The 144179-nt window shown below is 43.4% G+C and overlaps 1 protein-coding gene across 7 annotated transcripts; it reads right to left on the reverse strand.

Moving 5' to 3' along the window:
* Window positions 1-18259: 18259 nt before the first annotated feature.
* Window positions 18260-93643, reverse strand: LOC122555270 (NXPE family member 3-like). Of its 7 annotated transcripts, none has more exons than XM_087992692.1 (7): window positions 93511-93639; window positions 80173-80315; window positions 75949-76100; window positions 69421-70208; window positions 66823-66896; window positions 48269-48478; window positions 18260-20176 (listed from the first exon to the last, which is right to left on the reverse strand). In XM_087992692.1, exons 3-7 carry the CDS (start codon window positions 76063-76065, stop codon window positions 19623-19625), a joined length of 1743 nt encoding a protein of 580 aa, XP_087848818.1. In that variant the 5' UTR covers window positions 76066-76100; window positions 80173-80315; window positions 93511-93639; the 3' UTR covers window positions 18260-19622. The 7 variants fall into 7 exon arrangements, with proteins under 7 accessions (XP_087848818.1, XP_087848819.1, XP_087848820.1 ...); XM_087992693.1 differs by lacking the exon at window positions 80173-80315 and adding an exon at window positions 80362-80483 and having other exon boundaries at window positions 93511-93621; XM_087992694.1 differs by lacking the exon at window positions 80173-80315 and having other exon boundaries at window positions 93511-93638.
* Between the last annotated feature and the right edge of the window lie 50536 nt (window positions 93644-144179).

Here is a 144179-nt window from a genome sequence, read left to right on the forward strand (position 1 = left end):
GGAGGGGGCACGAAAAAGGCTTGGCAAGAAGGATTAGGAAAAACGCAAAGGCATTTTACTCATATGTGAGGAATAAGAGAATGATCAGGGAGAAGGTAGGGTTGATCAAGGACAGCGTAGGGAACTTGTGCTTGGAGTCTGAGTAGATAGGGGAAGCCTTAAATGAGATTTTTGCTTCGGTTTTCATTAAGGAAAGGGACCTTGTTGTGAATGAGAATTTTGAGGAGCTGGGAAACTGGCTTGAACAGATCAAGATTGATTAAGTTGATGTGCTGGAAATTTTGGCAAACATTAAGATTGCTAAGTCCCCAGGGCTAGACCAGATTTAACTGAGGTTGCTCTGAGATACAAGAAAGGAGGTTGCTAAGCCACTGATGAAGATCTTTGCTTCCTTACTCTCCACAGGAGTCGTACCAGGGGATTGGAGGGAGGTGAATGTTGTTCCTCTTTTCAAGAAAGTTAATAGGGAAATCCCTGCCAATTACTGACCAGTCTGTCTTACGTCTGTGGTCAGCAAGGTTTTGGAAAGAATTCTGAGGGATGTGGTTTATGACTATTTGGCAAAGCATAAAGTGATTAAAGGCAGTCAGCAAGGCTTTTTGAGGGGCAGGTCATGCCTCACAAATCTTATTGAGTTCTTTGAGGAGGTGATAAGACAGGTTGACTAAGGTCAAATAGTGGATGTGGTGTATATGGACCTCAACAATGCATTTGATAAGGTAGGCTCATTCATAAAGTCAAGAAGTATGGGATACAGGGAGATTTGGCTATCTGGATTCAGAATTGGTTGGCTGACAGTGGTTGTAAATAGAAAGTATTCTGCCCGGAGGTCAGTGGTGAATGGTGTCCCGCACGGCTCTGATTTTGTGCATCTGCTCTTTGTAGTTTTAATAAATGACTTGGATGAGGAGGTTGAGGGGTGGTTTAGTAAATTTGCCGATGACACAAAGGTTGGAGGCACCGTTGATAGCATCAAGGGCAATTGCAGGCTGCAGTGTGACATAGACAGAATGCAGAGCTAGGCTGAGAAATGGCGGGTGGAGTTCAACCTGGATAAATGCGAAGTGATGCATTTTGGAAGGTCGAACTCAATACTGAATATAGGATTAGACAGGATTCTTGGCAGAGTAGAGGAACAAAGGATCTTGGTGTTCAAATACATAGATCCCTCAAAGTTGCCACCCAAGTGGATAGGGTTTTTAAGAAAGCATATGGTGTTTTGGTTTTCATTAACAGGGGGATCGAGTTTAAGAGCCACGAGGTTTTGCTGCAGCTCTACACTTGGAATATTGTGTCCAGCTCTGGTCGCCCTATTATAGGAAAGATACAGAAGCTTTGGAGAGGGTGCAAAGAAGGTTTACCAGGATGCTGCCTGAACTGGATGGCTTGTCTTCCAAAGAGAGGTTGACTAAGATTAGATTAGATTAGATTCTCTACAGTGTGGAAACAGGCCCTTCGGCTCAACAAGTCCACACTGACCCTCCGAAGAGTAACCCACCCAGAGCCATTTCCTTGTGACTGATGCATCTAACACTCTGGACACTTTCGCATGGCCAATCCACCTGGCCTGCACATCTTTGGACTGTGGGAGGAAACCGGAACACCCAGAGGAAACCCACGCAGACACGGGGAGAATGTGCAAACTCCACACAGATAGTCACCTGAGGCTGGAATTGAACCTAGGACCCTGGCGCTGTGAGGCAGCAGTGCTAACCACTGAGCCACCGTGCCGCCCATAGCTTGGGCATTCCTCTCTGGAGAGAAGGAAGAAGAGAGGTGACCTGATCGAGGTATCCAAGGTAATGAGAGGCTTGGATAGAGTTAATAGTCAGAGACCTTTCCCCAGAGCAGGATTGACTGGCACGAGGGGTCATCATTTTAAGATATTAGGAGGAAGGTATAAAGGAGACCTCAGAGGTAGGTTCTTTACGCAAAGAGGTGTGAATGCATGGAATGCATTGCCAGCGGTGGTGGTGGAAGCAGAGTCATTGGGGACATTTAAGCGATTGCTGGACATGCACATGGACAGCAATGAATTGAGGGGTGCGCAGGTTAGGTTATTTTATTTTAGATTAGGAATTATCCCCAGCACAACATTGTGGGCCAAAGGGTCTGTTCTGTGCTGTATTATTTTATGTTCTATTATTTCCACCACCATCGCCTTCTCTGGCAGTGCATTCCAGGCACTTACCATCCTCTGTGTAAAACATGTGCCTCTCACATCTCCTTCAAACTTACCCCCTTTTCCCTTAAACTGATATCCCTCAGTAATTGACATTTCTACCGGGGATGAAGACACTGACTATCCATTCTATCCATGCCTCTCTAAATTTTGTAAGCTTCCATCAGGATGCCGCTTTGATGTTCAAGAGAAAACAAATCAAGTTGTTCCAATCTCTCCCCACAGCTATTCCCTCCAAACCAGGCAACACCCTGGTAAACTGTTTCTGTACCATCACTAAAGCCTCCACATCCTTGTGGTAATGTGGGAACAGAGTTGTACACAATACAGTCAGATCTTTTTCAACACAATTGTTGCGTTCTTGTCTAACCCTACATTATAGAAAAATCATGCTTTAGAAACAGTGATTAAAGTGTTGACAATATAGTTGTATTACAGCCAATGCATTTTAAAAGTTTGCACTGTAGAAACAGGGTTCCCAATTCGTCAATCGCATTACGGTGAATTTGTGTTGACAAAAAGCATGTTATAACAGAATGGTCTGTGTTCCAAATGAGGTCTTGCTAGAGTTTTCTACAGCTCCAACAAGACTTGCCAATTTCTATACTCTATGCCTTGACTGATGAAGGCTAGCGTGCTGTATGCCTTCTTGACCAACTTATCCACTTGTATTGCCACTTTCAGGAAACTGTGGACCTGTATGCCCAAACCTGTATGTTTGTTGATGCTACTAAGCATTCTACCATTTAATGTATACTTCTCTCCTGCATTCAATCTTCCAAAATGCATCACTTCACATTTGTCCTGATTAACTCCATCTGCTATTTCTCTGTCCAAGTCTCCAGCCTACCAATATCCTGCTGTATCCTCTGCCAATCCTCCTCATTATCCGCAGCCCTCTTTCACCTTCATTGTCATCTGCAAACGTACTAATCAGATCACCTACATTCTCCTCTATATCATTTATAAATGTACATTACAAACAACAATAGTCCCAGCACTATTCCCAAATGAAAGCCAGTAGTCACAGATCTCCAGTCAGACCTTTATTCTCTGTCATCTATGACTAAACCAGTTCTGTATCCATTTTAACAGCTCACCACAGATCCCATGAGACTACACCTTTCAGATCGACCTGCCATGAGGGACTTTATTAAACTAAAGGACTTGCTGAAGTCCATACAGACAGCAGCTACCGCCCATCCCTCATCAATCATCTTTGTCACTTCCTCAAAAAATTAATTCAAGTTGTTGAAACACAACCCCACACAAAGCCATGCCGACTTTTCCTAATCAGTCTATATTTTTCCAAGTGTGAATAAATCCTATCCCGAAGGATCTTCTCCAATAATTTTCTTACCACTGATGTAATGTTAAACAGCCTGTGATTTCCTGCATTATCCCTATTGACCTCCTTAAACAAAGGAACATCATTGGCTACTCTCCAGTCCTCCGGTTGGTTGGTACCTGGGACTTCGATGTTGTGGCTATTACGGAGACATGGCTAGAACAGGGACAGGATTGGCTGTTGCAGGTTCCGGGATTTAAATGTTTTAGTAGGTTTAGAGGTGGGGGTAAAAGAGGGGGAGGTGTGGCATTGCTTGTCAAAGATAGTATTACAGCGGTGGAAAGGACGATGGATGAGGACTTGCCATCTGAGGTAGTTTGGGCTGAGGTTAGGAATAGGAAAGGTGAGGTCACCCTGTTAGGAGTCTTTTACAGGCCTCCTAATAGTCCTAGAATCATTGAAGAAAGGATTGGGAAGGTGATTCAGGAGATGAGTGACAGTAATAGGGTGGTTGTTATGGGGGACTTTAACTTTCCTGATATTGATTGGGAAAGCTATAGCTCAAGTTCGTTAGATGGGTCAGTGTTTGTTCAATGTGTGCAGGAGAGTTTCCTGACACAATATGTAGACAGGCCAACAAGAGGTGAGGCCATACTGGATTTGGTTCTGGGTAACGAACCAGGCCAGGTGTTAGAATTAGAGGTAGGTGAGCACTTTGGGGATAGTGACCATAATTCGGTGATTTTTACACTTGTGATGGAGAGGGATAAGTGTGTACTACAGGGCAAGAATTATAGCTGGGGTAAGGGAAATTATGATGCGGTGAGGCATGACTTAGGATGTGTGGCTTGGAAAAGTAGACTCCAAGGCAAGAGTGTAAATGATATGTGGAACTTGTTCAAGGGGCAACTATTGAGTGTCCTTGATAATTATGTACCTGTCAGGCAGGTAGGAAAGGGTCGTGCGAGGGAGCCGTGGTTTAATAAGGAATTGGAATCCCTTGTTAAATGGAAGAGGGCGGCCTATCTCAAGATGAGACGTGAAGGTTCAATTGGGGCGATTGAGAGTTATAGGGTAGCCAGGAAGGACCTGAAGAGAGAGCTAAAAGCAGCAAGGAGGGGACATGAAAGGTCCTTAGTAGATAGGATTAGGGAAAACCCTAAGGCTTTCTATAGGTATGTTAGGAATAAAAGAATGACTAGGGTAGGAATAGGTCCAGTCAAGGATAGTAGGGGGAAGTTGCGTGTGGAGGCGGAAGAGATTGGGGAGACACTGAATGAATACTTTTCTTCAGTATTCACTCAGGAACAGGGCATTGTTGTCGATGAGAATACTGAGGCACAAATAAGTAGAATGGATGGCTTTGAGGTATGTAGAGAAGAGGTGTTGGAAATCCTGGAAAAGGTGAAAATAGATAAGTCCCCTGGGCCTGATGGCATTTATCCTAGGATTCTCTGGGAAGCAAGGGAGGAGATTGCAGAGCCATTGGCCTTGATTTTTATGTCCTCTTTGTCTACAGGAGTAGTCCCAGAAGACTGGAGGATAGCAAATGTGGTTCCCTTGTTCAAAAAGGGGAGTAGGGATAGCCCTAGTAACTATAGGCCGGTGAGTCTCACTTCTGTTGTGGGCAAAGTCTTAGAGAGAATTGTAAGGGATAGGATTTATGCACATCTAGATAGGAATAATGTGATCAAGGATAGTCAGCATGGTTTTGTGAAGGGCAAGTCGTGCCTCACAAACCTTATTGAATTCTTTGAAAAGGTGACGAAGGAGGTTGATGAGGGGAAAGCGGTAGATGTGGTATATATGGATTTTAGTAAGGCGTTTGATAAGGTTCCCCATGGTAGGCTACTGCAGAAAATACGGAGATATGGCATTGAGGGTGAGTTGGAGGTTTGGATTAGGAATTGGCTGGATGGAAGAAGACAGAGGGTAGTAGTTGATGGCAAAGTTTCTTCATGGAGTGCCGTCACTAGCGGTGTTCCGCAAGGATCTGTTTTGGGACCATTGCTGTTTGTCATTTTTATAAATGACCTGGAAGAGGGGTTAGAAGGTTGGGTGAGCAAGTTTGCGGATGACACGAAAGTCGGAGGAGTTGTTGACAGTGAGGAAGCATGTGGCAGGTTACAGCAGGATATAGAGAAGCTGCAGAGCTGGGCAGAAAGGTGGCAGATGGAATTCAATGTAGCTAAGTGCGAGGTGATTCACTTTGGGAAGAATAACAAAAAGATGGGGTACTGGGCTAATGGTCGGATACTTGGTAGTGTGGATGAGCAGAGGGATCTTGGTGTCCATGTACACAGATCTCTGAAAGTTGCCACCCAGGTAAATAGTGCGGTGAGGAAGGCATATGGCGTACTGGCTTTTATTGGTAGAGGAATTGAGTTCCGGAGTCCTGAGGTCATGATGCAGTTGTATAAGACTCTGGTACGGCCGCATCTGGAATATTGTGTGCAGTTTTGGTCGCCATACTATAGGAAGGATGTGGAGGCATTGGAACGGGTGCAGAGGAGGTTTACCAGGATGTTGCCTGGTATGGAAGGAAAATCGTATGAGGAAAGACTGAGGCACTTGGGGCTGTTTTTCACTAGAGAAAAGAAGGTTTAGGGGTGACTTGATTGAGGTGTACAAGATGATTAGGGGGTTAGATAGGGTCGACAGTATGAACCTTTTCCCGCGTATTGAGTCGGGTATTACAAGGGGGCATAGCTTTAAATTAAGGGGGGGTAGATATAGGACTGATGTTAGGGGTAGGTTCTTCACTCAGTGAGTCGTTAGTTCATGGAATGCCCTGCCAGTAACAGTGGTGGACTCTCCCTCTTTATGGGCATTTAAGAGGGCATTGGATAGGTATATGGAGGATAGTGGGTTAGTGTAGTTTAGGTGGGCTTGGATCGGCGCAACATCGAGGGCCCAAGGGCCTGTACTGCGCTGTATTCTTCTATGTTCTATGTTCTATGACTGCTCCTGTGACTGGGAGAATGCAAAGATTTTGTACAAGGTCCCAACAATTCCTCACCAACCTCCCTCACTATTCTGTGATAGATCCCATCAGATCATTGAGACTTGTCTACATGAATGCTTTGTTAAACACCCAACACATCCTGCTTTTTTCTATTCGCATACCTCATAAAATCAACATACACCTCCTGAACCTCAACTTCCACCATGTCCTTCTCCTTTCTGAATACTAATGCAAAATATTTCATAGAATCCCTACATTGTGGAAGCAGGCCATTCAACCCATCAAGTCCACACAGACTTTCCAAACAGCATCCCACCCAGATGCACCCTATCCCTGTAACTTTGCATTTACCAAGGCTAATCCACTTATATTGCATATCTGAAGCACACACAGTTGACCAAGGCTGGAATTGAACCCAGGTCCCTGATGATGTGAGGTGGCAGTGATAATGATTGAGCCAACGTGCTGCCCATATATAAATCTGGACTCGTCCAGGATTGGAACCCAAGGACCTCTCACATATCTACAACGTACACTCCCCAAAGTGAGAATCATACCCCTAGACCATTGAGCCATTGCTAGATCTCACTCACTTACTCAGTGAGTGAGATCTAGCACTTACTGTGGGCGGCACGGTGGCACAGTGGTTAGCACTGCTGCCTCACAGCGCCAGAGACCCGGGTTCAATTCCCGCCTCAGGCGACTGACTGTGTGGAGTTTGCACGTTCTCCCCGTGTCTGCTCCGGTTTCCTCCCACAGTCCAAAGATGTGCAGGTCAGGTAAATTGGCCATGCTAAATTGCCCCGTAATGTTAGGTAAGGGGTAAATGTACGGGTATGGGTGGGTTGCGCTTTGGCGGGGCGGTGTGGATTTGTTGGGCCGAAGGGCCTGTTTCCACTCTGTAATTAATCTAATCTAATCTAACTTACTCCAACTCCATGGATTAAGTCTCTCTTTACTCCTTGAGGGGATCTACCCTTTCACTAGCTATCCTTTTGTTCCTTATGTATGTAGAAAATGCTTTGGAATTTTCCTTATTCCTGTTTGTCATGGACATTTCATGATCCCTTTTCACCCTCACGTTCTTTCCTGCTATCTTTTATTGTTCAAGAGCTCTGTCCATCTTCAGTGTCCTAAACATTTCAGGTGATTTTTGACTGAGCTCTCAATTTCCCCTGTCATTCATGATTCCCAAATCTTACCATCCTTATCTTTCATTTTCACAGGAACATTCTGGACCTGTACTCTAACCACATGGCCTTTAAAAGATTCCCAAAAGACAGATGTGGATTTACCCTCCAACAGCTGTCCCCAATCTACACTCCCCAGTTCCGGCCTCATATTGTGGTCGCTAGCCTTCTCCCTGGTGAGTACTTTCACCTGAGACTATTCATATTCTTATCCATAAGTAACTTAAAACTTAACAGAATTAAAGTCCCTGTTCTTGAAATTTGGCAGCAATATCAATGACATACAATATCACCTTTCTAATAATTGGGAGTAGGCCGGTGGGATAATAAATGGCCACTTTAGATTTGTCCTGCTTTTTGTTTACAACAAGTACCTGGCAATCTTCCACATTGCTGTGCAAATGTCAATACTGTCACTAAGCAATAGTGTAATTTTAATTTCATTCCCACTGTCAGTGAAGATTTAAAATGATGGTTATGCTTTTGTTGGTAAAATGTTTGTGCAGGATAGAATCCACCCAAATGTCACAGAAATTAGGACAAGTTTAGCTAAGTCATGAAAACAGTGTCAGGTAGTTATGTATGATCCAATTCACTGACTGCTGGAATTATGCACCACTTACATTCTGGGTTCAGAGGAAATTTCTAGGAAATTCCAAACCAGGGCTGAAGTGGTTACCAAAGCTATATTCCCTCAATGGATTGTCTTTCCCTGATTAATGAATATATTCTCAGAGGAATTAAAAAGATGATTCATCTCAAAGTAGGAGACAGTTATTAGTGACAGCTAATATGCTGACACAATAGCTATAGCTCAAATGCAAAAGATAGGAAAAACATTAATTTGTCCACTCAAAGGTAAAGTGGCAGATAGAAATTTAGATTCAAGTGGAAGATAACATCAACAAGGGAATGACAAAAGAAAAACAAATTCTATCCGCAATATCAAAATAAACACATGTAAGTTTTAACACCCAGTTATGTTCATGGATATTAGCACCGCCTTCTTGACCTGCAATCTTCTTCCCGACCTCTCCGCCCTCTCCGGCCTATCACGCTCACCTTAACTTCCTTCCACCTATCGTATTCCCAACACCCCTCCCCAAGTTCCTCCTCCCTATTTTTTATCTTAGCCTGCTTGGCACACCCTCCTCATTCCTGAAGAAGGGCTTATGCCCGAAATGTCGATTCACCTGTTCCTTTGATGCTGCCTGACCTGCTGCGCTTTTCCAGCAACACATTTTTAAGCTCTGATCTCCAGCATTTGCAGCCCTCACTTTCTCCTAGTTGATTTTAACCTACTGTGAATCCTCTTGCAAGGATGCCTTCCTTGAAGAAGTTCTCCTCCTCCCTCTACAAGGATCTCAGTGAGTCCCTCTCTCACTGCACACCTCAGGTCATCTCATCTGCCCTGAAGCTCTTCAGCCACGTCCTCAAACAGACTCGCTACCACAGCCACATCTCCTTCCTCTGTCTACGGAACCGACTGACCCCGCATGGACTCCGGAGTACGTTCAGACCAACAAAATTTGGACCCAACCAGGACAACCAGGACCTACAACAAATCCGAAGCCTCCAGCAACAGACCTCCCTCCGGATCCTCCGCTCCACGCTTGCAGCCATGCGCCGCTACCTACATTCCCTGCAATTAGCCCTACCCCAACTCAGGACAACACTCTCACAGACCTGTAAAGGACCTCTACTGTTCTTCATCCACAGAAGAATCCATACACTAAACAAACAGTTCTTCCTAGCCATATCGGAAATTAAAGACAGTAAGTACCAAAAACTTTCATGTACTTACCCCCACACTCTGGATTCCTCAACCATTTCAGAATCTTCCATCGGCCTCCGGAAGTGCTCGGGCGCCATTAACCATGCGGCCGCTGCAGCAACCGCCGCCGCGAACCATGATGTCACTTCTGCCCCCACCGACCATGCAGCCTCCGCGATCGCTGCCCAGACAACCGCCTCCACAATCGCCAGGAAGACCATCGCCGACAGATTCTCGGCCTCCGCAGGGTCCACAACCACCGGGAAAAACACCGTTTCTGCATTTGCCGCAGCCACTTCCGCCCCCGGAGTTGACGTCGCCACATCTACTTCTGCCCCCAGTCACTCGCCTACACACCGACCACGCCGAATGTGTCTCCGCCCCCATGCCTAACCCCGCCCCCTCGCCGATCTCCACCCCACGCATAATCCTGCCCCCATGCCGATCTCCGCCCCCACACCTAACTCCGACCCCACGCCTAACCCCACCCCCACGCATAACCCTGCCCCCCACTCCCAGCTCCAGTCCCACACCAGGTCCTAGCTCCCAGCCCTGCCGTATTTTCACCATCTCTCCAGACCTCCCCCTCTCTGAGGATGAAAGATCAGCCCTCAGCAGCGGCTTCACCTTCATCCCCCTATGCTCCCGGATTAACAAATTCAACACACGGTGAGACATCGAGCATTTCTTCTGCCGCCTTCGCCTCTGGCCTACTTCTTCAACCAGGACTCCCGCCCACCCTCTGACAACCCCTTCTCCTGCCTCCAACACACCCCATCCACCTGGACATCCCGTGCTGGCCTCTTACCCACCCTCGATCTCTTCATAGCCAACTGCCGCCGCGACATTGACCACCTCAAACTGTCCACCCCTCTCACCCACTCCAACCTCTCACCCTCGGAACGTGCAGCCCTCCACTCCCTATGCTCAAACCCCAACCTCACCATCAAACCGGCAGACAAGGGAGGCGCAGTGGTAGTTTGGCACACTGATCTTTAGATTGATGAAGCTAAACGCCAGCTCGCGGACACCTCCTCCTACTGCCCCCTTTACCATGACACCACCTCCCATCACCAAACCATCATCTCCCAGACCATCCATAACCTCATCACCTCAGGGGATCTCCTATCCACCACCTCCAACCTCATAGTCCCACAACTCCGCACCTCCCGTTTCTACCTCCTGCCCAAAATCCACAAACCTGACTGTCCCGGCCGACCCATTGTCTCAGCCTGCTCCTGCTCCACCGAACTCATCTCTGCATATCTTGACACGGTCCTGTCCCCCTTAGTCCAAGAACTCCCCACCTACGTTCGGGATACCACCGATGCCCTCCACCTCCTCCATGATTTTCGCTTCCCCGGCCCCCAACGCCTTATCTTCACCATGGACATCCAGTCCCTATACACATCCATCCCCATCACGAAGGCCTCAAAGCCCTCCGCTTCTTCCTTTCCCCCCGAACCAACCAGTACCCTTCCCCTGACACCCTCCTTCGACTGACTGAACTGGTCCTCATTCTGAACAACTTCTCTTTCCAATCCTCCCACTTCCTCCAAGCCAAAGGAGTAGCCATGGGCACCCGCATGGGCCCCAGCTATGCCTTCCTCTTTGTTGGATATGTGGAACAGTCCATCTTCCGCAGCTACACTGGCCCCATCCCCCATCTTTTCCTCCGCTTCATCGATGACTGTATCGGGCGCTACCTCGTGCTCCCACGAGGAGGTTGAACAGTTCATCCACTTTACTAACACCTTCCACCCCGACCTCAAATTTACCTGGACCGTCTCAGACTCCTCCCTCCCCTTCCTAGACCTTTCCATTTCTATCTCGGACGACCGACTCAACACGGACGTTTACTATAAACCGACTGACTCCCACAGCTACCTAGACTACACCTCCTCCCACCCTGCCCCCTGTAAAAACGCCATCCCATATTCCCAATTCCTTCGCTTTCGCCGCATCTGCTCCCAGGAGGACCAATTCCAATACCGAACAACCCAGATGGCCTCCTTCTTCAAAGACCGCAATTTCCACCCAGACATGATCGACGATGCTCTCCACCGCATCTCTTCCACTTCCCGCTCCTCCGCCCTTGAGCCCTGCCCCTCCAATCGCCACCCCAGAACAGAACCTCACTTGTCCTCACCTATCACACCACCAACCTCCAGATACATCGTATCATCCTTCGTCATTTCCGCCACCTCCAAACAGACCCCACCACCAAGGATATATTTCCCTCTCCACCCCTATCAGCGTTCCAGAAAGACCACTCCCTTCGCGACTTCCTCGTCAGATCCACACACCCCCACCTCCCAACCTCCACTCCCGGCACCTTCCCCTGCAACCGCAAGAAATGCAAAACTTGCGCCCACGCCTCCCCCCCTCACTTCCCTCCAAGGCCCCAAGGGATCCTTCCATATCCGTTAGAAATTCACCTGCACCTCCACACACATCATTTAGTGCATCTGCTGCACCCGATGTGGCCTCCTCTACATTGGGGAGACAGGCCGCCTACTTGCGGAACGTTTCAGCGAACACCTCTGGGACACCCGCACCAACCAACCCAACTGCCCCGTGGCTGAACACTTTAACTCCCCCTCCCACTCCACCAAGGACATGCAGGTCCTTGGCCTCCTCCATCGCCAGACCATAGCAACACGACGGCTGGAGAAAGAGCGCCTCATCTTCCGCCAAGGAACCCTTCAACCACAAGGGATGAATGCAGATTTTTCCAGCTTTCTCATTTCCCCTCCCCCTACCTTTTCTCAGTCCCAACCCTCAGACTCAGCACCGCCTTCTTGACCTGCAATCTTCTTCCCGACCTCTCCGCCCCTACCCCCTCTCCGGCCTATCACCCTCACCTTAACCTCCTTCCACCTATCGTATTCCCAGTACCCCTCCCCCAAGTCCCTACTCCCCACCTTTTATCTTAGCCTGCTTGATACACCCGCCTCATTCCTGAAGAAGGGCTTATGCCCGAAACGTCGATTCTCCTGTTCCATTGATGCTGCCTGACCTGCTGCGCTTTTCCAGCAACACATTTTTAAGCTCTCTCCTTTGTGAGGTTTCTTTTCATTTATTCACTCATGGGATGTAATCACTGCTGGCGGTACCAGCATTTATTGCCTGTCCCTAGTTGCTCTTGAGAAGGTGACGATGTCCTGCCTTCTTGAACTGTTGCAGTCCCTGTCCTGCAGGTAAACCCACAATGCCACATGATTTACATGGCGAGTCCAGGTGAAATCGTCATTACTTGGCATTTGTCTGATGTGAATGTGACTTGCCACGTGACAGGCCAAGCCTGAATATTGTCCCGGTCTTGTTGCATTTCAACATGGAAGGCTTCAGAATCTCAGAAGTTGTGAATGATGCTGAATATTGGGCAGATATTGCTGAAGATTCTGATTTTATGATGGAGGGAAGGTGACTGGTGAAGCAGCTGAATATAGTTGGGTCCAGGACACTATACTGAGTAATTCCTGCAGAGATAGCCTGGAGCTGAGATGACTTACCTCGAACAACACAACACTTCCCTGTGTGCCAGGCATGACTGCAACAAGCAGAGAGTCTGCACTCTGATTCCCATTAATGGCAGTTTTGCTCCTTAATGCAACATCTGGTCGAATGTGACCTTTATGTCAATGGCTGTGTAATGGACCAGGCCAGAACACCTCAAAACATTTTAAAAAGGTAACTCAGAACTTCACGTTTCATCTTTTAAAGACAGATGTGAGGTGGATATTCGAGAAGTGATGCAACTGGTCAAATCAATTGGTTTGAAGCACAACAGAATGAACTTAAACACCACATTTGAAACACAAACAAATGAAAACAGAATTTGGAATAACATAACTACTTGAAAACCCAACCAATATGATACCACAACTCAATGAAGGAGCTGTTCCAATCCCTGAAACATCCCTTTGGCAAAAGGTAAATTCAGACACATGTTCTTACAGGCAAGAGAGATAGGGTGTAGGTTTGCTCGCTGAGCTGTAGGTTTGATATCCAGACATTTCATTACCTGGCTAGGTAACATCATCAGTGGAGACCTCCAAGTGAAGCGAAGCTGTTGTCTCCTGCTTTCTATTTATATGTTTGTCCTGGATGGGGTTCCTGGGGTTTGTGGTGATGTCATTCCCTGTTCATTTTCTGAGGGGTTGATAGATGGTATCTAGATCTATGTGTTTGTTTATGGCGTTGTGGTTGGAGTGCAAGGCCTCTAGGAATTCTCTGGCATGTCTTTGCTTAGCCTGTCCCAGGATAAATGTGTTGTCCCAGTCGAATTGGTGGTTTTTTTCATCCGTGTGTCGGGCTATGAGGGAGAGAGGGTCGTGTCTTTTTGTGGCTAGGTGGTGTTCGTGTATCCTGGCGGCTAATTTTCTTCCTGTTTGTCCTACGTAGTGTTTGTGGCAGTCCTTGCATGGAATTTTGTAGATGACGTTGGTTTTCTCCATGGGTTGTACTGGGTCTTTTAAGTTTGTTAGTTTTTGTTTGAGAGTGTTGGTGGGTTTGTGTGCTACTAGGATTCCGAGGGGTCTTAGTAGTCTGGCTGTCATTTCTGGAACTTCTTTGATGTATGGTAAGGTGGTTAGGGTTTCTGGCTGTGTTTGGTCTGCTTGTCATGGTTTGTTCTTGACCAGACTGTATTTTTTTGAGTATCCGTTCTTCTTGAATATGTTGTATGGGTGGTTCACCTCTGTTTTCCGAAGTTCATCTGTGCTGCAGTGTGTGGTGGCTCATTGGAATAGTGTTCTGGTACAGCTTCGTTTGTGTGTGTTGGGATGGTTGCTTGTGTAGTTAAGTATTTAGTCAGTGTTTATCGGTTTTCTGTATACGCTGGTTTGTAGTTCTCCATTGTCCTTTCTTTCAACTGTGACGTCCAGGAATGCGAGTTTGTTCTTGGTTTCTTCCTCCTTGGTGAACATTATGCCTGTGAGGGTGTTGTTGATGATGTTAAATGCCTCTTGTATCTTGTTTCATTTTGTGGTCACAAAGGTGTCATCTATGTAGCAGACCCAGATTTTTGGTTTGATGGTTGGTAGGGCTGTTTGTTCTAGTCTTTGCATTACCACTTCTGCTATGAATCTTGATAGCAGAGATCCCATGGGTGTGCTGTTGGTTTGTTTGTAGATTATGTTGTTGAAGGTGAAGTGAGTGGTGAGGCACAGGTCCACTAGCTTCATGATGTTTTCATTGGTAATGTGATTGATGGTGGTTGGGGTGTGTGTGATGGTCTCTTCTAAAAGCGTGGTGAGTGTTTCCTTTGCCAGGTCGATGTTGATGGAGGTGAACAGTGCTGTTACATCGAATGAGATCGTTGTTTCGTCTTCCTCTATTTTGGTGTTTTTGATGATTTTTAGGAATTTCTGGGTGGAATGGATCGAGTACTGTGACTTTTCTACTAGGTATTTCCGTCTTGCATGTAGTTCTTTGGCCAGCCTGTAAATTGTTATTCTGGGTAGTGAGACTATGGGTCTGAGGGGGGCTCCTAGTTTATGGATTTTTGCTCGTCTGTAGAATCATGGGGTGTTGGTCCCATCTGGTTGCATTTTCTGGACAACGGAGAACTAAAAACCTGCGTATACAGAAAACCGGCAAACACTGGCCAAATACTTAACTACACCAGCAACCATCCCAACACACACAAACGAAACTGTACCAGAACACTATTCCAACAAGCCATCACACACTGCAGCTCAGACGAACTTCGGAAAACAGAGGTGAACCACCCATACAACATATTCAAGAAGAACGGATACTCAAACAATACAGTCCGCAGATTCCTCAAGAACAAACCACAACAAGCAGACAAACATATAAATAGAAAGCAGGAGACAACAGCTTCGTTTCACTTGGAGGTCTCCACTGATGATGTTACCTAGCCAGATAATGAAATGTCTGGATATCAAACCTACAGCTCAGCGAGCAAACCTACACCCTAAACCTCAACTTGAGCTACAAACCTTCACAACCTTGCAAGAGAGATTTCAGAGAGAAAAATCAGCAAAAAAACATTTGTTGAAGCATGGAACTTCTTTCACAGTAGCAGCTTCTGACTGCCTGCTAAAACAAACCAAGCTAGAAAAAAAATCATAACTGGGAGAATTGGCTAATTCCCTGCCATTGTGAAAGTAACTATTTCCAGACATAATGGCACCTCTGTCTTTATGACCCCTCTTGAAGAAAAGCTAAGGACCAAATAACTTTGTTAAATGAGCAGCATTGTCACTGGTACTCTCACCTCACCTCTGACGTGCAATTCTTTTGTCGATGTTTGAACCAAGACTGTAACATGATCAGGATCTGAATGGCCCTGGCAGAACCCAAACTGGAAATCACTGAGCAGGATGTTGCTGAGCAGATGTTGCTTGATAGTATTCTTGTTGACACCTTCCATCACTTTATATCTGATGAAGAGTAGACAGAGGGGGCAGACATTGGCTGGGTTGTATCCGTCCTGCTTTTTGTGTCCAGGACACACGTGGGCAATTTTCTACATGTTCAGGTCGATGCCAGTGTTGTAAATATGCTGGAAGAGCTTAGCGAGGGAGGTGACATCTTCTGGAGCACAAGTCTTCAGTACAATTGCTATAATATTGTCAGGAGCCCTAGCCTTTGCAGTATCCAGTGTGCCTCCAACCATTTCTTTATATCACATGGAGTAAATCAAATTGGTTGAAGACTGGTTACTGTGATGCTGAGGACCACTGATAGCTCATTCACTTGGCACTTCAAGCTGAAGATTGTGACAAATGTTTCAGTCTTATCTTTTGCATTGATGTTTTGTCAGAACCTGATTTGTCCACTTTTCATTTTCCATTTACAGAACAATCTCAATTATCCAAATGAGACAGACTGGGAGTATTTTGTTTGGATAACTGATTGTTCAGATAACTGATCTGATCATAAACAAAGGAAGCCATCCTGAACATAATTCTGTAAAAAAGAATGTTTACAGTTTCTATTTCATTCAATTGATAAAATGTGTACAAACACTGGATATTGCTTAAAAATTCATGATATTTTACCAATAAAATCACTTTTTAGCTAGGGTTTGATTGAAGTCTGTGAAATTTCTGCTGACATTTTCCTCGATTTTATCCTGGTCCACGACAGTAGCTGGCATCTTTCTGTTCAGTGTCTTCACGCCGTCCAGACTAACCAAGTGTTGTTCTTCCCTCCACAGCGACTTCGAAAGAGAGAGAGAGGTGCAAAATAGAGGGAGAACATGAGAGAGAGGGAAGATTTTTTCACTGACTTCAGTTTCCATCCTATCATCAACTTCTTTAGGGGGTAATATTTTCCTCGTGTTTCCTCCTGTCAGGTTTTCTGCCTATTTATTTTCACGTGTGCTAACTCTCTACGATTTTCTTTCCCCCATCAAAAAAAAGTTACCTTAAATTTTCTTATCAGTTGAAAGATATCGAACTACTTTTCGTCTAGAAAAAAGAGTCATCATGGGATAGCATGTACCCACTCAGAGACATCTCTGATCCTGGCACAGAGCGGCAACATACCATCCTGGAATCTCTCACGTGACCACAGAAGTGCCTAGCCGTACCCTTGATTTTTGAATCTTCAATTCCTATTATTTGCTACACTTTGTCACTCCCTGCTGTACAGCAGGGCCAGCTGTGGTGCCATTAGGCCATCACCTTTATCAGTATCCAAAACAGAATGCTTGTTTGACAGGGAGACAGCTACATGGGACTTCTGCACTGACTGCCTGCTCTGTCTAACGGTCACCCCTCTATCTTTCTCCATCTTGGATTTCTATAACCTCTGTGTATGATGCTCTCCACTATTTGTCTGCTCCTTAGTGTCATCAAGTAATGCTCAAGCTGATCTATTTGTTCAGTGTGCAGCTGAAGCTGGGTACATTTCCTGCAGATGTAACTATCAGGGATGCTCTCAACATCTGTCACTGACCACATCTCACAGGTGCAACACAAAACCCTCATTCAAGGTACTGTCACTGAGCAAGCTAGTCAGACTCCATGTACAGTACACATGCAAATAAAGAGCGACTTGGAGTGAGATCACCCCACCAATTGATATGACTAACACACTATTGGCTGTTAGTTTGCAATTTAAATTTTAATTAGCTACCTAAAAATTACAATTCTTTCTTTCTAGCAAATAGCACCAAGAACTTACTCACTATCTGAATTCCCTGTACTACCCAAAAGATGAGCTGACTGTACTAATACTTTACAAACACTGAGGTACATTTGCCTTGTACTGCTGTGAGATTCCTTTCCTGATGAAGGGCTTTTGCCCGAAACGTCGATTTCACTGCTCCTTGGATGCTGCCTGAACTGCTGTGCTTTTCCAGCACCACTAATCCAGAATCTGGCTTCCAGCATCTGCAGTCATTGTTTTTACCTTCAATGTAACAACAAGGGAATGAACCAGTTAATACAACTTAGCGCCTGACTGACACTGACCAATCAAAAACTTGTCCCCTGTGACATCAACAGGATGCTTCCCCAGAATGGGTGACTGTTGGCTCCTCCTGAAAGGAATGTGCTCAAACTGAAACTAGGCCTGAGAAATCCCATCTCAATTTTAAATCTTCCCCAGTACAGGCTCCTCCTGAAAGGAACGTACGCAAGCCAAGCAGAAATGTGAGAAGAAAAATATTGCCATGTTGAAGCATTATGATGAATCCAGAAGATTCATCCTGACCTGGCCAGCTGAAGAAAGAATGTTTGGAGTTGGTCTTACTCCTTGCATTCAGTTTGGGGTTTCTTGAAAAACATGATAGTGATGGATTTCAAAATCAAATTTAACTTTCATTACAAGACTCAGGATCTGAATGAGTATGTGACCATTCCATGTACAAGTATATTGAGACAAAGTTCACCAATTTATTAATCTATCAAACCAAGTATAACAGAAATGACAACTAACTAGGCAGTGGACACAGCTACTCCATATTTGTATACTGATCTGCAGTTGGCTGGATTGCTGTCTCTTCTTCATCCTTCTTCCTGAACACACAGCACTTGAAAAGAAAGCCTTAATAAATCTTTCCAAGTCATTGCACGTAGTGTGAACAGAAATGTCTCTGAACCCTGATATTTCCAGGCATGGCACAATCAAATGTTTACATGATGAGGTGATGCATACACTGTAGATGAGGAGATCATGGTCAATTGTGATTGGCCTGGTATTGCAAGAACAGACCATTATCAAACATGATTGATAAGTAGTGCATGAATAGATCATACTCAAATTTGATTGGCTTGGTAGTGCATGAAATCACAGACAATCATGATTGGCTATGTTGTGCATCAACAGATCTTAACCAATGAAGGGTTATTGATGAAGGGCTTTTGCCCGAAACGTCGATTTCACTGCTCCTTGGATGCTGCCTGAACTGCTGTGCTCTTCCAGCACCACTAATCCAGACATCATAACCAATCGTGACTGGCAGTTAGTGTATGCACAATTTCTGATCAGTTTTGTTAAAATTAATGATTTGTAGGGATGTGTTTTTTTCAGTGCAGGGAAGCAGTGGGCTGCCCCCACATTTGATAAATAGCTGGCTGCACAGACACAACTTGGAGCTTAACAGCAAGTATTGAAAATAACATCCATTCTCATCCAGAAATGCCACAGTCACTGGCAGTGCCATCTTCTCACTGATCCCAGGGTCCAGGTGGCACTGTTCTGTAATTCGCTCCTTGTTGACCTGAAGCCACTTCAGATATTGCTTCTGGTTGAAATGAAGGCAGGAGAAATGCTGATGAAATGACCTTTGTAGAACACTGTTGCCTCTCTGTCTTCTCCCATTGTTGCTGAATGCCTGTGAAACTGTGGAGTAGGTTTTTGAAACAAGAATCCAGTCTGCATCCAATCTGATTGAATATCATTGCCATGGCAACTCCCAAGGCTTCCAGTGCAGATCAAGCACACTTGGACTTGTGGCCTTCCCAACATGCTTCACAGCACACAAAGTGGTCATGCCACTGTATGTCATTCAGGCTCCGTGCTGTCAGCAGGATCAGCAACTCTGTGGACACCAATAGTGTGGTCAAAGACATCTAATGGTGTTTTAAGTTTTGCATCTTATGATATTCCAAACCTGGTTGGAAGATATCTAATACAGGATTTCAACAGCCTTCCCATTTTAAAAGTCCATACACAGATCTTTGCCATGGGCAAGTGTCCTCCTCATTTCAAGGGACTGCAGAAGTGGAAGAAGACAGTGTTTATCTTTGTGTAGAAGGGCACACATATGAAAGAAACACATCTATTTCATTCTTTATAATAATTGTCCCAGGATGTATATTGTGAGGAAGGTAATGTGCTATGGTCATCTCCCAGGCATCTACAAATACCACATTGACACCTGTGAACATCTTCCTCATCACTGAATCAATCTGATAAGTGTACCAGTCACTGTAATAGGTAACGAGCTGTGGAGTCTTTTCCCGAACATTGGCTGTCTTTATTACAACCAGTGTATCCGGACTCCTGTCGAGTAACTGGAGAAGTGATCTCCTGATATTCTGTATTCTTCGAATATAGACTTCAACAGGAAAAGGGGTGAAATGGGCCGTTAGGGTAATGGCTATAACTGTGTTTCTCCCTCCTGTAATCTCATCCAGTTTATTTGAAATGAGTTGTAGGTGCTGACTTGCAATGGTACTGAATTGGATCGGAGGGCCATGAGGGTGATATTCTAACATGATGTTGTTCTCCAAGTTCACAGCAAGATGAGGACCCACCTTGATAGGATTGCCAAGGTCCAATCTTTTGATGTCTATAATAGAAGACAAAAGATACAAGCTGCTCAACTATAATATTTCTAATGTTAAGAGATAAGAAACTGGGAGAAAACATCATTTTCATCAGCAAAATTCAAAACAAATGCACAGATTTTTGTGATTGTTGAGTAGGATTTAAATCCTACTCCTTGCAGTAAACACAGATAAAAGGACTAATCCTATATCGCATTAATATATGTTCACTTATTCTGTCTACAATTTATTTTCTTTGACCTATCTTCACCTTAGGTTTATGGACCATTCTCCAATAAAGAGGCAGCCAGACTGTTGACCTGTTCCCGGTGCTCTGCCAATGCTGGTCTGTCTGATCTCAAAGTAACAGGTGAGACTGGGGAGAATGAACTGTGACAGATTTTGCAGTTCTCCCTGTGAGGAATACTTCAGTCTGACTGAGTGAACATAGACTGAAAATCACTCTGCGGCAATGCAGAGGAAGTACGTCCCGGTGAACATCAATGTTCATTGTCTGATATTCAAAATAATTTATTCAGAGTCAACAAAATTAATTAATTAATTATTGATCTCAAGGCAGAATTTTTTGTTTACCAATTCTACCCAATTGCTTTGGACAGAAAAAAAAAATCCTCTGCAAATATCACTCTGTTTCTCTTCCATGACATCATCCCTTTGTTGTCTCGCTCTGTTGATTTATTTGCCTTGCTGTCTCTTTTGATGGAGAAAAGAAATGGAGAAAAACTGCATTAAGAATCCCTATGGTGTGGAAGCAGGCCATACAGCCCATTAAGTCCACTCTAACCCTCTGAAGAGCACCCTAACATGAATGCATTTCCCATGGCTAATCCACCTAGCCTGAACATCCCTGGACACTAAGGGCAATTTAACTCGGCCAATCCACTTAATCTGCACATCTTTGGACTCTTGGAGGAAACCAGAGCACCTGGAGTAAAGCTGCACAGAGATGCATAGAATGTGCAAACTCCACACAGTCAGTTGCCTGTGGGTGCAATTGAATCCAGGTCCCTGGGACTGGGAGGCAGCAGTGCTAACCACTGAGCCAGCAAAAGGTTTACTAGGATGATCACTGGTTTGGAGATGTTGTCTTCTGAACAAAAGCCAAGCAAGCTGGGGCTGTACTCACGGGAGTTTAGAAAAATGAGAAGTGATTCCATTTCGCTCAAGGTAGATTCTAGGACCTGAGGACATCATCCCAGAATTAACAGGAGCCAGTTTAAGAGATGAGGAGGAATTTCCTCTCTGAGAGTCTTTGGATCTCCTTGTCTCAAAGAGTTGTGTGGGAATAGTCCTTGTGTATATGTATGGATATGATAGATAGATTCTTGATTCTATGGAGAGGAATCGAGGGATACAGAAAAAACAATAAAGTGTATCTGAGGAATGCCGGATCAACCATGATACTATTGGACAGCAGAGCAGGCTTGAGGGGCTGAATGGCCTGCTACTGTTCTTATTGGATCTGGCCTTACAATCTAACAATACAGGAGAGCAAACCATTCAGCAACTTGTGGAAATTCACAAGCTCAGAAGATGCTGAGCAGTTTGTACGCTGATGCCAGCATGAATAGCTCTTAATTAACCTTTTATGCAACACAATATATAATCACACCTGTCATTTGACAGAAATTTGGAAAGTCAAACTCTATCTTTATTATGTGGCATTCTGGACTCTTGCTAATAGTCTTGGAATGATCTCCACAATTCTCTTTGTCATTCAGTGAAAACTGTAACTTCTGAAAAAATCATTCTGTGTCGAGGTCTGGCACATATTTACCGTCCTGTGGCATTAACATGATCCCCAGACAATCCCATATCTCAGGCTTGCAGCTGCACCTCATGTCCCTGGCTTTCTCACTATCAAATCCCCATAACATCATGGGGTATTCAAACCTGAAGAAAATTAACTTAGCTGAGTGTATTTGACCTCTAACCTGTTGACAACAGCTCACTTTCCAGTTGTCAGGGTCAGGGAACAGAATTGAAGGAAAGTCTGGAATTTTCTTACCCATTTCGTTGGTAGATGCACTGGAGGTGTGAATTACTTCAGTGACAGGGCTATACCACTCAGCTGGGAAGCTCAGAAATCCCAAAGCAATTAAAATGCCCAATTGGATCAAAACAAATACTGACCCATTTTCCTGTCCGCTGAGCCAAATATTGCCACCACCTAGGTGTCTCCTCCTCCTTGAGTTCTCTGCCTGAAGTTACACTTGATCCACAGTGCCTCACCGCTATGGCCAGGACAGGGAAGCAAATCCTGAATCCACTTCAACCTGAATGGGGACTGAAATCTTGGGCTTTTGGCATCAATTTGACCCACATGGGCCATCCAGCTAATTTAGCAAATGATGCCCCAAATGGTTCCAGGAGTTGCTGTGGTGATGTTCTTTTTGACATGAATGTTACAACCTAGAGTGACAGATAACAATGTGAGAGGTTCCAATTCCGTTACATCTTGTGGCTGACCATCCATACTACTTGCCATTTGTCTACATTTGAGAGGTTTGCATTTGGCAGAATCCAATGGGACCTGAACAACACAGGCTATGGTGAGAAATGTGGCAGCATTGGGTGAGAATTCAAATGAGGCCAATCTCAACATCAGGATCAACTTGCTACATCTTCCATTGAATCCCTACAATGTGGAAGCAGACCATTCAACCCATACAGGCTTTCCAAATGGAATCACACCCAGAGCCACCCCATCCTTGTGACACTGCATTTCCCATGGGTCATTCACCTAGCCTGCACATTCCTGAACACTATGGGCAATTAACCTGCACATCTTTGGATTGTGCAAAGAAACAAGAGCACCTGGAGGAAACCCACTCAGATACGGAGAGAATGTGCAAACTCTCCACAGACAGTTGCTCAAGGCTGGAAGTGAGCCCAGTTCCCTGGCCCTGTGAGGCAGCAGTGCTAACCACTGAGCCACCGTGCTAAGGCAATATTCTCCCCAGGCAGTAGTGAGATGCCTGTTAAGGGGGATTATTGCTTGTTAAAACCTGATTAACTGCACAGCTCACCATTTGCAGCTTTGTATCCCAGTATGTCCATGAGCAAACCAGACACCAAGAATTCTCAACTTAGAAGTCAGAGCAACTTAAGTTTGTTGTTTGCACCAAAAGAACTCTATATTGGACACCAGTCACCAACATCTCAGAGCATACAGTACTCTGACCACTGATCACTAGAGTATGGTGACAAGGGCACTGGCTACATATACCCCACTTTCGTGAGCATTGACTTCTGAAAGTGTCAGCCTTTAGGAACCCTCATGACATATTTCCAATCCATTTACAGTATATCTCGATATTCAATACTGCACACCTTAATGCACTGGCATTGACTTATCATTATAATCCTGCAGCAAGGACTCTGTGCACTCAGGTACACACACCCAGCTCCTGGACATGACCAGGCCACATCTCTGGGCTGTTTGCTTGCTGGCTCATACTCATTCAGTCTTCCTGGATGTTCACAATATCCCTGAATTGTATTCCTTGCCTTGCCTTTCTATGCTATGAGCTCCCACCCCCCACTCCTTCCCCCCCACCGCCACCAACCTGAACTAAATGGTTGAGTACTTCTGTATTGCCTGGTCAATTTATTCAGTCACAAAGTCAGGAAGCTTGGTCATGGCTGTCAGCAGTCCTCAGTCAAATCAATCAAAGGTAGCCTTTGGTCATGGGGTCCTGGCACAGTAAGTCATGGGCAAACTCCAATAACAATTCAGGGACTTGGAGACAGTCGGTCTGCTCTCAGAATAGACAAGAGTCAGGGTGCTGTCAGCATGATGGGTGAGGAGCTGAATGTCTGGCAGCACATGTCTAGTCTTAACTTTTTAAATCGAATTGTCTACTGTTCAATTCCTGGAATAAGAGAGGCAGGTTACTGAGGAGGTGAAAATGGGTGGTACAGCTTTTTGCTTATTCATTCACAGGATGAGGACATCGCTGTTAAGCAAGCATTTATTGCCCATCCCTGTTTGAATTAGTTTTACTGTCACATGTACTCAGATGAATATAGGTCATTCTGCTATAGCACATGGTTCAATAATGCAAATTCGCATCAACGCGATTCACGAATTGGGGAGATTTTTCTAAAGGGTGAACTTTTAACATTGGTTATGATGTGATTCTTTCCCCATTAGTTTATTTGGTGCTGCTATTACACGATTTTCTTGTAACATGAGATTGCATGAGAACGGAACTACCGCGTTATAGTCGAACCGACTGTACAATGAAAAGTTTACAAGTTGCCACTTATAGTGCCATCTTAGGTGCTAAGGTACCTGGGTACAGATTCTTGAGTACAAATTCTTAGGAAAAAAAGTAGAAAAATAAAGAAATTAGAAGTTCAGATTAACAGTCTTTCTATTTTTTTTGAAAAAGGCATTTTTTGAAAAAAGAGAAATTAATCCATTTCACAGCTCTGGGCTCGATGACCTGGGACGTAAAGTTCACACCTGCAAAGCCTGGTTCCAAACTTTCCTCTATGTCCAGACAAATATCAGGAACTGTGCAGGTCACATCCAGACTAACAGTGCTTGTCTGGGTGCAGAGCCACCTTTTAAAGATGGCACTGGTGTCATAGAAGCCAGTCTGTTCCAAAATATCTTAGCAACAGTAAGTTGTCCCAGAATAATGGGAGTTGAAATGGGGGTGGAATCAGGTGGAAGGGGTGTCACAGAGGTGGGATAGATAGATAATAGGTGTTGGAATGAGGATGGAATCAGGTGAAAGGGGTGTCAAAGAGCTGGATAGGTGGGTAATGGGTGTTGGAATGGGTATGGAATAAGGTGAAAAGGGTATCACAGAGCTGGGATAGGTCGGTAATGGGTGTTGGAATGGGGATGGAATCAGGTGAAAGGGCTGTCACAGAGGTGGGATAGGTAGGTAATGGGTGTTGGAATGAGGATGGAATCGGGGAAAGGGGTGTCACAGAGATGGGATAGGTAGGTAATGGGTGTTGGAATGGGTATGGAATCAGGTGAAAGGAGTGTCACAGAAGTGGGATAGGTAGGTAATGGGTGTTGGAATGGGGATGGAATCAGGTGAAAGGGATGTCAAAGAGGTGGGATAGGTAGGTAATGGGTGTTGGGATGGGAATGGAATCAGGTGAAAGGGGTGTCATAGAGGTGGGATAGGTAGGTAATGGGTGTTGGAATGAGGATGGAATAAGGTGAAAGGGGTGTCATAGAAGTGGGATAGGTAGGTAATGGGTGTTGGAATGGGGATGGAATAAGGTGAAAGGGGTGTCACAGAGGTGGGATAGGTAGGTAATGAGGGAATTTTAAAAATATTTGGTGAGAGACCTTACCAGGCCTCATATATAGAAACCCTCCATGAAACCTGACAAAACTGACAGACAAAAATAAAATTAGCTTGATCCTATTGACTCTAGTATGGATACAGCTTTCCTGAAATCCTGGAGTGTCACTTAAACTCATAGCTTCTGGCTCAGAGGCAGGGATCTTGCCCTTATACTCCAGTATATCCATTTTCCAGGGTTGAATAGCATAAAATAATCCATTATGTTAAATTGAATTCGAGACATGAACTTCAAACCAAAGTTACAATAAATGATTTATATTCTTATAGAACTTTAAAGTAGTAAAACATCCCAAATAGTTGTTTAAGTAAAATTTGCTACTGTGCTCATAAAACAGTTTCAGTACATCAGGTCAAGAGCTTGGAAAAGATGAAGATCTTAAGTACATCTTAAAGGCAGAAAGTGACACATACTGGCAGAAAGTGGCATACAGTGACAGAAAGTGACATATCGTGACTAAGAGTGTAGTCCTGGGCTTTGTGCCAAGGCAGCTAAAGGCACAGCCATTCATCGTGGGGAAATTAAAATCAGGATTCACAATACACCACTGTTTGATGAGGTCGTGTATCACAAAGGTTTATGAAACCAGAGAAAGTTACAGAAATAAAGAAGCTAAGGCCATAAAGGAACTTGAAAACAGAGATGAGCATTCTTAAAGATCAATGCATTGCAAAAACAACAGCCAATGTAGGTCAGTGAATATATAGGGTGACAGGAGAACAGACTTGGCGTGAGTAAGGACATGAACAGCAGCTTACATCCTCAAGTTTAGGAAGGGTATAATAAGAGAGACCACCTCGGAGCATGTTGAAATAGTCAAGCCTTGAGGTAACAATATCATGACTGAGGGTTTCTGCAGCAGATGAACTGAGGCAGGGACAAAGTCAGGAGCTGCTGTGAAGGTGGAAATAGACAGTGCGAATGACAACATGGAAATGTAGTAGGAAGGTCATCTCAGGGTTTAGTAGGGCACCAAGGCTATGAATAGATAGGTTTGAATGCAGGGACAAGAAGGGAATTTGGAACCTCGACAAAATGTCTTCAATCCTCCCAATAATTAATTGAAGGAAATTATTGTTTCTTGAGCATTAAGTAAGAAGTGTGTCAATTTAGGAACTGAGAATTATTTAAGAATGTTGGCGGTGAGGTGGACATGGGCGTATTCAGTATATATCTGGACACAAATGATGTGCATTTTAAATGTAGTCACAGAGGGACATCAGGTCAATGACAAATATGAGGGAGCCAAGGATAGATCCCAAAGTATCACAAAAGATAACTGTTTGGGAGCAGAAAAGGAAGCCATTGCAAATGATTCTCTGCCTACAATTAGAGGGATAAGGATGGAACCAAGTGAGAGCAAGCACCCACTAAATAACAGTGGAGAGGCATTGGAGAAGGATGGTATGGTCAACTATGTCAATGTCAGGAAGGAAGAGGAGGCATATTTCAGGGAAGGACATCTGCCTTTATTCCTACTCTGGTCTATTTGTGACACCAGACCCACAGTAATATGCCCTTTAAAATGGCTTAACAAACGTTCACATATAACAAATTGCTATAGAAATGCTGAAAGAGATAAGAAACGTCAAATGATGCTGACAGTGGTTAACAGATGAAAAATACCACAGGTGATTTGGTGATGGGGAAAAAATACATTCAATTGTGTGTAAGAGCTCTTCTGGATATAAAACAAGACAAAAGACAAAAAAGACAAAAAAAAGGGAAAACACAGAAGAAAGAAAATTAAATGATCCACGTGACATCAACTTTGACCCCAGAAACAACAAAGGCACACACTGAGCACTTCACAAAGTCCTCTTCAGGACCAATTTATGCTAAAGTTGTAAGAGCTGTCCCACATTACTGAAAAGATCAAGATTTATTCCTTCATTTTCTCAGCAGCAGTTGCAGTGAGAGGACTGACAGTGAGGACCAGAGGCTCAACGGGAAGGAAGGTGTAAAGTTTGAAAACTTACCTCATGTATAGGCAGAGCGCTCACTGAGCAGGAGTGGACATGGGACTGCTGGGTAAATGAGGCTTTATGTTTGAGTGGTTGCTTTACCCGAAACACTACTCAGGTAGTGTCTCCCACCCATCCTTCTTCTCTAACCAGGAAAAAGTTTCTGTACACCAGATTGATAAGGTGACTAGTCTTTTTTTTCTGCTCTTGTAGTTTTCAGTTGGCTCGTTGGGAATTTAGAATAGTGGGAATAGAGTTTAGGGCAGTTGAATATTCCTCCTGCAGAATGTAGGCGGTAAGGGTCACCACCAGTGTCCTTGCTAACTGCATCTGCGGGAAGTGCACCCAACTCCAGCTGTTCGAAAACCACATTAGAGAACTGGAGCTGGATGTACTTTGGATCATTTGGGAGGCAGAGGAGGGGGTTATTGACAGGGAGGTAGTCACACCTCAGGTACAAGAGGAAGGTAGATGGGTTATTGTCAGGGGACGGAATGGGAACCGGCAGGCAGTGCAGGGATCCCCTGCGGCCATTCCCCTGAGCAACAAGTATACCGTTTTGGATATTATTGAGAGGGATGACATACCAGAGGTAAGCAATGGGGCATAGGTCTCTGGCACAGAGTCTGTTCCTGTTGCTCAGAAGGGAAGGGGGAAGAGGAGCAGAGCATTAGTCATTCATGACTCCATAGTTAGGGGGACAGACAGGAGGTTCTGTATGAAAGAGAGAGACTCAAAGTTTATGTGTTGCCTCCCAGGTGCCAGGGTTTGTGATGTCTCTGATTGTGTTTTTGGGATCCTTGCAGGGAAGGGGGAGCAGCCCCAAGTTGTGGTCCACCTTGGCACTAATGACATAGGTAGGAAGAGAGATGGGGATCTAAAGCAGAAATTCAGGGAGCTAGGGTGGAAGCTTAGACGGAGGACAAACAGAGTCATTATCTCTGGTTGTTGCCCATGCTACATGCTAGCGAGGTGAGGAATAGGGAGAAAGAGGAGTTGAACACGTGGCTGCAGGGATGGTGCAGGAGGGAGGGTTTTGGATTCCTGGATAATTGGGGCTCTTTCTGGGGAATGTGAGACCTCTACAAACAGGATGGTCTTCACCTGAACCAGAGGGTTACCAATATCTTGGGGGTGAATTTGCTAATGCTCTTCGGGTGGGTTTAAACTAATTCAGCAGGGGATGGGAACCTAAATTGTAGTTTGAGTACAGAGGAGTTTGAGAGTAGGGAGATCTGAAATAAGGTTTCAGGGTCACAAAAGGGCACTGGCAAGCAATAAGTTAATTTGAAGTGTGTTTATTTCAATGCTAGGAGCACCCGGAACTTGGGATGGACTTGCAGCATGAGTTGGTACCTGGGATTTCAAGTTGTGGCAATTTCAGAGACATGGATAAAGCAGGGACAGGAATGGCTGTTGTAGGTTCCAGTAATTATATGATTCAGTAAGAACAGAGAAGATGGTAAAAGAGATGGGGGTGTGGCACTATTAGTCAAGGACTGTATTATGGCTGCAGAAAGGAGGTTTAAGGACACATCAAGTGAGATAGTATGGGCTGAGATTAGAAATAGGAAAGGTGAGGTCACCCTGTTGGGAGTTTTCTATAGGCCTCTGAATAGTTACAGAGATTTAGAGGAAAGGATATCAAAGATGATTCTCGATAGGAGAGAGAGTGACAGGGTAGTTATGGGGACTTCATCACATCAAATATTGACTGGGAATACTATAGTTCAAGTAATTTGGATGGGTCAGTGATTGTCCAATGTATGCAGGAGGATTTTCTGACACAGTATGCAGACAGGCCAACAAGGGGCAAGGCCACATTGGATTTGGCACTGGGTAATGAACCCAGCCAGGTGTTAGATTTCGAGGTAGGTGAGCACTTTGGTGATAGTGACCACAATTGGGTTATGTTTACTTTAGCGATGGAAAGAGATGGGTTTTCACAGGAAGGCAAGAGCTACAGCTGGGGGAAAGGCAATTATGATGTGATTAGACAAGATTTAGGATCCTAGGATGGGGAAGGAAACTGCAGGGGATGGGCACAATAGAAATGTGGAGCTTTTTCAAGGGACAGCAACTGTGTGTCCTTGATAATATATACCTGTCAGACAGGCAGGAAGCTGTTGAGCTCAGGAGCTGTGGTTTACGAAGGAATTTGAATCTCTTGCAAGAGGAAGAAGAAGGTTTATGTTTGGATGAGATGTGAGGCTCAGTTAGGACAATTGAGAGTTACAAGGTGGCCAGGAAAGACTGAAAGAGAGAGCTATGACGAGTGAGGAGGGGACATGAGAAGTTGTTGGTGGATAAGATCAGGGAAAACCCTATAGCTTTCTACAGATTTATAAGAGATAAAAGAATGAATGAGAGCAAGATTAGGGCCAATCAAAGACAATAGTGGGAAGTTGTGCGTGGAGTCAGAGAAGATAGGGGAAGCGCTAAATGAATATTTTTCATCAGGATTCACACTGGAAAAAGACATTGTTGTCGAGGAGAATACTAAAAAGCAGGCGACCTGACTACGTAGGATTGAAGTTCACAAGGAGGAGGTGTTAGAATTCTGGAAAGTGTGAAAATAGATAAACTTCCTGGGCTGGATGGGATTTATCCTGGGATTCTCTGGCAAGCCAGGGACGAGATTGCTAAGCCTTTGGTTTTGTTCTTTATGTCATCATTGCCGATAGGAATAGTGCCAGAAGACTGGAGGATAGCAAACGTTGCTACCTTGTTCAAGATGGAGAGTAGAGACAACCCCGGTAATTATAGACCAGTGAGCCTTACTTTAGTTGTGGGTAAAGTGTTGGAAAAGGTTATAACAGATAGGATTTATAATCATCTCGATAGGAATAAGTTGATTAGGGATAGTCAACATGGTTTTTTGAAGGATAGGTTGTGCCTCACAAATCTTATTGAGTTCTTTCAGAAAGTGACCAAACAGGTGAATGAGGGTAAAGCCATTGATATGGTGTATATGGATTTCAGTAAAGTGTTTGATAAGGTTCCCCATGGTGGCTACTGCACAAAATATGATTTGAGGTCAATGTGGCAGTTTGCATCAGAAATTGGCTAGCTGAAAGAAGACAGAGAGTGGTGGTTGATAGGAAATATTAATCCTGGAGTTCAGTTACTAGTGATGTACCAAAAGGACCTGTCTTAGGTCCACTGTTGTTTGTCACTTTTATGAATGACTTGGATGAGGGCGTAGAAAGATGAGTTAGTAAATTTGCGGATGACACTAAGGTTGTGCAGTTGTGGATAGTGCAAAAGGATGTAATAGTTCACAGAGGGACATAGATTAGCTGCAGAGCTGAGCTGAGATGTGGCAAATGGAGTTTGATGCAGAAAAGTGTGAGGTGATTCACTTTCAAAGGAGTAACAAGAATGCAGAGTACTGGGTGAGTATGATTCTTGGTAGTGTAGATGAGCAGAGAGATCTTGGTGTCCATGTTTATAGATCCCTCAAAGTTTCCATCCAGGTTGATAGGGCTGTTAAGAAGGCATACGGTGTGTTAGTTTTTATTAGTAGAGGAATTGAATCATGTTGCAGCTGTACAAAACTATGGAGCGGCTGCATTTGGAGTATTGTGTGCAGTTCTGGTCACTGCATTATAGGAAGGATGTGGAAGCTTTGGAAAGGGTTCAGAGGAGATTTACTAGGGCATTGCCTGGTATGGAGGGAAGGTCTTATGAGGAAAGTTTGTGGGACTTGAGGCTGTTTTCATGAGATGAAGGTTGAAAGGTGGCTTAATTTAGACATACGAGATAATCAGAGGGTTAGATTGGGTTGAGAGTGAGAGCCTTTTTCCTCAGTTGGTGATGGCTAGCATGAGAGGGCATTGCTTCAAGTTGAGGGGTGATAGATATAGGAAGATGTCAGAAGTAGTTTCTTTACTCAGAGAGTAGTAGGGGCATGGAACACACTGCCTGAAACAGTTGTGGACTCACCAATTTTATGGGCATTTAAATGGTCATTGGATAGGCATATGGACGAGAATGGGATAGTATACGTTAAATGGACCAGATTGGTTCCACCGGGTGGCGCAACATCAAGGGCTGAAGAGCCTGTACTGCACTGTAATCTTCAATGCTCTATATGCTCTATCCCTAATACTTCCTTTGAACTTCTTGGTGCTAAAGGTCAAGGTTACGGAAGATGATATTCAAGTAATTTTGTTAGGTTGCTGCAGTTCATCCCATATATGAACACAGTGGCTACCATGGTGTGTCAGAGACAGAGGAGGGAATCATTAGGGTGGTGATGGGATGCCAATCAAACAAGCTGCTTTGTCTTTGATTGTTTAAAATGTTTTCAGTTATTGTTGGATCCACACTCATTCATGGAAGTGGAGCATATTCCACCTCATTCCAGACATGTGTGGAATTTGCACATTCTGCCCGTGTTTGCGTGGGTTTCCTCCGGGTGCTCTGTTTCTTCCCACAGTCAAAGATGTACAAGTCAGATGAATTGGCCATACTAAATTGCTAAGTCAGGGGTAAATGCAGATTGCCCACACAGGGGTCAACATTGAGAATTGTGGAAGACGCAGTTCCAATGATATCGGACTGCATCAGATTTGCATATCAAAGAGTAGAGCTATGAGGTCAGTATGTTCCTGTAAACAATCAGGCCAGTAGCTGGCAGTGAAATGTGGTAAAATAAAGAGTCCAACAGATTTAAAGCCTGTCCTTAATGTATATTTTTGAGTTCAAAATAGAACTTTACAATTGAACGAGTGCAGTTTGGTCAAATGTCCCTGAGGCAAATTGAATAATTTCTTCCTGAGCTTTAACAGCTAGCAAGTTGCTGTGGATATAAAGCAATAAAAGAGAGAATTTGTGTTGCAGACGTTTCATCCCTTGTCTAGGTGACATCCTCAGTGCTTGGGAGCCTCCTGTGAAGCGCTTCTGTGATCTTTCCTCCGACATTTGTAGTGGTTTGAATCTGCCGCTTCAGGTTGTCAGTTCCAGCTGTCCACTGCAGTGGCCGGTATATTGGGTCCAGGTCGATGTGCTTATTGATTGAATCTGTGGATGAGTGCCATGCCACTAGGAATTCCCTGGCTATTCTCTGTTTGGCTTGTCCTATAATAGTAGTGCTATCCCAGTCGAATTCATGTTGCTTGTCACCTGCATGTGTGACTACTAAGGATAGCTGGTCGTGTCGTTTCGTGGCTAGTTGGTGTTCATGGATGAGGATTGTTAGCTGTCTTCCTGTTTGTCCTATGTAATGTTTTGTGCAGTCCTTGACCTACTGGACTGGAGCTGTGCCTCACAACACACTTCACATTCAACAACCAAATATATGAACAAATCAACGGCACACCCATCGGCTCACCCATCTCTGGACTCATAGCAGAAGCGGTAATGCAAAGGTTAGAACAAACAGTCTTACTGCAAATTCAACCCAAACTCTGGGTCAGATATGTGGATGACACCTTTGTAATCATTAAAAAACACAGAAATAGAGAACACACACCGGATCATCAACTCCACACTCACAGGAATCCGATTCACTAGAGAGGAAGAAAAGGACAACCAACTCCCATTCCTAGACGTGATGGTACAGAGAACACCGAACGGAGAATTCACCACTAAGGTATACAGAAAAGCCACTCACACAGACCAAGTCCTGAACTACGAAAGCAACCACCCGAACACACACAAAAGAAGTTGCATCAAGACACTATTCAAAAGGGCCACAACACACTGCAGTACACTAGAACTGCAAAAAGAGGAAGAAGAACACCTATACAATGTATTCGTCAAAAACGGATACCCCCGCAATTTCATCAACAGATGTCTAAGGGAAAGAAAACGGAATGAGGACATGCCACAACCCAAAGGACTAGCCACGTTACCATATATCAAGAACATTTCCAAACTGACAGCCAGACTACTGCGACCACTAGGACTCATAACAGCACACAAACCAACAGCCACTCTCAGACAACAACTCACCAGAATGAAGGACCCGATACCCAGCATGAGCAAAACCAATGTAGTGTACAAAATCCCATGCAAGGACTGCACAAAACACTACATAGGACAAACAGGAAGACAGTTAACGATCCGCATCCATGAACACCAACTAGCCACGAAACGACACGACCAGCTATCCTTAGTAGCCACACACGCAGATGACAAGCAACATGAATTCGACTGGGACAGCACTACCATTATAGGACAAGCCAAACAGAGAACAGCCAGGGAATTCCTAGAGGCATGGCACTCATCCACAGATTCAATCAATAAGCACATCGACCTTGACCCAATATACCGGCCACTGCAGCGGACAGCTGGAACTGACAACCTGAAGCGGCAGATTCAAACCACTACAAATGCCAGAGGAAAGATAACAGAAGCGCTTCACAGGAGGCTCCCAAGCACTGAGGATGTCACCTAGACAGGGGTCGAAACGTCTGCAACACAAATTCCCAGCTCGGCGAACAGAACCACATCAACGAGCACCCAAGCTACAAATCTTCTCACAAACTTTGAATGAAAGAGAGATTCTGAGCCATCAAACTGGAAGTAAAAGGCTTCAAGATCAAGTTTAAATGAGACATCAGTGCAGCAGTTTGCTGTTTAACCAAATGGTTGTCATGGTGAACCTTCCCTTGAAGGTGCCTGGCTGCATGGATATTCTGCACAAGGTGATCCAAGTTGGCACACTGATCATTAAAATCATTGCCATGTAGTAGCCACAGAGACCAGTACAGCTGGCAAGAAAATGAAAGGGAGGGCTGGTCATAGCTGAAACCAGTGAAGGTCGATTTCGTGAGCATCAAACTAAAAGGTCTGCATACAGAGATCTTCAGATGCAAGGACCAGTTTACTCTCACACTTAGATTCCTGAAGAAGGGCTTATGCCCGAAACGTTGATTCTCCTGTTCCCTGGATGCTGCCTGACCTGCTGCGCTTTTCCAGCAACACATTTTCTGCTCTGATCTCCAGCATATGCAGACCTCACTTACTCTCACACTTAGCCAAATGAACAGCTGGGATAAGACTGCTTGCCAGACAACTGGAATAGCAGAATGCTGAAGATGAAGAAGACCTCCCCACTGGGACAAGACTAGGGCAATGTTCATTTAAATTGGACGTTTTGAAGGATTCTGATGACATCAAGGAACTAGTTACACAAGGGAAATTGCTGATCATTAAGTATGTAGTGATTGTGACAATGTCAGTCAGGTTGACCTCAGCATATGAGTTTCCTGACTGGGGCTGTTAATCTGGTCCAATCAGGGAGTCCTGGCTGACAGATATAAACAGCAGTGTCTGGCCCCAAGGTCCCGTACTTCCCGTGGGAGCCTGTGCCCCACAACCTGAGCCGCCTCTGGAGTTTTAATTTTGTTTCATTTAGGGATGTGAAAAGGAGGGCCCTGTATAGACTGCTGCTGCACACCGTCCACCTCTTCTCCCTCATCCACCGTCCGGACACGCCTTGGCGTGCCCATTTGCCACCGGGCGGTGGGGATCCCCAGTGGAGGGCTCTCTACGTGGGAGTCCTCCCCCTTTCTCTCGGGGATCTGGGGTGGAGGGTGTTGCACGCAGCAGTCCCCTGCAACCGCAGGTTGCGGTGGTTCACGGACTCCCAGCCCAACTGCTTGTTCTGTGGCGCTGTGGAGTCCGTGGACCACGTGTATATTGGGTATGGGCGTTTGCATTCCCTTTTTGATTTTCTTAAAAACCTTCTCCTCTGTTTTTGGCTGCACTTCAGTCCCACGCTCCTGATCTTTTGGCACCCGGTACGGAGGAGGGAGGGCAGGTCTGAAGACCTCCTCGTGGGTCTGCTCCTGGGCCTGGCCAAACGGGCCATTAACAGGTCCAGGCAGCGGGCCGTGGAGGGGGTCGTTAGGGCCGACTGCCTGCCCCTCTTCCGCGGTTACGTTAGAGCCCGGGTGTCCTTGGAGAAGGAGCACGCGGTGTCGACCAACACCCTGGAGTTGTTCAGGGAGAGGTGGGTGCCGCAGGGAGTGGAGTGCATCATTTCTCCCTCCAATTCTATTTTGATTTAGTCCCTACCCTCCCCTTCACTGTTTTGATCACACAGCACTGCCCTTTGATGTGAAGGGCAGTGTTTGTCACTGGCCACCCGGGTGTTTTCCTATCTTCCCGGTGGTGGAATTTGAATAAAGATTCGTGCACTTTGTGTCTTTCACTGTGTCTCACACCTGCACACACACACCATGGGTGCTGGGGAAAAAATAAGCACTACCGCACTTAGGTGGCAGTGTGGGGGTTAATATATAAAAAAAAGCAAAAAAAAAACAAGAAATTCACACACACCATGGGTGCGGGGGAAAAAAAATAATAAGCACTACCGCACTTAGGTGGTAGTGTGGGGAAAAAAAAGAAAAAAAAAAACAAGGAGATTAAAAATAAGCACTACCACACTTAGGTTATAGTGTGGGGGTTAAAGGGAAAAAGGAAAAAAAAAATTAAAAAAAAACAATAAACAGGGGGTCTAAAAAAAATAAAAAAATAAATAAACAGCAGTGTAGGGTCCGGGTGTCCTTGGAGAAGGAGCACGCGGTGTCTACCAACACCCTGGAGTTGTTCAGGGAGAGGTGGGCGCCACAGGGAGTGGAGTGCATCATTTCCCCCTCCAATTCTATTTTGATTTAGTCCCTACCCTCCCCTTCACTGTTTTGATCACACAGCACTGCCCTTTGATGTGAAGCAGTGCTTGTCACTGACCACCCGAGTGTTTTCCTATCTTCCTGGTGGTGGAATTTGAATAAAGATTCGTAACTTTGTGTCTCTCACTGTGTCTCACACCTGCACACACACACACCATGGGTGCTGGGGAAAAAAAATAATAAGCAAAAAAAAGGATAAATAAAAAATTAACAGGGAATAAAGGCAGTGCTTGTCACTGGCCAGTTGGGTGTTTTCCTATCTTCCTGGTGGTGGAAAGTGAATAAAGATTCGTGCACTTTGTGTCTTAAAAAAAAGAAAATAAAAAGAAAATAAAAACAGGAGTAGCACTCCCCTTTGATGTGAAGGGCAGTGTTTGTCACTGGCCACCCGGGTGTTTTCCTATCTTCCTGGTGGTGGAAAGTGAATAAAGATTCGTGCACTTTGTGTCTTAAAAAAAAGAAAAAAAAAAGAAAAGAAAAACAGGAGTAGCACTCCCCTTTGATGTGAAGGGCAGTGTTTGTCACTGGCCACCCGGGTGTTTTCCTATCTTCCTGGTAAAAAAAAATAAAAGAAGAGAAAAAGAAAAAAAATAAATAAACAGCAGTGTAGGGTCCGGTTGTCCTTGGAGAAGGAGCACGCGGTGTCTACCAACACCCTGGAGTTGTTCAGGGAGAGGTGGGCGCCGCAGGGAGTGGAGTGCATTATTTCCCCCTCCAACTCTATTTTGATTTAGTTCCTAACCTCCCCTTCACTGTTTTGATCATACAGCACTGCCCTTTGATGTGAAGCAGTGCTTGTCTCTGGCCACTTGGGTGTTTTCCTATCTTCCTGGTGGTGGAAATTGAATAAAGATTCGTGCACCTTGCGTCTCTCACTGTGTCTCACACCTACACACACACACCATGGGTGCTGGGGAAAAATAAGCACTACCGCCGTGGGGGTTAATATAAAAACAAAAGAAAAAAAGAAAAAAAAAGAAAAAAGATAAACAGCAGTGTCAGAGGTTCTGTTCACTCTGACAGCTGGCTCTCAGGAAGGCAGACCAGTGTCAAGGACACTGCACATGTACCAGCCTCTGTGGAGTTATTCCATTGGAAATGAGAAATAAAAATGATGCGTTTGAAGAAATGTGATTGCAACAGTCGTCTTGAGTTGAGGTAAGCATTTCTGGCATCACACCATTATTTTGGGAAGCTTGACTTGTTCATTGAGCCCCGTATGTGGAAAGAATGCAATATTTCTTCCAGGCAAATGTCATTGGGCCAAATGGAAAGCAATGACTAATTCTCTAGTCAGCTTGTGGACCTGTAGTTTTATCAGTTATTGGGAGCATGGCATTTCCTGTGGCACCAGATACTAAACTCTTTCAAGAGTTGATGGATTTAGTTAATAAACATTACAAGTCCAAGTCTCCTCTGATTCTGAGATGCTATTGGTTTAATTTGGCAGTTTGAGAACCTGGGGAATTTGTGTCAGGATTTTTGATGAGGTTAAGACAACTGGCAGAGACATGCGACTTTGGTTTAACCCTTAATGAGCTGCTGAGAGATCATTTGGTATGTGGGATTAATGATTTACCATGCAAAAATTCATACTAGCTGAAGCGCAATTGGACTTTAAACAGGCATTACAGCTGGCTTTGCCATTTGATAGTGCAGCAAGTGGAATATGTGACTTACAAGATAAGCTGATGGAAGTGGACACCCTCACCAGGCTGACTGAGCTTGGAGGACACCACTTGACAGAAGGCAATTGCATAGTTTCACTCAGAACATATCCCCTGAATACAGGGACGCTAGGTCAGACCACAACAAAACCCCAAAACAAAGCTAAACTGTAGACATTTTTTTTAGAATCTGGACAGGCAACCTTTATTATAGTTGCAGTTGTATGTGGACACGAGACTGCAAAAGGGTCCCACTAAGCCTTAAGTGCATAAGAGAACTCATGGGCTAGTGTCCAGGAGAGTGCGCACCCTAGAAAGCCCACCTACACCTGACTTAGAGCAGTTAAATTGCTTAGCAACATCCCAATCAGAACCAATCAAAATAAATGTCTGGTGAAATAGTCACATGGTTCTAAAGTAAGTTGATAGTAGCAAAGCTGTTTCAGTGATTGCAGAATCATTCTTTAACAGAATTTGCTCTGGACTCCGACCTTTCAGTTTGCGTAAGACCTCAGCTAGAATGAGAACTTAGAATGACAAATATTTAAAAATTTAGGATATAACTTTGTTTGCGTGTTTTGAGAAGATTTGTAGCTCAGGTTGAGGTTCTGGATGTAAGTTTGCTCGCTGAGCTGGAAGATTCACTGTCAGACATTTCATCATCATGAGCCTCCAGTGAAGCGCTGGTGTTAGTGACTTATTTTCTACTTATGTGTTTAGGTTTCCAAGGATTAGTGATGTCATTTCCCATGATGATGCAATTTCCTGTTCCTTTCCTCAAAGGGTTGTAAATGGGGTCCAAATCAATGTGTTTGTTGATAGAGTTCCAGTAGGAATGCCATGTTTCTAGGAATTCTCAAGCATATCTCTGTTTGGCTTGCCCTCGGCTCGATGTGTTGTCCCACTTGAAGTGGTGTCCTTCCTCATCTGTATGTAAGGATATTAGTGATAGTGGGTCATGTCTTTCTGCAGCAAGTTGATGTTCATGTATTCTGGTGGTTAGTTTTCAACCTGTTGGTCCAATGTAGTGTTTGTTACAGTTCTTGTGATCTAGTTTGAAAATGTCATTAGTTTTGCTTGTTGTCTGTACAAGATCTTTCAAGTTCATTAGTGTGTTTTAGTGTGTTGGTGGGTTTGTGGGCTACCATGATGCCAAGAGATCTGAGTGGTCTGGCAGTCATTTCCAAGATGTATTTGATGTAGGGGAGAGTGGCTAGGGTTTCTGGACGCATTTTGTCTGCTTGTTTGGGCTTGTTGCTGACAAACTGGTAGACTGTGTTCATTGGGTACCCATTCTTTTTGAATATGCTGTATACGTGATTTTCCACTGCTCTTTGTAGATCTTTTGTGCTGCAGTGTATGGTGGCTCATTGAAATAATGTTCTAACGCATCTTCGTTTGTGAGTGTTGGGATGATTGCTTTTGTGGTTCAGAATTAGATTCACATGTGTTGATGTAGTTGCTGGTTTCAAGTTCCCCAGTGGCTGTTCACTCTAGTCTGAGCTTCACCGGATGCTCGCTGATTATGTGACCTAGTATAGTGATGAAACATCTCAAAATGAACCTTTCAGCTCAGCGAGCAAACCTATATCCAATTCCTCAACATGAGCTACAAACCTTCTCAAAACTCATTAACAACTACGGACGCAATACACTAAAACTGGCCCGAAAATGGGAAACCAACCAATGGGAAACTTTACTAAGCCAAGATTCACCTCGATTGATTAGAAATTGGCAACCTGAGGGGATCTAAGATGGCGACAATCTGAAAAGATGGCACTGCAGAGTTTTGTATCGTAGCAGGAGCAGGATGGTCCAGAAAGATCATGGAGTCCCAAGAAACATCTAAAAATTAACTTACCTGTATTTTCAGCCACCCTGAGATGTCGAGAAAGGGAGGAAGAGTAGCCGAGGCTGGGTCTGCAGCTCATCCTGCAGCAGCCTCAGAGTTGATTACTCTCCAGGCCCTGGTGAACCAGCTCTCGAAATCTCGTGAGATGCTGGGGAAGCAAATTGAAGAGAAGCTGGCTCCAATCTCTCTCATGCTGCAGAAGCATGAGCAACAGCTGGGAGACCTGGAAAAGACGACGGATGAGGTGGGGCACAGGGTCACAGTGGTGGAAGCTGATGCCAGTTCATTCAAGGAAGAGATCCAAGCCCTGGAGATGCAGATCCATAATTTGCATGTCCAAGTGGATGATCTTGAAAACAGGGGCAGGAGAAAAACCATTCAGATCATCGCTCTACCTGAAGGTAAGGAAGGTGAGCGGCCTGTGGAATTTGTCGAGGATTGGCTGCCGACATTCCTTGACTTGGAGGCTGGCATGAGAGGATTGAAGATAGAGAGGGCTCACCGGGTCGCAGCACGGAGATTGGTTCTGGGTCAGCGTCCTCATCCTCTCCTGGTGCAGTTCTATTGTTACCAGGATAAGGAGGGAGTCATGGAGACTTCCAGAGTCCAGGTAAAGGATCCAGAGGCCCTAATTTATGAGGGCTCTGAGATCATGTTTTTTTCAGGATTTCTCAGCAGCGGTGATCCAGAAATGAAAATCTTACAACGGTGCAAAGAGAAGACTGAGGGAGCTTGGGATTCAGTACTCCCTGAGATATCCGGCAGTACTTTGGATCAGCTTAGTTGGATCCATACATCTCTTTGACACATTGAAGAAGGCAAGAGACTTTGTGGACAAACTAACCTAATTTGAACAATTGTTGTATGTATAAATAGTGTTGTTTGGGTATGTGTTTATCATTCTGTGAAAGAAACGGAGGAAGTCCGGTTGGAGCTTTATTTTTCTTTTATTTCCTCCATTGATAATAATTTGGTTTAAACTATGTCTGGTGGTGATTAAGATGTACATTTTCAATTTCTAAGTTAGGATATGCCAAAGGATGAGTGGGGTATTTATTTTCCCCTTTTTATTTTATAAGAGAATTTTTTTTATTCCTATCGATATTCTATGGGGTGTTTATTCTTTTCAGCTTGTGTTTGTGGTGTGGCTCTAGCTGGGAGAAGTGAAGGTGGTTGGGATGGTTAGATGCCTATTTATGGGCAGTTTGGGATGAGTAGTTGCCCCTCCGGGCAGGGAGTGAGTTCCCCTACTCAGTGCTGTTGGCGCTTTATACGTTGGTTTGTTTTCTGGTTTTCGTCATTTTTTAAATTTTTAATAACTTTGTAGGTTTGTTAAATGTAGTGGTTTTAGTTAATGAAGTTTTTATATTTGGTGGATCATGTGACACTAAGGCTCAGCAGTTTGTGGTTCAGGTTCCTCCTCTCTGGAATTTAAATGTAATTGCAGAAGTTTATGGCTAATGATTTGATTAAGGGAAGTCACTCACCAATTAAGAGGAAGGACGTACTCTTGAGTCATAGAAAGGAGAAAGTGGATATTGCTTTGTTACAGGAGACACATTTGGATGATAAGGAGCATCTGAAATTACAGCAGAATGGCTTTGACCGAGTTTGTTTTTCATCATTTAATACCAGAAGTAGGGGAGTGGCTATACTGGCTAGGAAAGATCTCCCATTTAAATTGTTGAAATGTGTTAAAGACACATACGGGAGGTTTGTAATTCTTAAAGCCTTTATAAATGGGGAAGAATATGATGTTTTAAATGTTTATTGTCCCCCAGCTCATCCCCTTAAATTTTTGGTAGACGCTTTTTCGAAATTGATAAGTCTCGAGTCCTGGCACATCATTATAGGGGGAGATTTTAACTGCCTTATGGATCCCACAGTAGACAGGTTGCCCAAAGGTCCCTCGACACTCTCTGTACAAACTAAATAGTTTGTGGGCCTGTGTGGGGAGTTAGGGTCGGTGGACATCTGGAGGTGTCTCCACCCTACAGGTAGGAATTTTACATTTTTCTCCAATCCACACAGATGTCACATGAGGATTGATTTTTTTTCTGACCCCTGTGGTAACCCTGGATCTGGTGGCATCTTGTACCATTGGTTATATTACCATCTCTGATCATGCTCCAGTGTACCTGTTGGTTAAGATTAAGGATGTTACAGTGGGTTCGAGGTACTGGCGAATGGATCCCTTTATCCCCAAAGATAATAAGTTTGTGGAGTATTTCTCTAGGGAACTTTGGCCTTCCTGGACATCAACATAGGCTCGGTTGATAGGCATCTGTTCTCTGGGAAACTCCAAAGCCGATGCTAGGGGGTTATTTATTTCATATTCCAACAGTAGGAAGCGGCAGAAGGGTGAGCAGCAACGTCTCCTTGAAGCACGGGTGAAGGCAGCTGAGAAGGCTTATTTTGACAGACCCTCGGTCAAACTACAGAGGATTATGGCACTGCGGACTGCACTAAATTCCATGCTCATGCAGATGGCAAAGAAGGAGCTGACTTTTGCAAAGCAAAGGTTATACAAGCATGGTGACAAGTCAGACAAATACATTGCATAACGTGCCAGAAGGAGGAGTGCCCCACAAACCATTACGGCAATTAAGGAGGGGTCTGGGAACCTAACATGTGTTTCTAAAAAATTAATTTGGCATTCCAGAGATTTTACTCTAAGTTATACCAATCTGAGGATTGTGAAGAGGGGCAGACCAAAATGGAATCCTTTTTTAAAGATCTGAAGCTCCCGGGTGTGACTCTCGAACAAGAGACCTTTCTCAATGCCCTGTTATCAGAGCAAGAAGTGCAGGAAGCTGTGAGGCAGCTTCAGAGTGGAAAGGCGCCTGGTCTGGACGGACTTCCCCGTGAATTCTATAAGGAATTTATAAGTATACTGTCAGGCCGATGCTGAATATGTTTAACGATTCATACAGTTATGATTGTCTCCCACCATCTCTGAGAGGGGACAATATTTCACTTATCCTTAAAAAATGGAAGGACCTGGAAGACTGTGCCTCATACAGGCCCATCTTGCTCTTAAATGTGGACCTTAAAGTCCTCTCTAAGGCTCTTGCGTTAAGGCTGGAGACTGTGTTACCTTCTATTATTAAAGAGGATCAGACGGGTTTTATAAAGGGTCACAGATCCTCCAATAATGCTAGGAGGCTGCTTAACGTAATTCAAGCATGCCAACACCAGTCAATACAGGGACTGATGATTTCTTTAGATGCAGGGAAGGCATTTGACTGAGTTGGGTGGCTGTAACTTTTCTATGCTCTAGACCGGTTTGGTCTGCGTGAAGTTTTCATAAGATGGGTAAAGGTTCTCTACAGTGTCCCACTCGCAGCGGTCATTACCAACAGGGTATGATCAAGCAATTTTAATATTTTTAGGGGCAGCCGGCAGGGCTGTCCCCTTTCACCATTAATTTTTACGTTGGTGATTGAACCGTTGGCAGAGGCCATTCGTGGGGATCTCAATATATCAGCTCCAGACGTGGGATCAAAATTATACAAGATTTCGTTGTATGCAGACGATGTCCTAATTTTTTTGTCAAATCCAGCAGTCTCAGTGCCTTGCCTGATACAATGCATTTACACGTTTGGCGCTTTTTCAGGGTATAAGATTAATTTTGCTAAATCAGAGCCTATGCCTATGGGTGGTCTTATGAAGGAGCTAGCTCTTGAGGGTGAATATAAATTCCCATTTAGGTGGTCATAGGGGGGTTCTGTGTATTTGGGCATATTCATTACTCCAGTTCTGGATTGGCTGTTTAAAGCCAATTTTACTCAATTATTTGGAAAAATTAAACAAGATCTTCAAAGATGGGAGGCACTTCCAGTCTCGTGGTTAGGTTGGATAGCGCTTATTAAGATGAATATTCTCCCCTGTTTGCTATACGGATGCTTGTCCTGATTTTCAATAAGCAAACACAGGAGACTGAACGGCTGGTTCAGCTCCTTTATTTGGCATCATAAGCGGTCCCTCATTAAATTAGCCAAACTGCAACTGCCTCACAGACTGGGGGGAGTGGATCTTCCGGACATTAAACATTACCAACTAAGCTCGCTTTTGTCCTATATCAGTGATTGAGTTTGTGGGGATTCTCTTTCAATATGGCTAGATATCAAAGCCTCCCAGGCAAGGTGCCCCTCACCAGTTTGATGTTTTTGGACAAGATGAGGACAGTTAGGGAATATTGCTATAACCCAATAGTCATCAATACTGTTAAAGCATGGAGGTCAATTCGGCAGAGGGAAGGCAATATTGGCAAAACATCTTTGTTTACACCCATAATAGGTATGCTGGGTTTTCAACCGGGATGGTAGATTCAGGATTTAAACGTTGGGCAGCTAGGGGTGTGTCTTTCATGAGCAATTTATTTGAGGGAGATGTAATGATGTCCTATGATCAGTTAGTACGGAAGTACGAGTTATCTAATGGAGACCTCTTTAGTTTTTTTCAAGTTAGGGATTTTATTCAAAAGAAGACCACACTTTTGACTGATCCCTGCAAATCAGACATAGATAGGGGGGCTGCTAAGGGCTAAGAGTACACTCTCTATCAGTACTTTATACCATCAATTGGGGGTGCCACCTCAGATGAGTCTAATCGACTTTGCAAGATGTGGGAAAGAGAACTGGGTGTTGAAGTTTCCTCAGAGACGGTGGGAGGATATTTGGGAAAATGCAAGGAAGATATCAATTTGCAATGGGACCCATGTTTTTCAGTTGAAGATTCTCCACAGGGTCCACTTGGCTCCAAACCGTTTTTCAAAATTTAAACCAGGGGTATCTTCAGCATGTCCCAAGTGCAAGGTCTGCATGGGCACTCTTACCCATTGTCTTTGGTCTTGCGATAGGCTTCAAGCCTTCAAACATATTGGAGTGCTGTGGCAGGTGCAATGGAGAGGATTTTGGGTGTAGGGGTGGAGAAAGACCCTGTCTCTCTCCTTTTGGGCCTGCCCTCTGTATTTTCTGCAAACGTGCATAAGAAAAATCTTTTCAATATTCTCACATTCTGTGCAAGGAAGAATATCTTGCTAGGTTGGATATCTGAAAACCCCCCAAGGCCTGTCGGGTTGGCGGAAGATTGTTATGGAGCATATTCCCCTGGATTTTCTCACAAACATGGTACACCACAAACTGAGAATTTTTACAAGACATGGCAGCCCTTTTTGGAATACCTGGACATAAGTTTATCTGCCACACTAACAAGGGCTTTTATCTAGCCGTAACGATTGTGTTTCACGAGTCCAATATCCAGGGAGCAGGAACTGTGAATGTATGAGCGCTTTGTTTGGCTGGGCAGAGCTATTACTATTTATTTGTTTGTTGTTGGGTATTTATTTATTTAGTTAAATAGCTAGTTTAGGGTTTTTTTTTTAATTATATTTTTCTATATATGTTTATACATTTGTACATGAGGGTGAGTTGTGAATTTATTTTATTATTTGGGGGTTTTTTGTATTGTTTTGAATTGCATTGTTTTGTACTTATTGTAATATTAAAAAATCTATCTTTTCTCAATAAAAATATATTATATATAAAAAAAGAAATTGGCCACCTGAGTGAAGCCCTAACTAAATACCTGGAAGTTTTTCAGGAATGTCTAGGAACTATCAAAGGAGCGAAAGCCACCTTGCATGTTGACCAGGAAGCAATTCCACAATTCTGCAAGGCCTGCCTCAAGCCATTTGCTTTATCAAAAGTAGAGGCAGAAATCACGAGGGTGGAAAGTGAAGGAATGGTTAGATTAGTTCACTTTGTAAAATGGGAAGTACCGGTTATACCAATTGTGAAGCCAGAATGGTCGGATTGCCTTTGTGGGCAATTCAAACAAATAATAAACAGCTGGATAAATACCCAATCCCTCATATAGAGGATTTATAAACAAAATTGGTGGGGTGCTGTCCTTGGCCCATGCTTACCTACAGTTGCAGTTAGATGAGGATTCCCAGAAGAATTCTACAATTAATACCCATGAGGGTTTGTATCAATGTGTATGAGACTGCCATCTGGATATCATCAGCAATTTTTCAGCAGACAATGGAGAACCCTGCACTCCTTCAACTCCGCACCCGGTTCTTGGGATCTGATTTCCCCTTCTCTCTTCACTGTGGACCCAAACTCTCTCGGTCTCTTCCAGAACCCTTTCCCTTTCAAGTCTCTGGGAAGTTCAGGAGGCAGCAGTGCAATTCACTCAGAGCAGGGGGCGGGGTCTGTCTGGATGGCTGGTTAAAATACAGTCGAACAAACCAGCTCTTACACCAATATCAAGAACAGAGGAAGCATTTGGTCATAGTAAATGGTCTTCTTATTTTCAATCACATGCAGGTAATACAAGAGCGCATGAGGGAGGGATTTCTTTGTACATTTCTCAAAGGGCACTTGGGAATATGGAAATGTCGGGCTTATGTACAACAGCCTGCAAGGTGTTCAGACCTTTTACAAAAATTTGAGAATTTTATATCATCCTACTATACATGTGTAATCAATAGTTAGGGATCAATGGAGGCCTATTATCTTTGAGTCTCCCGGGCAGGTTTTGGCAAAGATTGGGACTAGACATGCTTGACTCTCAAGAAATACATATTTGATCAGGTTAGTCTACTATGTTGTGGTTCTGTTCGTCGAGCTGGAAATTTTTGTTGCAAACGTTTCGTCCCCTATCTAGGTGACATCCTCAGTGCTTGGGAGCCTCCTGTGAAACACTTCTGTGGTGTTTCCTCCAGCATTTATAGTGGCCTGTCCCTGCCGCTTCCAGTTGTCAGTTTCAGCTGTCCGGTATATTGGGTCCAGGTCGATGTGTTTGTTGATGGAGTTTGTGAATGAGTGCCATGCTTCTAGGAATTCCCTGGCTGTTCTTTGTTTGGCTTCCCCTATAATGGTAGTGTTGTCCCAGTCGAATTCATGTTGCTTGTCGTCTGCGTGTGTGGCTACTAAGGATAGCTGGTCATGGCGTTTCGTGGCTAGTTGATGTTCATGGATGCATTACTGCTTCTGGACATTCAGAACAGACAACAGGACGTTGAACCCATCAACAAAGACGGCATACTTAAACTACTGGACTTGTGCCTCACAACACACTTCACATTCAAGCCAAACAAAGAACAGCCAGGGAATTCCTAGAAGCATGGCACTCACCCACAAACTCCATCAACAAACACATCGACCTGGACCCAATATACCGGCCACTACAGCGGACAGCTGAAACTGACAGCCGGAAGCGGCAGGGACAGGCCACTATAAATGCTGGAGAAAACACCACAGAAGCGCTTCACAGGAGGCTCCCAAGCACTGAGGATGTCACCTAGACAGGGGACGAAACGTTTGTAACAAAAATTTCCAGCTCGGCGAACAGAACCACAACAACGAGCACCCGAGCTACAAATCTTCACCCAAACTTAGTCTACTATTTCTTGGCCCAATGAAACCAGAGCTCCGGAAGGATGGTAATTGTTATGGGGAGCAAAAGTGATTGTCCCGAGCAAAGGTCACTGGCAGATACTGACAGAACATCAACAGGGTCATCCAAGAGGGTCCAAAATGAAGATGGTCGTAAGAAGTCATGGATACCAAGATAGCTGCATTGGTGAGGCCAATGTAGAATTAGAGAGAGCAGTGAATGTTGTTTCTGATCAAAGACAGTGATTAGAATTTAGTTTTATTGAAGCATGCGTCAACAGTTTGAACAAATGGATATTCATCAGCAGGGTTCCTTTATGAGCAGAAGGTTGAAAGCAGAAATCCCAATACTACAGCAAGACCTCAGACCAAACATCACAGCTCAAGACCATGAGACAAGTAGAATCAAAGGAGTTGATACAATTCCATGCGTAGAGCATAGAACTTATCAACTTTGGTTCCAAGTCTGAAGCTTGGATTAGAGATAGGAAATCAGAAGGTACAGTCCTCAGAAAATCAAAATCACATCATTCAGACTCCAGTGGACACATTCAAAAGGAACAGAAATGCATTAATTCTGCACAAAGCCTTGAGAATCAACTAGTCTGACAGCCAAACAATTGGGGTAATGAGAAGAGATAACATCAAATACCTCGCAAATGGTCACATGATTAGATTACATTCCCTACAGTGTGGAAACAGGCCCTTTGGCTCGACCAGTCCACACCAACCCTCTGAAGAGTAACCCACCCAGACCCATTTCCCTCTGAATGATGCACCGAACACTATGGGCAATTTAGCAAGCCAATTCACCTGACCTGAAAATCTTTGGACTGTTGGAGGAAACCAGAGCACGCAGAGGAAACCCACACAGACACGGGGAGAATGTGCAAACTCCACACAGACAGTCACCTGAGGCTGAAATTGAACCTGGGATTCTGGTGCTATGAGCCAGCAGTGCTAACCACTGAGCCACCATGACACACGGGTTATTAAACATGGCTGTCAACTCTGTGATTTAACTTTCTCCGGAAAAAGTGAAGAAAAAAGGAATAAAACATGATAGTAATAGCAGACTCCTAACTTCTAATTACTGGCCTGATTTTACTGATTACCTGATCAAAATCTGGGAGAATGTGAACAGCAGCACCGTTTCAATCCCAATAATGCTAGATTTTGGATACTATCTGTACACTGCAAACAGACAAGAGAGATGGCCTAACCTGGCACAAACTGAGTCAAATATTCAAACCACTGTCGCATGGTGGAATCTCCAAGCAGGTAGACAATTTTTCTACTGAGGCATTCTTTAATTTTTGCAGGAGTGTCAAAGCGGCGAATATTGCAGGTTGTTGACATCCACTTATCCTGATAGTAAAAGCCAGATGGTGACACCATCGGCTGTCCCCGGACACATTCTCGAAGTGCAGGAGCTGAAAGTAAAGAGAAAGGTGCAGAAATATTTCTCACTTGTTTTCAAGGCAGTGACAATCCCCCCAGGAACATTAGCTGTTGCCACAGATAGTAAACAAATCCAAAAAGGAAAAATATCTATATAATATTCTGAACAAGTCTGTGTCATAGGTAAATGCACCATTTGGGGTGTATCATTGGTCTATCATGATCAGGAGACCCCACTTTTAAAATTGAATCTGTAATCATTATAGTGGAAACCACTAAATGGGATATATTTAAAGAATATAACCATGTTCCATTAAATATTGCATCCGGCACACATGGCTGTCAACTGGATAATTTTAGTACCTCTGGAAAAGTTGACAGAAAGAACAAATTACATGTGAAACTGAGAACTCACTGCCATCACCTAATTATTGGCTCTTTTGAATTAGTTTCTGGATTAGTGGTGCTGGAAGAGCACAGCAATTCAGGCAGCATCCGAGGACAGGCAAAATCGACGTTTCGGGCAAAAGCCCTTCATCAGGAATAAAGGCAGAGAGCTTGAAGCTTGGAGAGATAAGCTAGAGGAGGGTGGGGGTGGCGAGAGAGTAGCATAGAGTACAATAGGTAGGTGGGGAAGGAGATGAAGGTGATAGGTCAGGGAAGAGAGGGTGGAGTGGATAGGTGGAAAAGGAGCTGGGCAGGTCGGACAAGTCCGGACAGGTCGAGTTACTGGAGGTTAGAAACTAGGATGAGGTGGGGGAAGGGGAAATGAGGAAACTGTTGAAATCCACATTGATGCCCTGGGGTTGAAGTGTTCCGAGGCGGAAGATGAGGCGTTCTTCCTCCAGGCGTCTGGTGGTGAGGGAGCGGCGGTGGAGGAGGCCCAGCACCTCCATATCCTCGGCAGAGTGGGAGGGGGAGTTGAAATGTTGAGCCACTGGGCGATTTGGTTGATTGATGCGGGTGTCTCTGAGATGTTCCCTAAAGCGCTCTGCTAGGAGGCGTCCAGTCTCCCCAATGTAGAGGAGACCGCATCGGGAGCAACGGATACAATAGATGATATTAGTGGATGTGCAGGTAAAACTTTGATGGATGTGGAAGGCTCCTTTAGGGCCTTGGATGGAGGTGAGGGAGGAGGTGTGGGCACAGGTTTTACAGTTCCTGCGGTGGCAGGGGAAAGTGCCAGGATGGGAGGGTGGGTCGTAGGGGGGCGTGGACCTGACCAGGTAGTCACGGAGGGAACGGTCTTTGCGGAAGGCGGAGAGGGGTGGGGAGGGAAATATATCCCTGGTGGTGGGGTCTGTTTGGAGGTGGCGGAAATGTCGGCGAATGATTTGGTTTATGCGAAGGTTGGTAGGGTGGAAGGTGAGCACCAGGGGCGTTCTGTCCTTGTTGCGGTTGGAGGGGTTGGGTCTGAGGGCGGAGGTGCGGGATGTGGATGAGATGCGTTGGAGGGCATCTTTAACCACGTGGGAAGGGAAATTGCGGTCTCTAAAGAAGGAGGCCATCTGGTGTGTTCTATGGTGGAACCGCTCCTCCTGGGAGCAGATACGGCGGAGGCGGAGGAATTGGGAATACGGGATGGCATTTTTGCAAGAGGTAGGGTGGGAAGAGGTGTAATCCAGGTAGCTGTGGGAATCGGTGGGTTTGTAGAAAATGTCAGTGTCAAGTCGGTCGTCACTGATGGAGATGGAGAGGTCCAGGAAGGGGAGGGAGGTGTCAGAGATGGTCCAGGTAAATTTAAGGTCAGGGTGGAATGTGTTGGTGAAGTTGATGAATTGCTCAACCTCCTCGCGGGAGCACGAGGTGGCGCCAATGCAGTCATCAATGTAGCGGAGGAAGAGGTGGGGAGTGGTGCCGGTGTAATTACGGAAGATCAACTGCTCTACGTAGCCGCAAAGACCGTTCCCTCCGTGACTACCTGGTCAGGTCCACGCCCCCCTACGACCCACCCTCCCATCCTGGCACTTTCCCCTGCCACCGCAGGAACTGTAAAACCTGTGCCCACACCTCCTCCCTCACCTCCATCCAAGGCCCTAAAGGAGCCTTCCACATCCATCAAAGTTTTACCTGCACATCCACTAATATCATCTATTGTATCCGTTGCTCCCGATGCGGTCTCCTCTACATTGGGGAGACTGGACGCCTCCTAGCAGAGCGCTTTAGGGAACATCTCAGAGACACCCGCATCAATCAACCAAATCGCCCAGTGGCTCAACATTTCAACTCCCCCTCCCACTCTGCCGAGGATATGGAGGTGCTGGGCCTCCTCCACCGCCGCTCCCTCACCACCAGACGCCTGGAGGAAGAACGCCTCATCTTCCGCCTCGGAACACTTCAACCCCAGGGCATCAATGTGGATTTCAACAGTTTTCTCATTTCCCCTTCCCCCACCTCATCCTAGTTTCTAACCTCCAGTAACTCGACCTGTCCGGACTTGTCCGACCTGCCCAGCTCCTTTTCCACCTATCCACTCCACCCTCTCTTCCCTGACCTATCACCTTCATCTCCTTCCCCACCTACCTATTGTACTCTATGCTACTCTCTCCCCACCCCCACCCTCCTCTAGCTTATCTCTCCATGCTTCAAGGTCTCTGCCTTTATTCCTGATGAAGGGCTTTTGCCCGAAACGTCGATTTTGCCTGTCCTCGGATGCTGCCTGAATTGCTGTGCTCTTCCAGCACCACTAATCCAGAATCTGGTTTCCAGCATCTGCAGTCATTGTTTTTACCTCTTTTGAATTAGTTCCCAGTTCAACCATCTTGGACTGCCCAAGCAATAAAGACTAAACAAAACACTACATATTCTCACAGACACTGTTGGTGAAACATACCATGTACATTTCAAGTCCAGTGAGTCTTCATCAGAACTGGTTCCAAGTTCTAATGAAGTGTCACCAGACACAAAATGTTAACTCTGCCTTCTTCTCACAGGGATTCCGATCTGAAATGTCTGCTCCTCTTCTCCTCCTTGACCTATGGTGCTTTTGCCTGCTTCACTTTTTATCCACTCTTTCTTCCCATAGATGCTACCAAACTTGCTGATTTTCATCAGCAGTTTCTGTTTTTGTTTCAGTTTAAAGCATCTGTAGTTCTTTGTTTCATTACACCACATTTTATATCTGTTATCCTTAATGAAAAAGGTAGGAACTATTTGTTGCATTTCTGAGTTGATTGTGTTTTTGAACCAAAGCTTCAGAATGGGCACTTTATAACCATTTTGAGTAGCCTCAGTGTCTTTGACAGCCAAAGCTGCATTCAGCATTTTGAACAAGCACAGAAACCGATTCCAAATGTTCAGTAAACACCCTGCCTGAAATTACAGTCTGCTTTGCAGTGTAGCCCCCTCCTTTCCATCAAGCACAGATTTCTTTTGAATATTTTCATTTACAGCAATAGCAGGAACAGATGCTACTGGATAACCTGTCCATTATAGACCTTTTGTTCATTCACTGGTTGTTTTACAGCAGGGGCATGACAGGATTACTGACCAAAGTTTAAGACATAGAATGGAAGTAAGGCCATTTAATCATGGCTGATGGGCATTTCAATTCCTCTTACCTGCACTCTCCCCGTAGCTCTTAATTCCTTGTGAGGTCAAGAATTTATCAATCTCTGCCTTGAAGACGTTTAACGTCCTGGATTCCACTGCGCTCTGTGGCAATGAATTCCACAGGCCCACCACTCTCTGGCTGAAGAAATGTCTCCACATTTCCGTTTTAAATTGACCCCCTCTAATTCTAAGGCTGTGACCATGGGTCCTAGTCTCCCCAACTAACGGAAACAACTTTCTAGCGTCCACCCTTTCTAAGCCATGCATTATCTTGTAAGTTTCTATTAGATCTCCCCTCAACCTTCAAAACCCTAATGAATACATCCCAGGATCCTCACCGTTCATCATATGTTAGGCCTATCATTCCAGGGATCATCTGTGTGAATCTCCATTGGACATGGTCCAGTGACAATATGTCCTTCCTGAGGTGTGGGGCCCAAAATTGGGCACAGTATTCCAAATAGAACCTAATTAGAGCTTTATAAAGTCTCAGAAGCACATAGCTGCTTTTATATTCCAACCCTCTTGAGATAAATGACAACATTACATCGCTTTCTTAATCACGATCTTAACCTGGAAGTCAACCTTTAGAGAATACTGGACTAGCACTCCCAGATCCCTTTGTACTTCAGCTTTCTGACTTTTCTCACTGTTTAGAAAATAGTCCATGCCTGTATTCTTTTTTCCAAAGTGCAAGACCTTGCACTTGCTCACGTTGAATTTCATCAGCCATTTCCTGGACCACTCTCCTAAACTGTCTAAATCTTACTGCAGCCTCCCCACCTCCTCAGTACTACCTGCCTGTCCACCTAACTTCGTATCATCGGCAAACTTCACCAGAATGCCCCCAATCCTTTCATCCAGATCGTTAATATATAAAGTGAACAGTTGTGGTCCCAACACTGAACCCTGTGGGACACCACTTGTCACCGTTCCGAAAAAGAACCTTTTATCCCAACTCTCTGCCTACTGTCAGAGAGCCAATCTTCAATCCATGCCAGTAGCTCACCTTGAACACCATGGGCCCTCACCTTACTCACCTCCCGTGAGGCACCTTATGAAAGGCCTTTTGGAAGTCTAGATAGATAGCATCCACTGGGTTTCCCTGGCCTAACCTACTTGTTACCTCTTCAAAGAATTCTAACAGGTTTGTCAGGCATGACCTTTCCTTACTCGATCCATGCTGACTTGTTCTAATCTGACCCTGCACTTCCAAGAATTTAGAAATCTCATCCCTAAGATGAGATGGATTCTAGAATTTTAACAACAACCGAGGTTAGGCTAATTGGCCTATAATTTTCCATCTTTTGCCTTGATCCTTTCTTGAACAAAGGGGTTACAACAGTGATTTTCCAATCATCTGGGACTTTCTCTGACTCCAGTGATTTTTGAAAGATCATAACCAAAGAATCTCCGCTATTCCCTCAGCCACCTCCCTCAGAACTCTTGGATGTATCCCATCAGGGCCAAGAGATTTATTAATTTTTAGACATTTTAGCTTTTCTAGCACTTTCTCTTTTGTAATGGCTACCATAGTCAACCCTGCCCCCTGACTCTGTTTAATATTTGGGATATTACTCATGTCTTCCACTGTGAAGACTGACGCAAAGTATTTATTAAGTTCTTCAACTATTTCCTTATCTCCCATCACTGGCCTTCCAGCATCAATTTGGAGTGGCCCAATGTCTACTTTTCCCTTTCATTTGTTTCTTATGCACTGAAAGAAACTTTTACTAACACTTCTAATGTTGCTGGCTAGCCTACCTTCATATTTGATCCTCTCCTTCCGTATTTCTCTCTTTGTTATCCTCTGTTTGTTTTTGTAGCTTTCCCAGTCTTCTGATTTCCCAGTGTTCTTGGCCACTTTATTGGCTCTCTCTTTTGCTTGGATACATATCCTGACTTTCTTTGTAAGCCATGGCTGTGTAATCACCACCAACCTCTCCCCCCAAACCCCCATAAATCTTTCTTTTCTTTGGAATAACCTCTGAACTGTGTCTTCATTTATACCCAGAAACTTCTGCCGTCGTTGCTGTCCTGTCTTCCCCGCTCGGCTCTGCTTCCAGTCAATTTTTGTCAGTTCCTCTCTCATGCCCCTATAATTAGCTTTATTTAACTGTAACACCATTATATCTGATTTTGCCTTCTCTCTTTCAAACTGCAGACTGAACTCTACCATATGATCGTCGCTGCCTCCTAAGTGTTCCAAGTGTGTTTGAGCACAACAGTGTTGCTGCTTCTTGATCTCTATCAATAGAGCTGTCACATTGGACTTAAAAAAAAACTGTTTGCCTCTCTACACAGATGCTGCCAAGAACATGCTGAGTTTCTCCAGCATTTTCTCTTTTTGGTATCAAAGAACACACACTTGAAGCAGATGTACAGACAAACCCTGAATTGAAACAAATACTGAATTTTGAAGTGCTTTTTATGCAAAGATTGATTCTATGTTTATCAGTCAACAAATACCCACCCTCTGTTCCCAGCATTTCCCAGTGTCAAATGCTATAGAAAAATCTCCATAAACCAGTGTTATATGTTTGAAATCTGTCAGCACAACAAAAAGAGAGTATTGATGTTCATGCTATCAGATTGCCTCATCCATGCTGGAATGTCACCTGAATGTTCATCTTCAGTGAGCATGCTATATCTGAGGTAACGGATAGACAGCCAGTTATACGCTCCATTTCATTTCACTTCCTGTTGAAGACAGCAGTTGAATATAAACGCTGTTGTTTCTACAAAAGCATTTCATTGGTTGTAAAGCACTTTGAGGTATTCAGTGGTTATGAAAAGGGCTACATTAGTATATGGAGCGTATGTTCCCAATGCAATAATGGCCGCAGTGATCTGTTTGTGCACATGCAATCTCATCCAGGCCATCATGACAGTATAACATTAAATTTTAAACTAGTTGTAAGACACTGATTCAGAAAACAAACAATAATTATAACTAGTTTGTAATTTTCTTAGTGGAGCAGTAATTATCAGACAATAAGGTTCCACATGGTAGGCTACTGCAGAACACACAGAGGCATGAGAATGAGGGTTAATTATAAATGACCTCGATGAGAGTGGTGAAGGATGGGTTAGTAAATTTACAGATGACACTAAAGTCGGTGGGATTGTGGACAGTGCGAAAGGTTATTGCAGGTTACAGAGGGTCATAGATAAGCTGCAGCTTGGGGCTGAGAGGGGGTAAATGGAGTTTAATGCAGAAAAGCGGAAAACAGAGAGAACCATCTATACAACATATTCAAGAAGAACGGATACTCAAAAAATACAGTCCGCAGATTCCTCAAGAACAAACCACGACAAGCAGACCAAACACAGCCAGAAACTCTAACCACCTTACTCTACATCTATCTGGAGGCCAGACTTTTAACTGACCCCAGAGTATTGATTTGTAAAGAAGCTTACATCCTAATTATAATTGTTCCTGTGTTTTACTGGATCTTACAAATAGAGTAAAATGCAGAACTTAGAAAAATACAGCGCAGTACAGGCCCTTCAGCCCTTGATTTTGCGCCGAACTGTGAAACCAACCTGAAGCCCATCTAACCTACACTATTCCATTATCATCCATATATTTGTCCAATGACCATTCAAATGCCCTTAATGTTGATGAACCTAGTACATTGCAGGCAGGGTATTCCACACCCTTATTACTCTTTGAATAAAGAAACTACCTCTGACATCTCTCGTATATATTTCACCTGTCAATTTAAAGCTGTATTCCCTCGTGCTAGCCATTACCATCCAAGGAAAAAGGCTCTCACTATCCACCCTATCTAATCCTCTGATTATCTTGTATATCTCTATTAAGTCACCTCTTAACCTTATTCTCTGCAACAAAAACAGCCTCAAGTCCCTCAGCCTTTCCTCATAAGACCTTCTCTCCATACCAGGCAACTTCCTGGTAAATCTCCTCTGCACCCTTTCCAATGCTTCCATGTCCTTCCGATAATGTAGCGACCAGAACTGTAAACAGTACTCCAAATGCGGCCACACCAGAGTTTTATACAGCTTTAACATGAGCTCATGGCTCCAAAACTCCAAAGCTAACACACTGTAAGCCTTCTTAACAACCCTATCAATCTGAGTGGCAACTTGCAGAGATCTATGCAAATGGACATCGAGATCCCTCTGCTCATCCACACTACCAAGAATCTTACTATTAGTCCAGTACGCTGTGCAAGGTTTGTGAAGGTTTGTAGCTCAGGTTGAGGTTTAGGGTGTAGGTTTGCTCGCTGAGATGTAGGTTTGATATCCAGACGTTTCATTACCTGGCTAAGTAACATCATCAGTGGCGACTTCCAAGTGAAACAAAGCTGTTGTCTCCTGCTTTCTACTTATAGGTTTGTCCTGGATGGGGTTCCTGGGGTTTGTGGTGATATCATTTCCTGTTTGTTTTCTGAGGGGTTGATTGATGGTATCTAGATCTAAGTGTTTGTTTATGGAGTTGTGGTTGGAAAGGACAACGGAGAAATACAAACCTGTGTATACAGAAAACCGGCAAATACTGACCAAATACTTACCTATACCAGCAACCATCCCAACACACACAAACAAAGCTGTATCAGAACACTATTCCAACGAACCACCACACACTGCAGCACAGACAATCTTCGGAAAACAGAGGAGAACCACCTATACAACGTATTCAAGAAGAACGGATACTCAAACAATACAGTCTGCAGATTCCTCAAGAACAAACCATGACAAGCAGACCAAACACAGCCAGAAACCCTAACCACCTTACCATACATCAAAGAAGTTCCAGAAATGACAGCCAGACTACTAAGACCCCTCGGAATCCTAGTAGCACACAAACCCACCAACACTCTCAAACAAAAACTAACAAACTTAAAAGACCCAGTACAACCCATGGAGAAAACCAACGTCATCTACAAAATTCCATGCAAGGACTGCCACAAACACTACGTAGGACAAACAGGAAGAAAGTTAGCCACCAGGATACACGAACACCACCTAGCCACAAAAAGACACGACCCTCTCTCTCCCTCGTAGCCCTACACACGGATGAAACAAACCACCATTTCGACTGGGACAACACATCTATCCTGGGACAGGCTAAGCAAAGACATGCCAGAGAATTCCTAGAGGCCTTGCACTCCAACCACAACGCCATAAACAAACACATAGATCTAGATACCATCTATCAACCCCTCAGGAAATGACATCACCACAAACTCCAGGAACCCCATCCAGGACAAACATATAAATTGAAAGCAGGAGACAACAGCTTCGCTTCACTTGGAGGTCGCCACTGATGATGTTACCTAGCCAGGTAATGAAATGTCTGGATATCAAACCTACAGCTCAGCGAGCAAACCTACACCCCAGTACTCTGTATTCCTGTTACTCCTTCCAAAGTGAATCACTCACACCTTTCTGCATTAAACTCTACTGCCCCCTCTCAGCCCCAAGTGCAGCTTATCTATGACCCTCTGTAACCTGCAATATCCTTTCGCACTGTCCACAATGCCACCGACTTTAGTATCATCTGTAAATTTACTAACCCATCCTTCACTGCTTTCATCGAGGTCATTTATAAAAATGACAAACAGCTGTGGACCCAGAACAAATCCTAGTGGTACACCACTAGTAATTGAGGATGAATATTTCCCATCAACCACAACTCTCTGTTTTCTTTCGACTGGCCAATTTCTGATCCAAACTGCTAATTAACCCTCATTCTCATGCCTCTGTGTGTTCTGCAGTAGCCTACCATGTGGAACCTTATCAAATGCCTTACTGAAATCCAGATATACCACACCAACAGCTTTACCCTCATCCACCTGTTTGGTCACCTTCTCAAAGAACTTAATAAGGTTTGTGAGGCACAACTTACCTTTCACAAAACGCTGCTGACAATCCCTAATCAAGTTATTCAAAGAAAGAAAATTTACAGCCCAGGAACAGGCCCTTTGGCCTTCCAAGCCTGAGCTGATCCAAATCGACTATCTAAGCCTGTCGCCCAATTCCAAAAGAGCTGTATCCCTTTGCTCCCCACCTACTCATGCATCTGTCCAGATGCATCTTAAATGAATCTACCATGCCTGCCTCTACTACCTCTGTTGGCAACACGTTCCAGACACCTACCACCCTCTGTGTAAAGTACTTGCCATGTATATCCCCCTTAAACTTTTTACATCTCACCTTGAACGCGTGACCTCTCAGTATTGAATCCTTCACCCTGGGCAAAAGCTTGTCTCTATCCACCCTGTCTATACCCTTCATGATTTTATAAAACTCAATTAGGTCCCCCCTTAATCTCCTTTTTTCTAATGAGAACAAACCTAACCTACTCAACCTCTCTTCATAGCTAGCACCTTCCATACCAGGCAACATCCTCGTAAACCTTCTTTGCACCCTCTCCAAAGCATCCACATCCTTTTGGTAATGCGGTGACCAGAACTGTACACAGTATTCTAAATGCGGCTGAACCAATGTCTTGTACAATGTTAACATGACCTGCCAGCTCTTACACTCAACACCCCGTCCGATGAAGACAAGCATACCATATGCCTACTTGACCACTCTATCTACCAGTGCAGCAACTTCAGGGTACAAAGGATCTGCACTCCCAGATCTCTCTGCTCATCAACTTTTCCCAAGACTCTTCCATTTACTGCATAATTCACTCTAGAATTAGACTTCCCAATATGCATCACATTTGCCTGGATTGAACTCCATCCATGACTTCTCCGCCCCATTCTCCAGTCTATCTATATTCTCCTGTATTCTTTGACAGTCCCTTATGCTTAATGCTACTCCACCAATCTTCGTGTCATCTGCAAACTTGCTGATCATTCCAACAATGGCCTCTTCCAGATCATTAATGTATATCACAAACAACAGTGGCCCCAGCACTGATCCCTGTGGAACACCACTGGTCACCTTTCTCCATTTCAAGAAACTCCCTTCAACTACTACTCTCTGTCTCCTGTTGCTCAACCAGTTTTTTATCCACCGAGCTAGAACACCTTGCACACCATGTGACTTCACTTTCTTCATTCATTTACCATGGGGGACCTTATCAAACACCTTACTAAAGTCCATGTATATGACATCTACAGCTCTTCCTTTATCTATCAACTTGGTCACTTCCTCAAAGAACTGTATAAAGTTGGTAAGGCACAATCTCCCCTGCACAAAACCATGTTGCCTATCACTGATAAGCCCATTCCTTTCCAAATATAAATAGATCATATCCCTCAGTACCTTCTCCAGCAACTTTCCCACCACTGACGTCAGGCTCACTGTCTGTAGTTACCCTGAATATCCTTACTACCCTTCCTGTACAGGGGGACAACATGAGCAACCTTCCAGTCCTCTGTCACCTCACCTGAGTTTAAGGATGCCACAAAGATATCTGTCAGGGCCAGAGCTATTTCCTCTCTCACCTCCCTCAGCAACCTGGGATAGATCCCATCCGGCCCTGGGGATTTGTCCACCTTAATAACCTCTAGCCTATCCAACACATCTTCCCTACTTATGTCAACGTGATCCAGACTATATAAACTTCTATCTCTAATCTCAACATTCATCATGTCCCTCTCCTCAGTGAACACTGATGCAAAGTAATCATTCAGAATCTCACCCATTCTCTCAGATTCGACACACAGCCTTCCTTCATTATCCTTTAGTGAAGCAATCCTTTCTCTAGCTACCCGCTTACTTCTTATATAAGAATAAAAGGCTTTGGGATTCTCCTTAATTTTGCTCGCTAAAGCTATTTCATGACCCCTTTTAGCCCACTTGGTTCCTTGTTTAAGACTTGTCCTACTCTTCCGATATTCCTCCAGAGCCCATTCTGTTCTTAGCTGCCTCGACCTTATGTACACTTCCCTTTTCCTCTTGGCTAGTCGTACGATTTCTCCTGTCATCCATGGTTCACGAATCTTGCCCTTCCTATCCTTTGCTTTCAACGGGACATACCTATCCTGCGCTATCTTTAACCTATCTTTGAAAGCCTTCCACATATCAAATGTGGACTTCCCTTCAAATAGCTGTGTCCAATCCACATTTCCCAGCTCCTGCCTAATTTTGATATAATTGGCCTTGGCCCCAGTTTAGTACTCTTCCTTGAGGACCACTCGCATCTTTGCCTACGAGTATTCTAAAACTTGCAGAATTGTGGTCACTATACCCAAAGGAATCCCCCACCGCAACCTCTACCACTTGGCCTGGCACATTCCCAATTACCAGGTCCAATATGGCTCCCTTCCCACGTCAGACTATTGACATACTGCTCTAGAAAATTCTCATGGATGCTTCTTACAAATTCAGCCCTCTCCAGACTTCTGATGTTAAGTATATCCCAGTCAATGTTGGGAAAATTAAAATCTCCAATCACCACTACCCTGTTGTGTCTACATCTTTCCATAATCTGTTTACCTATTCATTCTTCTATCTTATGCTCACTTTTGGGAGGCCTGTAATACAGCCCCAACAATGTAACTGCACTCTTCTTATTTCTCAGCTCCACATATAATGCCTCACTATTCAAGCCGTCCATAATGTCCTCCTTTAGCACAGCTGTAATATCATCCCTGACCAGCAATGCAACTCCACACACCACCCCCCCACCCCCTTTTACTTTCCTCCGTGTCCTGTCTGAAGTCTCTATATCTTGGAACATTCAGTTGCCAATCATGCCCTTCCTCCAACCAGGTCTCTGTGATTGCAATAACGTCATACTCCCAGGCACCAATCCAAACCCTAGGTTCATCTGCCTTACACACTATACTCCTTGCAGTACAGTGGATGCACTTCAGGCCACCAGTTCTTTTGCATTCATTACTCTCTCTGCCTACTTTTCCCCTTATTAATGCCATCTTCATGATTCTTATAGTCTCCAGTCTCCACCTCACTATCCACTTGTCTTCTCTTCTAGTTCCCAGCCCCCTGCCACATTAATTTAAAACCTCCCCAACAGCAATAGCAAAAACTCCCCCAAGGACACTGGTTCCGGTCTGGTTCAGATATGTAATTGTTCCACCTTCCCCAGAACCGGTCCCAATGTCCAACAAATCTGAACCCTCCCTCCTACACCATCCCTCAAGCCACGTGTTCATCCTGCCTGTTTTTCTCATTTCTACGCTAGCTAGCACGTGGCACTGGTAATAATCCCAAGATCACTACCTTTGAGATCCTCCTTTTTAACTTCTCTCCTAACTTCCTGAATCCTGCTTCCAGAACCCCATTTCATTTTTTACTTATATCGTTGGTGCCTATATACAGCAAGATAACTGGCTGTTTACCCTCCCCTTTTAAAATGCTCTGCAACTGATTGGTGACATGCCTGACCTGAGCACCTGGGAGGCAACATACTATTTGCGGGTCCCGTTTTCGGCCACAGAACCACCTATCTACTCCCCTTACAATAGAATCCCCTATGACTACGGCCCCATGAGTCTTTTTCCTGCCCTTCTGAACAGCTATGCCCGCTACGGTGCCATGATCTTGGCAACTGCTATCCTCCCCTGATGAACCATCTTCCCCAACAGTATCCAGAACGGTATACCTGTTTTGGAGGGAGATGACCGCAGGGGACACCTGCACTGTTTTCCTACTCTTTTTCGGTCTTTTGGTCACCCATTCACTCTCCCTCAGCATTTCTAACCTGCGGTGTGACCAGTTCACTAAACATGCTATCCACAACTTCCTCAGCATCGCGGATGCTCCACAGTGAGTCCATCTGCAGCTCCAGAGCCGTCACGTAATCAAACAAGAGCTGCAGCTGGACACACCTCTTGCAAGTGCAAGAGTCAGGAACGTCAACCACTTTCCTGAGCTCCCACATCAAGCAAGGGGCACATGCCACGGGTCTGAGCTCCCCTGCCATAGTAAGCCTTAGCTTTATATCAACTAACTAAAACCAAACAATGCACTTAAATATATGAAAGAAAATAAAGTGAAAAAAAAAGCCTTACCTTACAGAGTCTTTTTCTTCTGGTTAGAGGAGTGCGGAGGCGGTAGGGAGATACTACACGCATAATATCTTGGCTTTAGCCGCTGCCCAAATATACACTAATTCCTTACCTTCTGGCATCCTCCTGATCTCCATGTCACGTCTGCTCTATCTCCCGCTGCTCCTGGACAGGAAAAAATTCTTTCTAGACAGTCATAAATCCTATCTCTTATAATCCTTTCCAACACTTTACCCACAACTGAAGTTAGGCTTACTGGTCTATAATTACCAGCGTTGTCTCTACTCCCCTTCTTGAACAAGGGGACAACATTTGTTATCCTCCAGTCTTGTGGCAGTATTCCTGTTGACAATGGTGACATAAAGATCAAAGCCAAAAGCTCTGCAATCTCCTCCCTACCTTCCCAGAGAATCCTGGGGTAAATCCCATCCACGAGAAAGTGAGGACTGCAGATGCTGGAGATCAGAGCTGAAAATGTGTTGCTGGAAAAGCGCAGCAGGTCAGGCAGCATCCAAGGAGCAGGAAAATCAACGTTTCGGGCATGAGCCCTTCTTTAGGAAGAAGAAGAAGCCCTGAAGAAGGGCTCATGCCCGAAACATCGATTCTCCTGCTCCTTGGATGCTGCCTAACCTGCTGCGCTTTTCCAGCAACACATTTTCAGCTCTAAATCCCATCCAGCCCAGGGGACTTATCTAGTTTCCAGAATTGCTAACACCGCTTCCTTATGAACCTTAATCCTGTCTAGTCTATTATCCTGTATCTCAGCGCTCTCCTTGACAATAATTTCTTTTTCCTTTGGGAACACTGATGAAAAATATCTATCTCTTCGGACTTGACACATACTTTCCTCTACTGTCCTTGTCAGGCCCTAATCTTACTCTAGTCATTCTTTTATTGCTGACATACTGATGGAAATTTTAGGGTTTTTCCTGATTCTACCTGCCAAAGACTTCTCATGTCCCCTCCTCGCTCATGTTAGCTCTCTCTTTATGTCCTTCCTGGCTAACTTGTAATACTCATGCACCCTAACTGTGCCTTCATGTCTCATCTTTACAGAGTCCTCCTTCCTCCTCTTGACAAGAGATTCAACTTCTTTAGTAAACCACAGATCCCTTGCTTGACCACTTCCTCCCTGGCTGACAGGTACATAATTATCAAGGACATGCAGTAGCTATTCCTTGAACAAGTTCCACATTTCAATTGTGCCCATTCCCTGCAGTTTCCTTCCCCATTCTATGCATTTTAAATCTTGCCTAATTGCATCATAATTGCCTTTCCCCAGCTATAATTCTTGCCCTGTGCTATGTACCTATCCCTATCCATCACTAAAGTAATCACCAAAGTGCTCAGCTCCCTCCAAACCTAACACCTGGCCTGGTTTATTAGCCAGTATCAAATCCAATGTGGCCTCGCCTCTTATTAGCCTCTCTATATACTGTGTCAGGAAACATTGGATAAAAACTGACCCATCTAAGGTACTCGAACTATAGCACTTATAGTCAATATTTGGGAAGCTGACATCCCCATAACAACTACTCTGTTACTTTTGCTTCTATTCAGAATCATCTTTGGAATCCTTTCCTCTACTTGTCTGGAACTTTTCAGGAGGCCTATAGAAAACTCCCAACAGGGTGACCTCTCCTTTCCTGGTTCTAACCTCCCCCCCTTACTACCTCAGTAGATGAGTTCCTCATCAAACATCTTTTCTGCCACTGTAATACTATCCTTGACTAACAATGCCACACCACGCCTTCCTTTAGCACCTTCCCTGTTCTTATTGAAACATCTAAACCCCGTAATCTGCAATAACCACTCCTGTCACTGCTCTAACCATGTCTTTGAAATGGCCACAACATCGAAGTCCTAGGTACCAACCCATGCTGTAAGTTCACCCACCTTTTTCTGAATGCTTCTGACATTGAAACTGACACACTTCACGCCATCTTCTTGCCTGCCGGTACACTCCTATGACCTTGAAACCTTATTCATGACCTCACTGCTCTTAACCTCCTGTATACTGAAGCTACAATTCAGGTTCCCATCGCCCTGCTGAATTAGTTTAAACCTACTCAAAGAGCATTCGCAAACCTCACCCCCCTCCCACCCAGGATATTGGTACCCCCTCTGGTTCAGGTGTAGATCATCCTATTTGTAGGCATCCCACCTACCCCAGAATGAGACCCAATTATTCAGGTATCTGAATCCCTCATTGTGTACCAGCCCTGTAGCCACAAGTTCAACTGCTCTCTCTCCCTATTCCTCACCTCGCTAGCACGTGGCGCGAATAACAAACCAAAGATAATAACAATGTCTGTTCTCGCTCTAAGCTTCCACCCCCGTTCCTTGAATTTCTGCCTTACATCCCCATCCCATTTCCTCCCTATGTCGTTAGTACCTATGTGGACCACGACTTGGGGCTGCTTCCCCTCCCCCTTAAGGATCCTGAAAACATAATTCGAAACATTATGGACCCTAGCACCTGGGCAGTAATACACCAAACTTAAATCTCTCTCTTTCCTACAGAATCTCCTTTCTGTCCCCCTTAACTATGGAGTCCCCAATGACTAATGCACTACTTCTCTCCCCTCTTCACTTCTGAGCAACAGGAACAGACTCTGTGCCAGAGACATGTCCCTCATGGCTTACCCTAGTAAGTGGTGTCCCCCCCTCCAGCAGTATCCAACACAGTATACTAGTTATTGAGGGGAACGGCCACAGGGGATCCCTGTGTGGTCTGCCCATTAACTTTTCATCCCCTGACTGTACCCCAACTACCTTTTTCCTGTACCTGAGGTGTGACTACCTTCCTGTAACTCCTCTCAATTACCCCCTCAGCCTCCCGAATGATCCAAAGTTCATCCAGTTCCAGTTCCCTAACACGGTTTCCGAAGAGCTGGACTTGGGTGCAAGTCCCACTGACTTTTTGAAGTCAACAGGGACACTAGTGGTGACTATTACCTCCCACATTCTACATAATGAGAGTGCAGCTGCCTAATATCCATACCCACTGTTCTGAATTCCCAAGGAATCTATCGAAAAAAATAGTAACCTTACCAAATCGGTGCACAGAGCCTTTTGCTTTGGTTGGAGGAGGAGGATTGGCGAGTGACACTGCCTAAGTAGTGTTCTGGGTAAAGCAACCGCCTAAACATATTTCCTCACTTATCAGCCATCCCATGCCCGCTCCTGCTCAGCATGCACTCTGCCTATTCACAAGATTAATTTACCTTCCCAGCAGCCCCTGGGTCCTCACTCTCACCATTCTTGCTGCAAAAATGGAGGCCGCTGACTCAAGGTAAGTTTTTTATATGATTCATTTACCTTCTCAGTTCACTGGGAATTGCTAATAGAACACAGTAGAGAAAAATAAGCTTTGGTTAGGAGAAAAGAGTGAGGATGGGTACACAGGTCGTTGCCAGGTAAACAGAGTTGGGAACCGCTGTTAATGATTTAGTGCATGTAATGAAAACTATTGCTATTTGGTTACTTGTTTCCTGATTGAAATGCATTTCAGCACACCAGACATTTTACTTTGTGCTCCATTCAGTCTGGTACAACTGTCCTTTCACAAACGCAGACTGTATGCTCCATCTTACAATTATGAGGAGTTGGACTGGGATGGACAAAGTCAAAAATCACATGACACTGGGCTATAGTCCAACAGGTTCATTTGAAACTGCAAGATTTCTAACTGATTAAAGATTTAATAGCCATCTAGGTTTGTTCAATACATTTGCAGAAGTTGTATAATCCTTTGATCATTTACTATAAATTTTGTGTCCAATGTATTCTCTCTTACTAGCTGCCTACATAAGGAGCGGGGGCTCCAAAAGCTTATTGTTTCAAATGAACCTATTAGACTATAACCCAGTGTGGTGTGATTTTTGGCTTTGTCCATCTTACTCACGTAAATACAGCCATAAACGCAAGACACTTTTCTCTCAGTATACAAATCTGATTCAGCAAAGTCAATGCAAGGTAAGCTCAAGCTGGAATTATAATGGTCAGCTGATCAGCTCCAGCCCATATCATGCACTCCGTCTGAAGTTGAAATGAAAGTTCAGCAGGTCCAAATCTAATAACATGGAATGAATTATTGTAGCTTCCATATTCATTTTGATTTAGGCATCTCCCCCTCTCCCTCACCCTTGATGTTTTCCATTGCCCTTCATGGGCTTTGCATGTATGTCATTCAATTTGAAAATATGGGCGATTTACTAATGGCAGTCAGTAGTTGGGGAAAAACATAATACTGGGGTGATTTGAGGATAGGAAAAGAAATATTCAGATGTGTGTGAGAGCACTTCTGGATTCAGAAAAGACATAAATTGGTGCAGTTTAGAAGGCTCTTGTGGTGTAGTGGTAGTGTCCCTATCACTAACCCAGGACACTGAGGTTCAAGTCCCACCAGTCTGGCAAAATATCTCTGAAGGAGTTGATCAGGAACTATATGAAATGCTGTAGTTCAGAACTTTATGAGTGAAAATGGGATTCTCTTTCAGTTCGCATTTTCAAACCACAAATTGAAATATATGAAAACCACCAAAATAATCAAGACTTCAGTTTTCTGATATGCAAAATAGTATGTGTAGTAATGTGTTTAATGTGTACTGAATTGGAACAGAATTGGTCAGACCTGAATCCATCACGTTCACACATTTATGCTGGATTAGTCCTACTTGCTGTATATAAGCAAAAAGACCAAAATGCTACTTTACACGGAAATTAAATTATATTTTATTCAAAAAAATGCTACAAACCCCTGCCTATTTGTATTAAGGGATTATTCCATCATCTCCTTATTTATCTTTCCTCTAATATACCAAATCTTCAGTGTAATTGTCAATGAATTTTAAGTATCTTACTTGTATGGGGAGAAGGCTCGACCATTACGTACATTGGTGATCTGGGCAATATGCTCTTTTTGATGTTGACACCACTGTAGATATAAATATATCAAAAGTTAAGTCATTATAATAATGTCATGATTAATAATACAATTTTAGTGCAAAGGTATTATCCATTTTAGTTTAGTTTTAAACACACACAGTAGACCTTTTCAAGCAAGTGAAGCAATGTACTTCATTTGTGGTACATTTCGATAACACTGCAATATTACTATGTTTTCCAAGGAAGAGAAAACTTACAACATCTCAGTTGAAGTAAAGGCAGTAAAGCTAATAGATAGAGTGAAAATTGAAAGGAAGAATAGATTGGAAATATTGACATACTGAGAGTAGATAAATTATTAGGTCCAGAAGCCTAGAGTTCCAGGTTGTTAAAGGACATTGGGGTTGATAAATAGAAAAGGCTTCCCATAAACTTCCTAGATATAGGGAAGGTACCAGCCAATTAGAAAGTGGCAATGTGACACCTCTATTCAAAAACAGTCTCAGGACATTCCCAATAACTACAGATCAGTCAGTAGAAAATACGTTTTTAGACAATTTCAAAGGGAAATCAGAGATTAATTGGATCTCCAATCCAGATTAGCTTGTTGTTAATGGTAACACCCAGGCTACTGAAAGTGCAAGATTCAGTAATAGTAAAGCAATTGAACATCTTGAGATAATAGGTTTTCATTAGCTGGAAATGGTCATTGTCCAGTACTTGTATTACCTGCCACTTATCAACACAAATCTGGATGTTATCTAGGTTTTTGCTAAGTATGGACACAAACTGCTTCATTATATGACAAGTCATGAACACTGTGCAAACATAGTGAACATCTCCATTTCAAACCTTATGTTGGATGGAGGGTTATTGATAATATAATTGAGGATGGTTTGGCCTTGAATAGTGCCTTGAAGAATCCTTACAAACATGTCCTTAGGCTGTGCTGATTGACTGATCCTCAAGCAGTCTTCCTTTGCACTAAGTATGATTCTGAACCACTGAGAAATTGCACCCGATTGCCAATGACTTTGTCTTTAATGTCATATTTGAATGTTCCCTTGATGTCAAAGACAGGCAGTCTCACATCACCTTTGGAGTCTATTTCCTTTCAGCATGTTAGGACTAAGTTTGAAATGAGATCAGGGACTAAGTGGCCTTGGTGGAATCCAAAATCCATTTCAGTGAGCAGATTATTCCTGTTTATAGCACAATTAAAGACACTTTCTATTTTGTTGATGATCGAGAGCACACCAATGGGGTGGTAATTGATCCAATTGGATTTGTCCTACTTTGAATGGACAGGACATTCTGGGCAACTTGCCATATTGTTGACTCGATGCCAGTGTTGCAGCAAAAACTGGAGCAGCTTGGCTGTGACTTGACTGGTTTGGAGCACAGTTCTTCCGTACTGTTGTAGGGTAATGTTCAATATTCAATGCCTTGAGCCATTTATACTGGGATTTGTGATATCCAGGACCGAAGGAGGAGGCTAGGTGCATCATTCACATGGCACTTCTGGCTGAAGAAAGATGTCAGTGCTTCAGAGTTGACTTTTGCATTAATATGTGGGATTCTCACACTATTAAGGAAGGGAATATTTTTGGCCCATGTTAGATATTTAATTGTCTACTACCATTCATGAATGGATGGGGCAGGACAATGAGGGTGAGTGTCCTTGAGAGGGTGCAGGGAAGATTGGCCAGAAATTCAGTTTTAAGATCAAGTTGGAGAAGCTGGAGTTGAACTTCTTGGAGCAAAGCAGATTGAGGGGAACTTTGATAGAGATCAAGCATATTAATGACTAGTTTAGAAAACAAAAAAAATCACACAACATCAGGTTATAGTCCAACAGGTTATTTGGATGTACAAGCTTTCGGAGCGCTGCTCCTTCATCATGTTTAACATTCCCTCCCTCTGCCACCAGTGTGCACTGTGTAGTTATACAGAATGTACTGCAGCAACTTGCCAAGACTTCAAAGACAGCATCTTGCAAATCTGTGATTTCTGCCATGTAGAAAGACTATGGTTCATTTGAACAACACTAGATACAAATTCAAGGCACATACCATTCTGACTTGGAACCATATCCCTGTTCCCTCATCATCACTGGGTCAAAATCTTAGAATTTTATCTCGAAAAACACAAGGGCAGTTCAGGGTGGGCACTAAATGTTGGATATGATGGAAATGCTCACATCCCATGGATACATTATTGACAATTACCATTCTGAGTCTGAAATGTCAGGCAATTTTAAGGCCATTGCTTAGTCTGTAATGAGGAATATCTCAACTTTCTCAGAGGATAGTCTCTGATAATTCGTTACTCAATTTCCATTCTTTTTTACAGTGAAAATGCATCTGAACTTTCTTAAATTAATGAAAGCTACAAATCAATGTACCAGCAGAGATTGTAAGCACTGTTATATTCGAGAAAGTACTTCAAGTTCAACTTTTTAAATGATTTTCCCATGTTAAGGAGGCTGGTTCTATATTTGGTGTCTGTTATAATCTGAGTCAGAAAGAAAATTCAGAAAACAGTTACAATCAAAAAAACATTAATTGATGTACCTTTGGAAAAAATGGTTCTCTTCTCCAATTAAGAGCTTTTTCACATAATCTCCTTTAAAATGGTTGATACGAGCAGAGCAGGGAAGCTTCTTTGGTTTGTAGCAGAACCAGGGCTCCCCAGTCCTGGGATCAGTAAAGTTACAGAGTGGCTCAGTTTGAGGCAAATATAGATTACATACAGTGGTCTCTGAAGCACCCTGATATTTGAAGGTACTTTTTAAGTACACTCTTTCTGGCTGTTCCTCACGTAGTCTTTTAAGTGCTTGGATCCCTTCACTGGGATGAACTAATAAAACAGAAACTTCAACTTTCCCCGACCAAGATAAGTTAAAATTGATATAGTAAAATCCATTTTGGTTGTCTATAACAGTTCCTGCTGAACCAGCTTTTAAAGCTGGGGTGTGGATCCGAGCTTGGAGATAGTCACCCCCATATCGCTTTGGGTGACCTTCAAAATCATACATCTGCAGCATCACTTGTAGCTGATCTCCCACATAGAAAGTCTTTGCAGAATTTAAAATTACAAAGTGACTGTATGCTGGGTTGCTGCTTTTCTGAAAGGGCACAGCAGAGTTGGGGGGTTTAGGCCATTCGATCATTTTCATAAGGAATGTTCCCTCTGATCTTTCTTCAGGGGTGAAGCTGTGAATCTGGTAGCCACGTTGTATCAGCCTGTCTGTCCAATGGAGATTCCTTGTCTCCACTTTCTGCCTCATGGTGTGATTAAACTTTGGAACTGGATATCTTCTCCGATACGATGCAGATCCAATAATTGCAGTTTTATCGTACTAGGAAAAAAGCAAATCATTTTTCATACATAATTGAGAATTCTTCAGAATAGCACTATCTTAATTAAAGGGTTATTTAATTAAATGCAACAGTGATCATTCATTCATTTACATACTGCAACTGAGCTCAGGAGAGGAAACAGGTCATCAGAAAGTCTAACCCTTGACTCGCAGACAGTGCAGTGATCTTCTCCTGCAAGTGATCAGGCCAGGAAAGTTCCCAATTTAATTCCCAGACTGTGCTGAGTTGATTTCCGCACTGCTGAGATAGTGAGAGGAAAATGCCCAATCAGTTTGTGTTCCCAATTCTCACATTGCAGTGACACTTGTTCGAAGAGGATGAGGCATAGGATGAGGCATAGGATGGGCAACAGACCTGGTCTTCTGTTTGAGGCTCTGCTTCAGGTCAGGTGACTTGTAAGTGAAGGTACTTGATCTGTCTGTAGAACTGCATCTCAGCAGTATTAGTTCTCATAACTTCAGTAATAATCTCAAGACATTTCATGTAGCCATTTCTCAATTGATGCGTATCCTTTATAAGTGTAAGAGTTTCTGTCTATCATGTTTGATAAACACCAAGAACTTTGCCACCAGTGAACAATAGCAGCCTGTTCATGTCATAATCAAAAGACAAACAGGCAGATTGTTGATTTTGTGAACTCAGTAATAAAAGAATGACAGAATGACGAAAGTTAAATTAGGGCCAGTCAAGGATAATAGTGGGAAGTTGTATGTGGAGTCAGAGGAGATACGGGAAGCACTAAATAAATATTTTTCGACAGTGTTCACTATAGAAAATGAAAATGTTGGCGAGGAAGATAAAGAGATACTTGCATCTAGACTAGAAGAGATTCAGGTTCACAAGAAAGAGGTATTAGAAATACTGCAGAGTGTGAAAATAGACAAGTCCCCTGGGCCGGATGGGATCTATCCTAGGATCCTCTGGGAAGCAAGGGAAGAGATTGCCGAGCCTTTGGCATTGATCTTCAAATCATCATAGTCTACAGGAATAGTGCTGGAGGACTGGAGGATAGCAAATGTGGTTCAAAAAAGGTAGTATAGAGACAACCCTGGTAATTACAGACCAGTGAGTCTCACTTCAGTTGTTGGTAAAATGTTGGAAAAGGTTATAAGAGATAGGATTTATAACCATCTAGAAAAGAATAATCTGATCAAGGACAGTCAGCACGGTTTTGTGAAGGGTAGGTTGTGCCTAACGAATCTTATTGACTTTTTTGACAAAGTGACCAAACAGGTAGATGAGAGTAAACCGGTTGATGTGGTATATATGGATTTCAGCAAGGCATTCGATAAGGTTCCCCACAGTAGGCTATTATACAAAATGTGGAGGAATGGGATTGTGGGATACATAGCAGTTTGGTTCAGTAATTGGCTTGCTGAAAGAAAACAGAGGGTTGTAGTTGATGGAACATGTTCATCTTGGTGTCCAGTTACTAGCAGCGTATCGCAGGGGTCGGTGTTGGGTCCACTGCTGTTCGTCATTTTTATAAATGACCTGGATGAGGGCTTAGAAGGGTGGGTTAGTAAATTTGCGGACGACACTAAGGTTGGTGGAGTTGTGGATAGTGACGAAGGATGTAGTAGGTTGCAGAGAGACACAGATAAGATGCAGAGCTGGGCTGAGAGGTGGCAAATGGAGTTTAATGTGGACAAGTGTGAGGTGATACACTTTGGATGGAGTAATCGGAATACAAAGTACTGGGCTAATGGTAAGATTCTTGGGAGTGCAGATGAGCAGAGAGATCTCTGTGTCCATGTACACAGATCCCTGAAAGTTGCCACCCAGATTGACAGGGTTGTTAAGAAGGCATACAGTATTTTGGCCTTTATTAATAGAGGGATTCAGTTCTGAAACCAGGAGGTTATGCTGCAGCTGTACAAAGCTCTGGTACGGCCACACTTGGAGTATTGTGTACAGTTCTGGTCACCGCTTTATAAGAAGGATGTGGAAGCTTTGGAAAGGGTGCAGAGGAGATTTACTAGGATGTTGCCTGGTATGGAAGGAATGTCTTACGAGGAAAGGCTGAGGATCCTTGAGGCTGTTCTTGTCAGAGAGAAGAAGGTTGAGAGGTGACTTAAGAGAGACATACAAGATAAACAGAGGGTTAGATGGGGTGGACAGGGAGAGCCTTTTTCTAAGTATGGGAATGGCAAACACGAGGGGACACAACTTTAAAGTGAGGGGAGATAGGTATAAGATAGATTCAGAGGTAGTTTCTTTACTCAGAGAGTAGTAAGGGTATGGAATGCTTTGCCTGCAACGGTAGTAGGTTTGCCAAGTTTAAGTGCAATTAAGTTGTCATTGGACAGGCATATGGACAAAAATGGAATAGTGTAGGTGGGATGGGCTTCAGATTAGTATGACAGGACAGTGCAACATCGAGAGCCGAAGGCCCTGTACTGCGCTGTAATGTTCTATGTTCTATGTTCTATGTTCTATGTTCCAGTCAGTTGATATAATATCTGTTGTTTGATACAATGCACTTCTGTTTCATTGCTTACATTTCATAACTAGAGTAAAGGGAATCAAAGGCAATCATATGAGCATTGGATGTTTATTTAGAGGGAAATTGTGTTAAAGTGTTTGGGGAAATGCCGAAGACTGGCGCGATGATGCTCATTTGAAGAGCCAGTGCAGATATGATGGGCCAAATGGTCTCCTGTGTTGCAACCATTCTGTGATACAATTCCAACAAGATATATGAGTGCAGCCTAATGCCTGGCAGGCTCTTGTGATATGCATGTGGCTTTTTTAGATGGAGAGGCAAGAGAATTCAAGAGGGCGGTGCCGAGTTGGAGGGTTTTATCTGGGATGAGGTGGGGGTTTTAGATGGACAGGAGGGACATTTCAAGAGACGGAGGCCCTCGTGATGTGAATGGAGAAGATGTGTCTCTTTCTGAGAAAGTTCATTGACCTATTAGTTCCATTTTGACTTCAGAGCTGATAGTTCAGGGATCAGTTCACTTGAGGACCATTTGTCTCCCAACAGCAAAAGCTCATTTAGTTCAGTCTAGGGAATGGGTCAATTCAGTAGTAATGATTTTCTAGCCAACGTCATCTCTAGGTCAGGAGAATTCAGAATAGAAATCTTCGTGTTCTTCAAAATGAAAAGGTTTAGGCTATCAAACCTGTGAGAGTTTCATGCAATTAGAGTCACAAAAGAATTGTAAACTTCAGTCTACTGTTCCACAAAAAGAAAATGGAAGAGCCACTTAAGTAGAAACTTAAAGAGTTGAGACAAGAGTACAATTTTGATGGACTTGAGTTTCTGATGGCATTGGAAGAAATGTTGAAACATTTTTTTGATGTTTGTAATAAGAGTCTTCTAAAATAATGTCTCCATTCATATTTCTTGGTTCGTTTTAACATTCCCTCTGTGGAATAACACTAGTTAGCATGCCATTTATCAAACAAGATTTCATTCTTGGATCTAACTTGCCCATTATTACCATTAGCTGGCATCATAATAAGGAACAATGTGGCCTAAATTAGAAGAAGTCTTTACAATAATTGAACAAATTTGTTACAAAGAGCCAATTTTGTCCTAATAATTTGTAAAAAGTGAAGTTGCCAAAGCACAGATAACATGTGGAAATGCCAAATAGCACCCAGTGAAGCAAAAATCAGATATAGTTTAGAGTTTATTATGTCGAAGACAAAGCATGAAAAGTTATAGGGTATCAGTATGAATAATTTCTATGGGAAGTTCATCTTACATTTCAGCAAAATTCTTAAAAGTTTGCTGAAGAAAAGCAAGAAATATGAATGGATAAAAGAATGTCATAGGGTCAGAGAAGGCTTTGCTACCCACACTGAATTCCATGGTGTCAAATTATGTGGAGAAACTGAAATTACAATAGTTTGGTGTAAAACAGAAAGTGCTGGAAATACTTAACAGATGTCACAGACTCTGCACAGAGAGAAACGAAGTTAATGCTTCATTTGGAACATGCCTCTTCTGCAAGATATTGATCTTGTCTTGTGGTTATCCACTTCACACCAGATATGCAAACCACACTCGACCTTTTCAATTTTATATGCAACTTTATCCCTTCTTGAGTATTGCCAGAACTGAATTCATACCTAGTTAGTCGTAGGTTTTACTTCCCTTATATGCTGAAAGACAGTTTGCTAAGCACTTCCCATACCTATGCTGCCATACACCTCTCTCAAAAAGTTACAGTCAGTTAGGAAATCCAACATTGGAAAAATTGCACCAGCTCAGCATTCTACAAAATATGGTTTGAAAACAAAGACCACCACAACATAATGAGAAGGGTCACCAGATCCAAAATGTTAACTCTGATTTCCCTTCACAAATGCTGCTAGACATACTGAGTTTTTCCAGCAACTTCTCTTTTTGTTTCTGATTTACATCATCTGCAATTCTTTCAGCTTTTGTTTAGTACAAAGCAGCTATTGCCACCTGACCCCTATGCCAAAGCGAGAGTCAGCCTACATATCATTGTTACATGAAAACTGCAAGAGAAATTATTTTCCGTCTTCGATGAGATTACTTACAGAGTGGAAACAGGACCTTGGCCCAACAAGTCCACACCGACTCTCCGAAGAGCAACCCACCCAGACCCAATCCCCTACATTTATCCCTTCACCTAACACTATGGGCAATTTAGCTTGGCCAATTCACCTAACCTGCACATTTTTGGATTGTGGGAGGAAACCAGAGCACCCGGAGGAAACCCACGCAGACACGGGGAGAATGTGCAAACTCCACACAGACAGTTCGGGAATTGAACTCGGGTCTCTGGCGCTGTGAGGCAGCAGTGCTAAATTATATCAGAAGTCCCGCAATTGCATCCTTCAGATTCAACAGGGAGATGATTAAACAAGTACTTGTGTACAACTCCACATCAGTTCCTTCAGCATTCAGTCTAAACTCCTGCAAATTGTGATGGACTGGCCTGTTTGCCTGGAAGGTTAAAAACTATCTCACTCACCAGATCCTTTTTTCTAAACTCACACATGACCAATGTTCCAGGCAAGAACACGGAACATGCTTCCAAAACTCCCTGAAGCTTGCTTGAAATGTGGAATCATTGACTTTAATGGACTATAACAAGCTTGGACAAATTGTTCAAGTTCATCAAACTGCATCTTGAGTCATAAGGTCATAACATGCGGCAGAATGGCAACAGAGAAGGAAAGAAAAGGAAGCAAATCGTGTACGCCAGATCCCAATATCTCATTAGATATCCGGCCCCATGTGACCATAGATCTGTGTCAAGAATCAGCCAGATTAGTCATGTGAAGATCTCCAGAACAAAAACTTGCGACTCTGAGTAGAGAACATTCTTGAGTCTCGAAACAGCCAATGACAATGACCTGAAATAAGGTGGGTGGGTGGGTCGGGGTGGGGGGGGGAGGTGGGAAGCAATGGGAGGGGTGGAGAGTGAAAGACAAAATATCTTTGTCAGATCAATGTCAGGCACGTCCCAGCAGGCCGTCAATGAGAGAATGGCCAGACATCTGGAACATTCTCACTATGCAGGGAGTAAATATATCCTCACAGGACCCAAACACAGAGAAACCTCGGTCCTTGATTCAAAAGGCAGCATGTGAAATAATTAAAATGGTATTTGGCAATTGAAGTGTCTCAGCCTGAGAGACAAACTATTCCATTTTTAAAGGCTGTTACTTTGAACCTTGGTGAATATGATCAGTTTCCTCTCGACATATTGATGATACCATTCTACATACCATTATGCCATACAAATTCAGAATCAGGAGCAGTAGAGCTGTCAATACTAGCAATGTGAAGTGGGAGGGACGTATGGAAAAGGGGAGATTAGCTTTTCTTGTACTTTGTTCCTCCATGTTGTAAGGTCACAATGAACTCATGTGTTGTAAGTCTGCAACAAATAGATAAATAAATTTAATATCACTTTATGACTAAATTTGATGCTATTCATTGAAGAATCCTGAGGGAGTTTAATTTCACAAAAGGCCCCAGTAAGGAAAGCCATGCTGGAGAACTGGAGGCTGTGAAATGAGACATTAAAATGGAGGCCGGGATGAGGGAGATAATAACAGACGATGTGGAAGTGTCAGTGTTGGACTGTCATGAGTGTTAGAGTCCAACAGGTCTAATTAAAACCGCCAGCTTTCGGTGCTCCTGCTCCTTCCAGAGGCAGCTAGTGAGAGAAACACTATTATTTCAGCGGTCACTAAAAAGCAAATTATAATCACAGACAAACACAAACTCTCAGGGCCAGTAAACACTGATTACAGGAAGTAAATGGAGAGAAAAGACAATGTGACAAGTGAAAATATCAAAAGGAAGAACGAGGAAGGAATGGGGGGTTGGAGACAGAAACATTGTAGAATTATGGGTCTTATCAGTGAGAGTTTGAGGATGGTTCATTCTGGCTGACTATTGGGTTTCATGGGTAGCTCAAGATCTGGTCTACTGAAGGTCATTAGAAACTTACATTGGATATGGTCATTGCCTGGCAAATGTGTGTCATGAATGTGACTGGCTAATTTTCAGTCCAAGCCTGGATGTCGCCCAGTTCTTATTGAATGTTGACAGGGACTGCTTCAATGCCTGAGGAGTCATAAACAGTGCAATTATGACTAACATCCCATCTTTGGACCTTAGGTGGTGAGAAAGTCATTGATGTTGTGGTTCTGTTCGCCGAGCTGGAAGTTTTTGTTGCAAACGTTTCGTCCCCTGGCTAGGTGACATCATCAGTGCTTGGGAGCCTCCTGCGAAGCGCTTCTTTGATGTTTCCTCCGGTGTTTATAGTGGTCTGTCCCTGCCGCTTCCGGTTGTCAGTTTCAGCTGTCCGCTGTAGTGGTTGGTATATTGGGTCCAGGTCATTGTTTGTTGATGGAGTTTGTGGATGAATGCCATGCCTCTAGGAATTCTCTGGCTGTTCCTTAGTAGCTATCCTTAGTAGCCACACACGCAGACAACAAGCAACATGAATTCGACTGGGACAACACTACTATCATAGGGCAAGCCAGACAGAGAACAGCCAGGGAATTCCTAGTGGCATGGCATTCATCCACAAACTCCATCAACAAACACATCGACCTGGACCCAATATACCAACCACTACAGCGGACAGCTGAAACTGACAACCGGAAGCAGCAGGGACAGACCACTATAAACACCGGAGGAAACATCAAAGAAGCGCTTCGCAGGAGGCTCCCAAGCACTGATGATGTCGCCTAGCCAGGGGACAAAACGTTTGCAACAAAAACTTCCAGCTCGGCGAACAGAACCACAACAACGAGCACCCGAGCTACAAATCTTCGCACAAACTTTGAAAGTCATTGATATTGGCCGAGTCTAACATATTACCCTGAGGTACGCATATAGTGATAGTCTTGGACTGAGATGATCTGCTTTGAAAGATAAAGATAAAGATTACATTCCATTTTGATGCAACTGCTGCCTTTTTTGATATTTTCTGAAAACAGCGCAGGGTCTTCTGGCTACTCAGAGAGAGAGAGGGAAAGAGAAAAAAGATCCTCCTCAATCTTGACCTAAAAGAACAATACCTAGTTTTAAAACATTGCCCCATGTCTCTGGAATGACATCGTTTTGATGTCCCATTTCTCAAGACCATTCTGGATTTTATCTACTCCAACCAAGTCAGCCATCGCTTATGTAAACTCCAGCAGAAACTAACTTGGCATGTCCAGCATATCCTCATTAGGTAATCTACTCATTCCAGGTACCAACCAAGTAAATGCCCTCTGAACCATCTCCAATACTTTTGCATCATTCCTTAAATATGGACTCCAAACTATCATGTTGTAACCAAATATTGTCTCACAAATGCCTTTTACACCTGAACCGCACTTTTATTTTCATGTTCAAGCTCTCTCACAAGAAAGGAGAGGATCCCATTGGTCTTCTCGATTAGGTGCTATAAATGTGTACGAATTAATTGTGGCCCAAAGCCACGTACATCCTTCTGCAACTCCGAATTATGCAGTGAGTCTCCATTTCAATTCTGGCCTGTCTCTCAATCTTCCTGTCAGAATGAGCTACTTCACTTTTTCCCATGTGATTCATCCACCTGCCAGAATTTCGCCCAGTGACTCAACCTATTTATATCTATCTGCAACCTCCTTCTATCTGCTTCACAACATGCTTTCCTGCCTGGGTGCCATCGACAAAGTTAGCTTTCATACCTTCACTCCACTTGTTGATGTCTTGATGTAATATATTAAAAAGTTGAAGCTCCAGCACAGAGCCCTGTGGGACTGTACTCACCACGTTCCTACCAATCAGACAAAGACCCATTTCTGCACACTCTCTGTTAGCTGCTCACTAGCCAGCCATCTACCCCGAAGCTATGAGTTTATATTTTTCTCAATAACCTTTAATGTCCCAAAATCCAGATGTCAAGTTTTTGCTGCTCAAATTACTTTCTGCACCAGTGATATGAATGCCATATAAAGTATTCACCACTCCCCACAATACAAAGGATGAGTGTTCTGTATAGCTGAGCTGACCTACGTGTCTTAAGTTTACTTTTCGAGTATTTAAACTGAAGTTAGGAAAGGAGGAATGAAAACTACTCACCCTTCAATGCCTTTGACTGCCTGTTTCTTTGTCCTTTCCTCCAGATACCACTGAGTGCCTGTCTAGGAATCTTCCTCTCAATGTCTTTTGTGCAGTTTTGGTCTCTAATTTCAGAAAGAGTGTAGGTGCATTCTGATGTTTAGTGGATGGTTACTAGATTGTTATCTGGAATGAGTGTGTTGACTTCCAAGGATACCTTCGACAGACTTGGCTTGTTTTCTCTGGGGTTTGGGTGAGTGAGGAATGATTTGATGGAGCTTTCAAATATCCTCAATGAGTTTGAAAATTTGGATGTGGAAATGATGTATCTTCTTGTGGGACAGTCCAGAACAAAGGAGTGCTGTCTTAAAATTAGGAATCCCCTTTTAGGATGGAGATGAGAATGTTTTTCTCTGAGCTTTGTGTTTCTGGAATTTTCTGCCCCAGTAGGGTGTTGAGGCAGGGTCATTAAATATTATTAAGTTAGAAGTAGTTAAATTCTTATTAGACTAGGGACTCAAAGTTTATTGAGGGTAGATTGGAATACGGAATTTAAAACACTGTTGATACTATGGTGCAGCATTTATATCCCATCCCTAGTTGCCCTTGAGAAGATGGCGGTGAGCAGCCTTCTTGAACTGTAACACTTCTTATGCTGTAAGTAGACCCAGAATGCACTTAGGGATAGAATTCTAGAATTTTGGACCAGCGTCAGTGAAGGGAACAGTGACATATTTCAAAATCAGGATAGTGAGTGGCTTAGAGGGGAGCTTGCAGGTGATGGTGTTCCAATGTATCTGCTGTCCTTGTCCTTCTAAATAAAAGGCCATAGTTTAGAAAATGCTGTATCAGGACCTGGAAGAGTCTTGAGGACAGGAAATGCTGGAAAGAGAGAGATTGTTAGCAAAGGCTCTGTGTTTCATAGAATTCTCCCAGAGGTATTGACTGAGCTTTATGTGCAATGGCTGCATCTGCACAGGAGTTGTGATTGAGCCAAATCTGTATGGAAGCCTCCTTACAGGAACTGAAGAAGGTCCATACTGGTAGTAACTGTGCTGAGAATGAAACAACCTTTAAAAATGTAGTCAGGAGAGGTGAAGTAGGAAACGGGCTGTAAACTTTGATTGGCAGTCAGACGGATATATCGCTAATGGCCAAAATATAATGATGAAAATGCAGAGGGAATGGGAGGAGCCCACAGGGCACAGCAGAGGAAAGAGATTGGGAGATTGGTGAGAAGGAAGATGAAGAAGAGAAGGAAAATGATCATCACCACTTTGTATTTTTATAGTTGTGTCGATGACTTAGTGCTAGTATAAGAAGAAACCATGAGTCAGTCACCGCAGATCCCATACATGGATGTAATTTTCAAGACCCAATATACAAACATTTCCCATACTTACAAAGAATTGTTAATGTTGATCTTCATTCTGCTCAGAGTTGTGTACAAATTGATTTGTAAATTAACTCAGGAATGGAACGTATTCACAACCCAGGAACTGTCTGTTGTTAAAGAGGCCTCATTGAAAGTTCGGGTCTTTGTAAACTGGTTGGAGAAACAATTTCAATTACTGGAAAGAATTTGAACTTACTTGTAGATTTTAAATGGACCAAATTTTTCATGTTGTTCAAGCTCAAATTGTCAAAATGATAGATGAACTATCACAAAACAAAACCAGAAATTGCTGGAAAAGCTCAGCAGGTCTGGCAGCATCTGTGGAGAGAAATCTGAGTTAACGTCCTGGGTCCAGTGATTCTTCTTCAGACCTGCAGAAATATAGATGACCTGTAGTTTGACAAATATCCAACTGAACTCAGCTTTTGATAAAATGTTAATGAGAAAATATGGCAAACATAAAGGTATAGGTTTTATGCTCTTTTTGTGAAGGTGAACTTGAAAATGCTAAAACTGTTTTGAGACAATTGAAAATAAATTGTCAAATTAAAGAAAAGGCTATCAAATTGTACAGGTCATTTTGAAATGATCAGAAGCTTTTGGCAGTTTTCTGAACAAAATGAAATTACAATGTACATCACAGGGTGACTTGGGGGCCCTGTTCCTTCCCTGACCAGCAGAAATTTCACTTTTCCAGCTGACAGCTTTCTTTTGATTTCACCATTCACCTTCCATATCGAGTCATAGAGTCATACAGCATGGAAACAGACCCTTTGGTCCAACCCATCCACACTGATCAAGTAACTATTTGCCTGTGTTTGGATCAAATCTCGCTAAATCCTTCCTTTCCATGTACTTGTCCAAATTTCTTTTAAATGTTGTAATTGTGTCCACCTAAACTACTTCCTCTGGCAGCTCTGTGTGAAAATATTATCCCTCAGATCCCTTGCAAATCTTTTCTCTGTCACCTTAAAGCTATGACTTCTTGTATCGAACTCCCTACCCTGGGAAAAGGACCTTGGCTATTCACCTCCATCTATGTCCCTCAAGATTTTACAAAACTCTATAACGTCACTCTCAGCCTCCAATGCTCCGGAAAAATTTTCCCATCTATCCAGCCTATTCAAATCCTCCTGTCTCAGTAACAACCTTGTAAACTTTATTCTGCACCCTTTCTGGTTTAACAACATCCTTCCCATAGCAGGGAGACCCAAACTGTATGTAGTATTCTAAGAGTGGCCTCACCACTTCTTGAACAGCTGCAACATGACGTCCCAACTCCTGTACTCAATGCTCTGACCAATGAACGCAAAACGTTTCGACACACTGTCTACCTGTGACACCAATTTCAAAGAACTATGAACGTGCACCCATAGGTCCCTCTGTTCAACAACTCTACTGTGCCCTATCATTAACTGGGTAAACCCTGCCCTGGTTTGCCTTACCAAAATGCAACATCTCGCATTTAAAAAAATTAGACCCCATCTGCCATTTTTCGGTCCATTGACTTACCTGATCAAGATCTCTTTGTTAAATAACCTCTGCACTGTCCATAATTCAACCAATTTGGTATCATCATAAAATTACAAACCCTACTTCCTATATTCTCATCCAATCATTTATATAAATGGCAAACAACGGTGGATCCCTGTGGCATATCACTGGTCACAGGCACCCAGTCAAAATAACAACCCTCTACCACCACCTTCTGTCTTCTACCATCAAGCCAATTTTATATCAAATTGACTATCTCTCCATGGTTCCCATATGATCTCACCTTACTAACCAGTCTACCATATGGTACCTTGTCAAATGCCTTACTAAATTGAATATAGACAATGTCTGCCACTCTGTCTTCATCTATCTGAGAGTCATAGATTCATACAGCATGGAAACAGACTTTCGGTCTAACTCTTCCATGCTGACCACATTTCTTGAACCAAGCTAGTCCCATTTGCTTGCATTTGGCCCATATCCCTCTAAACTTTTTCTATTCATGTACCTGTCCAAATGTCTTTTAAATATAGGTTGTGTAGACAATAAGGTTCAATATATTTGGATGGAAATTAGAAATCCTAAGAAGAAAAAGTCACTGATAGGTGTAATCTATAGGTCACCAAATAATAATGTCATATTGGGGCATGCAATATGCAAAGAAATAACTAATGCCTGTAAAAATGGTACAGCAATTATCATGGGGGATTTTAATCTACATGTTGATTGGTCGAACCAGGTCAGTCAGGGTAGCCCTGAGGAGGAGTTCATTGAATGTATCCATAAGGGTTTTCTTGAACAGTATGTAACGGAACCGACGAGGGACAAAGCTATCTTAGATCTGGTCCTGTGTAATGAGACAGGAACAATTAATGACCACATAGTCAGGGATCATCTTGGAAGGAGCGATCACATTATGGTTGAATTTAGAATACAAATGGAGAGTGTGAAGATAAAATCCAATACCAGGGTCCTGTGCTTAAACAAGGGAGACTACATTGGGTGAGGGAGACATTGACTAAAGTAGACTGGAAGCGAAGACTTTATGGTGGGACCTTATGATGTACAGTGGAGGACTTCCAAAGCAATATTTCAAAATTCTCAACAAAAGAATACATCAGCAAAAAGAAAGGACTGTATGAAAAGGGGTAATCTGCCATGGAGATTGACGGAAATAAGGAGGCTATCATATTGAAAGAGAAGGCATACAAAGTGGCAAAGGCCAGCAGGAAACTAAAAGATGGGGAAAGCTTTAAATGTCAACAGAAAACCATCAGAAAAGCTATAAAGGGGGGGGATCCAAGATGGCGGCAAGTCTGAGTCTATAGTGCTCCTCCCAAGACTTGGGAAAAGTGGGTCACCCACCCCCACCACACTCACCAAATCATTTATAATAGCTGTTTAATTTAATTAGTTGTTTAATATTAAATTTAAACAATCTAATATTTAGTAAAAATGACCAAAGGGAAGGGAGCCCACAGCTCTCAGCAAGCAGGAACCCCTCCCCCACCCTCTCCAGCTGCAGCTGAGGCGTCCACAGCCGCCCCGGGGGACATACCTACAGTAACAAGCCTTGTGGAGATGATCTCCAAACTGGATGCGAAGATCGACGCTTTTATTGAAGAATCCCGAAATTGATGGGGCTCACTCTCTGCAGAAGCACGACCGAGACATCCAGGAAATCGAGCGCCGAGTCGGAGGGGCGGAGCTAAAGGCCGCGACCTCCGAAACTACAGCGCAATCGGCCGTGGATCAGGTCCGGACTCTCGAACAGCGAGTCCGGACCTTAGAGAATTACATTGACCTCGATAATCGAGGTCGTCGAAAAAATATTCTTTTGCAGGGCCTTCCCGAACGGGAAGAGGAAGGCCAGCTTACAGTATTCCTCGAGCAGTGGCTGCCACAGCTTTTAAATCAGGCCAGGTAAGAGTGGAATGGGCCTACCGGGTCGCAATACGCGGGCCTGGTTCAAACCAGCGCCCCCGCCCGGTCCTGTTCCGGCTGCAGAGCTATAGGGAGAGGCAGATACTCCTAGAAGCCTCTAGAAATCTTGGAAAAGACCCCCAAGCTATGATCTATAAAGGATCCAAGATCATGTTATTCCAGGACTTTTCCCCAGTTCTGGTCCGAAAGAGGAAGGCATTCGACGAGACGAAGAAGCGTTTAAGGGACTTAAATATTCAATACTCCTTACGCTACCCAGCGACGCTAAGCTTTAACCATGAAGGATCCGTGTATAACTTCGGATCACCAGAAAAGGCTAAGGAATTCTTGGACTCTCTTAGATAAACTATAAGAGATAATGGATGTTGGTTTGCCTTTCGCCCCACTTTGGTTTATATCCCCCCCTTTTTTTTCTTTTTCTTACCTTACTGTTTAATATTATCATGGGGGGTGGGGAGAGGGATTTGATTTTCTCCCCCCCCTTGGGGTTGTTTTTTTTTATTATTTTATGTATATATGTGGGTATGTATGTATATGTGTGTGTATATATATATATGTATGTGTATATATATATATATATATATATAAGCTGGGGGGTTTGGTTAATGTTGATGGGAGGAGGTGGTTACCTTATTCTATTTTACCTCTGTCTTTAGGAGCGGGGTTGTTCCTCCCTTGTTATTTTGTATTATTATATTTAATTATTATTTGTTGAGGTTGTAATTTTATAGTTATATGTTTATATATGGTATTAATATTACCAAATATATCCAGGTGTTGGTATGGGTGGGGGTAGGGTGCTCACTGTTAACTCTAGCTTTGTATTGAGGAGCGCCTGGGTCAAGGATGGGGCATTGGTTGGGAGAGGATATGATGGACTTTTGGAGAGGAAGTGATACCCCCTGGGAACAAGGGGGAAAATCTCCACTTAGATACGTTTTATATTTTTTTATTTAGAAATAGTTTTTTATTGTATTGTTGTGAGTGTATTAGAGAGGCTTTATTTTTGTAAATTTTATATGCTCTATGCTCGGGATGTTCTGGATAGGGTTTTCCCTCCCGAGGGGTCTCAGATTTGCCCAGATGATTATGGTTGATCAGTCGGTTAAGTGGTGCACCTGGAACGTCAAGGGGAGTAATTCACCAGTCAAAAGGAAGAAAATATTATCAAACTTAAGAAAGAAAGAGTTGATATAGCTCTCCTACAGGAGACACACCTGTCGGATAAAGAACACTTGAAATTACGCAGGGTGGATTTGATCAGGCCTTTTTTTCTTCTTTTAGCTCAAAAAGCAGGGGAGTTGTTACTCTTGTTCAGAAAAATCTCCCTTTCAAAATCCTAAATCAGATAAAAGACGAATCTGGATGATATATCTTGATTAAAGCCCTTATAAATGGAGAGGAATATGGGATTTTAAATTTGTACTGCCCTCCGGCACACCCTTTAAATTTATAACGGAAGCCTTTTCAAAACTGATGGCTTTTGGTGCCCGTCATACAATTATAGGGGGAGACTTTAATTGTATTATGGTTCCGGAAATAGATAGGATTCCCAAGAGTACTGCAGGAGTATCTCCCAGATCTCGACAATTGGTGGATCTGAACAAAGAATTATGATTAGTAGATGTATGGAGATGTCTTCATCCACAGGGCAGAGATTTTTCTTTCTACTCCAATCCACATAAATGTCATACCAGAATTGATATGTTTTTTGCCCCCTCGATTTTTTTAAATTCCGTATCATCCTGTAAAATAGGTAGTATAGCAATTTCCAACCACGCTGCTGTAAATATGGAAATCAAGGCAAGGAACAACGGGACATCCCCTCGGCATTGGCGTATGGACCCCTTCCTAATGAAAGATAGTAAATTTGTAAAGTACTTCTCTCAAGAATTTAAAACATTTTTAGAAATTAATTCCGGGTCGGCTAGCAACCCATCAATGATGTGGGAGACCATCAAAGCTTACACGCAAGGTTTGATCATCTCCTACTCAGCGATCCAGAAAAAATTGAAGGGAGAACAACAGCGTCTGCTTGAAGCTCACTTAAAAGCAGCTGAAACAGCATACACTGATAGACTTTCTATTATTAAATTGCAAAGGATTACGGCTCTTAGGGCAGCTCTGAACACTATGTTTACTCAAACGGCTAAGATGGAAATATTATTTGCAAAACAAAGGTTATATGAATATGGCGACAAACCGGGTAGATACTTAGCATTTCTTGCAAAGCAAAAAAAGGCCCCTCAGACTATTACGTCTATCAAGGAAAGTACGGGTATTTTGACTCATGATCATAAAAAGATTAATGCGATCTTTAGAGAATTTTATTCTGAGTTATATAAATCGCAGGATTGTGAAGATAGGACTAGGAGGATGCAGTCATTTTTAAAAAATTTTACCTTTCCGGGCCTAACTCCGGAACAGGTATCGGTCCTAAATGCTCCTCTAACAGTCCAAGAAATATTGATGCAATTAGGCAACTTCAGAGCGGCAAGGCACCGGGCCCAGATGGTTTTCAAGCTGAATTCTATAAAGAATTTACAGAAATATTGGCTGGTCTCCTGCTGCTCAGCCAGTCCTTTATCCATCTAACTAGTACACCGTGGACCCCATGCGACTTCACCTTCTCCATTAGCCTACCATGGGGAACCTTATCAAAGGCCTTACTAAAGTCCATGTATATGACATCTATAGCCCTTCCCTCATCAATTGTGGTCTGTCAACTATGCCTTAGGTTCTAGAAATGGACCTGGAAATTCTGGAATCATATCCTGGGTCACTATTTTGAAAAGTCTGTAGAGTCTCTGACTCCATGTAAACCCAGCCCAGTGTTTCCGTGGAGATTTTGTTTCATGTACAATGCTGTCATTCAGTTTCACAGAGATACTGAAAGATGTACATTGAGTTTACTTTTATTGGAAACATTCAGCACTTACAGCCTTTTCCCATTTGATAATAAGCATCTATTAGGTCATCTGGAATAAAATCACTTTATACAAATATTGGAATGCAAGCTGTTGTTGTGTTAGTTGCTTCAGTATTTTGAGGTAGACAAGTGGAATGTGCTTTTCTAGTTGCTGAGTTTTTTAAAATGAGTTTAATTATTAGCCTTTGCACCAAATTACTGCTTTCATGCTACACCGAGAGATTGATGAACCTGATTTGAGTACTACATAATATGATGTAGTAGTTTCATTAGACACGGAAAAGGCATTCGATAGGGTTGAATGGTCATATTTGTTTTACACATTGGAAAGGTTTGGCGTTGGACAGGTGTTTACCAAATGGGTCTCAACATTGTATAGTGATCCCAAAGCAGTTGTGGTTACCAATGGATTAGGTTCGGATAGCTTCAGTGTGGGTAGGGGCTGCCATCAGGGATGTCCTCTCTCGCCATTGTTATTTATGCTAATAATTGAACCACTAGCAGAAGCTATATGAGCTGATCCTAATATAACCGCCCCGAGGATTGGTACAGGTAAACATAAAATTACCCTTTATGCAGATGATGTTCTTCTATTCCTCAGTAATCCTCTGATGTCCATACCTCGCCTAATCCAAGTTATTAATACATCTAGCGCATTCTCAGGCTATAAAATTAATTTTTCAAAATCGGAGGCTATGCCAATGGGTGGCCTTGCTATGACACCCCACTTAGTGGATGGATCCCTTTTTCCCTTTCACTGGTCCCTGGAGGGCTTCTTATATTTAGGCATTTTTATTACTCCAGTATTTGGTCAGTTGTATAAGGCTAATTTTGTGCATTTACTGGAAAGGATAAGCCAGGACCTCCAGCAATAGGGAGACCTTCCAATTTCCTGGTTGGGTAGAATAGCACTAATTAAAATGGATGTCCTGCCCTGTCTCCTATATCCTATGAGAATGCTTCCGGTGATGCTGCCGAGGATGGCTCTACGTAAATTATATGGCTGGCTGGGTTCCTTTATCTGGAATCATAGACGGCCCCTCATTAAGCTGAAGAAGCTACAGCCTCCACAGACAAGGGGAGGATTGGACTTCCCAGATTTTAGGAAATATCAGTTAAGTTCCCTATTAAGTTACATAGCTAATTGGGTCTTGTCTGATCCACAATCAATCTGGTTGGACATCGAGGCCTCTCAAGTAAAATACCCACTTATTAACCTTTTATTTTCAGACAAGAGGAAAATCATTACAGATCACTGTAAAAATCCTATAATACTAAACACAATTTAGGCTTGGAATATAATGCAGCAAAATGAGGGTAATTCACATAAAACGTCCCCCTATGCGCCGATAGTGGGAGCATGGGGATTCCAAACGGGGTTTACAGATGCCACTTTTAACCTCTGGAGATCCAGGGGTATCTCATGTCTAGGGGACCTATTTAAAGATGGGGTCCTGATGTCTTTTGAACAGCTGCGTCAGAAATTCAGATTACCTAATGGAGACCTCTTTCGATACTTCCAAATTCGAGACTATATACAGAAGAAGACTATGTTATTAGATAGTCTTTATAAATCAGATAGAGAATGTATTTTGGTGAACTGAGTGGCTGAGGGCCCCCCTGGACTTTCAAATTGGCACAGATTAATTATGGAATGTATTCCCCTTGACTTCCTTACAAATGGTGCACCGAAAGACCAAATTATTTTATAAAATATGGCAGCCCTTCTTGAATTACATAAATACAGATATTTCAGCTATCCTAACAAGGGCTTTTATTTAATTGAGATTACAAACCTGGCTGGTCCGGGGCCCCTTGGGAGAGGAATCCCACATGAATACGGGTTTTATTACATTTGATGTTAACACATTCCGAGCATGTAAGAGACTTAAATATACACTCTGGTTAGTTGTAGGTTAGATTAGTAGACAGTTGAGTTTTGTTTATTTTTTCTTTTTCGGTATTTTTTTCTTTTGTTAAATTTTGGCTATTGTATATTTGATTTAATTGTATATCAATGTTTGTATTTGAGAGTTTTGTTTATTTTTGTAAACTTTGTAAAAATGTTAAATTTCTAATAAAAATATCTATCTAAAAAAAAAGCTATAAAGGAAAGTAAGATAGATTATGAGAGTTAATTAGATGAGAATATAAGGGCAGGTAGCAGAAGTTTCTATAAATATATAAAACGAGTGGCTAAGGTAAACATTTGTCCTTTACAGGAGAGGGAGGGGGATTTAGTAATGGGATATGAGGAAATGGCCGAGGCATTGAATAGGTATTTTGTGTCGGTCTTCACAATGGAGAACCTGAATAACATGCCAGTACTTGACAAAGAAACGAAGGTAGGTGATGACCTGGAGACGATCGTGATCAGGACTCACATAGTCAGTAATGGACTGTTACAGTTCCCTGTTGTTGGGAGAGATGTCAGAGAGAAGAGTTGAGTTCCATATTTAGCAGGAGAATTTATTCAGAGCTCTTTACATTGTAAATGGAACAGTGCCCACATAACAGTGCCCAGTCAAGCGCAGCATTTCAATACGTTTTGCATTACAATAATTATATGCAACATTGATGTACAAAGAACAAAGACAATTTACAGCCCAGGAACAGGCCCTTCGGCCCTTCAAGCCTGAGCCGATCCAAATGTACTGTATAAACCTGTCGCCCAATTCCTAAGCATTTGTATCCCTCTGTTCCCCATCTACTCATGCATCTGTCCAGACACATCTTAAATGAATCTACCGTGCCTGCCTTTACTACCTCTGCTGACAACGTGTTCAAGACACCTACCACCGTCTGTGTAAAGTACTTGCCTCGTGTATCCCCCTTAAACCTTTCACATCTCACCATGAAAGCATGACCTCTCTCTATTGAATCCTTCATCCTGGGAAAAAGCTTGTCTCTATCCACCCTGTCTATACCCTTCATGATTTTGTAAACCTCAATCAGGTGCCTCCTCAATCTCCTTTTTTCTAGTAAAAATAAACCTAACCTACTCAACATCTCTTCATAACTAGCACCTTCCATACCAGGCAACATCCTCGTCAATCTTCTCTGCACCCTCTCCAAAGCGTCCACATCCTTTTGGTAATGTGGTGACCAGAACTGTACACAGTATTCTAAATGTAGCTGAACCAACATCGTGTACAATGTTAACATGTCCTGCCAGCTCTTAAACTCAATACCCCGTCTGATGAAGGCAAGCATACCATATGCCTTCTTGACCACTCTATCCACCTGTGTAGCAACCTTCAGGGTACAATGGACCTGCACTCCCAGATCTCTCTGCCCATCAACTTTTCCCAAGGCTCTTCCAGTCATTGTAAAATTCGCTCTAGAATTAGACTTGCCTAAATGCATCACTTCACATTTGTCTGGATTGAAAGCCATCTGCCACTTTTCCGCCCAACTCTCCAGTCTATCTATATCCTCCTGTATTCTATGACAGTCCGTTATGCTTTCTGCTACTCCACCAATCTTTGTGTCATCTGCAAACTTGCTAATCATACCAACAGTACCCTCTTCTAGATCATTTATATATATTACAAACAACAGTGGCCCCAATACTAACCCCTGTGGAACACCACGGGTCATCTTTATCCAGTTCGAGAAACTCCCTTCAACTACTACTCTCTGTCTCCTATTGCACAAACAGTTCTTTATACACCTAGCTAGAACACCCTGCACACCATGTGACTTCACTTTCTCCATTAGTCTACAATGGGGGACCTTATTAAATGCCTTACTAAAGTCCACGTATATGACATCAACAGCCCTTCCTTCATCTAACAACTTGGTCACTTTCTTGAAGAACTCTACTAAGTTGGTAAGGCATAATCTCCCCCGCACAATACCATGTTGCCTATTGCAGATAAGGTCATTCTTTTCTAAATATAAATAGATCATATCTCTCAGTACCCTCTCCAGCAACTTCCCACCAGCGACATCAGGCTCACTGGTCTGTAGTTACCCGGAATATCCCTAGTACCCTTCTTGTAAAGCGGGACAACATGAGCAACCTTCCAGTCATCCGGCACCTCACCTGTGTTTAAGGATGCCGCAAAGATATCTGTCAGGGCCCCAGCTATTTCCTCTCTCACCTCCCTCAGCAACCTGGGATAGATCCCATCCGGTCCTGGGGATTTGTCCACCTTAATAACCTCTAGCATATGCAACACATCTTCCCTACTTATGCCAACATGATCCAGACTAATCAAACTTCTATCTCTAAGCTCAAGATCCATCATGTTCCTCCCCTCAGTGAACACTGATGCAAAGTAATCAATCAGAATCTCGCCCATTCTCTCACATTCAGCACACAGCCTTCCTTCATTATCTTTTAGTGGACCTATCCTTTCTCTAGCTACCCGCTTGCTTCTTATATAAGAATACAATGCTTTGGGATTCTCCTTAAGTCTGCTCGGTAAAGCTATTTCATGACCCCTTTTAGCCCACTTGATTCCTTGTTTAAAACTTGTCCTTCTCTTCGATATTCCTTCACGGCCCATTCTGTTCTTAGCTGCCCAGACCATATGTTTGCGTCCCTTTTCCTCTTGGCTAGTCGTACAATTTCTCCTGTCATCCACAGTTCACGAATCTTGCCCTTCCTATCCTATTCAACGGGACATGCCTATCCTGCGCTATCTTTAATCTACCTTTGAAAGTCTCCCACATCTCAATGTAGACTTCCCTTCAAATAGCTGTGTCCAATCCACATTTCCCAGCTCCAGCCTAATTTTGATATAATTGGCCTTGGCCCAGTTTAGTACTCTTCCGTTAGGACCACTCTCTTCTTTATCTATGAGTATTCTAAAACTTACAGAATTGTGGTCGTTGTTCCCAAAGAAATCCCCCACCGCAACTTCTACCACTTGTCCTGGCTCATTCCCCAATATCAGATCCAATATGGCCCCTTCCCACGTCGGACTATTGACATACTGCTCTAGAAAACTCTCCTGGACACTTCGTACAAATTCTACTCCATCCAGACCTCTGACGCTAAGTGTATCCCAGTCAATGTTGGGAAAATTGAAATCTCCCATCTCCACTACCCCATTGCCTCTACATCAATTCATAATCTGTTTACCTATTTGTTCTTCTACCTCATGCTCACTGTTGGGAGGTCTGTAATACAGCCCCAACAATGTAACTGCACCCTTCTTATTTCTCAGCTCCACCCATAATGCCTCACTACCCAAGACCGCCATAGTGTCCTCCTTTAGCACAGCAGTGATATCGTCCCTGACCAGCAATGTAACTCCACCCCCTCTTTTACTTCCCTCCCTGTCCTGTCTGAAGCGTCTATATCCTGGAACATTTAGTTGCCAATCATCATGTCCTTCCTTCAACCAAGTCTCTGTGACGGCAATAACATCATATTCCCAGGCACCAATCAAATCCCTAAGTTCGTCTGCCTTACACACTATACTCCTTGCACTAAAGTACATGCATTTCAGGCCACCAGTACTTTTGCGCTCACCTGCTCTCTGCCTATTCTTTCTTTTATTAATGTTATCTTCATAATTCTTAAAGTCTCCAGTCTCCACCTCGCTGCCTACTTGTTTCCTCTTCTGGTTCCCAGCCCCCTCCCACATTCATTTAAAAACTCCCCAACAGCAGTAGCAAAAACTCCCCCAAGGACATTGGTTCCGGTCTGGTTCAGAATTAGACCGTCCCTTTTGTAATGGTCCCACCTTCCCCAAAACCGGTCCCAATGTCCAACAAATCTCAAATAGACAAAGACTTTTCCCTGGGGTCAGGGAGTCCAGAACTAGAGGGCATAGGTTTAGGGTGAGAGGGGAAAGATATAAAAGAGACCTAAGGGGCAACTTTTTCACGCAGTAGGTGGTATGTGTATGGAATGAGCTGCCAGAGGATGTGGTGGAGGCTGGTACAATTGCAACATTTAAGAAGCATTTGGATGGGGAAATGAATAGGAAGGGTTTGGAGGGATATGGGCCGGGCGCTGGCAGGTGGGAGTAGATTGGGTTGGGATATCTGGTCGGTATGGACGAGTTGGACCGAAGGGTCTGTTTCCATGCTGTACATCTCTATGTCTCTATGACCCTAAATCTGAACCCCTCCCTCCTACACCACCTCTCAAGCCACGTGTTTATCCTGCCTATTTTTTCGTTTCTACGCTGGTTATCACGTGGCATTGGTAGTAATCCCGAGATCACTACTTTTGAGGTCCTCCTTTTTAACTTCTCTCCAAGCTCCCTGAATTCTTCCTTCAGGACCTCATCTCGCTTTCTACTTATATCGTTGGTGCCTATATGCACCAAGACAACTGACTGTTCACCCTCCCCTTTTAGAATGCTCTGCAGCCGATCGGTGACATCCCTGACCCGAGCACCTGGGAGGCAACAGACCATCTGGGAGTTCCGTTTTCATCCACAGAACCGCCTATCTACTCCCCTCACAATAGAATCCCCTGTGACTATGGTCCTATGAGTCTTTTTCCCGCCTTTCTGAATAGCAGGGCCTGCCACAGTGCCATGTCTTGACAACTGCTGTCCTCCCCTGCTGAGCCTTCTCCCCCAACAGTATCCAGAACGGTATACCTGTTTTGGAGGGAGATGACCGCAGGGGACACCTGCACTGCCTTCCGACTCTTTTTCTGTCTTTTGATCACCCATTCACTGACTCCCTCAGCAATCCTAACGTGCGGTGTGACCAGTTCACTAAATGTGCTATCCACGACCTCCTCAGCATCGCAGATGCTCCACAGTGAGTTCACCCGCAGCTCCAGAGCCGTCATGTGATCAAACAAGAGCTGCAGCTGGACACACCTCTTGCAAGTGCAAGAGTCAGGAACGTCAGACATGTTCCTAAGCTCCCACATCAAGCAAAAGGCACATGCCATGGGTCTGAGGTCCTCTGCCATTGTAAGCTTAGCTTTATATGAACTAATTGAAACCAAACAATGCACTTAACTATATGAAGAAGAAAGATAAGAAATAAAAGCATTACCTTACAGGATCTTTTTCTTCTGGTTAGAGGAGAGGGACGGGAGGGAGATACTACACGTGTAGGAAAACTTTGGCTTCCCGAGAGCTCTCGCTTCACTCCTCTTTCTCTCCTCGCCACTCTGGCAAAATGGAGGCCCAACTCCCGAGGTAAGTCCCTTTTTATGCAGGAAAACGTAACCTTCCCAACAGCCCTCGCTTCACTCCTCCTTCTCTCCTTGCTGCTCTGGCAAAATGGAGGCCTGACTCCTGAGGTAAGTCCCTTTTTATGCGGGAAAACTTACCCTTCCTGGCAACCCTCGCTTCACTCCTCCTTCTCTCCTCGCCACTCTGGCAAAATATAATTGTAAGTTATATCCCCACAATCTATACGTCCAATCCTGTGAACACATGATGAATGATGGGTATCTCTTTTTCCCATGATGTCATGGTGTTTACCAGTGTTCTCAAGTTTCTCCTTAAAAACTTTGGATAACTCAGACCAGCACGTTATAAACTATTTGCCAACTATAATAGCAAAGCCGTCAAATCAATACGAGCACAATCCAGTAGCAATTTAAAACAGTCCCAACTTTATTAGGGACAAAGTTACAATAGCCTTTAATAATAAACAATATATTTTTTATCCTATTTGGCCCCTTAAACTTACAATCTTTCCCCAGTATCTTGCATTCATTCACCCTCTCTCTGTCTGTCTGTGGGACTATGAAGCTGCTTTCTCTCTCTGTCTCTCTCTCACTCTCTGCACTGTGAGCTGGTGTCTGCTCTTTGCCATGCTTTGGAAGGTCTCCAGAAGGTGTCAGAGCTGAGTCTGAAAGTGAAACATGTTTTTATAACCTTTCAATAGTTTTGGCCAATTAGGGAGACTCACGTAATAGATTGAAACATTGTCAATCATTTACATGACGTTCTACTGTTTGCTTCTTTGTTTGTGGAGGACTTAGTGCCTTTCCATCTGGGCCCTCCGTTGTTTAGTGGATACGTTTTTGGGACTAGACGACAGCTTGCATGTGTGATTGGGTATTTTAGAGAGGTAAACAGTTATGATTGACAGTTCTACATCTTCATTGTACATGTTTCACTGTATAATAAATCAATAATCTTCAATGTATTAAAGGGAACCTGGTGACGGATCTTTTTTATTTTAAGCCTAATGTAGTGAAAGCGTATGATTGGCTATAACAAACCCCTCGCACTGGATTCCCCACCGGGAGAAGACATTTCCATGCCCAGTCTGTCAAATCTAATCAGGATCTCATATGCTTCAACTAACTCAATCTTCACTTTTCTGAATTCAAATAGAAACAACAACAGCCTGTCCAAACTATTCTCACAAAACAACCCAGTAATTCTGGAAAACAATTTAGTTAACCTCCTTTGAACCACTTCCAATATAAACAGTTAATAAGATTCAGCAGGTAAATGTATGGCTCTAGGAATGGGGTGGGAGAAATGGGATTGAATGCATGTGACATTGACACCAGTACTGGGGAAGAAGCGACCTGTTCCGATGGGATGGTTTTTGTTTGAACTGTGCTGGAACCAAAGTCCTAGCGAAGTGCGTAACTAGAGCTGTAGACAGGGCTTCAAATTAAATGGGGGAGGGGTGAGGATTCCGTTGTAGGGGTAATTAGAAACCCCGAATTAAAGGAGGAGGTAAGACTGCAGAATGTGGGAGAGGTTATTAAAATCTCCTGAAGAGACCCAAAAGTTATGATCTGCCTGTACTGCTCGCAAAACAAAACCTTTCACTATGCTTACATACATGTGACAGCAATAAATCACATCAAATCAAAACGTTCAATTCCTCTTGTAATAAAGGATAGCATTTAGTGATTTTGTGCTGTCCCTCCATCATCAACTTTAGTGACTCATTCTTCAGAACACCTAAATTACTTTGCAATTCAAAAATCTGTAATTGTTTTTCATTCAGTAAAATACTCTTATTTTTAATTCTTACCATAAAAGAAACCAACTTGCCACTTCCCCACATAATATTTCACCTGCCAGATGTTTGCCTACTTGTTCAACCCATTCCCACTTGCAACTTCCTTATGTCTTCTTCATAGCATACCTTCCTACCTATTGCTACCTTCTTAAATAGAGGGATTATATTTGGGATTTTACAATGTTCTTGTGTTAAGATTGGTTGAACAAAAGTGAAGTGGAGTAATCGCTTTTGAAGTTTAATATGATCTGGTGTCCCAGTGTCTCATTACTATCTGGGGATGAGAATTACTGAGCAATTGTTGCAATCTTTCTTGGTCATTAATGTTAGTTGATGTAGACTGTGTTATCATTAATCACCATCAATTGTCCATGTGTACCAGACATCTCCTCGAGGTTTTAGAATTAATTTGTACATGTATTGTAGACTGTAGACCAGCTTCAACTTTTCTACTGAAGTAGTGTTGGCTCAAACTATGAACTCTTTTGGCTTTATTCCCTTGGATCTAATCCTCAGACTTCTGACTTTAAAAAGAAAGCTTTCTGATTCTTAACCAAATCGTAATATCATTTTCTGACTGTATTCAAGATCATAATATAAGTTTGGTACTCTGACCTGGGATCAGAGGACAGTCTATTTACAACAGCAGCTTGCAAAGCGTAAGATCACTCTCACCCTCTTTAATAACCTTTAGTTTTCACGTGAGTGTTAATGACTGTAAATGCAGGTCTATTCTAAACTCCACTGGCATCCGTGAGATTCACGATTACATTTGCTGAAAACTTGGTGAATTTTCTGACTTTACAATTGTCTAAATGTCATCTTCCTCAGATATAATGAACAGTGGACAAAATGTTGTCATTGAAGATGAGATTGTCTGTCACTGATTCCAAACAGGAACAGTAGTTAGAAAAAGAAAACCAGGTAGAGTCAAATAATGATGTCATTTCTCCTGGAATCATTACTTAAAGTATAATGCAGTGCAAGTAAATGTCATTGCAGACTCTACCCTGACATAGAACTAACTTTAAAGTGGTCCAATCTGTAGGGTGTCAACATTAAAGGAAAGTAATGCAGTCAATTCAAATACTTCTGTAGAATATTTAGAATCTGTAAACGCACAAGTGATATGAAATGAGTCCCGTATTACCAGATTTGATCTGACACACCCTTTGTGAATGAACACAGGTCTGACTGAAATGCATTGAGTAAAATCGAATAAAAACAGAAAAAGCTGGAAATACTCAGGAGATCTGGAACCATCAGTGTTGAGAGTAGAGTTAACAGGCAGGATTGATTTGGAAATTGTAAGTCAGGTTGTATTTCTGATATCACTTTCCTAAATTCAGAATGGTTTAGCTGGTAGTATAAACTTTGAGCATGTTGTCATTCTGTGCAGTAATTAAACTTGCCCTCATCCTCTCCCCCACTCACCCATTGTACTCTGTGCTACTTTCTCCCCACCCCCACCCTCCTCTAGCTTATCTCTCCATGCTTCAGGTTCACTGCCTTTATTCCTGATGAAGGGCTTTTGCCTGAAACGTCGATTTTGAAGCTCCTTGGATGCTGCCTGAACTGCTGTGCTCTTCCAGCACCACTAATCCAGAATCTTCTTTCAATCTGCACGTTCTAAACCATTGCTGAAAGACAGGCTCTCCCACGTCCTCTATAATGACTGTGCTTGTGGAGGGAGTGGGTGTGGGGGCTGTCATTCCACAATTGGATATGACTCAAGAAAGAGAGGAGAAAGGTTGACCACGGAAACGAGCAAACTCCCAGCTTTTCAATGCTGCAAGAGCTCAAGCTGAGGAGGTGGAAAGGAGGAAAGGTGCACATTGTTCGCAGCAGTACAGCAGGATACAAGGCATGTGAAAACAAGGGCAGAAAGTGAGGACTGCAGATGCTGAAGATCAGAGCTGAAAATGTGTTGCTGGAAAAGAGCAGCAGGTCAGGCAGCATCCAAGGAACAGGAGAATCGACATTTCGGGCATAAACCCTTCTTCAGGCTTATGCCCGAAATGTCGATTCTCCTGTTCCTTGGATGCTACCTGACCTGCTGCGCTTTTCCAGCAACACATTTTCAGATGTGAAAACAAAGGTAATGGAAACAGTCAGCCACAGAGAGTGATCAAATAAAGAAAAGCAATATGAGGAACTTACCCTCAAACGGCTGGATGTAATGCCATAAGTTTAATAACCACATCAAAAGATCGAGGTCAGTAAATGCTTTCTCAAGTGTCATATCACCCTAATTACACCACCCGCCTCGATCATTCCTCAATTCAGCTCGTCATCATTACATACCCAGCAGCTATCATTGTCAATTTTGACTTGCTTCTATATTAATTGCTTCAGCACATGTTATAACATGCACCCACACATGGCCTGCATAGGTCACTGGTTATTCAAACCCATCTCCACTTCACACAAACAGGTTACACCACTCTCACGCCCTTCTTTCATGTGATAGGATCAGTGAAACAATATCCACGCAGTAAACATTCCACAGAGAATATGCTCATTTCACAACGGTTCCAATGATCTCTGTTTGGAGTTGTTTCTTTGTTTGGAGTGATGTAGCAATCTTAGTGGGGCCCAGAGTGGACAAATGTTTGAATTGTGCTTCCTGTGTGGGAACCCATCCCAGTAACAAGGGTCAGGTTCCTATACTGTTGTGTTAGGTGATCAATTTCTTGATTATACCAGGAAATGATAGGTTATGGCAATGCCCTGTCCCATTGCTACATGATTGAAATCAGATGTTAAATTCCTCATAGTAAGCTCCTGTCAAGAACAAAGTACAGCACAGGAAGAGGCCCTTCAGCCCACCAAGACTGTGCTGACACATGATCCCTTTCAAAGCTTTGTCTCTGTGCACTATGAATCCCTGCATTCTCTGCCTGTGTATATATTTGTCAATATATCTCTTACGTATTGCTATTATTTCCACCACCATCACCCCCTCTAGCAGTGCATTCCAGGTACTTACCATCCTCTGTGTAAAAAACGTGCCTCTCACATCTCCTTCAAACTTACCCCCTTTTCCCTTAAACTGATATCCCATAGTAATTGACATTTCTACCCTGGAAAAAAACTCTGACTATCCATTTTATCCATGCCTCTCTGAATTTTGTAAACTTTTATCAGGATGCCCCTCATCCTTTGATGTTCAAGAGAAAACAAATCAAGTTGTTCCAATGTCTCCTTGCAGCCAATCCCTCCAAACCAGGCAACATCCTGGGAAGCTATTTCTGTACCCTCTCCAAAGACTCCACATCCTTCCGGTAGTGTGGTGACTAGATTTGTACACAATATAGTCAGATCTTCTTCAACACGATGGTTGCGTTCTTGTCTAACCCTACATTATAGAAAAATCATGCTTTAGAAACAGTGATTAAAGTGTTGACAATGTAGTTGTATTACAGCATGAACTTTTAAAATTCATGCTCTAGAAACAGGGTTCCCTATTCATCAATCGCATTACGGTGAATTTGTGTTGACAAAAAGCATGTTATAACAGAATGGTCTGTGTTCCAAATGAGGTCTCACTAGAGTTTTCTACAGCTCCAACAAGACTTGCCCATTTTTATACTCTATGCCTTAACTGATGAAGGCCAGCGTGCTGTATGCCTTCTTGACCAACTTATCCACTTGTATTGCCACTTTCAGGAAATTGTGAACCTGTATGCCCAGATCCCTCTGTTTGTTGATGTTACTAAGGGATCTGAGAGTTAATGTACACTTCCCTCTTGCATTTACTCTTCCAAAATGCATCACTTCACATTTGTCCGGATTAAACTCCATCTGCTATTTCTCTGTCCAAGTCTCCAGCCTCTCTATATCCTACTGTATCCTCTGCCAATCCTCCTCACTATCCACAGCTCCCCCCCCAGTCTTTGTATCATCTGCAAACTTACTAACTGGGTCACTTAAATTCTCCTCTAAATTATTTATTTATGTACATTATAAACAACAATGGTCCGAATACTATTCCTAATGAAAACCAGCGGTCACAGATCTCCAGTCAGACCTCCATTCTCTGTTTTTTATGGCTAAGCTGGATCTATATCCACCTTACCAGTTCACCACAGATCCCACATGACTACACCTTTTGGGCCAGCCTGCCGTGAGGGACATTATTAAAGGCCTTGCTAAAGTCCATATCGACAATAGCCACTGCCCTGCCCATATCAATCATCTTTGTTGCTTCCTCAAAAAATTAGATCCAGTCTGTCAGACAGAAGTGCACACAATGCCATGTTGTCTTTTCCTAATCAAACTACAGTAGCGCCTCGACTTACGAACTTAATTCGTTCCGGGACCCGGTTCGCAAACCGAAAAATTTGCCAACTGAATCAATTTTTCCCATTGTTCAGATATTTCCGGAGTCTTTTTTTTTGTCTCTTGGAGGTTGGTGATGCCACAAGAAGACGATCCAGAGAAACTTATTTTTTTCTTTGTTGCAGAATTTTCCGAAAATGGGACATCACATTGTCATTTAAAATATTCACTGCTCTGTTGGTCGCAGTTTTGTTAGGGTGATGCCTCTCAACGAAAGCCTGCACTCCACTCCATTTGCTACAAATGTCTTTGATTTGAACACTTGATACATCTTCCCTCTCTTCTTCCTCCTCTCCAGAATGCTCCTCCTGCAAAGCCTACAACTGCTCCTGTTGCAATTCAACAAGATCTTCAGTGCTGAGTTCTTGTCTGTGGTCAATAGACAATAGGTAGATAATAGACAATAGGTGCAGGAGTAGGCCATTCTGCCCTTCGAGCCTGCACCACCATTCAATATGATCATTGATGATCATCCTTAATCAGTATCCTGTTCCTGCCTTATCTCCATAACCCTTGATTCCACAATCCTTGAGAGCTCTATCCAACTCTTTCTTAAATGAATCCAGAGACTGGGCCTCCACTCCCCTCTGGAGCAGAGCATTCCACACAACCACTACTCTCTGGGTGAAGAAGTTTCTCCTCATCTCTGTCCTAAATGGTCTACACCGTATTTTTAAGCTGTGTCCTCTGGTTCGGCCCTCACCCATCAGCGGAAACATGTTTCTTGCCTCCAGAGTCTCCAATCCTTTAATAATCTTATATGTCTCGATCAAATCCCCTCTCAGTCTTCTAAACTCAGGGGTATACAAGCCCAGTCGCTCCAGTCTTTCAGTGTAAGGTAATCCCGCCATTCCAGGAATTGATCTCGTGAACCTACGCTGCACTCCCTCAATAGCCAGAATGTCTTTCCTCAAATTTGGAGACCAGAACTGCACACAGTACTCCAGGTGTGGTCTCACCTGGGCCCTGTACAGCTGCAGAAGAACCTCTTTGCTTCTATACTCAATCCCTCTTGTTATGAAGGCCAGCATGCTATTAGCCTTCTTCACTACCTGCTGTACCTGCATGCTTACCTTCATTGACTGGTGTACAAGAACACCCAGATCTCTCTGTACTGCCCCTTTACCTAAATTGATTCCATTTAGGTAGTAATCTGCCTTCCTGTTCTTGCCACCAAAGTGGATAACCATACATTTATCCACATTAAACTGCATCTGTCATGCATCTGTCCACTTACCTAACCTGTCCAGGTCACCCTGTAATCTCCTAACATCCTCCTCACATTTCACCCTGCCACCCAGCTTAGTATCATCAGCAACTAATACGATCTTCTATATCATTAACATATATTGTAAAAAGCTGCAGTCCCAGTACTGATCCGTGCGGTACCCCACTGGTCACTGCCTGCCATTCCGAAATGGAGCCGTTTATCACTACTCTTTGTTTCCTATCAGCCAACCAAATTTCAATCCAAGTTAGTACTTTGCCCCCAATACCATGTGCCCTAATTTTGCTCACTAACCTCCTATGTGGGACTTTATCAAAAGCTTTCCGAAAGTCCAGCTATACTACATCTACTGGATCTCCCTCGTCCATCTTCAGAGTTACATCCTCAAAAAATTCCAGAAGATTAGTCAAGCATGATTTCCCCTTCATAAATCCATGCTGACTCTGACCTATCCTGTTACTACTATCCAGATGTGTCGTAATTTCATCCTTTATAATAGACTCCAGCATCTTTCCCACCGTTGTGGTTCTGTTCGCCGAGCTGGAAGTTTTTGTTACAAACGTTTCGTCCCCTGGCTAGGCGACATCATCAGTGCTTGGGAGCCTCCTGCGAAGCGCTTCTTTGATGTTTCCTCCGGTGTTTATAGTGGTCTGTCCCTGCCGCTTCCGGTTGTCAGTTTCAGCTGTCCGCTGTAGTGGTTGGTATATTGGGTCCAGGTCGATGTGTTTGTTGATGGAGTTTGTGGATGAATGCCATGCCTCTAGGAATTCCCTGGCTGTTCTCTGTCTGGCTTGCCCTATGATAGTAGTGTTGTCCCAGTCGAATTCATGTTGCTTGTTGTCTGCGTGTGTGGCTACTAAGGATAGCTGGTCGTGTCGTTTCGTGGCTAGTTGATGTTCATGTATGCGGATTGTTAGCTGTCTTCCTGTTTGTCCTATATAGTGATTAGTGCAGTCCTTGTATGGTATTTTGTACACTACATTCGTCTTGCTCATGTTGGGTATCGGGTCCTTCGTTCTGGTGAGTTGTTGTCTGAGCGTGGCTGTTGGTTTGTGTGCCGTTATGAGTCCTAGGGGTCGCAGTAGTCTGGCTGTTAATTCCGAGATGCTCCTGATGTATGGTAGTGTGGCTAGTCCTTTTGGTTGTGGTATGTCCTCGTTCCATGGTCTTTCTCTTAGGCATCTGTTGATGAAGTTGCGCGGGTATCCGTTTTTGGCGAATACCTTGTATAGGTGTTCCTCTTCTTCTTTTTGCAGTTCTGGTGTACTGCAGTGTGTTGTGGCCCTTTTGAATAGTGTCCTGATGCAGCTTCGTTTGTGTGTGTTGGGGTGGTTACTTTCATAGTTTAGGACTTGGTCTGTGTGTGTGGCTTTCCTGTATACCCTTGTGGTGAATTCTCCGTTTGGTGTTCTCTGTACCATCACGTCTAGGAATGGGAGTTGGCTATCCTTTTCTTCTTCTCTCATGAATCGGATCCCTGTGAGTGTGGCGTTGATGATCCGGTGTGTTTTTTCTATTTCCGTGTTTTTAATGATTACGAACGTGTCATCGACATATCTGACCCAGAGTTTGGGTTGAATTTGTGGTAGGACTGTTTGTTCTAACCTTTGCATAACTGCCTCTGCTATGAGTCCCGAGATTGGTGATCCCATGGGTGTTCCGTTGATTTGTTCGTATATCTGGTTGTTGAATGTGAAGTGTGTTGTGAGGCACAAGTCCAGTAGTTTAAGTATGCCGTCTTTGTTGATAGGTTCAGCGTCCTGTTTTCTGTTCTGTATGTCCAGTAGGTTGGCTATTGTTTCTCTGGACCCAATATACCAACCACTACAGCGGACAGCTGAAACTGACAACCGGAAGCGGCAGGGACAGACCACTATAAATATCGGAGGAAACATCAAAGAAGCGCTTCGCAGGAGGCTCCCAAGCACTGATGATGTCGCCTAGCCAGGGGACGAAACGTTTGCAACAAAAACTTCCAGCTCGGCGAACAGAACCACAACAACGAGCACCAGAGCTACAAATCTTCCTCCCAAACTTTGAATCTTTCCCACCACTGAGGTCAGACTAACTGGTCTATAATTTCCTGCTTTCTCTCTCCCACCTTTCTTAAACATTGTTACAACATTAGCCACCCTCCAATCTGCAAGAACTGATCCCGAATCTATCGAACTCTGGAAAATAATCACCAACGCATCCACGATTTCTCGAGCCACCTCCTTCAGTACCCTGGGATGTAGACCATCAGGCCCCAGGAACTTATCAACCTTCAGACCTAACAGTCTCTCCAACACCAATTCCTGGCAAATATAAATTCCCTTAAGTTCAGATCCTTCAGCCACTGTTACCTCAGGGAGATTGCTTGTGTCTTCCCCAGTGAACACAGATCTGAAGTACCAATTCAATTCTTCTGCCATTTCTTTGTTCCCCATAATATATTCCCCTGTTTCTGTCTTCAAGGGCCCAATTTTAGTCCTCCACCAGCTCCGCCACATCATCCTCATCGACCTCCAAGCCCATATTTTGGCCCAGGGTCACAATCTCGTTCACTACATTTACTGATGTCTCCCCCTCAAAACCCTCAAAGTCTCTCTCAGGTACATAAGCTGACCTAAGTTTCCTCCAGGTAAAAACAATGACTGCAGATGCTGGAAACCAGATTCTGGATTAGTGGTGCTGGAAGAGCACAGCAGTTCAGGCAGCATCCAAGGAGCTTCGAAATCGACGTTTCGGGCAAAAGCCCTTCATCAGGAATAAAGGCAGTGAGCCTGGAGTGTGGAGAGATAAGCTTGAGGAGGGTGGGGGTGGGGAGAAAGCTTTTGCCCGAAACGTCGATTTCGAAGCTCCTTGGATGCTGCCTGAACTGCTGTGCTCTTCCAGCACCACTAATCCAGAGTCTAAGTTTCCTCCAGGCCGACTGCAACGTACGGAAAGAGACCTCGTTCCATGCCTTATCAATAAGGTTTATGCAGTGGAGGATATTGAAGTGGTCCTTCTAGTACTGACCAAGAGTCAAATCTGTGTCGTTGGTGACCTGGAAACACTTGGCGAACAGACCCTTCGTATATAATTTTTTGAAATTTGCAATGACATTCTGGGCCATGGGTTAGATGAGAGGCATGGTGTTGGGAGAAAGGAACTTTACTTTTATGAAATCGTATTCAATGTCCGAGTCTTCTTCCAAATTTGGAGGATGGGCAGGAGCGTTGTCCAATTCTATTAATGACACTTAAGTGGCAAATTATTTTTTTCAAGATATTCCTTGATAGCTCACACATTGTTGTGTTTAAAAACGCGAGGATTTTCAGAGTGGTAGAATAACAGAGGCTTAATCTTGCAATCCCCATTTGCATTCGCGCACAATAAGAGCGTTAACCTGTCCTTCATTGTTTTGTGGCCCGGTAGTGCCTTCTCCTCTTGGGTTATGTAAGTCCTTTTGGGCATTTTTTTCCAGAAAAGTCCAGTTTCATCACAGTTAAAAACTTGATGTGAGACATAACCTTCATCTTCGACAAACTTATTGAATTCCTTCACAAAGTCCTCCGCTGCCTTTTTGTCCGAACTAGCCGCTTCTCCATGCCTTATTACACTATGGATTCCAGTTCATCAATGAAATTTATCAAACCAGCCTCTGCTGGCTTTAAATTCTTCAACGCTAGCAGTACTTGTACTCGGCGGTTTCGCCAACAAATCACAGTGTATGTGTAGAGCCTTCTCGCAGATTATAGTCTCATTGACACTATCTCCAGCAAGCTCTTTTTGATTTATCCAAACTAATAATAATTTTTCAACCTCGACTAACAATTTAGGCCTTTGCTTCATTAAAATAGTCACTCCTTTAGCCACATCAGCTGCCTTTAATGCCTTTTTCTTCTTTAGGATAGTACAAATAGTCGATTTCGCCATGTCGTACTGTTTAGCGAGATCAGATACGCGAGCACCATTCTCGTGTTTAGCCATTATTTCCTTCTTCGTTTCCACAGTAATACGTTTAGGCTTCTTAACACCACTACCACTAACACTTTTCACTTTCTTGGGAGCCATAATGAGGGCTAATTTAATGCAAAAACCAAAAAAAAGCGTAACAATGCTTGGACGTAGCAACGAATGATGTTCACAGCGTGCGCGCCAAAGACAAACTGAATGAGATCACGTGGGGCCCAAGAGCTTTTTGCATTCAAAGCGCACGTAGCAAAGCAGAACAATTAAACCACGTGGTCGCACACGGGCTTTTTGCATTCATACCTTCGTTCATACCTTCGTTCGTACCTTGAATTTCGTATGTACATTGAAGCAAAATTTTACGTACAATCCTGTTCGTAAACCGATTTGTTCGTGAACGGGGTTGTTCGTATGTCGAGGCGCTACTGTATATTTTTCCAGTGTGAGTATATCCTATCCCTAAGAATCTTCTCCAATACTGTCCTGACCACTGATGTAATGTTCACCAGGCTGTAACTTCCTGGATTATCCCTTTTGCTCTCCTTAAACAAAAGAAAAACATTGGCTACTCTCCAGTCCTCTGGGACTTATCCTGTGACTAGGAGAATGGGATGGTTTTGTACGAGATCCCAACAATTTCTTCACCAGCCACCCTCAGCCTTCCGAGGTAGATCCCATCAGATCATTAGGACTTATCGCTCTTAATGCTTTGTAAAGTTACCAACATCTCTCTTTTTTATATTGACATGCTTCATAAAATCAACATATACCTCCTGAACATCAATCTCCACCATGTCCTTCTCCTTTGCGAATACTAATGGAAAATAGAACATAGAATCCCTAAAGTGTGGAAATAGGCCATTCTATTCATCAAGTCCACAGTGACCTTCCAAACAGCATCCCACCCAGATACACACCATCCCTGTAACTTTGCATTTACCAAGGCTAATCCACTTAGCTTGCATATCTGAAGCACACACGGTCATCTGAGGCTGGCATTGATCCCAGATTCCTGGGGATGTGAGGTAGCAGTGCTAGCCACTGAGCCAATGTGCTGTCCATATAGAAATCAGACTTGTCTGGGATTGGAACCCAAGGACCTCTCACATATCGGCAATGTACAATCACCAAAGTGAGAATCATGCCCCGAAACCAATGAGCCATTGCTGGATCTCACCCATTTCCTCCAACTCCATGGATGAATTCTGTCTTTACTCCTTGAAGGGATCTACTCTTTCATTAGCTACCCTCTCATTCCTTATGTACAAATAAAATGCCTTGGGATTTTCCTTAATCCTGTTTGCCAAAGATATTTCATGGCCCCTTTTCACCCTCTTAATTCCTTGTTTAAGTTATCTCCTGCTGGCTTTTATTGATCAAGGGCTCTGTCCGTCTTCAGTTTCCTAAACCTTATGGATGCTTCCTTTTTTTTGACTGAGCTGTCAATTTCTCCTGTGATACAAGATTCCTGAAACTTGCCATCCTTCATTTTTACTAGAACATGCCGATCCTAACTCTAATCTCATGGTCTTTAAAAGACTTCCACATGACAAATGTGGATTTACCTTCCAACAACCACCCAAAATCTACATTCCCCAGTTCCAGCCTAATATTTCAATCATTAAGCTTCCCCAGTTTAATACTTTCACTGAGACTATTCGTATTCTTATCCATAAGTAATTTAAAACCTAACGGAATTATAGTCCCTGTTCTTGATATTCTCCCCCACTGAAACTTGGATCACTTGGCCATATTCATTCCACAGTATTGTGGTCCCTTCCCTTGTTGGACTATTGACATGTTGTTTCAAAAGGTTGCTGTGGACTTTCCAAACATATTCTTCTGCAACAATGTCTCTGGCACTAAGTGAGTCCTAGTCAATATAGCAGAGCTGAAAATCACCCACAAAACAATGCAATTGTTTTCAAATTTTGCATCATCTGTCCAAATATCTGTTCATCTCTTACCTGTTGGCTGTTGGGAGTACAATCCCAACAAAGGGATTATACCTTCCTGTTCCTGAGCTCTCACCATAAAGCCTCACTAGATGTGCCCTCCAAAGTATCCTTTCTCAGGAAAACTGGGATATTCACCCTAATCAGCAACACAACTCCCCACCTCTTTTACATTGCTCTCTATCATGCCTTTCTTTGAGTTCATGTCCTAATTTAAACCCTTAAAGCACAGCCTGCCTTTTGGATAAATACAAGAGTGAAACTCGGATGAAGGTGTTAAGGTGGGGGAATGAATCAGATAAGAATTGGAGAAAGTGGATGGGAGCAACTGTTAGAGGGTAAATCCACATCTGACATGTGTGAATCTTTTAAAGACCACTTGATTAGAGTGCAGGATTGGCATGTTCCTGTGAAAATAAAAGACGGGAATGGCAAGATTCAGAAATCTTGGATGTCTGGGGAAATTATCAGCTTAGTGATAAAAAAGGAAGCATATCCAAGATTTAGGAAACCAAAAACAGACAAAGTCCTTGAAGAATATAAAGAAGTAGGAAGGAGTTCAAATAAGGAGTCAGGCGGGCTAAAATGGGCTACCTGGGAGACATGGGAGGTAATAGTTGGGGCCTTAACAGATATCTTTGCATCCTCTTAGGCCTCATGCAAGTTTCCAGAGGCCGGCAGAATGGTCAGCGCTCCTTTGTTTGGGAAGGGAAACAGAGGAAATCCAGGAAATTACAGACCAGTGAGCCTGACGTCAGTGGTGGGGAAGCTGTTGGAGAAGATACTGAGAGACAGGATCTCTTCACATTTGGTGGCGAATGGACTTATTAGTGATAGGCAGCATGTGTTTGTGCAGTTGATGCAGTTTTTTGAGGAAGTGACAAGAATGATTGATGAGGGAAGGGCAGTGATTGTTGTCTACATGGACTTTAGTAAGGCATTTGATAAGGTACCCCATGTCAGGCTGGTACAAAAGATAACATCACATGTGATCTACAGAGAGCTGGCTGAACGAACACAAAACTGTCTTGGTTGTCGGAGATAGAAAGTAACAGTGGAAGGCTGCTTTTTGGAATGGAGATAAGTTACGGTGCTATTTTGCAAGGATCAGGGACCTCTGTTGTTTGTAATAAATATAAAGTATCTGGAGGAATATGTAGGTGGTCTGATTAATAACTTCGCAAATGACACCAAAATTGGACAGTTGCAGGTAGTAAGGAGCATTGTCAAAAGATACAGCAGGACATAGATGGATTACAGATTTGGTCAGAGAAATGGCAGATGGAGGTTAGTCTAGACAAATGTGAAGTGATGCATTTCAGAAGATCAAATTCTGAAGTGAATTATGCAATTAATGGGAGAATCCTTAGGAGCATTAACATACAGAGGGATCTGGCTGTACAGGTCCACAGATCCGAGAAAGTTGCAGCAAAGGTGGATAAGGTGGTCTAAAAGGCTGGCAACATGCTTGCCTTCATTGGCTGGGGGCATTGAATATCAATGTTGGCAAGTTTTGTTACAACTGTGTAAACCTTTAGTTAGACCACATTTGGATGCTGTTCTGGTCGCCACACTACCAGAAGGATGTGGATGCTTTGGAGAGGGTGCAGAGAAGGTTTCCCAGAGTATTATCTTGTATGGAGGGATTTAGTTATGAGGAGAGGTTGGATAAACTTGGATTGATTTCACAAGAAAGATAATTTCACTCGAGAGGTGACTTCACAGAGGTCCACAAAAATGTGAGGGGCATAGATAGGATGAAGAGTTAGAGACTTTCCCAGGATGGGAAGGTCAACTACAAGAGGATACTAGTTCACGGTGAAAGGGAGAAACTTTAGAAGAAAAGTGTGGGGAAACATTTTCACACAGAGAGTCACGGGTACCTGAAAGGCACTGCCAGTGGAAGAAGGAACATTAGCAATGGTAAAGGTGGAACTTGATAAATACATGAACAGGAGGCGAGTGGAAGGATCAATATGTAGCAGGTCAAAATACAGATTAGGTATTGGCACAGGCTTGGTTGGCCAATAGGCGTGTTCCCGTGCTTTACTGTACTGTATTGTATTGTGTTGTAAATGCATCACCTCACACTGATCCGGATGTTCCACCCCATCTTGCTGGTATGAAGAACTATCAACCTATGAACTCTAGAGCCAACCAAGTCTCCAATCACTTATTTTGTCACCCGCCCACAAAATATAAAACTATAAAACTACACAATTACTCACTGTCCCATTCCACCCCATAACCACCTTTACAGTGTAACTAGGGCCGGACAGTAGATTTCACTTTGATTTGACCTTTTTTATGACATTTCACATTATATTCATTGTCATGAACAAACAATGTCAAGATGCCATTTTGTAATTACACTGTGCTGAAGAAGCCATTTTTCAAACTGTACAATTACTTAAACTAAAAGCAATACAAATAAGCTAAACAAACATTATGCAAGAATTAGTAAAGGGCCAGAAACAGGAATCAATAACTCGTGTATCTTGATTGTGTATGATTGAAGAACAGGTGATTAGTTATTAAGGCTGGGAGTATATCAATGTCTGTAACTTAAAAGTATTAATTTGCTGCTGTAAGCTTTGCTGTGGGAAAGGGAGCAGTCAGATATCATTGAGCACAACACACCACTCTCTGTGCAGTTAGTACTTTTGAACTATCCAGTTATAGGCCCATCAGTCCCAAAGAATTTGTCAGCTTTTCATCCTCTTGATTTCTCCAGTACTTTATTTTCCTCATATCAATCTTTCAAGTTTCACAGATGTATTAACCTCTGATTCCCCATGATTTCAATAAATTCTTTGTGTTATCTACTGTGAAGAATAGTACAAAATACTTGGTTAACATCTCTGGCATAAGTTTACTCATAAACTAAGTTTTGTTGCAGAATAAGAGAACTAAAATCACCTAGTCTGTGTTTGGCTTCTTAAAATATTGCTCAGAAAACTGCCTGAGTGTCTTCTGATTTTCCATAATCCAAGTGTAATTCCCCCATTTTATGTTACACATATAACCAACATTTTCTGAGCTATGCTCGTACAGTCATGGAGCTGCACTGCATGGAAACAGACCTTTGGTCCAACTTGTGCATGCCATAAAGATATCCGAAATAAATTTTGTCCCATTTGCCAATATTTAGCCATTATCCCCCCTAAACTCTTTCCATCCATATACCCGTCCAGAAGCCTTTTAGATGTTGTAATTGTACCAGCCTCCATCAGTTCCTTAGGCAGCTTATTCCATACGTGCACCACCCTCTGTGTGAAAGTTTGCCTTTTTGGTCACTTTTGAATCTTTCCCTCTCATCCTAAACCTATGCCTTCTAGTTCAGTCCTCCCTCACACAAGGGAAAAGATCTGGGCTATTCACTCTATCCATGCCTTCATGATTGTATAAATCTCTATAAGGTCACCCCTCTACTTCCTACGGTCCAGGGAAAATAGCCCCTGCCTTTCCAGCCTCTCCATCTAGTTCAAAACTTACAACTTGTGAACCTTTTCTAAACCCTATCAAGTTTCACAACATCATTCCTTCAACAGGGAGATTAGAATTGAACACAGGATTTCAAAAGTGGCCTTAATAATGTCTTGTCCAGCCACAGCATGACTTCTCAATGCCTATGCTCAATGCACTGACCAATAAAGGCGAGCATCCCAAAGACCTTCTTCACTATCCTATCTACCGGTGACTCCACTTTGAAGGAGCTATGAACTGCACTGCAAGGTCTCTTTGTTCAGCAACACCCCCTGGAGCCTTACCATTAAGTGTAACTGTCCTGTCCTGAGTTGCCTTTCCAAAATGCAACACATCACATCTAGACATTTGATTAAGGTCCCATTATACTCTGAGATAACCATCTTGGCTTTCCTCTACACCCATCAAATATTGATTAAAACATTCAATCTCTGACAAGCAAATGTATTCTCTTATTTTGCTGACAGACACCTGAAACTACTTGTACAGAGAGTGGTTGAAAGAAGGGTTGTTCTGTAGCTGGTGGACTGCCCCAGGAGGCCATAAAAAGCAATAGAGTACATACCCATTAGAAATTTAATTCTTCCAGTATATAATAACATCCTGCAGCATTTGAACAGATAAGTGTTCATTCAAATACAGTTAGAGAATTATTCAGCTGAATACCCTTGATTTCTGAAATATCATATCGTGCTGAAAAAACAGACATATTCGATGGAAAAACCACAGTTTGCAGTAAGAATGAAGCAATATTTCAGAATTCCAAACGCTTTGAATTAATACCTCGGAATGTTTTTTAATATCGAAACAGACAGCAAAGTAGCTTGAGGCTCAGCTAAATTTGTAATGGATGCAAGCATGGTATTGGACTCAAAACATAAACTTCATTTCTCTCTCCACAGATACTGCCAGACCCAAAGAGCTATGGCCACATTTCTTAATTCAGATTTGCACTGGCTGCAATTTTTGATTTTATTTGAATGATTCATTACACTTGGATACAAGGCTGAAACTGCTGATTTCTGAAGAGTATTTGGAGTATGCATCTTTGAACTGGTTCCTCAGAATGTTTTTTAATAACAAAACAGACAGCTAAGCAGCTTGAGGCTCAGCTAAATTCCTGCCACAAGGTGAAAGTGAGGACTGCAGATGCTGGAGATCAGAGTCTAGATTAGAGTGGAAAAGCACAGCAGGTCCGGCAGCATCTGAAGAGTAGGAAAAATGATGTTTCAGGCAAAAGCTCTTCATGACGAATGAGGCAGGGAGCCTCCGGCATGGAGAGATAAGTGGGAGGGGGGTGGGGCTGGGGAGAAGGTAGTTAAGAGTGCAATAGGTGGATGGAGGTGGGGATGAAGGTTATAGGTTAGAGAGGAGGGTGGAGCGGATAGGTGAGAAGGGAGATTGGCAGGTAGGACAGGTCGTAAGGATGGTGCTGAGCTGGCAGGTTGGAACTGAGGTAAGGTGAGAGGAGGGGAAATTAGGAAACTGGTGAAGTCCACATTGATGCCCTAGGGTTGAAGTGTTCCGAGGCAGAAGATGATTCATTCTTCCTCCAGGCATCAGGCAATGAGGAAATGGGGGTGGAAGAGGCCCAGGGCCTGCATGTCCTTGGCAGATTGGGAGGGAGAGTTGAAATGTTCGACCACGGGGCGCTGGGCTTGATTGGTGCGGGTGTCCTGGAGATGTTCCCTAAAGCACTCTGCGAGAAGGCGGATCAGTCTCCCCAATATGGAGGAGACTGCATCGGGAGCAACGCATACAATAAATGACATTTGTGGAAGTGCAGGTGAAACATTGATGGATGTGGAAGGCTCAGGTTGAGCAGTTCATCAAGTTCACCAACACATTCCACCCTGACCTTAAATTCACCTGGACCATCTCTGACACCTCCCTCCCCTTCCTGGACCTCTTCATCTCCATCAGTGACGACCGATTTGACACCAACATTTTTTTTACAAACCCACCGATCCCCACAGCGACCTGGATTCCACCTCTTCCCATCCGACCTCCTGCAAAAATGCTATCCCGACTTCCCAATGCCTCCGCCTCCACCGTATCTGCTCCCAGGAGGACCAGTTCCACCATAGAACACACCAGATGGCCTCCTTCTTTAAAGACCAAAATTTCCCTTCCCACGTGGTTGAAGATGCCCTGTAACACAATCCATCCATGTCCCGCACCTCCGCCCTCAAACACCACTCCACCTACCGCAACAAGGAGAGGATCCCCTAGTCCTCATCATCCACCCTATCAACCTCAGCATAAACCGCATCATCCGCCAACATTTCCGCCACCTACAAACGGACCCCACCACCAGGGATATATTTCCCTCTCCACCCCTATTCGCTATCCACAAAGAACGTTCCCTCCACGACTACGTGGTCAGGCCCAAGTACTCACCCTCCCCTCCTGGCACCTTCCCCTGCCACCGCAGGAATTGCAAAACCTGCGCCCACACCTCACCCCTCACTTTAATCCAAGGCCCCAAAGGAGTCTTCCACATCCATCAAAGTTTCACCTGCACATCCATCAATGTCATTTATTGTATCTTTTCCTCCCAACCCGGTCTCCTCTACATCGGGGAGACTGGACGCCTTCTCGCAGAGCGCTTTAGGGAACATCTCCGGGACACCTGCACCAATCAAGCCCACTGCCCCGTGGCCGAACATTCCAACTCCCCTTCCCACTCTGCCGAGGACATGCAGGTCTTGGGCCACCTCCACCGCTGCTCCCTCACCACCCGACGCCTGGAGGAGGAACGCCTCATCTTCCGCCTTGGAACACTTCAACCCCAGGGCTTCAATGTGGGCTTCACCAGGTCCTCATTTCCCCTCCCCCCACCTTACCCAGTTGCAACATGCCAGCTCAGCACCATCTTCATAACCTGTCCTACTTGACAATTTCCCTTCTCACCTATCCGCTCCACCCTCTTCATCGAACTATTGCCTTCATCCCCACCTCCATCCACTTGTTGCACTCTTAGCTACCTTCTCCACAGCTCCACCCTGTTCCCATTTATCTCTTCACCCTGGAGGCTCCCTGTCTCAATCCTGATGAAGGGCCTTTGCCCGAAATGTCGATTCTCCTGCTCCTCTGATGCTGCCTGACCTGCTGTGCTTTTCCAGCATCACTCTAATCTCGACACTAAATTCCTGCCATGACTCTCTACCTCTCTCATAACCATCAATTCTGGAGAGAATTCTATACTTTGCCTGTAACTTGAACAAGAATTTCATTGTATATTTTACAATTGCATCCACCTACAATAGAAAATATGGTATAAATGGAAATTGAGAAATAGACAAATCAGATTCTTATACAACATTTGTACAAAAGATAAGGCTGAAGCATTTGCAGCAATCCTCAGCAAGAAGTAGGCAAAAGTGAGGATGCTGGAAACCAAAGTTTAGATCAGAGTGGTGCTGGAAAAGCACAGTAGGTCAAACAGCATCCACGGAGCAGGAAAATCGACGTTTCGGGTTAAAGAAGGGCTTTTGCCCAAAACGTCAATGTTCCTCCTCCACGGATGCTGCCTGACCTGCTGTGCTTTTCCAGCACCACTCTGATCTAAACTTCAGCAAGAAGTGCCAAATGAATGAGCTCTGAGTGGTCCCCAGCATCACAGATACCAGTTTTCAATCAATTTAGTTCACTCCATGTGATATAAATGGTTAGAGGCACTGGACACCACGAAGATTATGGGCCCTGTCAATATTCTGCCAATTATATTGAAGACTTGTACTCCAGAACGTGCCACCTCCCCAGCCAAGCTCTTCCAGCGCAGTTACAACACTGGCATCTACCTGTCAATGTGGAAAATTGCCCAGGTATGTCCTGTACACAAAAAGCAGGACAAATCCAGCCCAGCCAATTACTGCCCTATCTGTCTACTCTCTATCATCAGAAATGTGATGGAACATATCAACAAGAATATTGTCAAGCTACGCTGCTCAGCAATTACCTGCTCATTGATGTCTAGTTGGATTCTGCCAGGGCCACTCAGCTCCTGATTGCATTACAGCCTTGGGTCATACATGGACAAAAGAACTGATTTTCAGATGTGAGGTGAGAGTGACAGTTGTCATGATGCAGACCCCTTACCAAAGTTATTTTACCCTTGGTTTTGCTTTTCAAGAGGGGTCGTAAAGGCAGAGGTGCACCTATGTCTGGAAATGGCTACTTTACCAATGGCAGGGAAGTGGCCAGTTCCCCCAGTTCATTTTGTTTTCCCTAGTTTGGTTTGTTTAGCAGGCAGTCAGAAGGTCAGGAGGCCAGAAGCTGCTACAGTGAAAAGTGGTTCCATGCTTCAACAGATATTTCTTGCCTGACTTTTATCTCTGAAGTCTCTGCTGCCTGTAAGAACATGTGTTTAAATTTACCTTTTGCCAAGGGGGTATTTATGGGATGTTGCAGGGATTGGAACACTCATCCGTTGAATTGCAGTATTGTGCCAGTTGAGTTTTCAAGCAGTTATGTTATTCTAAATTCTGTTTTCATTTGTTCGTGCTTCAACTGTAGTGATTAAGTACATTCTGTTTTGCTTCAAGCCGAATGGTTTGACCAGCTGCATCACTCCCCGAATATCCACCTCAAATCTGCCTTTAAAATATGAAAAGTTAGGGTCTGAGTTACATTCTTAAAATGCTTTGAGGGGTTCTGGCCTGCTCCATAACACAACCATTGACATGAAGGCCATATTCAATTGGGTGTGGCATAAAGGAGCAAGACTGCCATTAATGGGAATCAGGGTGCAGACTCTGTGTTTGTTGCAGTCATATCTGGCACACGGGGAAATGTTGTGTTGTTGGAGGTAAGTCATCTCAGCTCCAGAACATCCCTGCAGGAATTTTTCAGTGTAGTATCCTAGATTAGCAATCACATTCAGCTGCTTCATCAGTCACCTTCCCTCCATCATAAGATCAGGTGGGGATCTTCATCAATACCTACACAATATTCAGCATCATTTGCGACTTCTGAGATACTGAAGTAGTCCATGTTGAAATGTAACAAGATCTGGACAATATCCAGGCTTGGGCTGACATGTGACAAGTTACATTTGCATCAAACAAATACCAAGTAATGACCATCTCCAAAAGAGACAATGTAATCACTGCCTCATCAACATCTTGGGGGGTTAATATTGAGCTGAAAATGTGTTGCTGGAAAAGTGCAGCAGGTCAGGCAGCATCCAAGGAGCAGGAGAATCGACGTTTCGGGCATGAGCCTTTCTTCAGGAATTCCATCTACAGTCCTCACTTTCTCCGGGTTAATATTGACCAGAGTTTCACCTGGACTCGCCATATGAAAAGACCAGCTTTGTGGTCTACCTGCAGGACAGGGACTGCAGCAGTTCAAGACAGCAGGTCACAGCCTCCTTTGGAAGAGTAACTAGGGACAGACAATTAATGCTGGTGCAACCAGCAATGATCATGTCCCATGAGTGAGTAAATGAAAAGACACCTCTCAAAGGAGACAGACCTGTTATCTTGGGCCATCCAAAGTACTTACTAAAAATGAATAGAACCTTATACAGGCCTGAACAAGGTGGGCTATGGCAGGAATTGTGGCAGAATCACCTGAGGAGCCTGGCAAGGCTGATGTCGACATCACCAGCAACTCACTGCATGTATTAACTAAGTTTCACGTGAAGTGTTTAGATTCTTACCAGGAACAGCAAGTTTAATATAGAACAGTGAATTTGCACATCCAAGACAAAAACTATTAGGTCTGGCAGCATCTGTAGAAAGAGAACAGTTAAAGTTTTGAGTCCACTCTGACTGCTCTGTAGAAAAGTCTCTATTTTATTATTATGGAAAGAAATGATGTGAGCACATCATCCAAGCTACTGGTTTCACCCAGGCACCAGAAAATCAAGGTCATTCATGAATTTTCACCATCAAGATACATCAATGAGCTTCAGAGGTTCCTTGAAATAGTCGGGAACGTTTACACGATGAGACCAGGATCAACAATGGTGTTGCAATGTCAAAAGTGGATTCTGATTGGGTGATGTGGTGGCATGAATGATGGACCAGTTAATGATAACTGACCATTAAAGCCAAGATTTGTTGAAATTATAAACTCCTCAGGTTGACTCTAATAGGTCAATCTATTAGGAGGAGAAAGTGAGGACTGCAGATGCTGGAGATCAGAGCTGAAAATGTGTTGCTGGAAAAGCGCAGCAGGTCAGGCAGCATCCAAGGAACAGGAGAATCGACATTTCAGGCATAAGCCCTTCTTCAGGAATGAGGAAAGTGTGTCCAGCAGGCTAGGATAAAAGATAGGGAGGAGGGACTTGGGGGAGGGGCGTTGGAAATGCGATAGGTGGAAGGAGGTCAAGGTGAGGGTGATAGGCCGGAGTGGGGTGGGGGCGGAGAGATCAGGAAGAAGGTTGCAGGTTAGAAAGGCGGTTCTGAGTTCGAGGGATTTGACTGAGACAAGGTGGGGGGAGGGGAAATGAGGAAACTGGAGAAATCTGAGTTCATCCCTTGTGGTTGGAGGGTTCCTAGGTGGAAGATGAGGTGCTCTTCCTCCAACCGTCGTGTTGCTATGGTCTGGCGATGGAGGAGTCCAAGAACCTGCATGTCCTTGGTGGAGTGGGAGGGGGAGTTGAAGTGTTGAGCCACGGGTGGTTGGGTTGGTTGGTCCGGGTGTCCCAGAGGTGTTCTCTGAAACGTTCTGCAAGTAGGCAGCCTGTCTCCCCAATATAGAGGAGGCCACATCGGGTGCAGTGGATGCAATAAATGATGTGTGTGGAGGTGCAGGTGAATTTGTGGCGGATATGGAAGTATCCTTGGGGCCTTGGAGGGAAGTAAGGGGAGAGGTGTGGGCGCAGGTTTTGCATTTCTTGCAATTGCAGGGGAAGGTGCCGGGAGTGGAGGTTGGGTTGGTGGGGGGTGTGGACCTGACGAGGGAGTCACGGAGGGAGTGGTCTTTTCGGAATGCAGATAGGGGAGGGGAGGGAAATATATCCCTGGTGGTGGGGTCCGTTTGGAGGTGGCGGAAATGACGGCGGATGATACGCTGAGCGTATTTGAATCAGGTCTAATGTGTATGTATTCTTTCTGTCTGGAAAGAACAGGTCATACAGTATTAAGATATGTAGCTTCCCATAATCACAAGTGTCCCATTCTGCACAGCTGACTGACAATCCTCAACGGGTTGTCCGCATGATTCTTCACACACTCAAGATTACTGAACAAAACCAGACCAGCCATGAAATTATATCTAATGTTGGATCCTGTGTTGAGAGTTTTAGAAGTATGGCTCATACAGCATACATACATAATAATACACCAGCACTGAAATTCATACACCACATGTAAAGACATGGATACAAACAGCCAAATCAACACAGTGAAATTAAAACTGTCATAAACCCAATAGCTCCTCCAACTTTTTAATCTTTAACAGACATTCAACAATTTATTAAATACATTATTACTTTTGCACAGAAAAATTAAACAACAAGGTCTGCATTAAATGGTGAACATTTGTTTTCAGCTCCATTCACACAAAAGACAACAGACACACAAACATGGTTAAGTGACAAAGTGAAGAAAATAACCAAAATGCCCAGATTTCTTAAATAGTTTTCACAAAGTGCTGTTTCACAGGCAAAAATGTGAACTTGTTGGTTCCTTTTCTGGAAATGTGGATCAGTCTCACCTTTTCAGTTCACCTGTGTAAAGGTAATGTAATAATTCTCATTTAGCTTTCTACTCATTTGGCTTCCAAACGCTGGAGGCGGAGATTAGGCTGGGAGCTTTCAAATCTTCATGGTATTTCACATTATCGATGAGGATGAGTAACTCACCAAGACCTTAACTGCCTGCAAGACCTTACCTACGCCTCCACTTCTTGCCTTTAAGCAAACTCCATATCTTAAACAGACCATTGTTTGTAGCAAACTGCTCAGCCTTCAGGACATTAACCAGAACACTGAACCAACCCTTTCATGGTAAACCACTGCAAGACATGTCAGAGTGTCAACATGAATACCACCATTACACGTGGAAACACCATCCACACCATGTACATGGCAGGTCCTCATGTGACTTGGCCAACATTGTCTATCTCATACACTGCAAGCCAGGATGCCCTGAGGCATGGTACATTGGCAAGACCAAGTAGATGCTAAAACAGTGGATGAATGGACACCACACAACAATCTCTAGAGAGGGATGTTCCCTCCTAGTCAGAGAACACTTCAGTGGTCAGGGACATTCAGTCTCAAATCTTCAGGTAACCATCCTCCAAGGCGGACTTCGGGATATGCAACACTGCAGAGTGGCCAAGAAGAGGCAGATAGCAGAGTTTGGTACCCATGAGGATGGCCTCAACCAGAACCTTGGATTCATGTTGCACTTCAGGTGATGACATTACACTGTACACTCACACATAAGCACACACATACTCTTACATACTTGCACATTCATGTCGACCCCCTTTCACACACATTCACACTCAGTCACACACATCTGCCACATTCACATCCACGCAAACACCCACTCACAGGCTTATACTCCATTACACTCACACGCACTCTAGCAAGCACACACCATGCAAACACATAGTCATGCACTCACGCTCACATGCACGCACTCATGTGCACACATTCACACTCTCTCTATGTCTCTCTCTCTTTCTCACATGCACACACACACATGTAGCCTATGGGATGAATTTGCATTTGCAGAATTGTATTTGCTGATACATTCTATTTTTGCTCAAAAAGCACACAACCTGCAGGCAGTCAATGCAGGCAGTCAATCCAATAACATTTTATAAATTCCTACTTTGGAAATAGAACCGCTCTGAGTCAAGATTGAGATACAGATAGACTCGAACCTCACACCTTTAATGCTTTTTCTGTGCTGAGATGTCACCTTTATTTTACGAAAACTTAATTTAACTCGAGAATGTGATTTAAAAGATGTTCCGGGATTTAAGTATTAATGAACCAAAACCTGCAAAACATTCTAAAAGATGAAAGACATAACAACAATCTAGGCTTGTTGAATATATTGTTTTAATTGCATGACACTTTGATCTTTTGTTATAAATTCTGTGTCCTATGATCTTGCCCTACCATTTACCTGATGAAGGAGCAGTGCTCCGAAAGTTAATACTTCCAGACAAACATGTTGGATTATAACTTGGTGTTGGGTGATTTTTAACTTTGTCCACAATATAGCAGGCTGTGATACTGTTATATCTTATGAATTGAACAGGATCTTACATAATCTCTCATACAGATTCTCTTGTTTTACTTTGTATAAACAATTGAAATCAGGTGGATGACTATAATACCATCTCGAGTAACAGACAGGATTGACTTGACAATTGTACATCAGGTTGTATTCCTGACATTACTTTGCTATATTCAGAATAGTTTAGTTGATAGTCTAAACTTTGTGCTGTTGTCATTGTGTGCAGTAACTAAACTTGCCCTTCTTTCAATCTGCATGTTCTAAACCATTGCTGAAAGACAGGTTCTCCCACATCCTCTATAATGACTGTGGTTGTGGAGGGAGTGGGTGTGGGGGCTGTCATTCCACAATTGCATCTGACCTGAGAAATAGAGGAGAAAGGTTGACCAAGGAAAAGAGCAAACTCCCAGCTTTTCAATGCTGTACAAGAGGTCTAGCTGAGGAGAATAACAAGGCATGTCAAGCCACAGAGAGTGATCAAATAAAAATTTGGAATTTACCTTCAAAAAGCTGGATGCAATAACATTAGTTTAATCACCCCACAGCAGCATTTTCTCAAATGCCATATCCCTCTAGTTACACCACCCGCCTCATTCATTCCTCAGTTTAACTCGTCACCATTACACTATCCTTGAAGACAGGGAGGACACTGGAAGAACACAGCAAACCAAGCAGCATTAGGAGGTGGAGAAGTCGATGTTTTGGGAACCATTATGCACCAACAATTTTACACCCAGAAACAATCATTATCAATCTTGATTCACATCGATATGAATTGCTTCAGCACAGGCTGTAAAACATACCCACACAGCTTACATAGATTGCTGGTTATTCAAACCCATCACCATATCACTCAAACAGGTTGCACCACTCTCACGCCCTGCTTTCATGTCATACGACAGTGAGACAATACTGAGCGGATCCATGCAATAAACATTTCACAGACAGTATGCACATTTCACAATGTTTCCAATGATCTCTCAAGATGTTTGGAGTTGTTTTTGTTTGTTTGGAGTGATATAGCTATCTTAGGTGGGCCCAGAGTGGACAAATGTTTGCATTATCCTTCCTGTGTGCCCATCCCAGTAACAAGATTCAGGTTACTTTACATTTGTATAAGGTGATCAGTAACTTGGTTGTACCAAGAAATGACAGGTTGTGGCAATTCCCTGTCCCATTGCTCCATGACAGATATCAGATGTTAAGTTCCTCATAGTGAGCTACTGTGAAGAACACAGTACAGCTCAGGAAGAGGCCCTTCAGCCCACGAAGACTATGCTGGCACATGATGCCTTTCTAAACGATACACTTTTGCCTCTTTATATTATGAATCCTTGTGTTCTCTGCCTTTGCATATATTTGTCAAAAGATCTCTGAAACATTGCTATTTCACCTTCCACCACAATCTCCTCTAGCAGGCTCATTCCAAGCGCTTACCACCCGCTCACACCTGTCTCTCACATCTCCTTTAAAATCCACGCCCCCAACTTTTACCTTAAACTGATGTCCCCTCGTAATTTACATTCCTGCCCTGGGAAAAAGACTCTGACTGTCCATTGTATCCATGCCTCTCATACTTTTGTAAACTTCTATCAGGGCCGCCCGTCAGCCTTTGACGTTCAAGAGAAAACAAATCAGGATTGCCCAATATCTCCTCACGGATATTCCCTCCAGGCAACATCCTGGTAAGCTGTTTCTGTACCCTGTCCAAAGCCTCCGCATCCTACTTGTGATGTGGTGACCAGAACTGTACACAATATTCCAAATGAGGCCTAACTGAAATTCTATACAGCTGCAAGAAGACTTGCCAATTTTTTTTAATATTCTGTGCCCTGTCTGATGAAGGCAAGTGTGCTATGTGCCTTCTTCACCACCCCATCCCCTTGTGTTGCTACTTTCAGCAAACTGTGGATCTGTATGCCCAAATCCATCTGTTTGTTGATGCTACTAAGGGATCTGAGAGTTAATGTATACTTCCCTCCTGCATTCGATCTTCCAAAATGCATCACTTTGTATTTGTCCAGGTTAAACTTCATCTGCTATTTCTCTGCCCAAGTCTCTAGCCTATCCATATCCTGATGTATCCTCTGGCAATCTTCCTCACTATCCTCAGCTCTGCCCAATCTTTTTTATCATCCACAAAGTTACTAATCATGTCACCTACATTCTCCTCCAAATCATTTATTATGTACATTACAAACAACAATCATCCCAGCACTATTCCATGAGGAAAACCACTGCTCACAGATCTCCAGTCAGACCTATATTCTCTGTCTTTTATGACAAAGCCAGTTCTGTATTCACCTTACCAGCTCACCAAGCTCACCATGTGACTTCACCTTTTGGAATAGCTTGCAATAACTGACTTTATTAAACACCTTGCTAAAGTCCATCTAGACAACATCTACTGCCCTGCCCTTCATCTTCTTCAAAAAATTCAGTCATATTTATGAGGTACAATCCCTCACAAAGCTACACTGTATTTTCCTTTTGGGGGTGGCACGGTGGCTCAGTGGTTAGCACTGCTGTCTCATAGCGCCAGGGACCCGGGTTTGATTCCACCCTCAGGTGACTGTCTTTGTGGAGTTTACACATTGTCCCCATGTCTGCATGGGTTTCCTCTGGGTGCTCCAGTTTCCTCCCACAGTCCAAAGATGTGCTGGTCAGGTGAATTGACCAGGCTAAATTGTCCATAGCGTTAGGTGCATTAGTCAGGGGTAAATATAGGGTAGGGTAATGTGCCTGGGTGTGTTACTCTTCGAAGGGTCAGTGTGGACTTGTTGGGCCAAGTGGCCTGTTTCCACACTGTAGGGAATCTAATCTAATCAAATAAGTCTATAGGTTTCTGATGTGAGTAAATCCTATCCTGCAGAATTTTCTCCAAAAGTTTCCCAAGCACTGATGTAAAGTTCACCTTATCAAAATTTTCTGGATTTTCCCAGTTGCCTTCCTTAAACAAAGGAACAACACTGACTATTCTCCAGTACTCTGGGAATTCTCCTGCGACAAGGAGATTGCAAACGTTTCAAACAAGATCCAAACAATTTCCTCACCAGTCTCCCTCAGTATTCTGTGATAAAATCCATTACATTGTTAGGACTTATCTACCTGAATGCTTTTTAAAGCACCCAACACCTGCATTTTTTCTGTTGGCATACCTCATAAAATCAATGTACAATTCCTGAACCTCAACCTCCATCATGTCCTTCTTCCTTTGTGAACACTGATGCAAAATAGTTTGTAGAATCCCTACAGTGTGGAAGCAGGCCATTCTGCCCAGCAAGTCACACTGACCTTCCAAACAGCACCCCATCCCGATCCACGCCATCCCTGTTACTTTGCATTTACTATGGCTAATCCATTTAACTTGCATATCTGAAACAAACACCATTGCCCAAGACTAGATTTGAACCTGGTCCCTGGCAATGTGAGGCAGCAGTGCTTGCCACTGAGTCAACGTGCTGCCCATAGAAATCTAGACTTGTCTAGGATTGGAACCCAAGGGCCTCTCACATGTCTGCAATGTACAATCCCTAAAGTGTGAATCATACCCCTAGGCCAATGAGCCATTGCTGGATCTCACCCACTTCCTCCAACTCCATGGGTAAGTTCTCTCTTTACTCCTTGAGGGGATCCAGTCTTTCACTAGCTACCCTATTGTTTCATAAGTATATTTGAAATATCTTGGGACTTTTCTTAATCCTGTTTGCCAAAGACATTTCATGGCCCCTTTCACCTTATTAATTCCATGAATAAGTTATCTCCCGCTATCTTTTATTGATAGCTGTCTGTCTTCAGTTTCCTAAACCTTATGGATCTTTCCTTTTTCTTGGCTGAGCTCTCAACTTCTCCTGTCATCCAAAATTCCTGAAATTTGCTTCATCGTGACAAGGTCATGATGATCCTAAACTCTAATCACATGGCCTTTAACAGATTCCCACATGACAGATGTAGATTTATTTTCCAACAGCTGCCCCCAATCTACATTCCCCATTTGCAGCCTCATATTGTGGTAATTAGTCTTCACCCAGGTTAGTACTTTCACCCAAGACTATTCTTATCCTTACCAATAAGCAACTTGAAACTTAATGGAATTAGGGTCCATGTTCCTGAAATTCTCCCCCATTGAAACATGGATCACCTGGCTGGGCTCATTACACAATGTCAGGTCCAGTATAGTCCCTTCCCTAGTTGGACTATTTACATGTTGTTTCAAAAAGCTGCTCTAGACACACAGAACATATTCTCCCCCATCAAAGTCCCTGGCGCTAAGTGAGTTCCAGTCAATCCAGTGAAAGTTAATACCATCCACAACAACACCCCTATTGTTTTTACATTTTCTATAATCTATCCAAATATCTATTCCTCTACCACTGTTATGGACCCGCGAGACCCCCTCAAAACATTTTAAGAAAGTAGGCCAGACCTTAACTTTTTACTTGTTTTAGGCATGTCTACCCCAGAAGAGATTCCAATGATCCAAAAATGTGAATCCTTCTCCCATACACCAGCTCCTCAGCCATGCATTCATCTGCTCTATTCTTCTATTCCTATCCTCACTAGCTTGTAGCACCTGGAGTAATACAGATATTTCCATTCTCGTGGATCTCCTTTTTAAATTCCTGCTTAACTTTTTATATTCTCCCTTCAGAATCTCATCCTTTTCCCTTTCTATGCTGTTAGTTCCAATATGTACAATGACCTCCTGCTGGTCCATCTCCACTTTGAGAACATTCTGCCTTTACTCCGAGATATCCTTGACCCAAGCACCAGGGAGGCAACACACCATTCTGAGTTTTCGCTGTTAGCCACAGAAAAGTCTATCTGTGCCTCTGACTGGAGAGTCTCCTATCACAATCGATCACTTGGAAGCTGATGTATCCCACAATACATTAGAGCCATTCTCGGTACCAGAAACCTGGCTGTTCATGCTTCATTGAGGAGGAGAAAGTGAGGACTGCAGATGCTGAAGGTCAGAAATGAAGGGCTTATGCATGAAACGTGATTCTCCTGCTCCTCGGATGCTGCCGGACCTGCTGTTCTTTTCCAGCACCAAAGTCTCGACTGTTCATGCTACTTTCCCCGGAGAGTCCATCACCCCCTACATTTTCCAAACAGCATACTTGTTTGAAATTGGGATAGCTACAAGAGAATCCTGCACTACCTGCCTCCCTCTCCTACCTTCCCTTGAGTTAACCCATCTACCTGACTATATCTGCAGTTTTTCTCCCTTCCTATAATTGCTATCCACCACACCTCCAGTTCCTGTAAATTCCTCATTGCCTCTAACTGCCACTCTAATCTATCCATGCTTTTTGGTAGGATTCGCAACCAAAAACATTTCCTGCAGGCATAATCATCAGTAACGTGGAAACTCCCGAAACTCACACATCTGACAGGAAGCATATATCAGTCTAGTAAAGGCCATCTTTGCTCTTTCACAATCTACAGATCCAGAAAATAGCACCGTCTTATTGCTCTAAGAAAACACTGCTCCAGGCTAACTTAATATTTATGGTTAATATTTTTAACATTCCATCAAGGGACATATCTCAATAAAACATATTGGATTAGATTAAATTAGATTACTTACAGTGTGGAAACAGGCCCTTCGGCCCAACAAGTCCACACCGCCCCGCTGAAGCGTAACCCACCCATACCCCTGCATATACCCCTTACCTAACACTATGGACAATTTAGCACGGCCAATTTACCTGACCTGCACATCTTTGGACTGTGGAAAGAACCCACTCTACTCACTACTGTAGATTTACAGCAAGGTTACACTTAAAAACAATGTACTTATTTGTTCCTATGCCGTGAGCTCTCTCACACAGGTTACTCAAAGGTCAGTTGTGAATTTTACTGTTTGTTATTTTTTCCTGGACACACTCCAATGCCCAGAGATACTTGAACTCAAACAACAAAGGCAGTAATTGTGGTGATTCACAGCTTTATCAGACAGCGTTGTAGGCTTCTTTCTCTGATCATGTGGTCACTGTTTTGTCAGTCTTCCTCCTTTTCAAAGTGCCATTGTTTTGATCTTCTTTTCCCCCATAGTTGCAAAACAATGCAACAGCATATAAAAAAATAATTGCTGCTCCTCAAAAACAAGGAAATGGCTCCCAACACTTAAAATACCTCAAAAAAAGGAGCAGCTCTTACAGTCACAAATTTTCCCATCCTCCATGTTGGATTACCCAGAATCCCAATGAGATACTTCTGTGTCAGAGGAGTCACAAGTAGTGCTGAACATTATGCAATGTGCATTTTTGACCCAGTGATTGATTTGGATCATTGATGAAGTCGCTGAAGTTGGTTGTGTTATGAGGTTGTGTGGAATAAACGTGATTTGAAAAGCAACATGGTGGTCCCTTTAAGAGATAAAGTGCTTTTTTTAGCTAAGAATTAAACAAAGAACTGCACAGGCAATTCTAAAATGGAAACACATAACAAAGGGCTTTGCTAATGGATAATTTAGGTTGGTTTTGATAACGAGTTTGAATTTGGCCAGGTAATTTAAACCAAACACTCAGAAATTCAAAGCCAATTGAATTAACAAAAATGATGGCGTTGACATCCTGAAACCAATCATGTTATAAGAGTTTGTTTGCATCATCCTTGGCATTTAAGAAGGTGTTTTTTGAAAATCGGAAGAGCCAATTGTCATCTGAAGGGAGAGTTAAACTTAAGCTGCAGAGAAAGCAAGTCCACCATCTGAGAGACAAACTGTCTTTCAAATAAAATTGCTCGGCTCTCTAAAAAGATCCACCAAAAGTACCACAGTATTTCCAGCCTAAAATCCTCACAGAAGAATCATCAGAATATAAATGTTTGTGACATGAGATCAGCAGAAGGATGATTGGAGTTAAATTGAAGAAGATATAGTGCGAAATAGGAAGGATTAAACCTTAATTTGTTATTTTCACATTATTTGGGATTATATAAATGAGACTTGTGTTTATTTGAACAACATTCATTCCTGTAGAATTTAATTTAACTAGGGAGTAATTAGCCCTTAGGGGTTTGTTCCCAGTTGGAATTCGGTAAATAAATTGTTATTTGTTAATTACAGAGTAGGTGAAAAGATTCCTTTCATTTAAACACTCCTTCAAGCTGATTGGGGGTAAAAGATAGACTAGACCACTTTTCACACTTCTTTTATCAGATTACAAGGCATAGCAATCTTTTCTGGGGGTTTTGGTTTTAATTACCAGAAGGGTCTCAATCACCGCTTTGTAACACATGGGTCAAAGTTACTTTTAATTCCTCTGAGAATGCAATCATTAATCAGGGAAAGACAATCCGTTGAGAGAATATAGCTTTGCTAACCACTTCAGCACTGGTTTGGAATTTCCTGGAAATTTCCTCTGAAACCATATTGTAAGTGGTGCATAATTCCAGCAATCAGTGAATTGGATCATACATAACTATCTAACACTGGAGCCCCTTGGTTTTATCCTGGAGCTGATATGATTGATCTTCAACTATTCTCTTCCTTCTTTGGTCAGTCTGTCTTCATCTCAAAGATGGTTTTTCTCCTGACACCCATTGATTCCAGTTTTGTGAGGGCTCTTGATGCCACACTCAGTCAAATGAGACCTGAACATCAAGGGCAGTACCTCTCGCCTCACCACTGGAATTCAGCTCTTTTGGCCTTGGTTGAACCAAGTCAAAATAAGCTCAGGAGCTGAGTGCCCCTGGTGTAACTCAAACTGGGATTCCACGGACAAGTTATAATTGGGTAAGTGTCATTTAGAAAGCAATATCATTGCCAGACTCCATGACTTTGCTGATGATTGGGAGTAGGCAGGTGGGATAATAAATGACCAGTTTGGATTTTCCTGCTTTTCGTTTATCACATGTACCTGACAATTTTCCACATTGCTGAGTAGATATCAATACTGTCACTTAGCAATAATTTGATTTAAGTTCCTTTACCGCTGTCAGTGAAGATTTAAAATAGTGGTAATGTTTTTACTGGTATAATTTTTGTGCAAATGTCACAGGGAATTAGGACAAGTTTGGCTAAATCATGAAAACAGTGTTAGATAGTTATGTATGATCCAATTCACTGATTGCTGGAATTACGCACCACTTACAATATGGTTTCAGAGGAAATTTCCAGGAAATTCCAAACCAGTGCTGAAGTGGTTAGCAAAGCTATATTCTCTCAACAGATTGTCTTCCCCTGATTAATAATTGCATTCTCAGAGGAATTAAAAGAGCGATTCAATTCAACTTAGGAGAGAGAGTTTTTAATGGTAGTTGCTGTGCCGACATAGTAGTTACAGCACAGAAGAAAAAGACTTGAAAAATTAATTAATGCGCACATAAGGAAGGTGGCAGGTATAAGCGTAGATTCTATTGTGAGGAAACATCATTTGGGGAATGGCAAAATAAAAATAAATTCTATCTCCAACATCAAAATAAACACATGTATATTATAATTATATTCATAGATAGCAGAAGGTGATCATTAATGAGGTCACTATCTGAGAATTGGTTCAGGTAAATCTGGAAGAGACCATGTATTCAAGCAGACGACAGATGTTGAATAGTAATTGAGGCCACAGGAAAAGGTGGTGAGTGTATCAGGGCAGGACCATAGTTGAAGTTCGGTTTCTGAACAATGGTTTCTGTGGAGATGAGTTTGACTGCTGGTGACACAGCATGAAGATCTGACAGCCCCCTGCCTAATCTCCCCCTCCAGTGTTTGGAAACCAAATGAGTAGAAAGCTAAATGAGAATTATTACACTATCTTTACATGAGTGAACTGACAAGATGAGGTTGATCAACATTTCCAGAAAAGGAACCAATGAGTTCACATTTCTGCCTGTGAAACAGCATCTTTTGAAAAACATTGAAGTAATCTGGCTAATTTTGTTACTTTCTTCACTTTGTCCCTTAACTGTGTTTGTGTGTCTGTCTTTTGTGTGGATGTGGATAAAAACATGTTTTCCATTTATCACATAGGCATTCAGTAGATTACCTCGTTGCTTACTTTTTCTGCAAATGTTACAATTTCTTTAATAAATTGTTGAGTGTTTGTTGAAGGTACAAAATCATTGGAGTAACTATTGGGGGTCTGTGACAGTTTTAATTTCACTGTGTTGCGAATACAGAGGTAGAAAGGCTGATTTGGTTTGGCTGTTTGTATCCATGTCTTTACATGTGGTGTATGAATTTCAGTGCTGGTGTGGTATTAAGTACACTGGCTGTATGCTCCATAATTCCAAAACTCCCAACACAGTGTCTAACATGAGACATAATTCCATGGCTGGTCCGTTTTTGCTAAACAATGCTGAGTATGTGAAGAATCATGTGGACAACCCATAGAGGATTGTCAGTAAACTGTGCAGAATGACATATTTGTGATTACGTGAAGCTACATATATTAATACTGTGTGAACTGTTCCTTCCAGACCGTAAGAACATACACACACATTAGGCTATTTCAAATTAAAGAAAAGCAGCAGTGATCAACTGTTACATTTCTCAGAATAATAGATTGATCAGAGTCAACCGGGCTGGTTTGAAATTTCAACAAATCTTGGCTGTTAATGGTCAGTCATCAATATCTGGTGACATTATACATGGCACCACACCACCCAATCAGAGTTCACTTTCTAACCAAAGTACACCCTAATTTCAACTAGGCAAAAGTGAGGACTGCAGATTATGGCGATCAGAGTCTAGATTAGAGTGGTGCTGGAAAAGCACAGCAGGTCAGGCAGCATCCGAGGAGCAGGAAAATCTATGTTTCGGGCAAAAGCCCTTAATCAGGAATGAAGCAGAGAGCCTCCGAGGTGGAGAGATAAATGGGAGGGCGGTGGGGCTGGGGGGGAGGTAGCCAAGAGTACAATAGGTGGAAGGAGGTTGGTATGAAGGTGATAGGTCAGAGGGGAGGGTGGACCAGATCGGTGGGAAGGAAGATTGACAGGTAGGACGGTCATGAGTATGGTGCTGAGCTGGAAGGTTGGAACTGGGGTAAGGTGGGAGAGGGGAAATGAGGAAACTGGTGAAGTCCACATTGATGCCCTGGGGTTGAAGGGTTCTGAAGCGGAAGATGAGGTGTTCTTCCTCTAGGCATCAGGTGGTGAGGGACTGGTGGTGGAGGAGGCCCAGGGCCTCCATGTCCTCGGTAGAATGGGAGGGGGAGTTGAAATGTTGGGCCATGGGCGGTGGGGTTGATTGGTGCAGGTGTCCCGGAGATGTTCCCTAAAGCACTCTGCGAGAAGGTGTCCAGTCTCCCCAATGTAGAGAAGATGGCATCAGGAGCAACGGATACAATAAATGACATTGGTGGATGTGCAGGTGAAACAATTTTGGATTTGGAAGGCTCCTTTGGGGCCTTGGAGGAGGTGAGGGGAGAGGTGTGAGCGCAGGTTTAGCAATTCCTGCAGTGGTAGGGGAAGGTGCCAGGAGGGAAGAGTGGGCTGTTGGGGTGGCGTGGACCTGTCCAGGTAGTCACGGAGGGAACGGTCTTTGCGGAAAGCGGAAAGGGGTGGGGAGGGAAATATATTCCTGGTGGTGGGGTCCATTTGGAGATGGCGGAAATTTCGGCTGATGATGTGGTTTGGTCGGGTGGATGGAAGGACCGGGGCGGGGGATGGGTTCTGTCCTTGATGCGGTTGGAGGGGTGGGGTTTGTGGGCGGAGGTACCGGATGTGGATGCAATGTGTTGAAGGATATCTTCAACCATTTGGGAAGGGAAATTGCGGTCTTTAAAGAAGGATGCCATCTGGTGTGTTCTGTGGTGGAATTGATCCTCCTGGGAGCAGATACGACGGAGGTGGAGGAATTGGGAATATGGGATAGCAGGAGGTAGGGTGGGAGAAATTGTAATCCAGATAGCTGTAGGAGTCGGTGAGTTTGTAAAAAAAATCAGTGTCCAGTCGGTTGCCATTGTTGGAGATGAAGAGGTCCAGGAAGGGGAGGGAGGTGTCAGAGATGGTCCAGGTGAATTTAAGATCAGGGTGGAATGTGTTGGTGAGGTTGATGAACTGCTCAACCTCCTCGTGGGAAATGGAGATGGCGCCAATGCAGTCATCAATGCAGCGGAGGACGAGGTGGGGAGTAATCCGGTGTAATTATGGAAGATGGACTGATCTATGTAGCTGATAAAGGGACAGGCATGGCAGGGGCCCATAAGAGTGTCCATGGCTAACCCTTTGGTCTAAAGGAAGTGGGAGAATTCGAAGGAGAAATTGTTAAGGTTGAGGACCAGTTCAGCCAAATGAGTGTCAGTGGAAGGGTACTGTTTGAAACGTCAGGAGAGGAAGAAATGTGGGCTTGGAGGCCCTGGTCATGGCAGATGGAGGTGTAGAGGGATTGGATGTCCATGGTGAAGATGAGGCGTTGGGGGCCGGGGAAACTGAAGTCTTGGAGGAGGTGGAGGGTGTGGGTGGTTTCTCAAACATATAAGGGGAGTTCCTGGATTAGGGGGGATAGGACAGTATCGAGGTGGGTGGAGATGAGTTCAGTGGGGCGGGAGCATGCTGAGACAATGAGTCGGCCGGGGTGGTCAGGCTTGTGGATCTTGAGAAGGAGGCAGAATCGGGCAGTGTGGGGTTTCTGGACTATGAGGTTGGAAGCTGTGGGTGGGAGATCTCCTGAGGTGATGAGGTTCTGTATGGTCTGTGAGATGTTGATTTGGTGATGGGGGGGTGGGGTCATGGTCGAGGGGGTGGTAGGAGGTGGTGTCTTCGAGTTGGCATCTGGCTTCAACAGTGTAGAAGTCAGTACACCAACTACCACTGCACCCCCCCTTATCTGCTGGTTTGATGGTGTGGTTGGGATTGGAGCAGAGGGAGCAGAGGGAGTGGAGAGCTGCGTACTGTGAGGATGAGAGGTTGGAGTGGGGTAGACAGGTTGAAGCGGTTAATGTCTCAGCGGCAGTTGGAAATGAAGAGGTCGAGGGCAGGTAATAGGCTATCACGGGGTGTCCAGGTGGATGGAGAGTGTTGGAGGCGAGTAAAGGGGTCGTCAGAAGGTGGGCGGGAGTCTTGATTGTGAAAATAAGCTCAGAGGCAGAGGTGGCGGAAGAAGTGTTGGATGTCATGATGCATATTAAATTCATTGATGTGTGGATGGAGGGGCACTAAGGTAAGGCTTGTGTTGAGGACTGATTGTTCGTCTTCAGTGAAGGGAGGTCTGGGGGGATGGTGAAAACTCGCAGGGCTGGGAGCTAGGACCTGGGACCTGATGTAGGTATGGAGCTGGGAGTAGGGGAGGAGCCTGTAACTAGAGTGGGTGTGGTGGTCGGGGGAATGGGAGTGGAGTCATTAGCAGAGGTGATGTTCCCCTCAGGATTCTTGGGGGCGAGGATAGTGACAGTGTGATCTATGGGGGGCATGTCGGCAGTATGCAGGTGAGTGGCATTGGTGGGGGCGGTATTGGTGGCGAACACAGCAGTTTGGGGGTGTGGATGTTGCTGAACATGTGACATCAGCGATGATGTGAGGGGCGGACGTGATATCACGTGTGGTGTATGTGAAATCGTGAGGGGCAGAAGTGGCGACGGAAGTGGCCACAATGGAGGCGGAAGTGCTGTCATTGATCACCGTGGGGATGGTAGCTGTACCAGCCTCATGGCTAATGGTAGCCAAATTGTTTCAGTAGCCGGGGGACCTTTCTGAAATGTTTGAGGAGCTCTGGTTATGGAGGTGGGTATATAAAAGTTTGTTGTACTTAGTTTTTGATGGTGGAGATGGTGTTGAAATACTGCTTGTTGAGAGTATGAATTCTTCTTAGAATATAGTACAGAAGGGATCTTTTGCAGTTCTGAGAGAGTGTGACCCTCAATTGAGGCATAGCTGACTGTAGAGAGGTTAGGTGGCGGCACATGGCTGCAAGTGTGGAGCACCCTGATTTCAGACAGTATTAATGCTGTTTTCCCTTCATTTTGATATTTCTAGCACATTATCCAGTTGAGTGGAAAAAAAACGTTTTAACCAAATTATCTTCATTTAGTAATACTGAAGTTCTGTACAACTGAACAGCTATCTGTTTCTTTTTTCTATTTCAGAATGAGCTGTTTCTATTTTAAATTGTTGGCCCATTACAAAATCAAAACATGTTTTACATGCCCACATTCCTGCTATGTCTACTTTTCGATTATTGCATCCCATTGCTCCAGCTCAGTGAGTGATCCAGAAGCATAGTAGACTGGTCTATAACTTTCCATCTTCCTGCACCTGATAATGTATTGCAGCAAAAACCATCCCGTTAAAGATCCATCACCTGATATTGTGGTTGTAGTTGCGGATCATAGTGTGCTCAGCTTTCTGATGAAGGGTTGAAAAATGTGGTGCTGGAAAAACACAGAAGGCCAGGCAGCATCCGAGGAGCAGGAGAATCGACGTTTCGGGCATAAGCCCTTCTTCAGGATGCTGCCTGGCCTGCTGTGTTTTTCCAGCACCACATTTTTCAACTCTGGTACTCCAGCATCTGCAGTCCTCACTTTCTCCTAGCTTTCTGATGAAGTCAGGATATGTTTGATTTTGTCGATGCTTTCTCCAATTTGACATTGCAACACCATTGTTGATCCTGGCCTCGTCGTGTAAACGTTCCCGACTATTTCAAGGAACCACTGAAGCTCATTGATGTATCTTGATGGTGAAAATTCATGAATGACCTTGATTTTCTGGTGCCTGGGTGAAATCAGTAGCTTGGTTGATGTGCTCACATCATTTTTTCTCATAATAATAAAAGCAGAGACTTTTCTACAGAACAGTCAGACTGGACTGAAAAATTTAACTGTTTCTTTCTCCACAGATGTTGCCAGACCTAATAGGTTTTGCCTTGAATGTGCAACTTCACAGTTCTTTTTTAAACGTGCTGCTCCCCAGCAAGAATCTAAACACTTCACCTGAAACTTAGTTAATACATGCAGTGAGTTGCTGGTCATGTCAGGAGAAAGTGAGGTCTGCAGATGCTGGAGATCAAAGTTGAAACTTTATTGCTGGAACAGCACAGCAGGTCAGGCAGCATCCAGGGAACAGGAGATTCGATGTTTCGGGCACAGGCCCTTCTTCAGGAAGGCTGGTCATGTCAGCCTTGCCGGGCATCAGCCTTGCCGGGCTCCTCAAGTGATTCTGCCACAATTCCTGCCATAGCCCACCTTGTTCAGGCCCCTATAAGCTTCTCTTCATTTTTAATAAGTCCATTGGAAGACCCAAGATAACAGGTCTGTCTCCTTTGAGTGGTTTCTTTTCATTTGTTTACTCATGGACATGATCATTGCTGGTTGTACCAGCATTAATTGCCTGTCCCTTGTTGCTCTTGAGAAGGAGATTGTGATCTGCCTTCATGAACTGCTGCAGTCCCTGTACTTCAGGTCGACTCACAAAGCCACTCTATTCATATGGCCAGTCCAGGTGAAATTCTGGTTAATATTAAACCCCCAAGATGTTGATAGTGAGGGATTCTGTGATGGTAACACTAATAAATATCAGGAGGCAATGATTAGATTGTCTCTTATTGAAGATGATCATTACTTGGCATTTGTGTGGCACAAATGTAACTTGCCACGTATCGGCCCAGTACTGGGTACTGTCCAGATCTTGTTATATTTCAACATGGATGGCTTCACTATCTGAGAGGTCATGAATTATGCTGAATATTGTGCAGATACTGATGAAGATCCCCACTTTTGATCTTATGCTGGAGGGAAGGTGATTGATGAAGCAGCTGAATATGGTTGGGTCTAGACACTATAGTGAGGAATACCTGCAGAGATGTCCTGGAGCTGAGATGGTTTACCTCCAACAACACAACATTTCCCTGTACCAGGCATGACTGCAACAAGGAGAGAGTCTGCACCTGATTCCCTTTGATGATAGTATTGCTCCTTGATGTCACACCCCCCGGCCGAATGTGTCTTCATGTCAATGGCTGCTCCTTGGATGCTGCCTGAACTGCTGTGCTCTTCCAGCACCACTAATCCAAAATCTGCTTTCCAGCATCTGCAGTCATTGTTTTTACCTGGCTGTCACTTTCACCTCATCTGTGAGATTCAGCTTTTTTGTCGATGCTTGTAACGAGATCAGGAGCTGAGTGGCCCTGACAGAATCCAAACTGGACATCACTGAGCAGGCTATTACTGAGCAGATGTTCCTTGATAGTACTTTTGATGACACCTTCCACCATTTTACTGATGATCGAGAGCAGACAGAGGGGGCAGTAATTGGCTTGGTTGGATTGTCCTGCTTTTTGTGTACAGGACATACCTAGGCAATTTTCCATATTGACAGGTAGATGCCAGTGTTGTAAATGTGCTGGAAGAGCTTGGCTGGGGAGGTGGCAACTTCTCGAGTATAAGTCTTCAGTACAATTGCCATAATATTGTCAGGACCCATAACCTTTGCAGTATCCAGTGCCTCCAACCATTTCTTTGTATCACGTGGAGTGAAACAAATTAGTTGAAGACAGGTATCTGTGATGCTGGGGATCACTGATAGCTCATTCACTTGGCACTTCGAGCCAAAGATTGCTGCAAGTGCTTCAACTTTATCTTCTGTTGTGTCAGAATCTGATTTTTCTATTTTTCATTTTCCATTTATTCTATATTTTCTGTTGTCGGTGGATACAGCTGAAGAAAATACAATAAAATTCTTGTTCAATTGACAGGCAAAGTGTAGAATTCTTTTGACAAAATGAAGCTTTTGAGAGAGATAGAGAGTTGAAGCAGGAACCTAGTTGAGCCTCGAGCTACTTACTGTCTGTTCTGACATTAAAGACCATTTCGAGGAATTAGTTCAAAGGTGCATACTTCAAATACTGTTCTGAAACCAGCAATTTCAGTCATGTTTCTTAGGCTGATGCATTATTCAAATAAAATCAAAAATTCCAGATAATGCAGATATGAATAAAAAATGAAGCCAAATCTTCTCAGATCTGGCAGCATCTGTGTGTTGAGAAACTGAGTTAATGTTTTGAGTTCAGTAGAACACTGCGTCAGAATTGAAGACAGCTATACCTTGAATGCATCATATAACTTAACTGCTGCAAAGTGTTTGGAATTCTGAGATGTTGTTTCATTCTTACAACAGATTGTGGTATTTTTCCATAGAATGTGGCTGTCTTATCAGCATAATGATATTTCAGAAATCAAAGGTATTAGGCTGAATAACTCATTTATTTTGAATTGACAGTTGTCTATTCAAATGCTGCAGAATGTTATTACATACTGGGAGAAGTAAATTTCCAATGGGTGTGTGCTGTATTGTTTTACATTGCCTCCTGGGGCGGTCCACCAGCTACAGAACAGCCCTTCTTTCAAACACCCTCTGTATAAGCATCTTCGGTGTTTCCCTGAAACACTGCAGCACGCCTGAAGCAGAGCTCTCGGCCTGGAAACAAGGTGCTGTGTTGAAATGTCAGCCAACTGGAAGCTCAAGGTCTTTTCTGCAGACAGAATGTTTGTGTTCTGCAGAGTGGTCCCTCCTCCTACACATTTTTTCCCTAATGATCAGGAGACCACATTGTGAGCTGCGAATGCAAAGACTAGATTGTGTGAGTGCAGGTATACCACTGCATCACCTGGAAGGTGTGTTTGGGCCCTTGGATACTGAGTAGGGAGGAAGTGAACAGATAGCTGTTATATCTTCTGTGGTTGCAGGGGAAGGTGCTGTGAGGCTGTGGAAGCTTGGTGGGAGTGAATGAGGAGTGGACCAGAGTGTCGTGGAGGTAATGGTCCCTGCAGAAAGCAGACTAGAGAGCAGAGGGGACTATGTGTCTGGTGGTGGCATCCCGCTGGAGGTAGAGGAAATGGCAGCTAATGATCCTCAGATATGGACGCTGTTGGGATGGTGAGGACAAGGAGGACTCTATCGCTGTTGTGGGAGGGAAGAGAGAGGGTGAGGGCCCAAGTGCAGGAGATGGGTTGGATCTAGTTGAAGGCCCTGGGGAATCCTCAACTGAGGAGGGTGGTGGACATTTTGGAGACTCCCTTGTCAAAGTTGGCATCATTGGAATGGACAACATGGAGGCAGAAGATCTGGGAGAATGCAACAAAGATTTTACAGGATTTAAGCGTTAGGATGTTGAATCAAGGTAACTGTGGGAGTTGGTGTGTTTGTTGTCAACCTTGTGGCCAGCCTATCACCAGAAATGGAAACAAAGATGTCAAGAAAGGGAAAGGAGGACTTAGAGATACACCAGGTGAAGGTGTAGCAGGGTGGAAATTAGAAGTGAAATCAATTAACTTTTCCAATTCTGGATGAGAGAGGGAAGCAGCATTGATGATGTTGGAGGAATTATTGGAGAAAGCATTGTGAGTGAGTGCCGGATTCTGAGGCTCTGACCTGCTCTCGGGTTAGGTATTGATAAGGGTATTGTAATGGTAATGCTATTTGAATGTCAAGGTATAGTTAGATTGTCTGTTGTTAGAGATTAACTGGCATTTGTGTCATGCAAATGTTATTTGCCACTTGTCAGCCAAGCCTGGACATTGTCCAGGTCCTGTTGCACTTGAACATTGACTGTGTATCTGAAGAGTTTCAAATGGTGCTGAACATTGTTTAATCATTGGCAAACATCCCTACTTCTAACCTTATGGTGGAGGGTAAGTCATTGATGCAGCTGGTGGAGGTAGCTGGGCCAAGGACCCTACCGAAGAAAATCCTGCAGTGATATCCTAGAGCTGAGATGACTGACCTCCAACAACCATAACCATCTTCCTGTGTGCCAGGTATGACTCCAGTCATGACAGTTTGCCTCCTGATAACATTGATTCCTGTTTTTCTAGGTATCCTTGATGATACACTTTGTCGAATATGACCTTCATGTTAAGAGTTGTCATTCCCACCTCACCTCCCGAATTCAGCTCTTTTATCCATGCTTGACCCAAGGCTGTAATGAGGTCAGGAGCTGAATTGTCATAGTGAAACCCAGACCAGGCTTTGGTGAACAGTTTATTGCTGAGTGAAGTGCTGCTTGATAACACTGCTGGTGATACCTTTAATCATTTTATTGATGATTGTGGGTAGGCTGATTTGCCCATGTTTTTGCGCAAAGGAAACACTTGGGCAATTTTCCACACTGTTGGCCAGTGACATAGCTGCATTAGAACAGCCTAGCTGTTCAGAAATATTTCTCTTCCACCTGGATGTGCTGGGACTGGGCTGATGGTATTATTTTTATATCTGAAAGTGTAAAGGAGAAGGGAGGGGTGAAGCGAGGAAGTGGGGTGGTTGGGTGGAGTTGCAGGGTCACATCACCAACAGCTTGGACATCGTACCAGAAACAGAGTGAGGGTAAGGCAGCATGAATTGACTGTAAATTTCTTTGGGGACTTAGTCTTTCATTATAGAGTTCCTTTCGGGGCTATCCATTATCCAACTGATCTAATCTGTTTTAATTTGGCTTTACTTATTTCATGGATTTTTGTTAAGGGAATGAACCAGTTAACACAAACTAGCACCTGACCAGCACTGAACATTCAGAAACTGTACTCCCTTGTCCCACTGTGATGTCAGCAGGATGTTTCCCCAGAATGGGTGACTGCTGGCTCCTAAAAGGAACGTGCCCGAACTGAAACTAGGCTCAAGAAACCCCACCCTTGACTTTAAATCTTCCCCAGTATAGGCTCTCCTGAAACTATTTCTGATTAGTTTTGTTAAAAGTTTGTAGGGTTGTATTTTTCAAGTGCAGGGGAAGCAATGGGTTGCCCCACATTTGAATGAATGGCTGGCTGTGTACACACATGGAGTTTAACAGCAAGTAAGAGCAACAAGTGTTCAGTTAATTTCCAGCTTTGAAAGGTAATCTACTTTCTCAAAGGAATTGACAATGAAATACAGGAGGATGCTGCTAAATACAAGTGTGGTCACTGTAAATAAAGAAATCGAGATCCAGGGCACAGTGAGCATTCTGTGCTGGAGGCCTTGCTCATGGAGGTGGGCAGTGGATGGAGACCATCTTTCCCGGAAAGTCAGGCACTCTTATGGAATGCCTCAGAAGTGAGTGGGAGGAGGTGTCCAGGAGGGTCAATACCACAACCACCCGGCAACACTGTTAGAATATGTTCAACGTCCTCACATTGGTGGCCAACGTCCGTGTCTCTGCACATTTTTTGCCTGAATAAACAACTGAAACCTCATATTGATCAATGTATCATAACCCCATTACTCAACCAGCAACATTTCCTCGGACTGTCACAGAATATTTCCATGTTTAAATACATCCTGTGATCCCAGATCAGCAGATCCCAAACTCACATCCACCTCTCCCCGTCTCCACTTACCTCCAGCAATAAGCCTGAAGGAAGAGGGAGAGAGACAGTAAACCACACAAGAGATATGGAGGCACTGTCACTTGATCTTAGCATTACAGCCACCGGCTCAGAATTGGGACTGACCATAACCGAGAGGTTCAACAGAATCAGGATCAGTACATGGTGAGTGGCTGGGCAGGAGTGGACTCCAAACAGACCAAGGGGAGGGGCATCAAGTGAATCAGCTCACTGCTTGGGAAGGTCACAGACGAGTTCTGTTGGAGAGAACTCTTACAGGAACATTGAGAGGGCAGTGTACAGAGAGCATTGGTAAGCATGCTCACTGAGAGACTTGATGTACCGGCCTCCTGGCACTGTCAGGGCTTCTGGAGGATACAGAGGACATCGTGTAGATCTCAGAGTCCATCTGTTCCACTGTGAATGTGGAGGCAAGCTCCATGACAGAACGAATGGTCCCAGCTGTAATGGAAAATGCTTAATTGCTTTCTCAGTGCATCATCTCAGGTGATATTAACTCACCTGTAGAGAGGGGTAAACATCGTCCTGAGAAACCACCCTCCAGTTCCTCGTGGAAGCAAAAAGATGGAAGGAGCAGTGAGGCTGCCTCAAAATGAAGTCCTCATGGCTGCTGTCAGGGTAGTGGGCATTCACTAACCAGCGGTACATAATCACACCTCAACTGCACATTAATTACACAGTGACACACGTGTGTATGCGTGTGTGTGAGTGAGAGTGTGTGTGCGTGCATGTGCATATATACAAGATGTGTGTGTCTGTGTGCAACAGGACATGTGTGTATTTGCTAGACGATATGTGTGAGAGAGGGAGTGTCTGTGTATGTGGGACAATGTGTGTGCACGTGAATGATGTATTTGTATGAGAGGGAGTGGAGAGGGGCAGGTGCTCACATTGGTAAATGTTTGATCAGCTTGAGTGAAGTGCACAGGTGCTCAGTTGGCATATTCAGACCAGGTTTATTAGACAAGTTCAGATAGTGATATCCAGTAGCAATGATGACACAGAGCCCTAAAGATATGAAGGTATTATTTATTTATTGAATCACATGATTTTAAAAAGAAGGCCTGGTTAGAACTGACCTAATACAAATTTCATAATTTTACAGAAGGACACACATATGAAAGAAACACATCTACTTCATTCTTTACAATAATTGCCCCAGGATGTATATTGTGAGGAAGATAATGTGCTATTGTCATCTCCCAGGCATCTACAAATACCACGTTGATGCCTGTGAACATCTTCCTCATCACTGAATCAATCTGATAAGTGTACCAGTCACTGTAATAGGCAACGATCTGTGGGGTGTGTTTCCAGACATTGGCCCGTCTTTATTACAATCAGTGTATCTGGACTCCTGTTAAGTAACTGTAGAATTGACCTCCTGACATTCTGTATTCTTCGAATAGAGACTTCAAGAGGAAAGGGGTGAAATGGGCCATTAGGGTAATGGCTATAACTGTGTTTCCTCCTCCTCTAATTTCATCCAGTGCATTTGAAACATAACACAGGTGTCTTGGAAAGGTGGGGAATTGGATGGGAAGACCATGAGGGAGAAATTCTACCACAATGTTGTTCTCCATGTTCACTGCAAGATGAGGACCAGTTCTGATTGGATACCAAGATCCAATATCTTGAGATCTAAAACACAGAAAGTAGAACTATTTGACATTCTAATCCACAATATTGCTGATGTTCATGGATTTTGGAAGTGGAGGGCTCCCTATTGCGGGCAGCAGATCTCAAAATTTGTGTAGAGATTTTCCAAAACGTTATTGTAACGAATGAGTTACAGTCTTGAAATGTACAGCAGGATCATGGAGCAAACAAAGACAAACTGCAAGTAAGTACAAATAAGAAATAAGTACAAAACTCCTATATTTCATTAAATTTGCCTTCAGCTATTGTGTGGGAATTTCCATTTTCTTTGCTTAAATTGATATGTCATTCTCCAATGAAGAGGGAAGCAGAATGAGGACCTGTTCCCAGTGTTCTGCTGACTCCACAGTAACAAGTTAACAGTGTCAGATTATTTTCATCCTCCCGATAAAGAAACCCTTCTGAGGGAGTGAATGGAAATTAGAAACTAACTTTGGGGGATCATGGAGATTAGAATATCTGGGAGACCATCACTGTTAATTCGATGAAATTCAATCAGAATTTATTCAGAGTCAACTTAGTAAATTAATGCATTACTGATCACACTGAGATCCTTAAGAGATCATTAACATGAGCCCTACTCAAGCCCACCCTACAGGTCAGCAGCTGCACGTCAACTTCCAAGACCTTAGCCTTCCTGTTATTACAGAAGGCACTGAAAATAGTTCTGTTATATTTCACGGTGCACATTTCAATATACCCTTATGACACAAGTGAATGATAATCATCACTGCATTATGGAGGTGACTTGAGGGTATGTAGGTCTTAGACCTGACTGACTGTGTGGTGTTTGAACATTCTCCCAGTGTCTGCGTTCATTTCCTCTGGGTGCACCGGTTTCCTCCCACAGTTCGAAGGTGTGCAGGTGAATTGGCCATGCTAAATTGCCCAATGTGTTCAGAGATCTGAGGTTAGGTACATTAGTTAGGGGAAATGTAGAGTAGTAGGGTAGGGGAATTGGTCTAAATGGGACACTATTTGGATGGTTGGTGTAGACTTGTTGGGCCAAGTGGCCTGTTTCCACACTGTAGGGTTCTATGATTCTATGTTTATACCCTATCCTCTCACAAAGGTTGCTTGAAACATTGAAGGCTACTGAAGGATTCTCCTCAGTTGTAATTAAATGGCTTAATATTACTCAGAAATGGCTCAAAAAGCATTTTTGTGTATAATTGCTCGCTGCAATAATATTGGATTCTTCAATACTGTGATATTCATACTCAGTTTTCTTTACATTAAAGAAGCTTACATCAGCATTGCTGCATCATATAGAATATCTTACTGGAAGCAAAATGAATGTAATAATTGCATATTATAGTCAGTTTTAATAAATATCTGTTGGGTCTTTCAATTCCATGTTATCTATGCTTAATTTCTTACGTTACAAGGGATAACAAGTGTGGTCACACTAGATAAAGAAACTTTACTGGAGAACAAGCTCACATCCTGATTATTCATTTTCACGAATAAACTATTATCTTATTGGCAGATATTTAGAAACATAATTGAAGCTCAACTAGAAAACAGCCATGGACATAAGACCATAAGGTGTTGTGAACCTTTGGTATTTAGAGTAAGAACACAAGAAATAGAAGAAGGAGTAGATCATCTCGCCCTTCAAGCTGATTCTGCCATTCAATAAGATCATGGCTGATCTTTTCGTGTCCTCAGCTCCACTTACCCTCCCTCTCACCATAACCCTTAACTGCTTTACTGTTCAAAAAATTAACTATCTTAGCTTTAAAACCATTCAATGAGGAAGCCCCAATTAGTTTGCTGGGCAGGGAATTCCATAGATTCATAACCCTCTAGGTGAAGAAGCTCCTTCTCAGTTCAGTCCTAAATCTGCTCCCCCTAAAGGGAGGCTATGCTATCTTGTCATTTGTTTCACCTGCCAGTGGAAACAACCTCTCTACTTCCACGTTATCTATTCCCTTCATAAATGTATATGTTTCTGTAAAATAATCTTCTAAATTCCAATGAATATAATCCCAGTTTACTCAGTCTCCCCTCGTCATCCAAACCCCTCAACTCCGGAATCAACTTAGTGAACCTCCTCTGCACTCCTTCACGTGCCAGTACATCCTTTCTCAAGTAAGGAGACAAAAAACTGCACACAGTACTCAAGGTGTGGCCTCTCCAGCACCCTCTACAGCTGCGGCATAACCCCCCAACTTTTAAACTCAATCCCTTTCACAGTGAAGGGCAAAATTCCATTTGTGTTCCTAATTACCTGTTACACCTGCAGACCAACCTTCTGTGATTTGTGCACAATGACACCCAGGTCGTTTTGCACACAAGCATGCTGCAATTTCTTACCATCCAAGGAATATTTCTTTTGACTGTTATTCATACTGAAATGGATGACTTCACATTTATTAACATTATACTCCATCTGCCAGACCTTTGCCACTCACTTAAACTATCTATGCCCCTTTGCAAAGTTTCACAGTCTTCTGGATTCAGAGGAATTGATGAGATCCTTGATAAGTACTTTGAATCAGTATTTACCAAGAAGGACATGAATGCTGGCAGGATTAGGGAGGGGTATGTTGATACTCCAGGGCATGTTGATATTAAGAAGGAGTAGGTGAATTGTGTCTCGATAAACATTAAGGTAGATATGTCCCCATGGATTGATGGGATCTATCTCAGGACACTGAAGGAGGTATGGAAGGTGGCTTGACAGAGATCTTTGCATCTTCTGTAGCCACACGTAAGGACCCAGATATTGGAGAAGAGCCAATGTTATTCCTTTGATAAAGAGGGCCAACAAGATTAATTCCAGGAAATTATAGACCGGTGAGCCTCACATCAGTGGTTCAGCAATTATTGGAAAAGTTCTTAAGGGGAGGAGTTACTTGCACTCGGAAGAGAATGGACCTATTTGGAATACTCAGCATGGCTTTGTGCAGGCAAGTTCTTGTCTCACAAATTTGATTTATGTTTTTGAGGGACTGACAAAGATGATTGATGAGGGCAGGGCAGTGGACATTGTCTGCATGGAATTTACTAAAGCATTTGACAAGGTCCCTCTTTGTAGGCTTGTCCATAAGATTAAGTCTCATTGGATCCGCAGTGAGTCAGCATGGTCTTAGAAGATAAAGGGTAGTTTTAGCAAAGTAAGGAGTGCAATTGACAAATTTCAAGTGTCATATATGCATCTCTTGTGTAATCTATGATACAGAGAAGACCTTGCTGATCTTACTAATGTTGATCTTGCCTGGCATATGCCCGGTGCAACTTAACTTCTCTGCCTCTGTTGAAGTATTTTCACCTGATGTATATCCTTGCTTACTATGATCTGCCTGAACTTTTTATAAACAAAGCTTCTCACTGTATACTAGTAGACTTGACAATAAATAAACTGAATCAAATCAAATCAGATCATAAGAGAGCGAGAGTTGAAGTGTGTGATGTTGGAATAGCACAGCTGGTCAGGCAGCATCTGAGGAGCAGGAGAATCGATGTTTCAGGCATAAGCATCAAGAATGAAGGTCATTCCTGATGCTTATGCCTGAAACATCGATTTTCCTGCTCCTCAGATGCTGCCTGACCAGCTGTGCTATTCCAGCACCACACTCTTTGACTTTGATCTCCAGCACCTGCAGTCCTCACCTTCTCCATAAAGAGAGCTAGACAGGCC

This window comes from Chiloscyllium plagiosum, unplaced genomic scaffold (genome assembly GCF_037043375.1).
Source record: "Chiloscyllium plagiosum isolate Xiang-an unplaced genomic scaffold, Cpla_swu_hap1 HiC_scaffold_12, whole genome shotgun sequence".
Lineage (NCBI taxonomy): Eukaryota > Metazoa > Chordata > Chondrichthyes > Orectolobiformes > Hemiscylliidae > Chiloscyllium > Chiloscyllium plagiosum.

What these genes read in the sequence shown, in the direction of transcription:
- LOC122555270 (XM_087992692.1), bottom strand. Translation starts at nt 76,065, where the DNA reads ATGGAGGAACAAAGTACAAGAAAAGCTAATCTCCCCTTTTCCATACGT. An exon ending in GAGAACCATTTTTTCCAAAG is followed by an intron (nt 66,897 to 69,420) that starts GTACATCAATTA and finishes TTATATCTACAG; the next exon opens with TGGTGTCAACATCAAAAAGA. An exon ending in TTTGACTCAGTTTGTGCCAG is followed by an intron (nt 20,177 to 48,268) that starts GTTAGGCCATCT and finishes CTTCTATTATAG; the next exon opens with ACATCAAAAGATTGGACCTT.